The 143218-nt window shown below is 47.1% G+C and overlaps 3 protein-coding genes across 3 annotated transcripts; all 3 read left to right on the top strand.

Annotated features, from left to right (window-relative positions):
• Positions 1-51380: 51380 nt before the first annotated feature.
• On the top strand, positions 51381-74116 carry MMP2 (matrix metallopeptidase 2). Its single transcript, XM_081118943.1, has 13 exons — positions 51381-51787; positions 54540-54766; positions 55669-55817; positions 56725-56853; positions 57094-57267; positions 59780-59953; positions 60614-60787; positions 62510-62665; positions 63669-63810; positions 66510-66646; positions 67724-67883; positions 71724-71833; positions 73293-74116. The coding sequence occupies exons 1-13, from the start codon at positions 51632-51634 to the stop codon at positions 73394-73396; spliced, it is 1992 nt and encodes a 663-aa protein (XP_080975069.1). The 5' UTR covers positions 51381-51631; the 3' UTR covers positions 73397-74116.
• A 6303-nt stretch (positions 74117-80419) lies between these two features.
• Positions 80420-136958, top strand: LPCAT2 (lysophosphatidylcholine acyltransferase 2). The gene is made up of 14 exons (XM_081119814.1): positions 80420-80716; positions 89577-89716; positions 92954-93171; positions 94394-94506; positions 96292-96352; positions 97099-97157; positions 98394-98428; positions 100693-100747; positions 108628-108710; positions 109165-109290; positions 111144-111297; positions 127208-127306; positions 130902-131037; positions 134793-136958. The coding sequence occupies exons 1-14, from the start codon at positions 80546-80548 to the stop codon at positions 134975-134977; spliced, it is 1635 nt and encodes a 544-aa protein (XP_080975940.1). The 5' UTR covers positions 80420-80545; the 3' UTR covers positions 134978-136958.
• CAPNS2 (calpain small subunit 2) lies at positions 122143-123049 on the top strand. The gene has a single exon (XM_081119815.1). The coding sequence runs from the start codon at positions 122223-122225 to the stop codon at positions 122961-122963; it is 741 nt and encodes a 246-aa protein (XP_080975941.1). The 5' UTR covers positions 122143-122222; the 3' UTR covers positions 122964-123049.
• Positions 136959-143218: the final 6260 nt, after the last annotated feature.

The following is a 143218-nucleotide window of genomic DNA, read 5'->3' as shown; positions in this document are numbered from 1 at the left end:
AGTGGGACCAGGATTGTTAGCTTTATCAAAATGAGGCCGTGAGGCCAGGAGCGCTGAATTGCAACAGTGGAACTGGGGCTGGGCCCAGCCCTTTCTTCTAGGCCAAGTGTATAAGTCGAAGGACTACAGGGACAATGGCATGTCCTTACAGATGTGCTCTGTGAAGTGCGGAGGAGGGGTTCAGGTATGCACACTGTAAACCACAATAAAGAGGGGAGCGCAGGCTGCCCAGAGCCTGTGGCGAGCCATGAGCAGGGTGAGAGAGATGACAGAGCATCCAGGTGAAGGGCATTTGCAAGGTGGTTCAAGGAGCATTCCAGAAATGGCAGGTGGGAAGGATGTCTGTGCTGGAGTGGAGATGCTGGCAGATGTCAGAAGGGACAGGAGGGTTGAGACCCACAATGCCAGGCTAGGGACTTCACTCCCCCCCCCCCCAAACAATTGGAAGCCCAGGAAGTTTTCTTAGTGGAAAGACCTTGGGCATTAGAGGAGTGAGTCTTGGGTTCAAATCCTAAAGCTGCCTCATTCTGTTTCCAAATCCCAATTGGTTTGGTTGATTTGAAGTTGGAAAGAGGGTAGGTCCGAAAGTTCCAGAGTGAGGCACTGAGCACCCAGCAGCCACCGCTCTGATCCGCCTGAGGCTGGCTGGGCCAAGAGCCAGGAGAGGCGAGCAGGGGAGACGAGTGGCGCTGAGGTGCCCGACTGCGAAGTCATCAGGGATGTGAAACGGGCCTCATTTCCCCCCTTACGGCTCTGCTGAAATCCAGAAGCATCTAGACCCAGCGGCGCAGCGGGCTTCAGGCTCCGGAGCTGATTTGCGTCCCAGAGTTTTATACCAAGAGCTCTCTCTCTCCAGATTCCCACCAGGCCCATAATTGGAGAAACAGCCCCTCACCCCGCTGATCAGTCCACCCTTCGCATCACCTTTCAAGTGTGTCTTTGAGGCTTCTCTTCCCAGATTGTTCAGGAGTCTTGTGTAGATTGATAATCGCCTCCCTGTACCACCCTGGCCTAATTCCCCTTCCACGCGGTTGCAAAGCATCTGCCATAACTAGTCTTCTTATGAGGAAAGGCTGGCTTTATTTATATTATTTTTGAGAGCTATAGTCTAAGAAACATTTATTCAAAAGGAAACAGGCAGCTACTCACCATTAAAGGGAAGGAAATAAATACTTGTTTTTTAATTCATTATTTATCACCTGTTCAATTCTAACCTCTTTCTTGTGGCGCTCAGACCACGCTAAGGGTGGTTCTTACTCACCATTGGATACAAGTAGGCAATCAGAGTACGTTGATATTGCTGGCAAAAGTGGGGATGACTTAAGAAGTTTTTGTTCTGCTGTAGTTTTCCATAGTGATCTGGTTTGAACATTTTATTTTCCTGCGTCAGGTCATTTCACAGGGGGTAGAAAATCACCTCCCTCTGGGCTCAAACACAATTCTTAATAAAGCTCATTTCCATGCTGGTGTGGCTGGAGGGTCTGTGCCTGCGCCTGGGTGCGCGTCTCTAAGTATCCAACGAGGGTCAGTGGCTTTGCTGGGCTGGTATTAGGGTCTGGGTGTGTGTGACCTTAGCTTCATTGAACTTCCTCTATAGGGCTGAAAACTCTCCAAGACGCCATGAGGATGGGGGTAGGAAGGAAATTTCCTGGGAGGCCTAGTGTGTGTCGCCCAGGCTTTGTTCCACAAAGCAATGTCACACAGTGTCCTGCTGTTTTGAAAATTCTCTCATTCATTTCATCCTTGCAACTTCCTACAGAGCAAGATGGTGACTGTACCCATTTCATAGATGAGGAAACCAAGGCCGCCTTCAGGCCAAGCATCCCATGCTCACAAACGCCCAGGGCTTTTTCCATTACCCTGGCAGCTGGCATGGAGCCATCACCGTGCCTCACTGGCCAGGGCCACCATTTACAGAGTCACCTGTAACAACCTGAAAAAGGCCCACTGTGCACATACAAATACATGTACTAATACATATGCAAATACACATGCACATGGCTGCAAGGGTCCCAGGCAGAGGACGGTGAAAGCTGAAAGGAAACAAAAATCCCCCACTACAGCAGCCACAAACTGGATGCCAGGCACAAACGCTGGCTCCAGCCTTTTTTGACCCACAGTGTTTTGTTTATAACAGTTTTTAACCTGTTGCCAACACTTAAGCATCAGAAGAGTTTCCATTAAAATTCTAACTTCTTTTTTTCTTGAGAAGTCAGGTCTGGCCACACTGGGCCCCTGCCCCATGACCACGACTGAGTGGGGCTGAGTGACAGCTGTCCCTTTCAGGGAGACCAAGCCCTCCAGGTCACCAGCATCCCCACTGTTCCCTGTCGTTTCACACCCAGCCCGTTTCTGTCACTGTTGTTATCTATCTGGTTCTGTAGCCATGTAGTACATTTTAAAATTGATGTGATTTATTTATTTAACCACGTATGTAGGAAAAACTTCAAATGGTATCAAGAGAATATTCAGTGAAGAGGAAACCTCCCTCCTACCCTGTCCCGCAGGCCCCCACAGCCACCGCTGGTTCCAGCCTTGCGTCTCTTTCTACAGATACAACATCCGTGCGCAGGCATATTGTATCATCACCTGTTTTAAAGACAAAAATGCACACAAATATTTTGCAGGCTTACAGAACAATATACTTTAGGCATCATTACCTTATCCATACATATAGATCTGCCTGGTTCTTTTCAAAGGCTTCACGATATTCCTTTGTATCGATGCACCATGATTTATACAACCACTTCCCTACGATGGACATTGAGGTTGTTTCCAATCCTTTGCCGTCACAGGCTGTGCTGATGTAAATATCTTGGTGCCTACTGTCTGCACAAATATGTGAGCGCACCTGGAAGAAAGCTTCTTAGAGGGGGAATTGCCAGATCAAAGAGGATGTGACTTTAATATTGTCATAGGCCCCTGCAAGAAGGTGTGCCAGGTGACACTCCCACTAATAGTAGATAAGAATGCCTCCCAGATCTAGGGCCTTGATTTTATTCACTCCACTTGCCAGGTGAGGAAACTGAGGCCCAGAGAGAGGAAGCGATGTGGTTTATCAATAGCACAGCCCCGGCTTTAATGGACCCAGGATCTGCGATGCTGTTGGCCACCCCTCCACTGGGCCCCGGCACTTCTGCTGTCCCCTGCCCAGCCCCCCTTTGTAGGAAATTAAACCAAGGGGCCCTGGGATTGGCTCTGGGGTTTGGCAACTCGAATCAGGCCAGCTCTGGGAGAGCAGATGTTCTGCTAACGAACACTTTCATCGTGACTGGCACACGTTGTCACCTTGGTGGGCTGGCTCAGCAGCCGAGGCCAGAGTAAATGGACCATGGAAGCTGAATTACCAGCCCAGCCCTTGGTGGTTTTTAAATTATAGATTTTTAAGCAAAGCTAAATATAGAGCAATTAAGAAATGGCTCCACATTCTACACCAAAGAACAAAACAGCTGAGCTGGAGCTAAGGCAGCCTGGCCACGTGCATGTGAAATGGGAGCTGAACAGAAGGAGCAGCTTAGAGCAAAACCCAAACTGCTGCGCTCGGTTTCTCTGGCTTGGCCCACACACTCCTGCCTCAGGGCCTTTGTTCATGCTGTTTCCACTGCCGTTCCATTCTTCTCTTAGCTGACTCTTTTTCTTTCTTTAGAATATAGTCCTTCTTAGGTTTTTCCCACTCGCCCAATTCCTATCTCACTTATTATCCCTTCTCGTGGCTTTTATGACAACTAGCCATTTTTTCATTTATTTACTTTTTTTTTAGTCTGATTCCCCACTAGAGCCCAAAGCTACTGTTTCTTCATCTGCACCATTATAATAATAGCCCTACTCTGCCTGTTACTCTAAGGACAATTGAGACACTGAAGGCCAACCACCCTCAGGAGTCTCTTTCTCCTTGGAACTCAACAGGACCTCTAGTCTGTGGCATGGGATTGAACTCTTTGTTTTTTAATACAGCAATTCCCCAAGTATACACAGGTACCACAGAGAGTGTATAAGATGATGTTAGGTGAGACAGTTTTAAAATATATATCTACCCCTACTGCCAGCCTGGTCTAAAGTGCCATAATTTCTGGGGATTACTGCGTAATTTCTGTCTCCTCACTGGTATCCCCGCTTACCTGCCTTGCTTCCTGCAGTCCATTTTATACTCAGGAGCCAGAAGGATCACACCACTCCTCCGCTCAGAACCCTCCCATGGCTCCCATCTCTCTCAGAGAAAAATCCCAAGTCTTTACTATGGTCTACTGGACCCTGCACAGTCACCCCACCCCACCCCTTCCCCTCGGACCTCATCCACCATTCTCCGCATGCTCACTCATCTCTGGGCACATTGATGCCCCCCAATAACCAGACACACCTTGCCTCAGCACCACTGCATGTTCTGTTCCCTGTGCCTGGAAACTCTTTTCTCCCAGTTATCTTGCACAGCTTGTATCCTCAGGTCCTACAAGTGTTTACTCAGCCGTCTGCTTCTCGTGTGGCCTTCCCGACCACCACATTTAAAGTTGATACCCACCCACCCCCTTTCCTTTCCCTTTCCTCAGCTTCATGTTTCTCTAAAACACTTACCACCTTCCAATGTCCCACCTATCTTCCTCATTTCTCTTCTGCATTGTCCGTCTCCCCTACTAGACTGTAAGCTCCAGAAAGACGGGAATTTTCTGTTTTGTTCACAGCTGCATTCTTCAGGCCTAGAACAATACGTTCACCGGAGCGCGGTAATTATCATCAAATGAAAGAATGAACCTGGCTTCTTGAGCATAAGCAACAGAAACTGACTGTAGAGAGTGTCAACAGAAGCTGTCGGTTACCTCCTGGAAGGTTGTTGGGCTGGGACACTCAACCAGAGCCAGGAACAGTGGACTCAGAACCCGCAGGCACCCCGCAATCTCAGGAGAGCTGGGCTGCAAAACTGGAGCAGAGCTTCCTGGCAGAGCTCACCACCATCGCTTCTGATGACAAGTGACCTACCTCCCTGAGTTGTCGAGTCACCTGCTCAAGTTTCAGAGTCCAGGGAGCTACACCTGACTGTCTGGATCTGTTTGTGTTCACTTATCATGGCCAGTTTCCACACAATGGAACAGTCCCTAAAAGGGTGATAGCAATGCTGGGAAAAGGGAGGTGATGGGAGGGAGACTTCACTGAATATACCTTCTTAAATAAGACTTTGGCACTTGATCCTTGTGAATATTTCTAAAGAACAAAATCAAATTTAAAAGGGTCTAGAAAGCAAACCCTAACGTTGAACCCAAACAGAAATGAACAAACTGAACTGTATATCATGATGATACTTTAAATCACACGCCCACACAAAAAACAATTCTAGCAACTTTTGAACACAATATTATGACTGTCCACGGATAGTGGGATATAGTCTAAAAACAAAACAGTATAAAGGAAGCTTGAACTTCAATTCGAGTGCTTTTTGTCAATAGGGGCATTGATGGAGTAATTCTGAAACTATTTTGTGTGAATTGTAGGGTAGCTGGGCAAATGAGTAAATATATCACTACTGTTGGGGCCCCATGTCCAGCAAGGACACAGTGAGAGGGGGATATATCGACGGAATAGGGGAGAGTGAAGAAGACGTCTGTGATTTTTGGAATTAAATTGAAGGTATCCTATAAACTCAGGAATTGTCACTTTGAGCAGAAATGACATGAGGTCTAAATTGGTTGGAACTATTCTCCCTAATGTGACTCCCAGAGGAAGCATTCCCTGAGCTCCAGCTACTCCGACTTCCAGATTAGTCTTTGGTCCTTTTAGTGTGGCTTCCCCTTTATTCTTGGAGCTTCTCTGTGCCCTGTGCTGATCAGTTGTATGTGTCAACTTGGCTAGGCTATGGTCCCGAGTTATCCAATCAAACACCAGTCTAGATGCTACCATAAAGGTATTCTGTAGGTGTGATTAAAGTTCCTAAGCAGTTGACTTTAACTCAAAGAGCTTATGTTAGATCACCTGGGTGGGCCTGATCCAATCAGGTGAAAGGCCTTAAGAGCCCAGTGGAGGTTTTCCAGAAGAGAGGGGAGTCTGCCTACAGACAGCAGCTTCTGTCCAGGCCTGCAAGTTCCAGCCTGCCCTTCCTGACACCTATTCTATGGAGTCAGGACTTGCCTCGCCAGCCCCACCATCCTGTAAGCCAATTAACATTTTTGTAGTAAACCTCTTGATATATGTCTTCTACTAGTTCTGTTTCTTTGATTGAACCCTGGCTGACACACCTTCTAATAAACTTCATTTATTGTTTTTTACCCTTCATTTTAGTCAGTTTGTAACTAATCACCAAATAATAGAACCCACTTAAATTTCACTCTTGAGAATGTCCCCAGCACTCTTCCTGTAGAAACTGAGTAGGGAGAAGGTCCATCATGACCTCTATCCCTATCAGACGTAAGCTCCTTGTTTACCAAGGCCATCTCCTTCCAGAGTTAGGAACCCCATTAGGATTCAATAAATAAATAACTAGTTTTATTAGTAACAGGCTGTAAGGTCAGGTAGTTCTGGGGTCCTGCCCCTGTGCCCTGCTGATCAGGCTCAGGATTTGTCAGAAGCCCTGAAATATTCATGAACAACTGCTTCAGTGATTTTAACAGCTGCACCAATAGAGAGGGGCCCACAGGGGAAGCAGAAAGGCAGGGGACCTGAGTTTCCCATGCCATCTTCTCACCTGTTCTCAATCCCATTACACAGAGAAAGGCTTTGGGAAATCCCAGGGAACTCTGATAAGCCGATGGTGCCAGGCTTCAGGCGGGAAGCTGCAGAAGCCCAGTGGCCAGGGCGTCAGCACCCCCTGGGGGGGTTGTTAAAATACAATTTGCTAGGCCCCACCATAGATAATCTGACTCAGTAGGTCTGGGGTGGAGCCTGGGGTTTGGCATTTTAACAATGGATGCTAATGCTGCAGGTCTGGGGGCCTTACTGCGACAGCTCAAAAAAAAGAAAAGTGGAGACAGTCAATGATTTATCCATCTAAAGAAAGCCAGCCCGAGTCCTACACTCATCTGAGTCTCAAACTGCAGGGTTTGCGCTGAACCGTTGGAGCCGCCCGGCTGTTCTGGGATGTGGTCAGAGGTCCTGAGCATCACATTGAGCAAGACCCTTCTCACTGTCCCCAGATTCCGGTCACTCCTATGAAAGTCAGTTCCACCACTCTCTACCTGTGCATCTTGGCAAATGACTTAACCTCTGTGTCCTCGGTTTCTTCATCTAGGAAATGGGGATAACAATAGTCGATACATCATGGGCTGTTGCAAGAACTCCATGGGGGGATGAGCATAAAGTGGTGGCTTGAAGCAAGCAGTTGTATCAGCCAGGATCCCGGCGGGAAACGCATTTCAACTCTGAGGGTTCAAATGTGAAAGCTGCAATGAAGGAATTACTCACAGACATGTGGGCAGGGTTGTGAGAACAAGTGAGGGCTGTTGAGGCACCTAGAGACCAGCAATAAAGAAAAACGTTTCCATCCCCTAGCACTAAAGAGGACAGGAGAGGTAATCGTGCCCCTGGAGGCCAGGACTGGAGCTTGGAGGAGGGCCACCCTGGCAGGGGCTGGAGCCAGGGAAGGCAGAACCCATGGCTTCTCTCTCCTCCTGCCCTCTGATCTCCCGCTAGGCTTCCCATGGCTGGAGCCAGAGGACAAGGAAACTCAAGAGATGCAGTGCACCGAAGTCCACCTCCTGGAGCCCGGGGCAGAGACAGAAGGGCAGAGAGGGATGGGACAGGGCAGTGCCAGGGAACACGGTGCTCATTACGTGCAGACAGTTGTTACCGAGCGTGCATCCTAGCTTCCTGGGACAATTTCAGTTTAGACCTGCTGTACGTTTTCACTCCCAAAGGGATCCCAGTTGGGAAGATAAATTACACGGTCACCCTACTTATCAGCCATTATCAAAGTAAGAAAGAATCTGATCTGCAACGGAAGAGAATTCCAAAGAAATAATCTGAATACAATGTGACTGAACTAACATTCCGTTCATTGATGCCGGGGGCGGGCACATGGCTGTATTCTACCAGTGAACACGCACACTTCATACACATGTAGAAAGGTGCCTGTGCATGTGTTTCTATTACACATCAATAAATAAGCGCATTGTTTTTAAGTATCCAAGTCACACCACTTGCGGAAGCTGTCAGCTTAGCTGGGTCAAGAGCGAAGAGAACAGCTCTTCCTTGGGAAGCACTCGAGAACCCCCAACCCAGAAAACAACACAGCGGGTGCACCAGGCCTGTGTACACGAAATCCCCCAAGGAGGCTGTGAGGAGCCAGACAAAGTGAAGCCTCTGTCTCCAAAGAATCCACCGCACATCCGCTACCTACTTGCTTTATCTGTTTAGCAAACTCCCCCACATCTTGCCTCCTCTTTGTGCCTGACATCTAGCAGGATCTTTGAAATTTATTTTCTCCTTTTAGCCTGCTGTATTTTTAATATCTGAGTGAAAGAACAAAGGAAGGCGAGCACCAGACAAGATCGTCTCACTCCTCCAACGAGCTGTGGTGCAGCCCGGCTCCAGCTCAGCCAACATAAATGTTTTAAAATTCCGCCCTTACACGAAACAAGTGCTGGTGTAGTCATCAACTCCAAAGTCAGGCCCCTGTTTCTGTCTTTCATTTGGTGACATGAAAGGCCCCCGCATCAATCATTAACAACCTATTAACACAAGCAGCCCAGAGAAGTTTCCCTGGTCTGGTCAACCGCAGTGGAAGAAATTCCTGTCGTCCAGCTGGCCGGCCATCCGCGTGATCGGCCCGGGCAGGCTGTTTTCAGCTTTGAAAGGGCCTGCTGATCCCCCTTTCATCTCTCTCCGAGTAACAGATACCTGGTAGGCCGGCTTTCTTCCTCCCCCGCTGCAAAATTATCCACCTGCCTGCTCGGCTCCTGGTGTTAAGAGATGCTTGCACAAATACTGACAATATTGATTGTGTGCAACTGGCATGTGGGGCTGAAAAATGTCCACTTGGCATGTGGGCCACAGCTCGGGGCTGTCTCATCCACGCATGTCAGGACGGGGAGGGTCTTGAGGGGTCTTAAAAAATCAATTATCTGCCTGGTGTTTCTGATTCTTGCATTTAATTGATTTTGATTGGAAGCAAAACCCATCAACAGAAAGAGTTTTTGCTAGTCACCCCAAACCTGTTGGTTTTTTTTTTTTTTTTTTTTTAGATAACCCATGCGGCTTGGACAAGACACATCCTGGAGAATTGAATTCTAGTCTTGATTTTGACAGTGATTCACAGATGACCATGAGGAAGTCGCTGGTCTACAATGGCCTAGTTTCTTTGCCTAGAAACGAGAGGCTTGGTCTCCTATGACTCTAGACATTTTGACCCCTCAGTCCCCATGACAGCTCTGACATTGACACTGTCTTACGCCCTCAGTGCTTCTGTTTCTTCATCTTGCAAATGGGGACATAAGACCCATAAGACTGGCCTTTCCTTAGTCAAAGAGCTGCTGTGCTGGTCAAGGATGGAGAAGGAATTTAAAGGACATTGGAGGAGTAAACAATGAGAGCAGCAGGGACTTTAGAGCAAAATGCATAGTTACTGCACGCAGGTGCTGGTTGGATTCCCTCCCAGCATCTCGGGCCTGGGCCCGACAGCACTTAGCTTGTGTCTTTCTTAAGAGAAGAGATCACAATGCCCCCACCTGGTACCTAACCCAGGGGCTGGCAGCCAGTAACTACTCACAATATTTGTGGACTAAATGAACAGATTAAGAGTAGTGAGCAGGAGATGAATTAGCACATTTATATTAAGTCATGAGAAAGAAGAAATGGGCAAAGGGGATACTACATACACCACCTGCTGATTCCTCTGCCTCATTTTATCTCAGCCGTCTGCTATTAATTCTTTTTTCTGCCTTTTTAATTTTTTTAGCTACCAAGGCACTACAAAAGTCAATATTCTAAGAGCCAGATGTTAACCTCTAAGCCCGACAATGAGACAGGATTAACAGCGTTCCAGTTTGGAAACTAGACATCCTATTTCTACACCCAACCCGCCCTTGGTACTATCTCTCTCCCACCTTCACCCTTTCCTATGATAACTGTTCCTTTGGTTTTCCTGTTTTGTTTTGTTTTGATTGATTTCAGAGAGAGGAAGGGAGAGGGAGAGAGAGATAGAAACATGGATGAGAGGGGGTCATTGATCGGCTGCCTCCTGCACACCCCCTACTGGGGATCGAGCCCGAAATCTGGGCATGTGCCCTGACTGGGAATTGAACCGTGACCTCCTGGTTCATGGGGTTGACGCTCAACCACTGAGCCACGCCGGCCAGGCCAGGCAATAACTGCTCCTTTTGAAGGTAAGGACTCCGTCTTCATTCATTTATTCATGCCGCAAGTAATTATATGCTGCACGATATGTCAGGTATTATACTGGATCCAGGAGCTAGAAGAGTGAATTAGACATGAAAAGCAGTCAGTTGAGGATGGATCATGCTACCAAAGCCTCAGAAAAATAACACAGTGAGTTGACTGCTCATTCATGCTGCATGTCCATCACAGTCAGCAGGGGCGCTGGGCTTCGGGGTCACTCAGAGACCCAGACCCGACAGGTGCTTCTGCATTTGGCCATAGCGGGAAAGGGAAGTAGGAAATCATGTATTTGTTCTTTAAACTTCCTGCACTCTCACGTGCCGTTCCCCAGGCCTAACTTAAGTGGGGTAAAAGTTCAGGTGTAGGAAAGCACACTTTGCCGAGTCCCGTAACGAAGGCATCCAGCCTGGCCGAGGAGAGGTGACTGTCAGCACACACACCTGACCCCCGACCCTGGCTACAAGTACATCTCAAGATGAAATCGTCCTGGATTTGGGCTGTACCCTAAACCCAGTGACTGACGTCCCATAGGGGAGGACTCAGAGAGACACGGGAAGAAGAAAGACATGCGAAGACAGAGGCAGAGATTAGAGCGTTGCTGCCACAAGCCAAGGAACATCTGGGGCCACCAGAAGCTGAGAGAGGCAAGGAAGCATTGTCCCCTAGAGCCTTCAGAGGGAGCATGACCCTGCTGACACCTTGATTTGGACTTTAATCCTCCTGAACCGTGAGAGAATGAATTTCTGTTGTGTTCAGCCACCCAGTCTGTGATTGCTGTAGCAGCTCTAGGAGACTAATACAGGGGCGCTTTTTACCAACCAATATTTCAACATCTAACAACTCGCACCGCAGAATCATAGTCTATCAGCCCGGGCCTGGTGCAACCTGGTGCAACCTGGTGCAGCTGAAAGCCAGGGTTAGCAGTGGGTCTGAGGGGAAGGGACAGGGAATGCAATGGGAGATGCCAGCCCCCTTCCCCAGGCCCAGCCCCCTGATCTTTCAGTCCGTGCTTCCCCAGCCACCCCAGGCCACCCTGCCCTGTTTGGTTGCTGGAACCTTTGCCAAAACCCATATTTAGTTGTTGAAAGTTCCTTGCCTGGGCGCCTCTGAAGTTAATGATGGAATCTTTGAAAATGACATTAGAAGCAAAACATAAGCAGAAGACATGAAACCACCTCGAGCCCATCTGTTGGAGCGCGATCCACCTCAGAGCTCCCACTTCGCATGTAAAACAGAAGATGTGATTTATAATTCATACCTCGCCGGCTCGCCCCTGATTGAAGCAAAGCGCTTTGATGAAACGTTGGTTTCAGGCTAGCGGAACACCAGTGCAAATCAGAGAATATTTAGAACTCTAACTCCTCGGCTGCCGCTTTGAAGTAGGAAGATTTGTATCTTATGTGCTTTTCTAAAAAAAGAAAAGAAAAAAAAGGGAAAGAAAAATATGTATCCGCCAACATGCACGCGGTGGAAATATAAAAACATTTACGTGTGAATCGGCACCAAGATGTAATTACTGCTCTAAGCATTGAAAATATTTATAGACTCGTATCTCACACTGAAGACCTGCTTCCAATAATTCTCCGAAGACTGCAAAATTCATACTTTGTTTTCTTGGGACTAATTTAATTTATTTGCCATCTACAGCACGTGAAGAACCAAATCAAAGAGCGTCAACTTTCCGTCACCTCAGCTAATGATCTAATAAAGTTGTCCTGAGTAGACGCATGTGCATACATGTGCGTGACTTTGGCTGAGAAAGGGAGAGAGACAGAAAGGGAAAGGGAAGTTGAGAGAAATTTGGAAGACAATTCCTCCTATTCTCGTGGGAACAACTAAAATATCAGACAATCAAGTTAAATCACTTGACTGTTTCCCCCAGGGACAAAATCAGCCAGTTTGCCGACATCGTAATCAATAATCATTCATTGGCGGGTGTTCATGGAGCCCCCTTGTGCCAGGCACCGTTCCAAAGGCTGAAGATTTTGTGATAACAGGACAGATGGCTCCTACCCTTATGGAACATACATGCCAGTGAAGGGTCAGAAAACAAACTATTACACATATAACATGCCTTTATAAAATCTATAATGAGCCGTTGAAAAGCAGAGCACAATTTAAACATAGATAGGACAAAGGGTATGCTATTTTTCACTGGGAAGACCTTTCTAGAGAGGGGACATTTGAGCAGTGACCTGAATTGAAGTGAGGGAGACAATCATGCCAAGACCTTGGGGAAGAGCAATTCCAGGCAGAAGAAACAGCAAGTGCAAAGGGCCTGAGGCTGGAACAAGCTTGCATTGCTTGAAGAAGAGCAAGAGGGTTGTGGTGGCCATGAATACATTCGTGTCCCTTGTGCAGAGGAACAAGGGAGCAGAGCCCCAGCCCCCTCACCAGATTGGTAGCATGAGTCAGAAGTCACCTTCTGACATCTTAAGCCCCTGAGATCAGAGAACTGCTTGTTACTGAAGCAAAACCTAGCCTATCCTGCCCCCACAAAAAAAAGAAATGAGAAGACGTAACTGGGACATACTGGGAGGAACTGGATGGAAATGACAATTCTCTGAGCTCCCCGGGGCTTATTTTCATGCTGTTTTCAAGTGCAACTCCACACTCCCAAGGAGTCCCCACGCCCTGGCCCCTCTAAACTCAATCTGATGTGATTTAGTGTGACACAAAGAAAAGTAGATGTATGTTCGGCGAATGTGGCCTTCAACGTCAGCAAAGTGCTTTGAAGAGGAAAAGTCCCCCGTGAGCGTCAGGCATTATCATTCTGTGTCAGATGTCAGTATGTACTTAAACAAAAGGCTCAATTAAACCGCCTTGTCATTGTTTTATGATACAACCATCAGACATTTTCAAAAGGGCCAAGTCCTGACAGGAATATTTAACTCCTGGTAGGAGCAGAGAGTCATTGGAATGAACTGGAGGCTAAGCCAGGAACTGGGGGACCGGGTGCTGATTCAGCAGTGGGCTCCGTGGACAAGAGTGGCCACAATGAAGTACCATGGACTCAGTGTCATCACTCAGGGAGCCCAAGAGTACAGAACTGGGGGGACTGATTGAATGGAGCCGAGGCCCCCGTATCTGTGTGTGGTCAGATTAGACTGAGACAACCTGTCCTGGACCTAAAGAAACATAATGGATTAGACATTCAGGGGTTGCCAAACTATGGTTCACAGGCCAACCCCAACCCTCTGCGGGTTTTGGCAAGCTAAGAGATTTTAGTAGTTGGGGGAAAACATATGTATCAGAGACCATATATGGCCCACAAAGGCTAAAATGTTTTCTAGAGCCCAGCAGGCGTGGCTCAGCGGTTGAGCGTTGACCAAGGATCCAAGCGATCGGGGTTCGATCCCTGGTCAGGGCACATGCCCGGGTTGTGGGCTTGATCAATGACTCTCTCATCATTGATGTTTCTATCTCTCTCTCCCTCTCCTTTCCTCTCTCTGAAATCAATAAAGATATATTTAAATAATAATAAATAAATAAAATAAAATGTTTACTAGAACAAATGAGTCAAATTAAGACTTCCCTGGGCACCCCACGTGCACACAGGATGGGTGGAGAAGAGGCGTATTTAGTAGCATCTACTGGGCTCCACACAGGTTTTCAGCACCAGCTAAGCCCTTCATGGTTATTACCTTATTGAGTCACCGCACAATCTCCGCCCTAGAGATGTGGAGGAAAGGAGGCCTAGAGCTTAAGCGATGTGGCCATGGCCATATTTTAAGACAGAACTGGATGTCTCATGCTCAACTGTTTCAAGCTTCTTGTTTTATGGATTCAAGACAGAAAGCAGCTGAGTCTTGGGGAGGCCAGGAGCAGCCGGGGTTAATGCTGCAGACCCCCCCCCCCGCCCCACTCTGCTGGCCCTCCCTTCTCCCCACACTTCCAAATCCTTGGAGCCCAGCAGCAGGGCCCAGCCCGGCTCCTCTCCCCCCCTGACCTTCCTCCTCACCTACCACTGTGCCTGCGAGGACGACCCCAACTACAAATTAAGCGAAGGGAAAACGGACTTGATACGATCTGAGCGAGGGAAGCACAAGGCCCCAGTTTCCTTTCCACATTTTTCTGGAAGCTGTGGGCCACGTGGGGAGCCAGCGTGCAGCCGTTTGATGTTTGCTTTCCTGCAAGTAAGACGCAGACCGACAGGAGACGTCCTCACCTCCTCCATGCGAATCCACAGCAGTGGGTTTCCAATCATGCTGGAGACAAATACAGAGATGAAACGACCACGAGAGGAAGGGAAGAAGGAAGACAGAGACCATTGTCGTTTAGAGAGCTTTCAGGCCAACGAGACCCTTTAAAAGTAACTGCAGGACATGTTAAAGGGCTCACAAACACCCCCAATGCAGCCCCGGGCTAAGCTCCAGTATCAGCAGGAAATCAGCCCAGGGCCCTCCAGGGACTCGGCTGAGCCCAGTCAGGGTGGGGATTTGAGGCCCTTCTCCAGGTACCTGAGCTGGGAACTCTGAAAGCCAGGACCAGGAGGCTGCCACCCGCCAAGCTTAGACTCCAGCTTACATGGTCACTCTCATCAGCCGAGCACCAAGTCTATAAATATCCTTTGTGTTTCAATTTGTGACATGAGCCAGAAAAACCAGTGAATCTCTCTCTCTCTCTCTCTCTCTCTCTCTCTCTCTCTCTCTCTCTCGATCCCCTCCCCCTCCTTCTCCCTCTCCTTCTCCCTCTATCTCTGTCTCTCAAACTTTTAATTGCAGTGAGGTGAGAGGCTAATGGGTGGCTCCCTGAGATTTTTGTCAAAATCACCTTGGGCTTCTGCTGTAGCACCAACAGTTCTGGAACGTTCCAAGGTGCCAAATGAAGATCAAAGCTCCTGTCTCATTGCAACTCCTTCCTACCCTCACTCACCACATTGACCACCAAAAATTACTCAGGAACCATGGAAGAAATATATACCGACAAGAAGTAGCAGTCATTTTTTTTCCTTCTGGAGAGAGGGGAAAATTAAGTAAGATACAACAGTGCTTTCTCTTAATGGAATCCTTTATGGCATAATTTTTTTTAAAAAAATCTTAATATCCCAACAATTCCATTGTCATTATTTTACAGGGGGTGGAAGTAAGTAAGGTTCAGTAAAGTTAATTGACTTGCCCAAGGATGACATGCTATTAAGTGACAGAGGCAGAATTCGGCACAGGGCTGTCTGATTTTAAAGCCTGAACATGCCCAGCCGGGCGTGGCTCAGCGGTTGAGCGGCGACCTAGGATCCAGGCGATCGGGGGGTTCGATTCCCAGTCAAGGCACGTGCCTGGGTTGCGGGCTCTATCCCCAGTCGGGGGCGTGCAGGAGGCAGCTGATCAATGACTCTCTCATCATTGATGTTTCTCTCTCTCCCTCTCTTTTCCTCTCTCTGAAATCAATAAAGATATATTTAAATAAATAAATAAATAAATAAATAAATAAATAAATAAATAAATAAATAAATAAATAAAATAAAGCCTGAACTCTTTCAGATAATATCCACTTGTACTCATTTTCAAATGGTCATGTGCCCCGTCACTTGTGTGTGTTGTGAAGGCAAGGTCCTATTAAGTCTGAATGTTCCTTGAAAATGATATCAGACTTCCTTAAACTTGGCAACTGCCTCTCCTTGTCCTTGTCAGCATTGTCCACTCTGCCAGCAAAGTTGGAATGTGAAGGTGTCCTGCTGTTGACATACATACATGTGAGTATGCTCTGTACTCAGATTTATTTCCCCATTCTTGACCTCCACTCTCAACTCCCTCTATAATCAATGTTTTCCCTCCAAACCTTCTCCCTGACCACCCCTCAGGTCTTTCTTATCCCAATAATGACACCACCACTCATCTAGTTGATCCAACCAAATGCTTTGGAGATAACTACTTGACAAGTCCAGAAATTTAATCCCAACCTTTGTCCTAAGGGCCCAGGGCATCTGAAGTCATAAGTGCAGAGAGCAACTGGAAAGAATGGGTGGGTGGGATAGGCCTCCTGAGGACTATCATACAAAGGGGACTTCACAGAAGAATGTATGGGTCTCAAAGAAGAGAGAAAGCTTCAGAAGAGGCACTCAAACTTGTAGGAGAAAAGAAAGCTTCTAAGGAAACCTCTGGTCTTATATGTCAAAGTATGATCTTGGTGGGAGTTCCAGAGTTGAACACTTGCACAGCACTTGCTATTGCCTGGTGCTTCTTAAGTGTTCTAACCACTGTACATCTATTAATTCATTTAATCTTCACAATAACACAAAGAGGAGAGAGGTTTATTTCTCTCCCAAGTAAAATTTCCAGGGTTGATGACCAGGGTTTGGTTTGGCACCCCTCAGTGTCAGGGACCTTTGTGCCTTCTATCTTATTGCTCTGCATCACTCGAGATGACTGCTGGAGCTCCAGGCTCTGTGCACAGTTCCAGCCTGCAGGAAGCAGGAAGATGTAAGAAAGTATCTCTAGTGAAGGCACTCTCCACAAGTGGCACATACCACTTCCACATATGCCCACTAACCAGAACGTAGTAACATGATTACACTTCAATGTAAGGGAAGCTAGACAACACATTATTCTAGACAGCCAAATGTCTCTTTAAAAACTAGTGGTCTCTTTTATGAAGGGAGAACTACAAATACATATTAAGGTAAAATAAGGGAACTCGGCCACACAGATTGAGTAAGCTGATCCAGAATACTCAGGAGAGCCTTGGGACTACTTTACACTGTGCATTAATTATCTATCGCTGCATAACAACTTACTCCCACACTTAGCAGCTTATAACAACAAATGTATTATCTCACATGGTTTCTGAGAGTCAGGAATCTGAAGGCATCTTAGCTGGATAGTTCTGAGTGTCTCTCACAAGGCTACAGTCAACCTGTCAGCTGGGCCTGCTATCATTTAAAGGCTTAACTGGGTGAGAGAATCCACTTCCAGACTTACTCATGCGGTTGTTGGCAGGCCTCAGTTCCCCACCAGCTGTTGGTCAGGGGCTTCTGTTCTTTGTCACATGGGTCTCGCCATGGACTGTTTGCAACATAGCAGCTTGCTTTCTCCACAGCACGAAATCCAAGAGAGAAAGGCGGGGTGGGGTGGGGGGCAGGGGAGAGAAACCCAAGATAGAAGCCACAATTTTTTATTACCCATTCTCAGGAAAGACACACTATCACTTCAGCCATTTTCTTTTGGTCGCAGGAACCAACCCTGGTGCAATGCGGGAGAGGACCACACAAGAGTAGTACACCAGGAGGCGGGGTCCCTAAGGGCCGTCTTGAAGGTTAGCTACCAACCATAGGTAGGTGAACAAGAGTCAGGGGTTAGGCACAGATCATCAGCAGAGAGAGTTCCTTGAAGCCAGGAAGCGTTCACAAGTTCAGGAAGGTTGGCCCTAGGCAGCAGAAGGTCATGGGCTACCCAATGCAACAGGCTGTTCCGTATAATTGCCGAATCACCCTAAGGGATGACCCTTTCTACCAGTTCAGGGAGACAGTTGCAGTAGCCTGTAATAATCAGCACTACTACCCACAGTACACGCAGTTCAGGCCTCCCCAGAGGCAAGGCCAAGACCGCTGAGCAGATAAACATCCGGTTAAAGTGTGGACACAGGGCAGTCAGGGAAGTGATCCCGCACAGAGCTTGCCAGCTTCTCAGAGACCATTGCTCACCTTATGAAGTCACTGATACAGACCAGCCAGTCATTCCAGAGACTGACAGTCTCCACTGGCTCGTTACCTGAAACTGGGGGCCCAATACCATGTGATGGTATAAGTCATTATAAACGTAATTAAGTGCTCACTTCCATAGCCAGATGCCAACATGCAGGCCTTTGTGCATGGCTAACTCAGTTCTTTCTGCAGGGAAAAGTCTTTAGTCTTGTTTTCTCCCAAGCCTAGGGGTTACTCAGGAAGCCAGCTTTGGTGACTCATACACAGAGGCTAATTTGTATGGCCATTGCCCAAAACTGGGGGGAGGGGGGAGACAATGACATGCAAAGCACATTGCTGGAGACAGTCAGCCATTGAATTCTATCTTAATATTCTAGTCGATGAGCCAGCAGTTGCACTAAGGCCTGGTTTAAAAAAAGGGGGGGGGCAGGAAAAACCCACACACATTCTTTCAATTTCTAAAGGGAAATTTGACTCGAGCTGTAGAACAAAGGACGAAGAAATAGAAGTAAAAGAAAATCAAAGAAAAAGTGATTTGGATTCAAGGGGATCAGATGTTTCATTTATTGCAGGTTGGAGACCTTCAATCAGTCAAATGAAAGGAACATTTGTATTAAAATACCTACTCGGCAGAGAGAAAGCCTTGATCGGGTGCGGGAGAGTTAAGTTACAGCAATGCTGCTGAGAGATATGAACCCACCTCGGAGGCTATCTGTTCCCAATATTGAAGGTTTTCTGTGTTACGAACCTGAGATGAAAGGTAGTTGTTTTGACGTCTGGGTCTGGAAGCCAGACGCTGAAATTAGCAGCGTTCTCGAAGTGTGTGCTGCCGTGGAGCCCTGGACCGAGTGAAAACGTAGCTGCTTTATTAAAATGAAAAGACATTCATGTAGCTCTGAGGGTCCGAGTCACCCAGGCGGGCAGAGTGTGGACGGAATGATGGAAACACCTTCCCCCAGATGGGAAGGGACAGGGAAGGAACACTAGAGAGTCAAGGGACCCAGGGTCCAGCCCCTCCTCTGGCCCTGGACGGCCACTGCCCGGGCACTGGGACTTGGCTGTCTGAGGCTGGGCATACAGGAGGCGCTCCATAGATAGACGGCCAACGAATGCGTGAGTGAATGCGTGAAGGTGGCCTTGACCTTGGGCAAACCCTTCTTTGTGCCTACACTTTGTAAAATGAGGGGGTTGGAGCTGAGGATTCCCTCAGTAGGTTGAGCACCACGCAGATGGTTTTGGGAGAAAAGCATGAAGAGAGCATTAAATCACACTCCTGCACAGAGGCAGGATGGCCTCGCTTCTGAACTCCCGTCAAGCTTGCTGGTTCCCTCTAAGGAAAAGGCCAAAGCCAGTGCATCCTTAACAACCTCCCCATAAACCTTGCTCCGTAATAACAAGCGGGGAGGGCTCAGGCTCGCAGCCCTCCACCGGCAATGGCATCCGGCTACATTTAATAACATGATTCTTTCCTTTGTACTTAGTTTTACAATGACCTATTTATGGCCAGTGAGAGTAGTTTCTTCTTTACAGAATTGCTATTTTAAGGTTTCATTTTGGGACAAATGGAATAAGTAAACATGAATTAATATAAAAATATATATATAACAATTCAAGAGGGAGGGAGGTAGAGAGACCCAAATGCCTTTGGCTTGGGAAAAACTGTCTAAGGTCCCTTCCAGAAACCTTGACCATCTGAAGTGTAGGAATGTACACCCCCTCGTCTGTGTGGAACAGACCCAGCTGTCTCCAGCAAAGAAGCAGCTATACAGCCTGAGCTTTAGGAGGAGGAGCCCATCCATTCGTCCATCCATCCATTCCTGTAAATATTTATTGAGGGTATACTATGTGCTCACTACTGTTCCAGGTGCTGGGGAGATAGCAGGGGGGAAATAAACAAACTGACAAAAATCCCTGCCCTTCTGGAGCTTCTGTTCTAGGGCTCTGAGGCAGGGCAAGGACTGGGTGAGACACCAGGACCCACAACATAAGGAGGTCCCCACTCCCAGGGGACGTGCAGGACTTGGTTCTGGCTTGAGGACTGTGCCCCACCCTGACCATAACCTGACATAGCTGTCATCATTACGGGGCCCACGGACTCTGCATCCACACCTTCTGGTGTAACTGGTCTTGGGTGAGCCCCCAGGATCAGTATTTTGCCAGAATTTTTGATAATCGAATGCACATCATGGTTGAGAACCACCGCCGTGAAGACCAAGTGGTTTTAAACTTTTAAAATTTATAGTTTGGAGTTTTTCAGTGGCATCTACCATCTTAGTCAATAAATTTAAAAAATACTTACCAAATGAACTAGTGAGTGAATAACTTGCCACTCACCATAATGACAAAAATAGCTTCTTCGCTGCTCTGAGCTCCTTACACTTCTTGCCTCTTTCAGTCCCCACAAGCACCTATAGGACAGGCACTAGTATCATTGTCACCCCATTTTGCAGGTGAGGAAACAGGCAGAGAGAGGTTAAGGAACTTGCCCAAGGTCATTTAGAAAGCCATGCTTCTAACCACGGTGCCCCGCTGTTTCCGTGGGGTGAGCCTTGACCCCTGGGTCCTTGGGCACAGGAGTCATGGTAAAAACGACTGAAGCAGGAAAGTCACTGGCACCTTAACGACAGCACGTCGGAATAGTCATTACTTCCACTAAAAAGTGTGTTCTCCCTCCTTCAACACTCCAGCTTCATTTTGCTTCCACATTTGTTAAAGCCATCACTATATAAATAATGTTTTTTCATGTAGGAAAGAATGGCAATAGCCACAAAACTACATAGCAACTGTCCCCCCCACCAGTTAGAGGGGGGCCTTTGGGGAAGGTGGAGACTATGGAAAGTTGGAAGCTTGTCTAAAATTGTCCAGTGTTTTTAGATCTTCTGAATTATCAAAAGAAACAAGAAATGCAGAATTAGTTGTGGAGTCTCCCAATTTTCATGTGGGCTCTTACATATAAATAACTGTGTGGGGCAAACGCGTGTTTTGTAAAACATGAATGAAGTCTCCCAGGAAAGGCAAAGCTGGGAAAAGCCCCTTGGGACCTGGTCTAAGGTCGTTGTGTGACCAGGGACAAGCCCGTGGGTTTCTCTGCGCCTTGCATCTAAAGCTGTAAGAGGGATATAAAAAATATGATGTATTTGTTCTTCAACTATTAGCGACAATTTCTATATATTAAACACTGTGCCAGATGGTGGATTGAAAGATTAAATCAATATGCCTATCACTGAGATAGAAACAGGAACGGTGACCTCTCGGGCCCCAGGATAAGGGCTGCTGTGAAAGGAAGGTGGGGGCGCAGGAGGGAGAGTCAGCAGTTCTGCCTGAAAGAGATGTCACCTCCGCCAGGCCCGGGAGGCTGGCTGTGACTGTCCGGCAGCGAAGGCAGAGAGAGAGTGGCTTTTCCTTGATACCAGAGTGCTCCAGACAGCAACAGACTATGAATCTTTCATGGGTTCAAAACGCGTGCGTGCCCTCCCCTGAAGAGTTTGTCGAGTGTCCAGACTGACGCTACAAAATGCATCTCTCTCTTGCGTATTAGTTAGTTATCGACCAGCGAGACCACGCCCTGGTTTTTTCCCTGCGCCGTCCCCCCTCCTTTGTCCTACTGGAGTCGCCAACGCCCAGGAGCCCAGGTTAGGCATTTGGGTGTCACCTCCAGCTCTCCCTCTTTCTCACTCTCCGCATTTGAACCAGAGACGGTTCCCTCGAGTGATGCAGGTGCCCTGGCCCGCCCCAGCCACGCAGCCACGCAGCCCCCAGCCACGCAGCCCCCAGCCACGCAGCCCCCAGCCACGCAGCCACCATGCGCTTCAGCCACTTGTCTCCCGCGTGGACTCTGCTCCCGTCTAGCTTCCAGTCGATCCATTGCGGTTTCCAAAACCCAGACCTGACTGCATTGTTGTCTGCTTTTAAACCTCAGTGGCTCCCACTGACCCCAGCTCGGCATCCGCTGCCCTCGGCACTCTGGGCCCGGCCCACTGTTTCTCCTCCGTCCTTTAGCCGGACGCCCGAAAACAGAAGCTCACAAGCGCCGTCCACGCGGCCCGCCGGATGCACCCCGCAACCTGCCTGGTCTTTCCTACCTCCCTGGCCTTCCAGAGGCTCCTCTCTCTTCCTGTGCCACTTTACTGGTGTGTTTAGCTGTAGACCCGTGGCCAGGCTCAAGCCTGCCCTCCTCCGGAAGCCTTCTCTGGCCGTCGCCCCCTGCTGTCCCACTTCTGTCCCCCTCTGTAACCCAGCGAGCTAAGGATATGAGCTAGAGAATTCAGAGTTAGGTAGGCGGGATCTTGAAAGTCTAGGAGGGAAAAGCCTTTCTGAAAAGTCATTTTGGCAAAAGCCTCAATCCGCAGAACCCTTTCGCCACGGAGACCCAGCCACAGAAGGAGAAAGCAATTTCACACTTTGGAAAAAGGCCGAGGGCGGGAGGAATGAAAAGCCACCAGTTGGCAGTAGGTGCTGCAGGAGGCTGAGCAGAAAACCCAGATCATATGGGAAGTGGAGGCGTTTCTGGGAAGCATCTGGGCCCCAGCCCTCTGCAGGCTGCCAGGCCATCTGAGGGGCAGGGCGGCCAGGCCCCTAAAGGGCTCAGACAGCCACATCCAGCATCCACGGGCCCTGCTCACGGCCAGCAAGGGGGAGGGGTGGGCCAAGGCCCTGGGGGCTGAGGCAGGTAGCCTGATTGTTTTAAAGCAGGGATAGCCCCCTTTCTGCCTTGAACATCCCGACATTGCCTTAGAAAACAGTCTCAAACTCAAACGCCCAGGCCCGGCAGGTGACGCTAGAATAATGTCGCCCAGTAGGGACCAGCGTGATCCGACCACGATGGGTAGGCGCCCTCTGCCCAGCTCCAGCTGACTGTCTTCAACTCTGCTGATTTTTCTAGTGACATCAGATATTGGAATGTTCATGGGAAACCTTCTGTTATTAAAACATTTGCTTAGTTAAAAAAAAAAATACTATACTGTGCAAGCAAGCACCGGTGTCTGAGTTCTGATGCATAAGTTCATGTTAAGGTCGTTACTGGGAGCAAATATCTATGGCCTTTAAGTCTTCGTGACTCCACCTCTTCGGCTGATAACTGAGAGTCTCTCATTAAGTTGGTTTTCTTCTTAATACCGGGTATTTGACCTGCCGAGAGGAGGCGTCAGTACACAACAATATTCACAGTGTTCCCTGGGCTTTCCCTGAGCAGCTGTATTTTGGGGAGAGAGCGAGGTCCATGTCATCCTTCTTATTATTTATGGTAAGAGCTAGAAGCGTTCTTGGATGGCAGCTGGCCTTGCCTGTCCAGTAGTTCACAGCTCAGGAAACTGAGGCCGGGGAGGTGGAGCTGGGCCGGGCTGAGGGCGGGGTGGCGCCCGCTGCCGGGCTCCTCCGCTGGCGTGGCGCAGGGCCGGGCTGTCCATGCCCCACGGGCGCTGCGTTAGTGTTTTCCCAGGTCCCGAAGGAAAAGCCCACAAGGCCGCCAGGGAAATGGCTCGCCAGCCGCTCCGGCCTGGGGTGTAATCTGGGGGCCCACCAACCGCCTTTCCGCCCACAGGAGATAAGCCAGCGTGGAAGAAACTGGCGCACAGCCATGCGCCCCAGGACCGTCTCCTTGGCGTCCTTTCATCTGGGGCTTTGGCAGGCCTCCCCTCCCACTCTAGGCCCACGGGAAGCCCCGCGGGCTCTCAGCCTTCGTGCGAGGGAGAGGCATCTACCTCTGGTGGGTCCTGTCCGTTTCTCAGGGTCCCCCCTTTCCTTGCATTGCTTGGAGAGCCTGCATTGGAGAGGCCATGCCTATCTCAAAGCTGAGGTTCTAATGGCAGAGTCACAGCCCCCCGGCTGTGAGGGGCCTCCTGGTACATGTCAGGTGATACGTCTTGAGGGACAAGTACTCCAGCTTCTGCTAAGGTTGCCTGAGGCTCCGTGGGCTCTACCTGCCTCTGTCTTTCTAGTCCATGGGTCCCTGCATTTTCATGTAAGTGCAGACCTTGGCTACAAACTCCCTATTTTCACTTTAAATAATACACACATATATGTGTGTGTTTGTGTGTGTGTAAGAGAGAGATTGTAAGGGAGACAAGAGGGGAGGAGAGTATGAAGCACCTACAGTGTGCTCAGATCCTCCCAACTCCTCCTGTGAAGTCGGTTTTCCAATCCCATTTTCCAGATGTGGACCCTGAGGCTCCTCCCTCCCCTCCATCCCTTCCTTCCCCTCCTGTCCGTTCCTCCTTCCCTGACTCAGTGTCGTCTTCACTGGCTGAGTCTGAGCAAGTCCGGTGTTGCTGGCTGCAGGCACACTGTGTCACGATGTGGGGCTACAGGCATCTCACCATGTGGTTTCTTAAGGGGAGTTTGTGCTGGATGGACATCTGACCTTGGAAGCTCACAGGGATTCACAGGGTGCTGCAAAATGTCCTTTTCCTGGGCAAGTGTGACCCCAGAACACCACTGTGGTCAGGCCGCCTGGAGGACAGAAGCTCCAATTCTGGGGTCAAAGAGAGCAGGGTGCCCCTGTTGGCTGTGCCTCCTCAGGCGAATGGAGCAGCCTCTCTGTACCCATCAAATGGGGCAGTACTAACCAGTACAATTACTAACCAAGACTAGTACTAAAAGCACAGGGTGGCTTTGAGGATGAACTGAGATAATAGTGTTGCAGATTTTTTTTTTTAATATATTTTTATTGATTTCTAAAGAAGAAGCGAGAGGGAGAGAGATAGAAAATCAGTGATGAGAGAAGCATTGATCGGCTGCCTCCTGCACACACCCCTTGCTGGGGATCGAGCCTGCAGCCCCGGCATGTGCCCTGGCTGGGAATTGAACCGGGATCTGCTGAACCAAGCCGGCCAGGCGAGATAATAGTGTTTTAAGACTAATGGAGATCACAGATGACACTTAAAATTATTCCAAATACTGATGAGACAGGGCATTAAACGGCATGGACTCATAGAGTAAGTGCATTATGTTCTGTTTAACTCTCTTTGGACCCAACTAGTTACCTCAAGAAAGTCTCTGTTTGCTCAAGTGCCCATCAGCAGATGAGTGGATAAAAAAGCTGTGGGACATTCACACCATGGAATACTACGCAGCTGTAAAGAAGAAGGATCTTGTACCCTTTGAGGCAGCATGGAGGGACCTGGAGAGGATTATGCTGAGCAAAATAAGCCAGCAGAGAAAGACAAACATCACATGATCTCACTCATATGTGGAATCTAATGAACAAAGTAAACCGATGAACAAAATAGATCCAGTGACATAGAAGCATGGGACAGACTGACAAGTTTCAGAGGGAAGGCGGACAGTGGGGGGGGAGGGGGAGATTAACCAAAGAATTTTTATGCATATATTCATAACCCATGGACACAGACAATAGTTTGGTGATGGCCTGGGTAGGGTAGGTGGAGGGTAGAAGGGGTCAATGGGGGAGAAAAGGGGACATCTGTAATTCTTTCAACAATAAAGATAATTTTTTAAAACAAGAAAGTCTCTGTTTGATGCTGGTGTGTCTCAAAGGGGATCTGAAGAGGCCTCCCCAAGATGTACTACTTTGTCACGTGGATTATTTTGAGCTGAAGGCAATAGAGACCCTATGGGTTTGTAAGAAACTTTACCTCTCCCTTCAAGAATTTACATTTGGGGCCTTGCCCAAATAAGAGTTATCACCAGAAATAATTTTTTATGACCTATCACTAGGCAGGGAAAACTTCTAGTTACTGACCATCTGCTCTTCTTGTCATCCTGCGAATGACCCTCCTCCCCTCCGAAGCCCCAAGGCCTCTTACCTCATCCTCAGTTCAGAATGTCCTATGTCTTCATTTTTCTTTCTGCCTCTCAGCCACTTGTGGATGTGGGCCTCCCTTACATACGTATGTAATTAAATTTGTTATTGTTCTCTTGTTCATCTGTCTCATGTAGATTTAATTTTTAGACCTTCCTAGAATTGGAATCATGTAGTGTTTGTCCTGTTGTGATGGGCTTTTATTTCACTTAGCACACAGTCTGCAAGGTTTATTACAGGGTAATGTTTTTACAAACATAAAATAAAAACAATAGAGTTATAAAGAAAACAACTTAGGTTAAATGACAACTACCCACATAATTTTAAAAGATATAGTAATTTGCGGGCTTTTATTAACCTTTCAATAACAAGATACATAGGTGGATCTAATGGTTACAATTTCAAGATAGTAATGAGTCAACTATTTTAAGATATCCAATAGAAACTACAATGTGACATTAAGTATCTGAGATTTTCATTGATAACAAAGGCACAAATGTCACATGTATGTAGCACTGATATAGTTGTGGACTGTTGGGTACATTCAGAATTGAAGGAAATGCTAAATTTTGGTGAGAAATTAGTACCAAAAATATGTGTGTATGCTATATATATATTCAAGGTCACCAATTTCCTGAGTACTCCCCCATGGATCTTTTAGGGACCTTCTGCTCCATGGACCCCAAGGTAAGGAACCCCACCCCAGAAAAAAGGGTGTTTTTAGTCTCCAGCAGCTTATTTCAGTCTTGGCTCACATGTGGGACAAAAGCCCGATTCTCTCAGCTTCCACTTGGCCCCAGAAACTGACCCATTGGCATGGACAATAGGTGAGTTTCTAGACCCCAGACCACCTTTATTAACCCCCCACCCCCACCCCAGGCACTGTGGTGGTGTGCAAGCCCGGGAAAGGGAGTGATTAAAGGGAAAACAAGCCCAGTTTTGCTCTGAAAGCTGTTCCTTGTGACTCATTTCTATTTTTTGCACAACAAAGCACCTACGTATTTTGTCATTGAAAAGTTAATCAAAGCCCGTGAACTACTATATCTTTTAAAATTATAAAGATAAGGGGATGGCCTGAAACACGGAGGCCCTCCATGTGTGTAAACAGTGGTGTTCTAACGAACAGAGGAGACCCAGTAGTTAATTTTTCTCATCTCCAAACAGGCTTTGGATTACCAACCTTTAATTAAGATACAGTGTTGTTTCAAAAGCAATGTGTGCTAATAAATACCATCTGAGCTGGGGTGGGGGGTGCTACAAAAATTATAATTGCAGCTGAAAAACCATGAGACGTGCAGCAAGCTAACCACGGAGGCCTTCTGGAAGGGAATAGTTTCCATGTGCTTCAGAGGTGAGGACACGCCTCGTGGACCATGTTCCGTGGCTTCAAAGCCGAGCCATCGTGAGGTGGGTTCTGCCTTCATGTGTGGAGGGCAGACAGGAGGAGGCAGGGCCCTGGCTCAGAGGACCTCTGCCCTGGCCTTTTATGGCTTTAGAATCAAGAAAGTACGGGGGTGAGGCTGGAAGTATTCTTACTGCCGCTGAGACCCATGCGCTTTGGAGAAGGGAGTTCCTTGAAAAGAAAGTGTTTCTGCAGCTTGAAATGTCCTCTTGGTGTACATGTGACCTCGTCACATCCCCTCCTTAAGAGCTGCTGGATAAAATACAAGATGTCCCGCTAAATTAGAATTTCAGATAAATACTGAATAATTTTTTTAGTGTAAGCATGCCCCATGCGGTATGCTAAAAATATACAAAAGCGTTGTCATTGTTTCCCTGAAACTCAAGTTTATCTGAGTGTCCTGTACTCCTACTTACTAAATCTGGCTACTCTACCCCCACTCAAAGCAGATCCTGGAACCTGTCGTCGGGATATCTGTAAAGAAACCCTGGGCCAGTCTGGACCCACGGAGGTCAGCTCAGAGCAATGGTTGAGAATGTGAACTTCAGAGTCTTAAGGACTTAAAGTGGCTTCCAGCTCAGGCCTGTCACTTGCTAATGGGTTGACCTTGAGAAGGTTCCTTGGCCTCCCAGAGCCTCATCTTTGTCCTCTGAAGAATGGAGAGACTGAATCAGGGCGGATGTTCAGCCACATCCAATGGAACAACCTGTACTGGTTTTGCAAAGAGCAAGGCACTTCCCAGGCCAGTGCGTGAATATCCTGCCCAGGCCGCCTCCGTCTCGCCAGCCACCCCGGCTCCTCCTCTAGATCCCCCCAACCCCAACTGGTTTTCCTCTGGCAACAAATACCTGTCACAGACAAGGGCATCCAGTGCTGTGCTCAGTGTCCTTTCTGGTTGGAGGGGAATGGTGGTTTATTAATAGTTAAATAAATTGACTATCACTCCCGTTAGGAATACCTACCTCAAAAGTCATTGTGAAGGTCAAATGAGTTGATGGAGAAGAACTGTGTGATAGGTGGCCCTTGGCTTTCTTTGTACAGGACATCATAAAGCGCTTCCCTCTGTATGCATATAGATATAGGTAGATATAGCTATAGATAGAAGTGCACATACACGCGCGTGTGCGTGTTAGAATCACTCATTACACCGGCTTAAAGAAATCTGAAAGACCATTGTAGCTTTAGTTCAATTCCTTCCACTTTACGGAGAGAAAACCTGAGATCCGGCTTAATTTACCGGCTTATCTAAACAAGGCCATTTCTATGCACTGGAGGAGAATTGGCCTGAGGGCTCGCCGGAAAGATGTTTTTGCTCAAAAAATATCCCTTTCATCTAACTGCCACAAAGCCCCGAATTGCACCCTTAGCATTTCAGCCACCGTTTAGAATTGAAGGAAGGCGTGTCAAGGGGTTTCCCAAAGCCCACTCTCTTCAAGCCAGAAACAACCCAGGGCCATCCAGGGAGACGCAAGCACCAGGCTAAGGGCGTGATAGGAAGGGAGCTCTAGCCGGCCGGGGGGGCCTAGCGGTTGAGCATCGACCTGGGATCCAGGAGGTCGGGGTTCGATTCCCGGTCAGGGCACATGCCAGGGTTGGGGCTCAATCCCCAGTCGGGGGCGTGCAGGAGGCAGCCGATCAATGACTCTCTCATCATTGATGTTTCTCTCTCTCTCTCCCTCTCCCTTCCTCTCGCTGAAATCATTAAAAATATATAAAAAAAAAAAAAAAAAAGAAAGAAAGAAAGCTCTAAACGAAGCCACAAGGACACTTAGTCCTTACAAAGATACAGGTGGCCAAAGTTAAAACTGTGTGACAGGCTGTCCCGCGGTGACCATTGTACACCTGTGCTGTTGCATAAGAAGAACAAATACAACAAACATGAACAAATAAGAACAATAACAAAATGCGTAAAGACTAACGGATGTTGCATTCGGAAGAACTTCGACGGGAAAGCGGGACCCCCTCGATGCCACCGAGCTGACCGAGCTGACCGAGCTCAGTCTTTCTTAGACTGTTGGTCAAGGGTTTTCCAGATGGTTGGATGGGAACTTTTTTCACAGATCTACAAAGCACAGGTGGTGAAACAAACCCTCAAAACGTCCCGGGGCCAAAATGTCGCAGGGCCGGTATCTGTTCACAGACACAGACGGTTCCCCCTCCCGCGTCAATGCCAACCGTGGGGGCAACGTCCTTGCATTTGGATGTGCCTTGCCTGCTGCCCGGGAGTCCAGCCTACCTGCATGTTATCCTGGGGACAGTGGGTGAGACCTATGGACTAGGCCGATTTCTCCAAAACATGGTCCACATAACCTCGAATAATTAGATGGGTTTAGATTAGAAGATCAGAGTCTAAGGAAATGCAGAAGGAAACTTCTAGAAAGAAGAAAAAAAACAGGGTTAAAATTCTGGCATTTCCTTCCAGTATCAATACTTGTCATTTACTAATTACCAATGGCTGATCGCTAAACAAGGTAGCTTTTCCCATCAGAGTGTAATTCGTTTCATTGTCTTTTCTCTGAATCGTATTGTATTCCACTCCACCCGCCGGATGCCTGTTTTAATTAATTTTTGCGCTGCATTCAAAGGTTTTGCTTTTGTGCCTCTCTGTTTGATTTAAATTCCTCCTTGCAAATAAATAAATAAATATCAAAGCTAATGAGGCTCTGAAGATTTGAGATGTAAATATCATATGCAGATTCTTTCTGGGGTCCCAGCTCAGCGGAAGACCAAAAATAACACTTGGAAGTTTGATTAAGAAATCTCAGGCTCCCCCTTCCATATCTCCCTCAAGACCACCCTTCTGCCGGCAATTTCAGTTGTTTGACACAAAAAAAAATCATGCCCCACACACTCGGAGCCCCAGAAGCAAGTTCCTTTCAGGATCGGCTCAGGCTCGCACAGGGACTGCGCTGAGCCGCTGTCTAAGATCCGTCTCCAACTGGCTGGTTCACGTCTGTCTCGAGAGGCTGCCTTCTGGGTGTGTGTCTGTGCACACGATCACACGCATGCGGCTCACCTTGTATGCACGCACTCTCTCCCGGGCACTCACATACACTAAACACACGTGCACACACAAAATCCTACAGTCTCTCAGTCAGACTCGCCCACATTCATACACACAGGCCCTCTCGTACAAACTCCCAACACACATTTACACCCACATGCACGTTCACACACGAATCCAGACACACGCACATGCATACACACACATTCTCTCACACACCCAACATATGTAGCATGCTTTGGCCAGTCAGGGTTTCTCAGCCCAGAGCCACACCAAGCAGGTTTGCACCAGGTCTCCCAAAAGGCATCCTTGTGAGACATCCAGGGACACCCCCTTCCTTTCCTTTCGGGTGTATCCTTGGACGGCTGGGGGCTCAGTTATTAAACTCTATCCGAAGAGCTCTTAGGTTTTGCAATCTGCTTTTGCCCAAAATATCTGTATCCTTTACTGAGAAAGTCTGATTCATTTCCCAGAAATGTTCATCTGCTATTAATCTGGCAGGATATAGTTAGTGTTGTGATATTTCGGATATTGTTTTCCGGGGGCGGGGGTGGGGAGGGCAGATTTCACGTGGCTGTCCCCCGGCGGCCCCCGGGATTACTCAGTGCTTAGAAGCCGCTCAGAATTGTGTGACAGCCTTTCCATGCAAGGGACTCACAATCATGTCTCATTAATTCGACGTGAATGAAGCCTCATTTCTGGCCTTGAGGAGCTTAAGATTTATGTGAAATTAATAACAGAACAGATGTCTTCACAATTTGGTTCCTCTGGAAAAAAAAAAAAAAAAAAAAAACGGAGGCTGATGACTTTGAAAACTTCAGTGCTTTAAAATGCAGGCCCAGGGAGTTTTCACTCCAGGGTAAAGAGCTGCGCCTCGCTCTCAGCCCCATCTCAGAACTAAGCGGAATTTAAATGTCAGATTTATATTAAACAGTCATATTCCCCATTATGACATATATAAACAACAGCTTATTACTTTCATTAGTAAGACGTGTTGGACATTTAAGCGAAAGCTTCCGAGATAAAGCTGCACCTCATAAGCACAGGACGCTGGGGAGGTGTGGGGGATATGCAGGCGGCCTGGTTTTTAGCTTGGTTTCTGATAATTTAATCATTGATTCCTCCCAGGAAAGCAAAATGCATCTGTGCTCACACAGAGCTCACCACTTTATAAAGAAGCTGAGCCGTCTCACGGGTGGACGTTTGTGCTGGGCGAGCGGGGACCAAGAGCTCTCCGGTTCACGGGGCACTTTAAGTCCTGCCTCTTTATTTTATTTTATTTTTTCCTCTTGCCCCAAATCCCTCTCCTTTTCCTAGGTTTCTGTTGTACTAGGTGCCTCTGCAGCTAAATTTTAACACTCCTCCGGGCTGCAGGGTGTCTGTGCACCAGTGGGGGCTGGGATCTTACTTCTCAAAGTCCAAAGAGGGACAGTGTCAGGGGAAGATCACCCAGGGGCTTGTCCTGGAGGCGGCAGGAGAGGATGGTTAGCCCCGCGGCCGGGCTGAATTAATGAGGTCCCCAGCTCGAGGGACCTGTTACAGAGCAAAGACCAGAGTTAAAGTGCTAGATTCAGGTCCCTTCAACCACTGTGATGACGCTTTTCTCTGTTCCAGGCCTGCTGTGTGTCCCCGAACCTGTCACTTCCCCACCCCACTCCCATAAAGAAAACAAGAGAACTGCGCCCAATAATCAGAAAGCTCAGTCACAGTCTCCATCTACCCCAGCTGTCGGCCTTCCTGACACCAGTTCTCTTACTGCATCTCTCCTCCCTCCTCCTTTCAAACGGGACCGGGTCGGGGGTCCCCGCTCCAATCCCCTCTGCTGAGTGACCCCCAGGTAACGGTCAAGGGCAGCTCTCAGGTCTGGCCCAGGGCTTCCTGAGAGCGTGGCCTTGGGCAAAACACAGAGAATGCTCCTGGGAGCCACCCTGCAAAAAACGTCCGTGATACAGATAAACGGGTTTGCTGAAGAACCGGGGCTGTGAGCACGCGCCACGGGAGAGCGCGTCCCACACAGGCTGCGGGTAAAAGCGCGGCGGGGAGACTTCACATCACCCACCTCTGGTTGTGTCCAGGTTTCAGCCACCAAGAGAAAACATTTCAGCACAAGAACAGGACATGAAAGCGCACAGCTCTGCCACAGAAACGTGTAAGGCACGGCCTGAGGTTCCCGTGGGGGTGCGGCTCCCGGTGCTTCTAGAAGGTGCTGCCGAGGCTGCTACAGCCAGGGGCTCCCCTGCCCCTCCCCAGGAGCCCATCTCACCTTCCACAGCGGCGATTTTAACCCCTGGGCCCTGCCTTGGGCTTGCGGGGATCTGGGGACCTCCCTTCCGCAGGGGAGGGCCTGGGTGCCCCTTAACCTTCTTAGAGAAAAACCCACTGAGCAAAACTGTGAGGTGACGTGGCTGCACTCGGCCAGCAGGGGCTCATCGACAGACTTAACGTCACACTGCATTGTGGAAAAGGCTCGCTAAGGACCACGAAACAGGTGACAGCCCCGGGCTTCCGTTCACCCCCAGCTTCACGCCAGGGCACCAGCTCCCCAAAGAGTGCGCCCGTCTTGATGAAAATGTCAGTGAAACGCAAAAGTGCGTAAGGGGTGTTTTCACAAGTCATTTCCTCTTAACTTTCCGGCTGGCTGGCTGCTCCTCGCCGACGCCTGTCTGTCTGTCCGCTCAGCCGGGGCACGGGACCCACCTTCTGCTCTGCCTTAGAGGAGCCCTTGTCCGAAACGTCCCCCCATCCCCGTGGGCGCCTGGAGGGAGGGGGGCTGCTTGAGGCTTCCCTGTGTCCTGCTGCCGGAGTTCAAAGACATGGGTTGGCATCACCCGGGCGCACAGGCCAAAGCTGCGCCACGGGGGTGAGGTGGGTCCAGCGGCAGGTGAAAGGGAGGGAGAAGTCCCAGCCCCGGACTGGAGCCGGCATCGGTGACCCGAGGGAAATAAGAGCAACATGGGAATGTTTCCTTTTAACTCAGAAGCTGAAAATGCAGGTACCCGAGGCTAGACGAACAGCGTAACTGAGGGTTGGGGTAGATGCGAGGTAGTAGGGAGCGGTGCGGGTTGAGGCGAACTAGAAATCACTGTCCCCTCAGAAGGGGCAGGTGCTACTCAGCTTCAAATTTTTTTACTGTGGGGATGCAAGCCTGGTATCACTAGGTCTTCTGATTTTTTTAAAAGAAAATCCAGAAATTTGAATTTTTTAAATGTGAAATCTCTTGATTTTGTATTGGCTGCTTATTAAATATTTAAAACCCTTTTGTGGGTCAGGTCTATGGCCAAAATAGAACATGGATGTGGGTGAACTCTGGCCTTCAGTCCTGGGAGGGAACTTTTGGGCCTCAGGTTTGTCCCGTCCTTAATTTCAACATGCATCCATTCCTTCATCTATGCACCCATCCATCCATCCATTTATCTACCCATCCATCCATCCATTTATCTACCCATCCATCCATCCATTTATCTACCCATCCATCCATTCAGCCAGCAGCCACACACTCCACTGAATATTCGTTAATGCTCCCAGCTGCAAGGTAATGTGATAGAATCAAGGGTGGGTCTAACCCCAAGGCCAGTCTCATCTCTAGCCCCACTCTGGACCTATCTTGACTTCAGCGACAGAGGCAGCCAGATATCGTTTTTAAATAATTGTGTGCGTGTGTGTGTGTGTGTGTTTTAAGCACAAACCAGGGATCAGAACCAAGGTCTTTAGCCCTATCTTGGCTTCTAAGTTGCACGTGACCTTGAGCTAATGCCTTCCCTTCTTTAGGCCTCCCTTTTCCCGTCGCATAAGCTGGAGAATCTTCCGTGAGCTTTATGTTGCCAGTGACATTTCTGGTCTGGTTCTTAACCTTACTTCAGGCCCCCGGCCGGTATTAACCTTGGTGCTGACATCGCCTCGCTGTGCCGAGCTGCTCTTCACAGGCTCCGTGCCCGAGGCTGCCACCGTGCCCTCCCTGAGCCCGGCCTGGGCCACAGTCACAAGAAATGCCTCCGTAAATGCTGCCACGGCTGAGCGTCCTGTCAGCCAAAGGAGAGCACAGGAGAGCGGCATCCCTCAGCCGCGTCCCCAGCACTCCGGCCTGTCCTTGCGCCCGGTAGGTGGTGCCAGAGCCTTTTAATAACACGTGCCAGGCAGGTTCTGCTGTAGGGTGGTGTCTTCCTTGTTGCTGATGTGAGGACTCCGGGAGGATGCGAGCCCTGAATTAACCCCTGCCTGACCCACCCTTGCCTTCTGAGGGCACCACCTTGACCTCTCCTGGCACAGACACTCGCAGAGTAGGTGCAACATTTGCAGATGAACGGGTCACTGTCTTCGCACACACACGTACACGCACGCACATGTCCCCATAAGCTTTTCCCTACCTGTGGCCCCTGAAGGCCACTTGTGCAACAGGTCACCCGGGCCTCCCACTCACAGTCACTGACCCAGGTGCAGGAGCTGCCCTTCATCTCACATCCATGTCACAGGCTGCCCAGCCTCACCCGAACCATGTGACTCAAGCGGTCCTCCCAGGAAACGTCGTCAGGTTAGCAGGGAGCTAACTCCTGGGCCTCCCTCGGAGTAACACACTGGGGGGAAACAATTTTGCTGATGTGGGAAAATGCCTCATCACTCTTGAACCCCCCCCTTTGAGGAATCGGCCCCTTCCCTCGAAGGACGTGGGGGGAACTCACCCGGTCAGGGTGCCTCAGCCTTGACCTCAGGTTGAGTGATGACACATTAGCGCATTTACGCCCACAGTTGCAGAACTGCAGCTCAGCTTCCAGGCTGTCCTTTTCTCAGGGCCAAGGTGGTGCAGCGAGAGCAGGGCTGCCTGCGCGCCCTGGGCTGTTCTCTGAGGCCAGGCCCCACCCTCTTGTTCCGCTTGTGCTTTCCGCGTGTCCTAGGTTGTGGGTCTATGCATGTCTCCTACATGTATTCAAGGACTTGGGGCCTGTCAGGGTCTGCTTTCTGCCCATCCAGCCAGGGGCCTTTTCAGGATTTATGGGTCTGCATCTTCTCCAGCAAACAATGTGGCCATAATTTCACATTTGTGCTTTTTCAACTATTTCAAAAATTCTTTTTCCAGGGGCTAGCTGCCCTTTTTGAAAGGCAGGGATAGGAAAGACACACTCGGGTTTGCTCTGTCTTTGTTTAAGCGTGTTGCTGAGAAATTGTACATACTTAGTGCATCGTATCTGTCTTTCAGGCTTTTGGTCAATAGCAGGGTATGTGTTTTTGTATAAGAACCGGCAAAATTTATTCAACAGATTATACATTCATTTTACTATTATGACTTCGTCCGAACAGATAATCCACGAAAAATGCGCTTTGGATTTCTTAAAAGTGAATTTCATTATAAGTAGCAACATGTGCTGGGGAGCTGTAATTGCGAAAAGCCATGTTCTATAATCTGCAGCGACAGATTGCATTTCCAAGGCTTATCGCCGAGGAATTACAGGACCCAGTTTATGCGCTGCAAGTGTCTGAGTATCGCAGCTTCGCTGAAAAACACACCTGGCGAGCACAGCCTGTCCCAGCCGGTCAGGTGTGTCCGAGCCTTTCAGCGAGACCCGCGTCCTGCGCCCAAAGCGGCCATCCCATTGATCTGCTGTGAGACAGAGCCAGGCTGCTGGCCTTTGTCTTCAGGTCCCTGGGTGGTAAGCATTTCAAGTACTTTGCGGGCGTGTCTTGCATCCCTCACTCCCGGCCCTGCAAAGTGATTGAGAAGTTGGCACGGATCAAAGAACATAAATATTGTCATCGAGAAACAGAAATGGAACTATTTTGCTGGGCACCTACTGCGTCCCAGGCACCGTACTGAGTACACACTACGTCTTAGCTCCACGAAGCCTCCCAGGAGAGCCCCCTGAGCTCCGCAGATCGTGAGTTTATTGTACAGATGGAGACACCGAGGCTCAGAGGGAGAGACTGTGCAGCAACGTGCCAGCCAGCGTGACTGAGTTCATGAGTGGCGTGGCCAGGACTTGACCGCAGCCCCAAAGCCTAGGTTCTCACCAAAGCCTTCCCGTTGCTTGCCTGCGTGGGACTCTCAAGGTCACCGGAAAACAGAGTGACAGGCAGCCGGCCTGCCTATGGTGGCGGGGAGGCTGTGTTTCTAGCAGCCGCACAGGCCGAGGGAGGGAAGGGCGAAGCGGGCTGGGGCGCTGCCCCCATGGGGTGCGCTTTGGAAACCCCCGAAGCCCCCCTGGCTGCCGGCCTGCATTTCCACCAGAGTCCCTCTTGGATTCTGGACCCGGTGGAGGGGGTGGGGGCAGTGCCCACCCTGCTGACCACCCTTAGCGCTGGTCCCCGAGGTGGGAAGGCGAGGACCAGCTGAGTGTGATGAGAGTGGGCACAGGACACAGAAAAATGCCCAGGGTTGGAGACCGATGGGGCGCGCAGCTGGGCCTCCAGGAGCCCCCAGCCTTTAAGGGGAGTTTGTGGCCTCTGGGCCGTGGCCGGGTGGGTGGCAGACTAAGCCAAGTGGTGCCGATTTTCCTACGGCAGGGAGCTGAGGCTCTGGGGCAGCTCCGGCTGGGAGGGAGGCAGCGTGCGCAGGGACCTGGGTGCGAGGAAAGACGCGGGGCGCTTACAGGAAAGGGATTGACCGGATTCTTAGAAAAACAATAGCCAGAGCTTGTTGCCGCAGAAGGATTAGGGTCACCAGCTGGCTGCTCGATAGTGTGACTGGTTCCTGATGCTCCGGAATTCAAGGGCAGGAGGCACCATGGGGCACGGGCTAAACCTCGGGCTCCTGGGGCCCCTCCTGGTCCCACAATATGTAGGATGCTCCGATTGTCCGTTTCTCCTTCCATCTTACTTGACGCTTCTTGGAGTGCGTGGTGGGGTGAAGCTTTAGGGGCATCTATCTCGGCCAAGCAGGGACCTCATGGGGCCCCTGGAAACAGACAAACCCTCTCAGACTCAAAGCCACGGGCTTCCTGTTCTTTGCCTGGACGCTGCAGAGAGCAGGGGCCTGGTAGTCCTAGGGTCGGGGCCTGGCCTGGGTGTAGATGGGAGGCCTTCTGGATGGGGGGCGGCTGGAAGGATAAAGTCATCCCTACAGGTGAGAAGCTACCTGTATACAATCATGGGATCTCAGAAGGGCTGTGAGAGCCACAGGGAGAAGCCAGGAGGAGCCACAGGGCCCCCACTGTCCTCAGAACACAATCCAACTCCTTAGCTGGGCCAGCCAGCATGATCTGGTCCTGAGACCCCCCAACTTCACTTTTCTCTGTTCCTGTTTCCTTTATTGCCTCTCTCCCCTACTCTCCCCCCACTGCAAGCCCCAGGAGAGCAGGGACTGTACTTGACCAGCGCAGCCCAAATAAACACTCACCAGACAAATAGATAAATAGGAAAAGAGACCCAGACAGGGAGTGAGGCCGGGCCATAGATGTCCAGAGAGGGGATCGAGATGTCATTGGGGGCGCAGAAGCCAAAGCTGCAGGCTCTGGGGCACCGGTGGATTCAAAGCAGATTGCCTGGGTCAACACTCACTAGCTGTGCCTCAGTTTCCTCATGTGTAAAGGAATAATCTTCCAAATAGTTCATCCTCAGGGGCTTGTTTGTAGGACAGAGGAACTAATATATATAAAGTGCTTGGAACAGGGTCTGACGATACCATTAGCATGTCAACCAGCGGCAGTTGTTACTGTTCCAGGCCTCCAGGCCTTCAGCTCTGACGGGCAGAGCCAGGCGTGGTCGTGGGCCTCGGTGTCCTCGCCTTTAAACTGGGAGCGAGAAGCCCGGATGTGAAGTGGGTGGCGATGTCATTACTGAGCAGGTGGGGAGCAGGCACACACACACTGGCAGAAGCCCCTTTAAGATCATGCTTCTGAAACGTAAACTTCCCCAGAGTTAAGGACCACCTGGGAATCTTGTGTGTCTAAAATCGAGGTTCTGAGAATACACCCCCACCCTCCCCGGGTTCTGATGCAGTCTCTCTGGAGTGTGCAGGGATGTCAAGAACTCACAGGCTGTGATTGCGCATTGATGCCGCTAGATGGAGCCACGAGACCAGAGAATGGTCTGATCGGGGCGCCTCTGGCCCCTGAGGCTGCTTCGCCAAGAGTGGCCACCAGGTGGCGCCGCCTGTCCTCGGAGGGAGCCGCGTGTCTGCTGGGGCCTGGGGCGGGGATTGTGCCTTTGCAGAATCAGCCTTCTGAAGGGCTCACAGGCCCGTCTCTCCTAAAGTGGGTTCTAGCCCCTAGGAGTAGCCCTGAGGCCAGGGGAGACCCAGTTCTACTTCAGGGTGATGGCCCTCCAAACCCCTCCCCCCGTCAGAGCCCCACCTGCCAGTGGTCTTGGCACCTGTCCCCAGTGTGAAGGCTTTGCCTTCAGTAGGTGCTCGGCCAAGTCTTTGGATCACTTGAGCAGGTAAGACCTGCTAGGTAAGCTCTGTGGGGAGCTCTGTTATCATAAAGACAGTGGTCAAGACCTGGCTGGGTGGCTAAATGTCACCAGTTTGATTCCGGGTCAGGGCGCATACCCAGGTTGCAGGTTCAGTTCCCAGTCAGGGTGCATTCGGGAGGCAGCTGATCGATGTTTCTCTCTCACATCGATGTTTCTCGCTCTCGCTCTCTCTCTTCCTCTCTCTCTAAAATCAATACAACATTTTTAAAAAACAGAGGTAGTGATCAATATAGTGCCTACTACATGTACCAGGCACTGTGTTGTGCTTCATAAACACTAACAGGTTCTCACCCCAGCCCTGTGGGATGGTTATTATGATTACTGAACAAATAAGGGGAGTGAACTCTACTAGGTTATGTCACCAGGGGTCACAGTCACTAGGCCACGGTCCGCACTGGAAAGTGGTTGCTGTACAAGCGCTCTGAATCAAGGAGGGCTTCCAGAGGGTGGGTTCTGAGCCAGCTTATAAATAGGGTAGAGTCATGCATTGGCCAAAGGGGGGCATTTGGAGAACATCTCTAAGCAAAGGGAAAACCAATGAGTTGAGGGTGGCCGTGGGGCCAGGCAATGTCTAGCTGCAGGGGTGCAGGGAGGGAGCGAAAGACAGTGGTGTTGGGGAGCTGGCTGATAGGAGGCCTCACAAATGAGAAGATGGGGGGGGAAATCAACTCAGGTTCCAACACTGCAGTTCCATGCTCTGCGTCCTTGGTCCAGATACTTAACTTCTCTGGGCTCACTTCCCCTCACATTCACAGCCTGGTCACAGGTTCATTGGGAGGACTGGGTGAAGGTGCCTGTCACAAGTCCTAGTTCAAAGTGAACCCCTGGAGGTTGCTGCTTTTCTTTCCTGGGCAAATCCTTCTCTGTGAGCCTCAGTTTCCCCATTTATCCAAGGTGGCCATGTGGCGTGGTGTTTGGGTACAAGGGGTATCCTGCTGCTGATGCTGGGCGAATGCCCCTGAGAAAGTGCTCCTCTCTGAGCCTCTGTTTCCACAACGATAACACAGGGATGCTGACCATGCCACCTCCTACGGAACGCCACAGTGCCCCGCCTCCCTCCCTCCCTCAAATGGCATCGCTCAGCTCTGGCGCCCTGGCTTTGGTTTGGGGGAGCCCAGCAAAGGATCAGAGGGAGGGAAACAACAAGACCAGGGCATTAATTCCTGGGTCCCTCCCTGGGAGGTTTCTCGGGGTGGCTGCTTTCCGCAGTTCTCTCTTCCTTCAGGGTTCCCGCCCTTGCCCTCTCCTGTTGACCCTCTGGGCTTGCTATGGTCACAGTCCTGAAGCTTCTGGCCCAGGTCCCTGCACCACTGGTTGGCTGCCCTTGCACCCCACCCACAGGCTTTGGAGTTAATCCCTTTGTCATAAGCTCTCCTTGAATGACCCTCATCTGGCAGGGCCATCTGCTCCCTCCTGCGCTCCTGACCGCCCTGGAGAAGTCAGGGCAGTCGCGTAGGGTCTGCTGGTCACAGCAAAGAAGTGGGGTCTATTCTAAGAGTGAGCTGACGCCAGGAAAGGGCCTGAAGCAGAGTAGCCAGGCCTGCTGAGCCTTCGAGCCTGGAATCCACAACCTGGGCCTGGGGCTGGGGTTCCGGCAAGAAACCCAAAGGTTGTGGGGACTGCAACCCCGGCAGGTCCTGCCTCTGCCCTACTAAGCCTGCACGTGCTGGCACACTCATATGCCCCTGGGAGCGCTTCTCGGATGCCCCTTGGACCAAGGGGCAGAGACAAACTGTGGGAGGGCCCGTGACCTCAGGTAGTGGGTCTGACTGGTCCTGGTTTCTCAGTTAAGTCTTTCACCTTATGAGTCAGGACCCTTTGGTTGCAAGTGATGGAAACTCAACCGAACTAGGCTTAAGTAAAACAAAAACAAACAAAAACATGAACGGGATTAAGAAGTAGAAATGTCCAGTTATAAAAATAGTCATGGGGTGTAAAGCACAGCACAGGGGATATAGTCGATCTTATTGTAGTATCTGTGTATGGTGTCAGATGGGCACTATACTCATTGGGGGATCCCTTTGTAAATTATATAAATGTCTAGCTACTCTGTTGTACACCTGAAACTAATATAATATTGTGTGTCAACTGTTATTTAAAAATTTTATAGAAAAAAAGAAAAACACACAAAACATGAAATTAGGAAGAGGGAATATATTGGCTCAAGAAGTAAATAGCTCGGGATGGTCTGGCTGCAGGCACGGCTGGATCCAGGAACTCAGCCAACAGGAGCTCTGGTCGCCAGTTCTGCCCTCTTTGGTGTTGTGTCCTCTCAGGAAGCCTCTGTCACCTTCATCCCCTGCATCACACCAGCTTCATTCACAGCTGAGAGTGTGGTCTGCATCCCAACTACCTCCAGCAAAAGCCCCCGAATTCATTAACCAATTAATTAAATTTCGTTTCATTCCTTCATTGATAGATTAGGCCCCAATGTCTTACAAAGACTTTTGGGGAAAGGTTAAATTTCAAATGGAGTGTCGACGAAAGAGCACCAGCCTAAGAAAAAGTCTTATAAGAGTTTATTTGAGCTAAACTAATGACAATTGCCAGGAAGCAAAAATCTCAATGGATTGAGAAAATGCTCCAGAGAAGGGCAGTTTGGCAGCTTATTTGATACACTGGAATCCAAAGAGGAGATGTGAGCAGGGTTACAGGACATCCATGGAGGGCAGATTGGGGAGGCAGGAGAAGGCAAGGCAGGGAACTCTCTGGGACGGATCAAAAGTAAAACAGAGAGACACGAAGTTCTTCACATGGGTGGGTGCGGGCCGGTTAACTATGAGCATCGGGCCCGTAGAGCTGGAACCGGGGACAAGGTAACGGGGAGGGCTCTGTCCTCTCGGGGAGGGCTCTGTCCTCTCCAGGAGGGCTCTGTCCTCTCAGGCTCTGAGGCCCCGGTTGTGCCCTGAGGGGTCTGAAAAGGACATCACTCTGCATTTTAAAGGCATGTTATCTTAGATGCCAAAAGATAATAGGCAGGCTCACTTAAGGCAGAGAGTGACCTCTGTCAGGGATCCAGGCCTCGCACATGACTTCCTGCCGTGACCCTCCGTTCAGTTAGAAATTTTTAAGTTCAGGTCATCATCTTATGTGGTTACTTTGGTCCCTGTGTTTGTAAGGCCTCCCCTGAGCCCGTTTTCAGCCTCAGCTTCCCCTTCGGGTCATAAACCAACCCAAGGGACACACTGACCAGCCTTTTGGTTGGATGATGTGGCCCCCTGGGACTAGGGAGGCTCGTTCCTAGGAAGTCAGTGTCAGCGGTTGTCTCGCTGAACAATGACTCCCTGGGGACGGGGCAGGCCGAGGCGGTCACCTTGCATGGGAGTCAAGGCCAAATTCTTCTCAAAAGGGAAAGGCAGGTAAATGGGAGGCAGTCAGGTCTCACGGGCCTTCATGAAAAAGAACACTCTGGGTCGTTCCTAACCTACAAGCTATCGCGATCCAAGCTTTGTCTGTCTCCTGTTTCTGTATTTTGCATCTAGTAAAACATTTACAGTTTGAGGGTACATTACACACCTCTTCAGTCTTCATATCTCACCATGAGATGGGTTCCCATTTACTGATATTATTATTATTATTTTTATTACTTTAATATGGCCCATCTACTTCCCATTGGAAGCACTCAAGTGTCCTTCGTTTTTAATCTGATTCCTGCTAATTGTGTAACTGGGGACTGTAACTTGAAGGTTCAATCAGGGCCAAGGCTGTAAGGACACAGTGGTATAAATCATAATTACCGCCTATCAATTTCCAGAGCCCGGAAGGCCGGCAAGAGTTTCAAAAGCAAGTTTCCTGAGGCTCAGCGGCAGTTAGAGGGTCGTGTTTCCACAGGCACATCAGCTCCCATCTGCGTTCGCACAGGGGCTAAGTCCTCGTTGGGTTAGGGGGTAAGCACGTTCCCGTAACTGGGTTCTAGTATTTATACAGAAAATTCCTTTGTTCATATTTCTTTTCCACTAATCTACAACTTACCCCAGCTTTAGTTTGTCTCTTTACTCACTCAGAAATAACCAACTCATTAGGACAAACTTACTTTCTTTTAACTTCTCTCAGTACGTACACACACCCCTTTCCTTCCCTCTGTAAGAGCATTTCTTCTAAATTTCAAAAGGGAAACCATAAAAAGAGTATTATTAATAATACAAAAGTTATACACCTGCAGCAATCATTAACAGTTGGGTTATTTAAGAACAAAATTTGAGAAAAGCCCAAAGAACAAGAATAACTGTTATTATGGCTAATATTATTCGCAGACAGGTAAGGACAATCGAACAATGGGGTTCTGTTTTTTAAGTTCAAGGTAAATTTGTAGGTATACAGGCCTCCTGGATGTCTTGGGATAGCCGCCTGTCCCTGATGTTGGCAGCTTCTCACCCTCGAGGACTCTTTGATGTTGCTGTGGGCAGGGGCGAGTGTCGGAGATGGTCAAATATCCATCTGCAGTTCGGCACCTTTTTTGTTTTTCAGATGAGAAATGTGAATCCTTGAGTTAACACCTCTAAGTTAAGCTGCACGTGGCCTAGTTAGTAACACTGATAAGGTCCCCTCCAATGAGGTTGGAGAGTATTTAACGGATGTCTTCTCCAACGAACGAAGTCTCCGGGTTGTAAGTCGTGGTCTGTAAAGTGTTAAGCCTTCATCTCCCGGGAGCACACTGAAATCATTCTGTTACTAATTCATCAATTTCTTTAAGCCGGTGAATAAGTCCTTGATAATAATGCAGAATGTCTCCTTTTAGGAAGGTTGGTTCATATGTCCCTTCATGCAGGTGCATAGGGCAGCCAGTGACTATTTCATTAGGAGAAAGGCTATATTTACGAAAAGAAGCAGATCTTGGGCGAGGAGCACTATAGGGAGAGCTTTTGGCCAAGGGAGATTAAAAGCTTCTGAAAATTTATCTAGCTGGGGTAATGAGCACAGTGAAATGGAACAGGCCACATATTACAAATGGATTTTATTATTGGCCCAGTGAAATGAGTCCTTAGGTCACTGCAACTCAAAGGGAATTCAAATAATCGGAATTTTTTCCAGTAATAATTTACCTGCCGTTTAGGCTGTTGCTCTCCTGAAAGGGAGTACCTCAACCCAGAGAGAAAACATACAAATCACAGCTAGCACATATTTGTATCCTTGAGATTGTGGCATTTAGATAAAATCCAATGGCCATACCTCGAAAGAAGTGGGAAAGGTCCCTGGGCCCCGTGGAGCGGTTTTCCTGGGTTCTATTTTGGACAGATAGAGTCTGTTCTACACTTTACGAGCTACAGGGGGAGAAGTTTCCAGTAATATTGTCCACTCCGCGAAATCATCTTTTCCAGACCCTGGTGTTACCGCACGTACATGTGCAGTGTAGCCAGCGGGCCCCTCTAGGTAACATTAGTTTCTGATCGGGACCATGTCTGTTTGTCTGGGCCCAAGGGTCTCCCTTCGGGTTGCCAGCTCCTCTTTTCTTCTTCTGGAGCTGCGGTTAGAAGTGTAAAAGAGCCTTCTGACTTCATAGGAAGCAGGGAGCATGCCTGAGTCTGGATAATTTGGCTGTTTAGTGACACCGCCCGGCGAGCTAAGGGATTCCCTCTGCTCCCACGGGGGCAGCTTCAGGATGCCCCGGGATTTTGGTGATCGCCAGTTGTTTCGGCTGCTGGGTGGCATCTGACAGTTCTGCCACCTCTCTCCCAGCCCTCCCGGGCCGCCCTGAGGAGCTAAGAAGCTTGCTGCGTCCACAATATTCTGAAGCCCTGAGCTGCGACCCGGAGACACGGCGACGACCAGGGTGAACGTTGGCTACGTGACCCTCGGCTGACGGACGAGCGCGAGTTCGAGGGATTAGCTCAGCTCGCTGGGCAGGTCTTACTTCATTCGGGCAGATAAGAACTTCCAATCAAGTCCACCCCACGGAGCTGCTTCATCTCCAGCTCGGTAATGTCCCTGTTCACCTGTCAGATAAGGCCCGTCTGCAAACCAAATTAAGTCAGCGTTACCGAGAAGCTTCCCGAAAGCCAGCCCTACGGGACGGCGGTCAGCGAGCAAAACACAATCGCAGGTGCCTTCAACCCGCAAAGCAGCAAAGGCGCTGCGTTCAGACTCTTGCATGGACGTAAAGCAACGTTAGGTGCAGCCCTAGCCTCGGCCTGCGGACTGAAAGGGCCCGGGTTTGATTCCGGCCAAGGGGACACACCTCGGCCCCTGGCCCTGGTCGGGGCGTGTGCAGGAGGCGACCAATCGATGTGTCCCCCTCACATCGATGTTTCTCTCTCTTTCTCTTCTCTCCCTTCCACTCTCTCTGAAAAACCATGGAAGAAATATCCTCGGGTAAAGATTTAAAAAATAAAAAAGTACCATTAGGTCCAGAAAGAAGGAGCCCTTCATAAGAAGCCAGTTGGTGACAGAAGTGTTGAGTGTGATGAGAATTCAGTGGGGATGCAACAGGGGGAGGCACATCGACAAAGGCCCGTAACTTCTCCTGTGTGTGCGCATAACACGGCCGCAGAGAGGCCGCCACACAGGCAGGGAGCCCGTCGGCCCCTGAGTCTAATCGCTGACTCTAATATCCTGCAGGTCTCCGATGAGCTCCATGTTTTTGAGTCAAAACTCCTAAGGCATTTCTTTTATTTTCACATATAAAAAGGAAGACAGTTTCTAAGTAATGTGTCCCTGATGGGACACCCAATGGGAGCTTTAGATAATTCTGCCTCTGCTTGTTGCCCTGCCGGATTCCACTGATTTGGATCACATCGATCTGATTATAATAGGACATGCAGAGGCTGGACCATTAATGAGAAATTTGGAATCCAGTTGTGCTGGTATCCAGTCAGACCCAACAACCCTCTAAGCTGTTTTTTGTTTGTTTTTAAGAGAGGAAAGGAAGACCTCTGAGTCTTCCAGGATTCACTAGTAGCCCATCTTTAGATATGAGATAACCAAGGTATTTTCCTTGGGGCAAACAGAGTCGAGACTTGTTCTTTGAGATCCTATATCCTTTACGGCTAGCTGCTGTAATAAGTAAGTTGTGTCCTCTTAGGAGTTTAATATGTCCTATAGCATAAGATCCACATATTGGATTAGAGTGAAATTTCTGGGAATTCCAATATCGTTCAAATCAGTCTTGAGTATCTGAAATAGGTGGAATCCTTTGTATATAGCTGGGGCATTACTGTCTCAGTAAACTCTCGATCTCCCCAGGTCAAAGCAAAGAGATATTTACTATCTTCATTTGTTGTTGTTTACCGGAATGCTGAGAAAGGCACTGCCTAAATTTATCACAGAAAAATATTGCCGCCCACAGGAAGAGCTGATAACAGGGTATGTGGAGTTGTAATCACAAGAGGTCTGGGGATAACTTTTTGTTGTTGTTGTTAATCCTCACAGGAGGATATTTTTTCCATTGATTTTTAGAGAGAGTGAAAGGGAGGGAGGGGGGAAAAGAGAGAGTGAGACATTGATGTGAAAGAAACACATAGATTGATTGCCTATTGTAAGAGCCCCGGCAGGGGCCAGGGAACAAACCTGCAACCCAGGTACCTGCCCTTGACCAGGAATTGAACCCATGACTCTTCGGTGCAAGGGCCGACTCTCTACCACTGAGCAGCACCAGCCAGGGAGGGAATAACTATTTTATTTACAGCTCTGAGATCCTTTACAAATCTCTACCCTTTCCCATTGAGTTTCTTCACTGGAAGGATAGGAGAATTACAGGGGCTCGTGCATGGAATTATAAGCCCCTTTCAAAGTAATCTTGAATAATGGGTTTCATTCCAGCAACTACAGCAGGTCTTAAAGGATATTGGTGAATATTGGGTAGAGGCAACGTATTGTCAATAGTTAATTTAAGAAAGTGGCTTTCAGGAGAAGGTACAAAGGCACACTGGAAGGTTCTGTAACAAACAGTCTCAGGATTTCTTTAAAATTGACTCTGTAGCTGGTTCATTTAGTTCAAAATACATTTCAGCCTTCTGGACTATACGTGGGCTCCAGTGGTTTCAAGAAAGTCTCGCTTGTCAGGTGACTTGAGGAGATCTGACTAGTAAAAATATGTGTTGCCCTGAAACATTCCTTAGTGGGAAGGGAACAAGATGTTCTTTAAAAACAGTTTTGGTCGATTAGATAGATATCCCTACCATCTGCCCAGAAGCTCTACCCGAGGCAGAGTGTGAAGGACAGATACAGTGCTTCAGTGTCAGAAGGGCCTCGGTAACTTCCCCTTAGGTGGGAATTCCAATTTCTCCCGTGTTCGTCAGGAGAAGGGGGAACGCCCTCTCTAGCCCCGTAGCCCCCAGCACCCCTTTGCTTGTTCCTGTTGAATACCGCTTCGGTTTTCTCCAGTCCTTCTTAAGGTGACCCGACTTTTTACGATAAGAACAGACTCCCCCCTCCCTCGTCTAAGAGAACTCTGGGGAGGTCTCTGATGGCTTGATTGCTGGAGCCGTAAGTTCCTGATTTTGGCAGCTTGGTCTTTTTCTCTTTGGAACAGGGTTAGGTAGTTGATCAGCCAGAACTGCCAGTTCATCAGTATGTGCGCTTGGCCAGTTTAATTTATGTTATTGAATCGGAGTTATAAGCTCTTCATCTAGTCCTTCCAAAAATGCTGAATTTAGCAAGGAGTCATTTTGATGATCCTTAAAACTGTCTGGAGACAGGCCTCAGTGTCAATGGGATGTTTTTGTTTTTTGTTTTCTAAATGTTTAAAGAACTCGAGTGCTGGCTCACCGGGCTTCCCCTTACTCTGCTCTCGTGGTCCAGTCCTTTCTCAGGGGTATGGTTGGTAAAGCCGGTGGGCTAATTCCATGCATTTTCCTGGCCTGTCTCTCTTTGTTCCCAGACAACCTTATTTGTGCATTCGTTTGCTCGCCTCTCAGAAAACAGTAGGCATGTAATTGGAATAGGTGAGAATAGCCAGGATCCTATGTTCTAACAGTTAAACCAAATTCCACCGCGGTCCTGGAGGGGTTCAGAGAGATCATCAGATTCCTTAATTCTGTTCTAGTCCCAGGAATGAACCCAGCCAGGCGCTGGTTCCCTTCTGCCCGAGATGAGCTTTTCTCCAAAGGGAGCTGCCAGAATTTCTGTGTGTGGGGGGTGTCGTGCCTGTGTTTCCCTAGTCTATCCTGGCCTGCTATTTTATTCTGAGTGTCCCCCAGGTGAGTAGACAGCTGCGGCCGAGGAGGCCAAGGCAGTAAAGGGGACGGCAGGGCAGCTGGGGAAGTGGGGAAATGGGGCTTCGAAACCTTCCTCAGTTCAGAGACAGTCTCTAAAATTTCCTTATTAGCTTCCTGGAGGGTAGAAAGTCTCTGTGCTGTTTAATGGCTTCTATTTGCCAACTGAGATAAGCATCCTACTCATTCAGTTCGACTTTAGAGCTGTGCCTTGCCCCCCCCCCCATGGTGCATGTCCAAAAAAAAAATAAAAAATAGGTGCCTGGCTGGTGTGGCTCAGAGGTTGAGCATCAAACTAGGATCCAGGAGATCGAGGTTCAATTCCCAGTCAGGACACATGCCCAGGTTGCGGGCTTGATCCCCAATTGAGGGCGTGCAGGAGGCAGCTGATCAATGACTCTCATCATTGATGTTTCTCTCTCTCCCTCTCTCCCTTCCTCTCTCTGAAATCAATAAAAATAAAAAACATTGAGAAAAAAAAGGTGTCCAAAGAACTCCATTTAAGGCATCTTAAGTTATCACTTCTAGTTAAATCTTCCCATTTCTGTAAGTGCTTGCAGATAAAGGCTCCCTATGAATTGTATATCTGCAGGAATATCGTGGGGGCTGGGGGCTGGGGCTTTTTGGCCTTGGGGGCATCGCTTCCCAAATGAATTTTAGTTTTCTTTTGAAATTTTTAGAATATGAATAAATTTGTAGGGATATTGTGTAGTGGGTTGAAGTGTGACGCTTATGGGTTGAACCTCAAGGGGCTGTCACTTCCTGAGTCACTCCAACCCTCTGACGTGTCTAATACAATGTTAGGATTCAGAGCACGAGGTAATCAGCTTTATGTGCGTGTCCCTGGACGAGGCAATTAATTATAGTTGTGTCGAAATTCCTTATGGGGCCCTGCTTGTTTTGAGGGATACCCTCAAACACCTCCACATAGATTCCTAGTCACCTAAAAATGAGAACTGAAGGGAGGAAATGGCCCTCATCTTTGGAGCCAAACAAGTTCAAACTCTTACTTGTCCAGCAAAAGGTTTTGTTCAGACTTGCAGTGTGTATTTTCCAATTAAATAGCCAAAATTAAAAGCCTGCCACCCATTTTTCTCCCATCCTTGAGTTATCTCAGCCTTGAACCTTTAATGCCACCTAGAGCATTGTTTTTTTAAGAACGCCCCAAATAAAGTCAAGGCCTCCTACCTCCAAACCAGAAGGTCCAGAAAGCCAAGAAAAACTCATCCAAGTGCACTGAGTGCAAATCAGGAAGCGGGAAGGGCACGACGGGCCCCTGCTGGTACCTAGCACTGCGTCCCAGTCCACAGGGTGGCCGTGGGCGGGCTTCTTTGGAAGCCTACCTACTCTGTCTAGTAAATGTCAAGGTAAAAAAAGTCCAGCCGCGGAAAAAGCCTTATGAGAGTTTATTTGAGCCAAACTGACGACAATTACCTGGAAGCAAAATCTCAATGATTTGAGAAAATGCTCCAGAGAATGGCAGTTTGTAGCTTATTTTATTCACTAGAATCAAAGGAGGAGACATAAGGAGGGTTACATGAAATCCACTGGGGGTAGATTAAGGAGGTGGAAGAAAGCCAAGGGGAAATTTCTGGGATTAGATAAAAAGTAAAACAGACACACATCTCTTTTACATTGGTGGGTACCGGACAGTTAATGAACACTTACAGCTGCATAGAGATGGCATTTGGGGAGCAAGGTAACAACGAGGCTTCTGTGGTCTGCGCTGGTAGATGTGCCCTGAGGGGTCTGGGAAAGGCGATCACTCTGACAGTTCTAAGTATATTGTCTTAGAAGCAAAAGGACAATAGAAAAAAGACAATAGACTTAAGGTAAAGATTGGCCTTTATCAATGAAGATTCAGGCCTAGGATGTGACTACCCACCATGACCCACTTTTAGTTGGGAATTTTTATGTTCAGATCATCCTATGTGGTACTTTTGGTCTCTGAGTTTGTAAGGCCCACCATGCAGGCCTCCCCTGAGCTGTCAAGTTTAGTATGCCCCGTTTTCATCCACAGGGGCAAATGATGTAAAAGAGCAAAACTGAGCTGAGAGAGTCACATGTAAGGCAATAGAGAATGGTGGGGATTGTGGCAAACCAAAGTACTTGCCTCACCTAAAGGGAGCAGCCGTTATTTAGCTTTACCTAATTGCTGCCATGTAGAAATTGGCACTCAGGGTTGCCAGAGCTTTGGGAATTTCTAAAATAAAACCAGAAAGTCAGAATTTTACATAAAGTATCCCAAGTTTCAAAATGCTGTTCAGGTTGGATTTAGCCCACAGGCCACGAGTTTGAAAGTCCTGCTTTAGTGAGACAACTTTTTCCATTTTCACTCCCAGCTCTGGCCTCTCCAACTGGCTCTCTGACTCTCCCCAGAGGCCATAGGCATGAGTCAAAAGGGGCCCAGCCAAGAGGCAACCCCCCTCCCCACTGACCTCAAACTCACCCTCTCCCAAAAGCAAAGGCTTCACCCTGGGTCAGGCTGATGGGCCCAGCTCCCTCCTGCAGGGCAAAGTCCTTCCCAAGGGCCTCCTTTCAGACTGACTTCTGGCTGGCCAGCAGCACTTGCCTGCCAGACAAGCCTGCACTGGTCTTAAACCCATTGAGATCCAAGCTGCAGAGGCTTTCTTGGTTTTTAAGATAAAGACCAGACTCATCACCACGACCCCCCCCCCCCCCAGGCCCTTGCAGGCCCTCACAGGCAGATTGCTCCTGACCTTTTCAGCCCATAACTTTGCTCCTCAAATTGGTCTTTGCTGACCCCCAGGCCTGTCCCATCACCCTGCCCCCTACCTTTCTCAGATAGGGGGACTTCCTCTTCCATGCGTCTTGCTGTCTGTCATCTCTGGACCCTTGTATACGGTGCCCGAGACTGTGTCTGAAACATCCTCCCACCCCAGCCACCTCCACCCAACACTCCTTTGTCTTGTAGCTCTTCAGGCCTCAGCTCAGAAGTTGCTTTCTGCAGGAAATCTTTGGTCGGTCTACACTAGTTTGGAGGCCAGGTGTTCCCACAGCCTGCTGGAGTCCCCATCACAGCTTGGCACTTAATTAAGTCCCTTTCCTGAGCGCTGAGGGGGCATTCCTCAGAGACGCTGATCAGGTCTTCTGTGTTTCAAGTGTATCTCTAGCACCTAGCATTATGCCTGAGTCCCAGTAAATGCTTAAATATTTGCTGAAGGACATAAGAAAGGAGGGAAGGAAGGGAAGGAGGGAGGGAGAAAGGCTGGACCGTCCACTGTATCTGTTTGCATCTCTTTTTCCATTCTGACCATCTCTCTCTATTTCCACCTTAAACATTTACAGTCTTTTTCTCTAATAATCTGTAATGCAGCTGGTCTGTTTCTGGCCCTCCCTCCCCACCCCTGCCCACATGCTGGGGTGCAGGCAGTCCTGCCCCAGCGTCCCTCCAGGAGCCCTGTTCTCCAACCTCAGGACATCCCGAGCCTACAGTGGTGGCGCCAGATGTTTCCCCGCAGGGGGTCCTTGGGGTTTGTGCCCGGATGGGGGGAAGGGGGGGAGCTCTCGCCCTGACGGTGCGCGCGGAGGCCTGCAGCAGCGCGCGCGGGGAAAACAGGCGGGGAAAGAAAAAGTGGAGAAAAGGGGAGGAGGGCGAGCGGGGCAGAGGGGCGGGCCCGAGCGCGCCGCCCATCCCCCCGCCCGGCCCTCCCAGCCCAGCCGGCCACATCTGGCGTCGCCCTCCCCTGTTTCCGCTGCATCCAGACTTCCTCCGGCGGTGGCTGGAGGCTGCGCATCTGGGGCTTTAAAACTACAAAGGGACTGCGGGGCGGCGAGCGCGGGAGGCGGCGCGCGGGCTGGGGCGCGGGGACCGGAGAGCCGCGCAGCGCCCAGGCCGCCAGTCGCGCCGTCGGCGCCGCGGAGCCAGCGCCCCCCGGGCGGCCACGCGGCCCCCCGCGCAGCGAACCAGCGGCCCCGCGGCGTCTGCGCGGCCGAGAGCGCGATGATCCCGGCGCCCGCGGCCCGGGGCGCGCGGGCCGGCGCCCTGCGCGCGCTCTGCGTCCTGGGCTGCCTGCTGGCCCACGCCGCCGCCGCGCCCTCGCCCATCATCAAGTTCCCGGGTGATGTGGCCCCCAAGTCGGACAAAGAGGTGGCCGTGGTGAGTCGCCCCGCGGACCTCGAGGAGCCAAGTTGAAGCAAACTTCCTAGGCGAGGTTGGGGGTCGCCCCGCTCCACCTCCCCGCATCCCCAGTGGGCACCAGCCGTGGGGGAGGGGCCTCAGGAAACAGCTTAGCGGGGAGTCTGGGGCCAGCCCGCGGTGGGATCTGTTTTGGAAACCGTGGGGGTGCTTTGGGGAGTCCAGAAGGCCTTTGATAAACAACTTGGAAACTTCCCGGGTACAGCAGGGGGGCGTGGAAAGAGGGGGTGGGAGAGTCAGGGGGTGCTTGGCAAACAGCTGAGAAGGGCCTCTTTTGTAAATAACAGGGACCTTGTCTGGTATCCGAAGGGTTTGGCAAGGGGGCGGCTTTGTAAACAACTTTTGGTCACATCTGGGGGTTGGCTGACAAGACCCTTGGCGAGCATCTCGGGAGGCCTTTGGCAAAGGGCCCCAAGGGGGTCCCTTGTGCAAACGGTGGAGGCTCTTTTTAACCCCCTGCGGCACCTTGAGAAGGGGCTCCCGTGGCACGCGATTTGGGTACATTCCCGCACACGTTCGTTTGTGAGCTCTGGGCCAGGCGGGGCTCGGCAAACATCTGGGAACCTTTGGCACACATCTGGAGAGGGGCCTTGGACAAACCGCTCCAGGGGACCGCTGGGCGAATGTTTGGGGCAGGAGTGGAGCCCAAAGCGCATCTTTTTTCGCCTGGCCCAGTGGACAAAGTGGCCAGAAGGGTCAACGGTTGGATCTCGGAAAGTTTCCTCGAACTTCTGCAACTTGTGCAAAGGGATGTTGGACAGGGGAGAGGTGGCCGGCGGGGTCGAAGTGAGGGGCGGGCGCAGGAGGCCTGGCGCGTGGGGCGGGGGTGGAGGAGCCCGGCGGGCGGGAGGGCTGCCGGGGAGCCCTCGCTCCTGGCCCGGCGCCCAGCTGCGGCTCCAATGATGTTCTGTGAGCGCGCGCCTGGCTGGGGGCTCCCTGGCCCCAGCGTCGTCCGAGCAGGCTAGGGACAGCGGAAGGGCACCACCCCGCACCCTGTCAGCACCCTGAGCTGGGGGACCCCTCAAGATATTCCTTCTAGCCCACAAGAAATCTGCGCCCTTATTGCTTTACCCTGCCCCCCTAGAAACTCCCTAATCTCCTTCAGCCTGGTCCTCAACTTGCTTAAGACAGAACTCCCATGCCTGCTGGTCCCTCTGGGAAACCCTTCTCAGGGTGTGCTATCCCCCCCCCTTCCCAGCAGCTAAGCCTTTGTCCCCTGTGGATAAATGGGTCGGGAGAACTTACATTTTTAGGGGCTGCTGTTCTTTCTCGGGTCTGGAGCTGGCTGGCATCATGATGTAGCTTGGCTAGGAGTGAGCGAGGAGCCTTGGATCCTGGACCAAGCTACCTGGGCGCCTGCACCTCCACACAGCATATGGAAATCCATGTTGCCCGGAGGCAATGCGGTGGGAGGAGGCTTGAGAAGCAGGATGATATTAGACAGCCTGGCTTCAAATCCCAAGTGTGCTAACCAGCCGGTCTAGTAAGCTCCAGCAAGTGCCTGAACCTCTCAGTTTCAGCTTCTTCTGCAATCTGAAGATAACAACAGTAACTTAAGGGAGAGGTAACCTTAGACACTCTGAAGGGGCACTCAATAGTGCTGGTCATCATTGTCATTATTGCTATTATACCCTGTATTTTTTCCTTTCCTAATTTCCCCTCCAAACAAGGTGAGGGCCCCTATAATAAGGTCTCCTGGCTCCTTTCACCATTTCAACACAGCACCAATCACATTTAAGTTTGCATTTATTTCTGCCATGCCCTGGCCAGTGTGGCTCAGTTGGTTGAGCATCGCCCCACGCACCACGAGGTCTCTAGTTCGATTTTGGTTACCTGCCCAGGTTGGGGCTCAATCCCCAGGAGGGGGCATGTAGGAGGCAGCCGATCCATGGTTCTCATAGCTGTTTCTCTGTCTCTCTCCCTCTCTCCTCTTTTCTCTCTAAAAACATCAATAAAACATATTCAGAAACATCTGTTGTGTTTATCCTAGCATTGTCAAAAAGTATTTGTTGAACAAATACATGAGCTGGCTGGTCCCTGACCCCCTGCAGAGGCCTGTTGGGCTTTGGCCTCAGTTTGGGCAGAGCCACAGCACAGCCCCTGAAGTACCAGACTGTTTTCCTTTTGGAAATGACGGATCCGGGTTTGAACCCAGGCCTGTCTGCTGCTGCAGCCACGCATATAGCCCCTGAATCTCCGTATAAGAAAAATGAGGAAAATAATCCTTATGTCATCATCAGCAGTTAGGTGGATTAAAAGAGATGATGGAGGTAAAGACAGGTAGTGAATTACAGTTCTGAGCATGGCTCTGGAGCCAGATCGCTTGAGTCCAGATCCATCTCTGCCATCTGTTAGCTGTGTGATCTTAGGCAAGTTTCTTAACCTCTCTGTGCTTTAGTTTCTTTCTCTATACGATGAGCATAGTAACAGTAAGTATATTATAGAGTTACTGTGAGCATTAGAGTTACATGACCTCAGTGCCAAGGTGCACCCAACTCATGGTAGCCGTGCTCTCTGCAGCTGTTATGTCACTCAGCTAGTGGGTGTCAAAGTTGGTTTGAGAACCTAAGACTCCACCCAGTGCCCTTGGGCCCTGGGTATTATGTCTTGTCTGGGCTATGGGGCTGGGCTGGAGCTGGTTACTGCAGCCTGCTTTGGTCAGGACTGTCCCCTCCTGACGTGGCTGCTTACCTCTGGTGCTCATTTCTTCCAGCAATACCTGAACACCTATTACGGCTGCCCCAAGGAGAAGTGCAACCTGTTTATGCTGAAAGACACGCTGAAGAAGATGCAGAAGTTCTTCGGGCTGCCCGAGACAGGTGTCCTCGACAAGCGCACCATCATGACCATGCGGAAGCCGCGCTGCGGCAACCCCGACGTGGCCAACTACAACTTCTTCCCCCGCAAGCCCAAGTGGGACAAGAGCGAGATCACATACAGGTGCCAAGGCGGGGCTGGGCGGTGGGGCCTCCAGGCCATGGGAAACAGGGTCTCCTTGGGCCTTGCCCCACTCTGGGCACCTGGCAGGTGTCCTATGAGGGCTTGGTGTCTTAAGGAGTTTGCATACAAAGTTTTTAGGAACTGGAGTCAGACCTGGACCTGAAGCTCACTTACTAGCTGTGAGACATCAGGCTACTTATTTTTTAATGCCCTGAGCCTTGGTTTTCCCATCTACAAAATGGGGCTAAAACAAAACCTTCCTCATAAGATGGTTGGGAACTAAGCTAGATCACATATATAGAAGGCTTTCACGGTGTCCAGCATACAGTATCAGTGTAATAACTGCTAGTCAATATTATTACTAGGTGGGGTCATTGGGGTAGGTGGAAGGAAATTGATGATTGGTTGCTAAGTGGGTTTATATTATAAAGTTGTTGTAATTGGTTGTTGATTGGGCTGAGGGCTCTGTTCTGCACGGCTCGTGTTGGACTCCAAGGATGAGATCTCTGACCAATGTCCCATATGCACTATTTATGCTCCTGTGTGTCCCCCCAGCCAGAAGTGAGGGATGAGAGTCCTGAAACGAGGGCTGAAGATGTTGGTTGGTCTAGGACACACAGGACCTCAAGGCACTCTGGGTGGGCTGTTCTCCCAGTGAGCTCTGCTCAACATACACACATTCATATGCCTGCGTATGCATACACACATGTATACACACGTGCACACTCAAACTCATGCACCCCTCACATGCTTATGCACACACTTGCACACCTGTGCACATACACCACCCTTGCACTCACACAATTTCCTAGTGCTTGTACCCATGCACACACACTCGCATGCATGTGCATACTCGCTTCTTAGCACACACGTACACTCACATGCACTCCTTCCACCCCCAGGATCATTAACTACACGCCTGATCTCGACTCCGAGACGGTCGATGATGCCTTCTCCCGTGCCTTCCAAGTCTGGAGTGCTGTGACCCCCCTTCGGTTTTCCCGTATCCACGACGGAGAGGCAGACATCATGATCGACTTCGGCCGCTGGGGTAGGCAGAATTGGGACCGGCAGGGGTGCAGTGTAGAGATGAGGGGGATCCGGCCACTGGAGAGGCACGGGGGGGTTGAGAACAGCTGAGATAGGAGGGCAGAAAGTTACACCGAAGTGGCGTGGGTGGGAGCAGACACTGCAGAGCCGTGTGGATGTGAGGCAGGTGACGTGACACTATCCCCTGGAGGCGGTGTGAGCCTGAAAGCGGGTGGTCTTCCTGTACTGCCCAGCATGGTAGCTCCTAGAAACACAGGGCTGCTGACGTTTCAATTGGTTACAATTAAATAAAATCGAAATGCAGTTTCTTGGTCACACTGGCCACATTTCAGGTGCTTAGTAGCCACCTGGGGCTGGTTGTTACTGAACAGCACGAAGAATGTCCCCATCACCGCAGAAAGTTCTGCTGGATAGCGCCGGTCCACACTGAGGAACCCCAGGCGTGGGAGTAGGTCAGAAAGCATGGAGCAGTGTAGACAGGAGAGTAACTGGAAAAGAACTTGGAGTCGATGGCGCCATGTGGGTTGGTGGTGTGGGCAATGGCCGTAGTGTAGACATAAAGGTAGGTAGTGTGGACATTGTGAGTAGTGACGTGGGTAAATGGCACAGCCCAGGGAAGACTGTAGGCATGTGGGTGGGTGGTATGGCCCTGGGCGGCCAGGCAGGCACGGGGGTTAGTTCGGGTTGTGAATATTGGTGACAGAACTGAGGCAACAGTGTAGACCTTAGGATGCTAACAATCAAGTCAGCAACTCTACTGACTTGCTGTGCCCCAGTCTTGGATAAACCCGACAGGACAGGGAAGGGGACAGATGTCAGGTGGGCTGAAGGGCCCCAGCTATGGAAGGAGCGTGGCTGGGTGTCAGGTCCCGCTGGGGCGGCTAGAAGCTGAGACCAGTGTGTTTCAGAGCATGGAGATGGATACCCCTTTGACGGCAAGGACGGACTCCTGGCTCACGCCTTCGCCCCGGGCCCTGGTGTTGGGGGAGACTCCCACTTTGACGACGACGAGCTGTGGACCCTGGGAGAGGGGCAAGGTAAGAAAGCGGCCATCCACAGGCCCAAGCGTCATCTCCAGCCCTCTGCATGTCTCCCTGTAAGCCAGCAACAAGGACTGGGCCTCCCCAGCAACCTCGGGCACCTCCGTCTGCTCTAATGGGAGAGTGTGAGATTGGGGGCAGGAGGCGGGGGGACGTCACAGGATCCTGGTCCCCAAGGAAGGGCCTGGAGAGGGTAGAGGTCCACCCTGCCCTGCCCTGCGCTGTGTCGCCCCTCAGTGGTCCGTGTGAAGTACGGCAACGCCGACGGGGAGTACTGTAAGTTCCCCTTCCGGTTCAACGGCAAGGAGTATACGAGCTGCACCGACACCGGCCGCAGCGACGGCTTCCTCTGGTGTTCCACCACCTACGACTTCGACAAGGATGGCAAATACGGCTTCTGCCCCCACGAAGGTGAGTCCTTCTGGTCTCCGGCTCCCCAGGCTCCCTGCTGCCCCCCGTCATTTATACCCCCCAAGGCTGACACTGCCAGCCAGCCAGCATCCCCCCACTCCCTTCAAACCCCACTGTCCCTCTGACCTGTATGATTAGCTACTTTATGCTTTCATTAGATCAGTTCCATTCTGAGTCTCGCCGTTAGCCATAATATTTGTGAAATCGTAGGTCTGATGTGCTAATTACTTTTTCTCTTACATACCTTAGAATGAACTTAGAACTATTAACATGCTCGGTGGTTCTCTCTAGAACCACTGTACCCTCCAGCCAGAGTTGGGGGCTCAAGGGCGTGAGGAGAGGCTCGGAGACGGATCAGAAGTCTAGCAATGGAATTGGGGGGGTGAGACTCAGACACCAAGGCTGGTAACCGGGCTGGCTTAGAGACACCAACCTCTGGAATTTCAGCCATTAATCCTGGTTCTGATGCCAACTTTGCTAGTGTGTGTGTGTGTGTGTGTGTGTGTGTGTGTGTCTGGATCTGGGGACTATGCCAATTGCCTCTCTTGGTCTCTGTTTATTTTTGCTTGTGTCTACATGTCTGTGTCTTGACTCAGTATTTATGTGTGTGTGTTTGTCAATGCTCAAAACACAGAATTTTCAGATATTCTGAAGCCATGTAGAGGAAAAAAAAGTTTAAGGGTTAAGGGTGTTGACATAGTCCTTTCTTAAAATATCCTTGACACACTTCATAATCAGAAATCAGAGAATCATAGTATGTATAACTTCATAGTCAGTCATCATATCTGATGATCCTGGAGATCGAAAGCCAGAAAAATGGCAGAAAACCCAACTGTTTTTCTAAATACTTCTTTCTCCCCCATAGACTCCTTGATCCATATATGCCTTTGTCTTCATGGCCCTAACTTTACATGTTTGTGAGTCAGTCTGACTCCACTGCAATTGAACACCGACCACCAAAGCTCATGTGATACGTTGTATTAAGTAAGAGTTCAAGCCATTAATAAATCAGAAACCTTAAACAGAAATACTTCGCGTATCCTGCATTTCCCAGTAGGGATTCGTTACCCCTCCCACGTATCTCACCCATGTGCCGAGAGAAGAGCGCTTTGATGACAGAACTGAAAACAGCTGTAATTCATAAATTTGGGAAGGGTTCTCCCCTGCATTGGACATGAGCCATCCACTTGGTATTTAGCCAGATGCAAGTGCGCACAGCACGCACATGTTTGGGTCTCGGGGCAGATGTTCTGTTCCACAGCCCCTCCTGACTGCTGAGTCAGTGTCTGTTTCTCTTCATTCTCCTTGGAGGCAGGATCTGAAAGGAGATGGGGCCTCTCTGGGTGGTAGACAGGCAGCTGATGGGAGGCCAGAGGCGTGGAGGTTAACTCTTCGCCTTTTCCCACTCGGAGGCTTCCAAGGCATCTGGCCTCCGTCTTTTCCCTTCCTTTAGTCCCATTGTTTCTGGCCTTGCAGGAGAAGGTCTCTCGATTGGGGGGAGGGGGCCAGTGAGGATAAGGGGCCTGATTCCCGCAGTGGGGGGCCAGGGACCGGGCTCCATTCTGGTCGTGGCGGAGTTAACGGGGCCTGGTGAGGTCACCTCTGGCGCTGTTGTGCGCAGATGGTCCTCGTTACACACTTGTGGTTTTGCTAGTTGGCAATTCCAGAGACACCATTTTGTAGCTTTGGGGTGGATGAGGGCATGGGGAGTGGGGGAAGAACCTAAGATAAGCCCCGACTCTGAATCCCACTCTCCCCAACTTCTCCAGTCATGGCCCCCATCCAGGGGAGGTCAGAGTGGATGGCTTAATAAAAGGTTCCCAAAGGCCACCCTTCCCCTCCTTCCCCCTCACCCACTGCCTCCTGCGGGGACCGCAGCAGAGCTTTCCAAAAATCGCCTGGGGTGAAAGGAGGTGAAGCTGTGTGTGTATGTGTGTGTGTGTGTGTGTGTGTGTGTGTGTGTGTGTGTGTGTGTGCTCGCGCGCACACATGGGAGAGAGAGAGAAAGTGTGAGCAAGAGAGACTGAGATTAGTGTTTTGTGGTTGTCAGTTACGCCCCTCACCCAGTTCTTCCATTCATGGATGGTGAGCAGTTCCGAACCCAGCTTTCTCAGTGCCTCAGTTTCCCTATCTATCAAATGGACACTTGATCCTGCTGACCATAGATGATGTGTTTAGTACGGTGTGGGCATCAGCCAGGCAGGGTGGGCAGTGAACTTGGGGCTGGGGCAGGGTTCCTGGAGGCTCCCTGCTGTGTGTGGGGGTCCATCAGTTCTCTAGGGAAGGACTGGGTTAACCAGGAGGCAAGGGGTGGTCCCCAGGAGCTCAGAAAAGCAGCAGTTTACCAACCCGTCTTAGTGGTTTTTAGTATTTTAACAATGCTGTAACCTCACTGGAGGGAACCAGCAGGCTGGTAGCCAGCCAGCTCCGTGCCCACAGAGGTGCCCAGCTGATTTTCTGGTGCGCCTGGTGGGTGGTCTCTCTCACATTTGTACTCTCTCCCCACCCCCAGCTTTGTTCACCACGGGTGGCAACGCCGACGGAAAGCCCTGCAAGTTCCCGTTCCAGTTCCAGGGCACGTCCTACAACAGCTGCACCACCGAGGGCCGCAGCGACGGCTACCGCTGGTGCAGCACCACCGAGGACTACGACCGTGACAAGAAGTACGGCTTCTGCCCTGAGACCGGTGGGTGTCGCCGCCTCTCCCTGCCTTCTACAGGAAACCCACGAGAACCCCCGACCTCCTCTCCCCGTGATGGGGTTCTGGTCAGAATACTTAGCAGCTGGGCATCAGAGGCACAGAAATCAGAACAGATGCTGGGACCAATAGCCAGTCAGCCAAACTGGTGACGCCTGGTGTCAGGCGCACACAGGCCCCACTCCGCACGACCCACACTCTCAGCCTCTCCCCCTCTCCTTCCTTCCCCCCTCCCTCCCTCCAGCAGGGATTTACTGAGCACCTACTTTCTGCGGGAGAACACATGGGTCTCCGTAGGGCCGCTGTAGGAGCTGACGGTCCCGGGAAGTGTGTTGACACCATCGTCCCTGCCCAGCCCTTTGCCTCTGTCCCCTCTGTCCCCATCCATGGGAGCCTAACTAAAGCCCCAGGTTTGAATCCCGGGCCCTTCCTAGCAGTATCTGCTCAGGCATGTTTCTTAGTCTCTCTGAGCTCCGGTTTCTCCATCCATGAAACGGGTAACATGGTTCCAACTGCACAGGGCAGTTGGAGTGGGAGGGAGACGTGTGGAAAGCACTGATCCAGCGAGTACTCAGTCAGCATGTTTGTTAATGCCCACATCATGTCATTGTTCCTCGCGGCCCCTGACCCATGTCCCTGACTCCTCAGCCATGTCCACTGTCGGCGGGAACTCAAAAGGTGCCCCCTGCGTCTTCCCCTTCACCTTCCTGGGCAAGAAGTACGAGCGGTGCACCAGCGAGGGCCGAAACGACGGGAAGCTGTGGTGCTCCACCACGTCCAGCTTCGACGAGGACCGCGAGTGGGGCTTCTGCCCGGACCAAGGTACAAGGCCCGGCCGCTGGGCAGAGACCGGCATCTCCCACATCTGGGCCGGACACCTTCCTGAGTCCCCCCCACCTCAGGCACAGACAGTGCCCCCGCTTACCCTGGCTGAGACCCTGCCCATCCACAATGGGGACACTCCCTGCTCCAGACCCCCCAGGACAGAAACACTGCCCATTCTTGGTGGCCACAGTGTCCCTGCTTAGGCCACGCCCATCCAAGCAGAGGCAGGTTTCCAAGTTAAGACCCCATCGACCTCCGTACCTGCTCCCACCGAGACTAGCCAACATGTCACAGTGCTGGGCTTGGCCCCCTACGAGGCATTTCCACTCCAACGCGCAGCTGCTTCCAAGGAGCTGGGTGGGCGGGAAAAGGGGAAAGCAGGAGGAACTCACCTTCGCTCCCGCTCTGCCCTCCACGCAGCATGCAGAGCCCCAGAGCCCTCCCCGCCCCCGTTGCACCACCTTCACCAAGTGCGTGAGGGTGCTGAGAGTGACCAGGAGATAGGCCGTGACCCTACTGTGTGGTCAGTGCCCTGAGCAGGGCGCTAGGACCCACCTAAATCTATAGGTTTCGGGGTCACTGGCCTCATTGGTGGCTCAAGATGGCCAGGCGAGAGAGCTGGTCCAGAGCCGGCCTGAAAAAGGTCTGCCTCTCTTTATGTTACTTTTCTACCTTTTGACTCACAATGAGATGGAACTTGGAGAAGGCCAGCTGACAGAGGCTGGCCCAGGGATCCCCTGTTCCCCCCAGATGCCGTGCTAGGACACACCGACTTTACCTGCTCCACTCCAGCCTCCCCCTAAAGGTGGGCCTCACCATCCGCCAGGATGCTTTAGGGCTCCACGCTGGCACGGTGCACCCAGCTGTCTGCTAGTTTCCTAGCAAAGCATCCCAAACTGGGTGGCTTGAAACAACAGAAATGTGCCCTCTTATACCTCTGGAGGCTCGAAGTCTAAAACCAGGGTCCCAGTGGGTCACGTCCTCCCTGTGGCATCGCTCCCTCCCTGCCTCTGATGTTACGTGGCCTTTCCCCTCGGTTCCATCTCTGTATCTTTTCATAAGAACACCAGTCATATTGGATTAAGGGGCTACCCTACCCCTGTGTGACTTTACATTTTAACTTATCTGCAAAGACCTCGTTTCCAGATAAGGTCACCTTCACAGGTACCCGGGGTCAGGACGAACCTATCTCCTGGGGTTGAACATACTTCAACCCACAACAGGTGTGACACAGGGTTTGCCCGCTATCTGTGGCTGAACCCGGGCAGCCACTTGAAGTGGGAGTGGCTTTGACTGCTGTCCCTGGGGCAAGAATGGTGGACCCTCGGGGCCAGCCTGTCCCCACTCTCTTCCCTGTTCAGAGACTGTGCAGAGCAGGTTTTCCCATCGTCTTTATAGAGAAACACAAAAAGGCAGGAAGCACTATGTTTAACAAATGGGACTGGAAGTAGAGGATGGGCAGATGCCTCTTTTTCTTTATAGCACACGTGCAGCCTGCCTGGGAGGGACGAGGGGACTTGGGCTGACCCTGTGTGAAAGGAATACGCGTAGTCTGTTAGTCCCAGGGTTCTCGGGAGCAGGGAAAATCAATCTGTGCCACTTCCAGGGCCCTCTGTCCCACCATGAGATGGCCCCAAAAGGCTCCATCACTGAGGCCAGGGCCTGACTCCTCTCTCACCTCCCCGTCTTTCTGCACCCTCCCCTCCCTGTGGCCCTCAGGGTACAGCCTGTTCCTGGTGGCGGCTCATGAGTTTGGTCACGCAATGGGGCTGGAGCACTCGCAGGACCCTGGAGCCCTGATGGCGCCCATTTACACCTACACCAAGAACTTCCGCCTGTCCCAGGATGACATCAAGGGCATCCAAGACCTCTACGGTGAGCCTCAGCTTGGGGCTTCGGGGCGGGGGTCTGGGAGGCCATACAGCCTGGGATGGAGGCCCAGGGGGTGCACCAGCAAGGTCCCATCTGTCCAGGATTACAGGAGACAAGGGCAGGAGGCACGAGTGTTGACCTGGTCGGGAGGAGTCAGAATACTCCAAGGGAACCCTAGGACAGTTCTTTTCCCTTCCAAGTAACATCAGTGTTCACGCCTCTCTCGGCTCTCCAGCAGGCAGGGCAGAAAGGGGCTCTCCATCTTTTGGAAAGTAAATTAAGACCTGAGAAAGGCCATCAGGTTGCAGCAACCAAGTTAGGTTTAGAATCCAGGAGAATTAGCTAAATACAGGGTAGAATTTCCCAGCACGTGCAATGACCTTAATGACACAAGGGTGTAGGTTTCTAGTTTTCCTAATTATTCTTTTATTTTAATGCGTAATAGGAACAATACAACTAGGACCTGAGACCAGTGACTTCTTTATTATCAGTGCTTGTAATGAGGCTAGAGTTTAAAAAGTCCATGATTTAGAAAAAGTAGATGTATAATGGTATGGCAATACCTGGACCACGCCAAAGGTGCTTGAGCCCAGAGGCTGGGGAAATAAGTGAACTTGGAAAGAACCCACAGTGGAGTGAGGCACCGGGTTCTATGCTGTCTCTCCCCACCATCTGTAAGAGAGGAGCTGGTCCTTACCTCTCCAGACTCAGTTTCCTCATCTGTGAAGTGGGAGTGATAATGATGCCTACCTCCCAGGGATAGAGTGGGGACTGGTTCAGGTGACATCAGTGAAGAGCATTATAAAGTGTGAAGGGCCATGGGATTCTGGTCTCTCCACTCTCCCCGCCTCCATGCATCGTCTCCCTCTCCTACCCCGGCTTACGCTAAGGCCAGAATAGTATTTCTTCTGATCCTTAGCAGGTTGGGTGGGCAGCCCTGGGGCTCAGCCTGGTGGGGAGAATCCCTGGAACTGGGGAGAGTCTGAGGTCAGGTGTCCTCCCCCAGGGCCCTCTCCTGATGGTGACATTGACACTGGCACCGGTCCCACCCCCACGCTGGGACCTGTCACTCCTGAGATCTGCGTACAGGACATCATCTTTGATGGCATCTCTCAGATCCGCGGGGAGATCTTCTTCTTCAAGGACCGGTGAGCGCGGGAGCGTGCTTCTTGTCCCCTGCCTCTGGCCCTGCTCCATTATTCTTGTACCCCCGCCCCTTGCACAGGGACCCACCAGGCGCTTCGTAGAATAACCTATATAGATAGTTTTCTGCATGTCAGATGACCTCTGGATTTCAGTGGCTTACCCCCACAGGCATTTCTTCTGCTTTCCCCTAGTCTGTGGGTCTACTGGGTGTGTTGGTTTCAGGCTGTTGGCTTCAGGTGGCAGTGGGCCTCCCACCCCAGAACCCCCTAGGGGGTAGGTGTGCTCTGCTGTCACTCATTCTCCTGGGATTTGTGGCTACTCGTGGCCGATGGCAGAAGCCAAACCAAACCGCACAAGCACAGTGAAAGCCTCCGCTCACATCAAATCTGAGAATATTCCATTGACCGAAGCAAATCACATGGCCAAGCCCAGCACCTGCTCTCAGGGCTGGTACTGTGAAGTCACATGGCAACGGACACGGCTCTATAAAAAGAGGGACAGAAGGAAACATTGGAAATAATAACCCAGGCTATCACAGGCCTTCAAAATTGGCCTTGACCTCACATGGCCAAACTGTTGTATGTCCAGGGAGCAAGTAACCACAGGATAGAGAAAGGGGGTATCCTTCATGCTATAAAGGGCCCCACTCAATTGACTAAGAGCTGAGATACATCCAACTGCCCTAGCCTTCCTGAATAACGGCAGATAGTATGAGGACTGCACTAAAGGACCTATCCATGCAAACATACTTATACCCATCCATCCATTCATCTGTCTATCCATCTACCCAATATCCATCCATCCATTATCTATCCACCTATCATCCATTATCCATGGTCAGTTCTTTACGCTCCATCCATCCATGTGTCCATTCATCCATTCATAGAGCATGCAATTGACAGAATGGGCTCTGGAGCCAGATTGCCTGGGTTAGAATCCCAGACCTACAACTTACTGCTTGCATGATCATAGGCAAGTTAATTATGTATCTACTTTGTACCTCAGTTTCCTCATCTATAAAATGGGACTAATTTTCCCGTCTGTCTCATAAGGCTGTTGTAAGGATTAGATGAGTTTAGTTCTTAGAACAATGCCTGGCACAGAGTGTGTTCAGTCACATTAGCTGTTATTATCAACAAATATTACTTGGCATCTATGGTGCCAAATACTTGGTGAGGCTTTAGGAGCTGGGGATGGGGGTGGTATGCTGAGGCAGAGGGGCTACTTAATGCCTAGATCAGTGTTCTTAAAGAGGTCTCCATGGGCCTCTTACCCCAGAACCCCCTAGAGTGTGAGTGTTAAAACTCCGGGTTTGTGCTCCCACCTGTAGGCCCGATGACTTGCAAAATAGTTAAGCACCGATCACGTGCAAAAATTAGTGCTAGGCACTGAAGGGGGGCACAAGAAAAGCAATAGTGCAGGATAATTCAACTTAGACTTTGGAGTCAGATCTGGATGTGAATCCTGGTAACCTCTCTGAGCTTCATTTGCCAAATATGATCGTGATACCCTCCTTTACCCAGATGTTTAGCTGCAAGTATCAGAGAACCTTAACTCAAACCAGGTTAGACAATGGGAAAAACTGTTCTCACGTGGTACAAAGTCCAGGGTTAGGGCTGCCTCTGGGAGCAGAAAGAGGGTCAGTGACTCAGTGATAACTTTGTCCACTGCCATCCTCTGCATTGACTTCATCTGAATGCCGGGCTCCTCGTGGTTACAAGGTGGCTGCCAGTGGCAATTGGGGCTACAGGCTTCCTTGCCCACGTATAGCAAGAGAGAAGAAGAGAAAGAGACAGAAAGAGAGAGATCCCAAGTACAAAATTTATGTCTATCTGTTCAACCTTATTATGCAAACAAAAGTCATAACAACTAACAGTTGCCAGGGAATGCTAAAGCTCTGATAGGCTTAGACCAGTGGTTCTCAAACTTTGGCATGCATTAGACTCATCAGGAAGGCTTGTTAAAACACAGAGCGCTGGACCCCAAGCCCGGAGAGCCTGATCCATAGGTCTTGGGTGGGGCCCAATAATTCGCATTTCTAATGAGTTCCCAGGGGGTGGGCTGGGATCACACTTTGAGAAACAGTGGCTTAAACTAATCAGAATAGTGTTGGGTCCACCTCCAGCGAAGGATGGATCGTAAATTTGGAAGCTTTGTGAGGAGAGGTGATAGGGAATGAATAGATAATAGATGCTGGGTAGACCAGCTAGAGTGCATATTATAATATTGTGAGAAGTACATTTTCCAAGGCACATAAAGTGCTGCCAAAGTATACAAATCCACTTCATTTCATTTCAGGAAATGTTTTGAGTGCCATCAGCCCCTGCCTCAGTTGGCTTCTAACCTTAGAAGAGCTAAGACATTTAAAAAAAAAAAATCCAGTTACTATTCCAGGCACTCAATGTTGGTGATTTTTCAGAGGCTCAGAGGAGGGAGAATACAGTGTGCACAGAGGTAGTTAGGGAAGGCTTCCTGGAAGAAGGAGCAAGAGGGAGAGCAAAGAGGTTGCCTCCCAGCCCTGGCATCTTGCAGAGGGGGCTCTGCCCATCCTGCAGTCCTTCTCCGACCTTCCTTTGACCTTGCTTCCCCCTCGAAAGGCATCACTGCCGGAATGTTTCTGAATGGGCTTGGGGAGGCACCTGTGGTTGCCGCTGCAGAGTGACTGAGGCTGTGGCTTCCCATGTCCCCTTCTTTCCCTCAGGTTCATCTGGCGGACCGTGACGCCAGGTGAAAAGCCCACGGGGCCCCTGCTGGTGGCCACATTCTGGCCTGAACTTCCAGAAAGGATCGATGCTGTGTACGAGGCCCCGCAGGAGGAGAAGGCAGTGTTCTTTGCAGGTGTGTGGGCAGGATCCTCCCGGGCCCTCAGCTCCGCGGGGCTCTGCCCCGTGGTTCCTGTGCCCCTGTGCGCACTCCCTCTGCTTTAGGGATCCATTCTTTCAACCACTATTTCTGAAAGCATGGGATTCAAATGGGAAATTGGCTCAGACACCGGCATCCCATAGCATTGGCCCCCAGTGAACATTTCATTACCTTGAATTCTTTCTCAGTCCTTTTGGTTCCTTTTCTAGAAGGAAAATCAGCTTAGTGCAGGTGTCTCTAATGGCAACTAGAGCCTTTAGCGGACAACAACTTTAGTTCAAATTTTAAAAAACACATCATTTGCTTTTATTTTTAAATTTTAAAATGAACTTATTTCTAAAGATTTCAAAATGAATTCCTTGTAATCAAACTATGAAGTAAAAAATTCCATAAGGGGTCTCTGCAAGCAGTGAAAAATCATCCAGCTAGGCCCACATGGCCAATATTTGGGGAGCCCTGTGTATCCTACATTGACTTGAGCACCTGCCATGGACTAGGGATCCAGCCCCTGCCCTCACAGAGCTCATAAACTAGTGGGGAGACAGAAAACCAGGCTGTTGGGGGGGTGCAGTAAGTGCTAGGATCAGGGAGGTAGGACCCACAGGTCTGAGCCAGGGCACAGGGATGGCTTCTTGGAGAAGCCGAAGGCTCAGCCTGCACTGTGGGTACATGGTCTACCCGCCGGCTCCCCAGCTCCCTTCTCCCAGGGATTATGGGCTGTGGCCAGGGCAGTACTGGTCCCCAAGGCACCTTTGCACAAGTTAGAAAAAGGTGCCCCTTCATGGCAGGCATGGCACTCAGAGTGCATGGTTGGTGAGTGGAGTGAGGGCTGGACTTACTCCCCCTCATCTCCTTGGCCAGGCATCTTCTATAACCAACTGTAAAACCATCCACATGAGCCCCGATGTGGCCTCTGAATCCAGACGTAAGCAGGAACTGTGTCCCTGCTGAGAACAGCCACAGTGGGGTCCCCGGCAGACAGATGATGGGAGGATAGGCTGACCGGGGGCATCTCGGCACCAGTCACCGACACATTCTTTGCTTCCACCCCAGGGAATGAATACTGGGTTTATTCAGCCAGCACCCTGGAGCCGGGGTACCCCAAGCCTCTGACCAGCCTGGGGCTGCCCCCTGATGTTGAACGAGTGGACGCTGCCTTTAACTGGAGCAAGAACAAGAAGACGTACATCTTTGCTGGAAACAAGTTCTGGAGGTGAGTCAGGCAGCAGAGCCGGCTGCGTGGGCATAGAGAAGGCTCCGTGGCTTCATGCCTCCTGGGTCAAGTTCGGAGGTTGGTGGGTCACGGATGCCCCTCTCTGGTCTCTAATCTGCCAGGACTCCAGCCCCTTTGAGAAGTCATCAAAGGATGACCCATCCTTGTGCACATTAATGGTACAATTCTGGTTAGAACCTCCCCCCCTTCTCGGAAGTCTTGACTGGGCCCATGTCTCTCTGGTTTGGAGCTTCACCATATGGGATGACTCACTGAAGGCAGGGTAACAAGAAGAAAGATAACACCTTCTCCTGTTGACATTATGTGCCAGACACTGTTCCAAGGGCTTTATGAGATGAGGACACTGGGGTTCAGAGCGATTAAGTGTGTAGCTTAAAGTCACACAGCCAGCTAGTGGCAGCTTGGGATGTGAACCCTGGAATTCTGGCTCCCAGAGAGCATGCTATTTTCCACTATTCTACACTGTGCCTAAAAAATAGTGGGGTCCCAAGAAATGAGAGTATAGAGAGGCAGGGATGGAAGAGGGCAAGCTACGATGAAAACAGAGATGGGCGCACCAGCTTCTTTTAGGAATCAGGCCTCGGAATCAGGCTCATTGAAAGCAGCAGACACCCCCTGGTGGGTCTGCCACAGGCCCAGTGGCTGTGGGCGGAGGCTGGCAGGGGCCGGCTGGGAAGCAGGTAGCTCTCTGCTCCAGGTTGTCTAAAGGGGGGGACTGAATTCTGAGAGGCCATGGCCAAGGCTGAGGGTCAGGGGCCCAAGAGCTGGGAATGGTCAGTGAGAAGCAGTCTCGGCTTGATTAAAATTTGTCCTGTTTCCCAGGTAAGGAAACTGTGGTCCGACGTGTGTTGTTGGCTACAGAGCCAGGATCATAACTGCCTCTCCTGTCCTCTCACCCTGTGCCCCTCACGGCCCTCTAAGGGTCACTCGGTCAGTGGAAAGAGGTGATTGTGCAAGGAAGGGGTGAGTGGGTGTCTTCACCCACCCAGGTTTCTCCGCGGCTGCTCGTGCATCTGGCCTTCGGCCTGTCATCCCTGAAACAATCCTGCTGTCCTCCCAAGGGCCCTGTCTTCTCCCACGTCTCCTCCCACCACCCTCCCCTGGCTGCCCGGCATTCAGAAGGGTGGAATTCCAGACACACTGCTGAGATACTCAGCAGCTTAAGCTGATTGATATCTCAAGCCTCAAGAAAGAGCGCAGTCAGCCGGGAAACCACAGAGCGGGCTTTCTGCCCACAGGCTCCAGAGCCCTCCCAGGCGCACGCGTCCTGCAGGATCCTGGCATGGGAGGTGCTCCGGGACCTTAAAACATGGTCGGTGAGCTGCACAGGTTCACAGACGTGAGTCTTAGAACCATGGAGCCCTAGTGTCTTTGAATCGTGGCGTTGCACAGACTTTTCTAATCATCTTCCAACATGCTCTGTGTATGTAAACACATGGGAACAGACATGTCTGTGTGTGAGCATGAGCACACACGCCCATGCATGAGTGTGCACCCATGCACACGCACACACACTGACACTCAGGCGGTGGCGATGCTTTGCTGGGGTTTCTAGCAGTTATCTGCCTCCCAGTCCTTTTCTGCAACAAGCCCACCTTCCAAAGTCAAGGTCCTTAAAAGTGGCAGAGCTGTAGGGCCTGTCAGAGGCTCTGGGCAGGTTTCCAGAAGAGACAGATCTCGCTCCCAGGAGAGGTGGCTAGTGAGCTTGAGATGCTGGTCCTGGTGCAGAGTCTGCAGGGGCCCCAGAGCCCCCTGGCTGGAGAAGGGGAGAGAGTCCCCGAGCAACAGAGGACGCGTAGCTGCCTCCAGCCTGGGCATCCCCTCCTACATGCCAGGGAGAGCTCTGTTCCTTCTGGATGCTTCCACAAAGCCCTCAAATATCAATTCAGTATCTTCTGTGTGCCAGGCACTGAGCTGGGGGCTGGAAAACAGTGGTCAAGAAATAGTCACCCTGCCTTGTGGAGCTTACGGTACAACAAGAGACATAAACAGATTTGAATAAAATGACAATGGTTCTCACGATGGGCCCTGAACTTCATGCCAAGGCCCAAGGCTGTGCATTTCACCTGTATTTCTCATCAGAGGTAGATACTAGTATTAGCCCTTTTCCAGGTGTGGAAACTGAGGCCGATGTCCTCAAGGATACACCTGTGGAAAAGCTGGGACACATATGTCTGTGTTCCTCACTGCTGTTTCTCCAGCTGCAGAGGGGAAGTGAAGTGCCACAGAGAAACCTTTCAAAACAGTGTACCAGCGAGCCTGGACACTGTAGAGGAGACTCTGGGGACAGAGAGGAAAGTGAGATGTGGGCCCCTTCAGAGCATCGTCTGGTGCCACGATGCCATGCTCTTCCTGGGGGAAAAGGAACATAGAAGCAACTGATTCACTTCTCTGAGCCTCAGTTTCCTTGCCTATAAAATGGGGTTGATTCCTGCCCACCCTGACTTCTGTGGGTAGAGTGAGAAAGAAACGAGGGCAAGTTCAAGGACACCTGGCTCTGGGCCGTCATCACGGTAGAGAATGTAGGTGGAAGGGTCGGTGGAGGTGATGCAGGTGGAGTGCTGGGATTTTGAGCTGGGACGCTTGGTTTTGGTACCCCAGGTCATGAGGAAGCATGTTAGGTCTTGCAAGAAGAAGTCATGTGATGGGGCTGGGATTAAGGAAGGCTTCTCTGGCAGTTCTCAGGGTGCTGGGCAAAGAGGATAGAACCCTGTAGAAGGGAGCTCAGAGGGTCAGAGGGGAAGCTTTTGCTGGCATCTGGGTGGAGGTGGTCAGGCTGCCGTGGGGAAGAAACGTCAGCTATGTGGCACTATAGAGGGGCGCTTGGCTGTCACCAGGATGACATGCAATCATGGATGTGCCTAGGAAATTAGCACCACGAAGGCAAGATGCTATCTTGTGTACTGTGATATCTGCAAAATGATCCCAACATTTAAAAAGTTCTACAAAAATTAAAAAGACAGAGGTATCACTAGCCAGGAAAAAGACTATGCCAACCACATACTCAAGGTATTTACCCGAATTAAAGGCAGGGCTAGGATAGCTATGCAGCCAGGATAACTGGGGTGACAGGAGGTGCACCCTGTGACTAACAGGTTTGGACTCACATACCACCTGCATTGTAACCTCGCTGTCCTGGCCGAGATCATCTCCCAGGACATGCACTGTCATCTCCACTTGACAGATGAAAACGCAGCAAGCCACCCAGAGAGAGAGTGATGGGATGGGACCCTTTCCTGGACTCCTAGTCCAGTGCTCATCACATTGCACTGGATCAAAGTTTGTAAGAGAATAATATTTCCCCAGTAATCTACCAAGTACCAGATACAGGGATAGGCACTTTGTATGTGATGTTTTATTTCATATGTACCTTAATTAATACATTAAATTAAATATAATCCCATCTTCCAGCTGGGAAAACTGAGGCTCAGAGAGGCTCCCACTTAGAAGCTGGGTACCCTTTTGAAGTCTCTGGTCTGTGAAATGGGTATTTTGGTAATAATTGTGTCATAGGGTGTCACGAGGATTGACTGGGAAAGGAAAGGAACGGTGGTTTACTTGCTGCTTCAGCGTTAGCAGTAATCACAGGATTGCTTTTATAGGACTGTGAAGGTCACGGAATTAGTGAGCGGTGGGCTGGGATTCAGGCCCAGTTCTGACAACGTGTCCTCCCTTTCCACCGGCAGCCCCCCTGAAAGGCCAGGTCTGGTTTCCCAGGCCCACCCAGGAGCCATCGGGGGCTCTCCCATCCAGGCCCGGGGGGCAGGGGGGTGGCCATTAGGGAGACCCCACTGGCTCACCGCGTCCGGTTCCTTGCAGATACAATGAGGTGAAGAAGAAAATGGACCCCGGCTTCCCCAAGCTCATCGAAGAAGCCTGGAACGCCGTCCCTGATAACCTGGACGCTGTGGTGGACCTCCAGGGCGGCGGTGAGCTGCCCAGGCCTCTGACGGCTTTCTAGGACTCCCCACCCCCACCCAGGCCCGGTCCTGCAAGCACACACTCCCTCATTGTGCAGGGAGGCTAGCGGGGCCCGGCAAACAAACCAGCCCCTTCAGCCGGTGCTGGGAAGGCATCCAGACCCCTGACCTCCGCTCAGGCGGCAGGCTCCAGGCAGTAAGACCCAGAACGGCCCCTCACAGCTGCAGGGCCCGGGGCCAGGACAGGGGAGGGCGGGAGGCCTGCGGGGGCCGGGAACATGGGCTCCGTGCCCGGCATTCATTCTGGGGGCCTGATCCAGGCCCTTTCGGCTTCCACAGGAGGCCTTGTCACCGCCGCCCATTAGCAGTAGGATGGCTCCATTTGAGATAGGACCAACTCTGTCATGGCCTCTTGCTGGTATGGCAAAGAGCCCCATGCAACTCACTTTGCCTCTGGTCCCTTGCTGAATACAACAGGATCATCGAGGGATAGAATTTGGAGTTTGAAAAACATATTCTTGGGGAGGCTTCTGTGAGCTCTCTAGGGCCCTGAAAGTGGTCCAGTTTGGCGTCTTAGAGGTGATTTTAATTAAATTCCATGAAGATTTTCTTTTGAGCCCTTATATGCTGGCTAAGCGCATGGTCCTGACCTCCAGTGGCTAAAGGTCTACATGTCTAACAAAAAGCAGTGTACAATTAGGTGTTAGGTTAAGGATCATCTTCAGGAATAAATAACTATTGAGCACCTACTATGTGCCAGGGTTTTAAAGAAAGTAAATGAGATTATGTATGTCAGGAGTCACAAATTCCAAAGCCCAGAGGGGCCAGGCCAGTAGCACAAATGAGTGAAGTAGGCAAGGCAGGCAGGGAGTGGTGGGGTCTGTGGTGAAGCAGAGAGCACATGGCTTATTTACAGGGGACAGTTGCTTCTCTGCGTCTGCTGATTGCTGCCCTGCAAGAACAGGGTCCAGTGTGGCTGGATATTCCAACTCATTTAAAAGGAAGCAAAAAATGTCTGTGTTTCCTTATGAAATTTCCAGATGTTTACACGGTGGAAACTTATTTAGAATTCAGAATAAAACAAAACAAAAACTCGTGTGAGCCAAATACAACCCACGTGTGGGCCAATAGGATGAGCAGCCCCCTGGTTTGTTGCCTCTGGTATGGAAAGCGCTTGGTTTGGTGACTGTGCTCTGAGGAGTACCATTGATATTAATAGCAGCAGGTATTGTCTGACTTCACCCTTGCCACAAGCCCTAAGAGGTTGGTATCTTTTCCCCACCTTGAAGATGAACACAGGGACTCAGAGAGCTTCCTTCCTCACCATGTCCCTTTCCCAGCTTCAGAGGGGTCCTCTCTGGGTTAAAAGCTGCTTCCCTTCGGTGTGCAGGCTTTCAAAGCTCCCCGGAACCTTCCCCCTGCCAGAATGCCTGAGGGTGCTCACAAACTCTCTCCTTTCTTGTCCCAGGTCACAGCTACTTTTTCCAGGGCATTTTTTACATGAAGTTGGAGAACCAAAGCCTGAAGAACGTGAAGGTTGGAAGCATCAAATCCGATTGGCTGGGCTGCTGAGCCGGCCGCAGCTCCCGCAGGGCCTGCGCCTCCATCGCTTTCTGCACGTCGGGCCCTGAGCGCCGGGGAAGGACCCGCAAGGGCCCGGCAGCCTGCAGCTCTGTGGTTGATCAGCATTCTCACCGCCACCTGGTAATGGAAGATTCCCGAGAGTGGCTGTGCCCTGTGCCCAAGGAAAGGTGCTGACTATACCCCTCCCAGGTGCTCTTTACCCCTCCATAGCCCACCAGCCCTCAAGAGCCACCCCAAAAAGATGCTTTAATATCAACGCAGCCCTGTGCTGGGCTGGTCTGGTGCTGCCACACTTTAGGCTCTTCTCCCTCCACAACCTGCTGTGGCTTCCAGCACCCTCAGAGCCAACAGAGACTGTCTCAAGAGGGCACCGGTGGCCCAACAGCCTGGCCTGGCCTGAGGCAGTGGGAGAGGCATGGCCAGGAGGCCACCCAGGCACCTGGCTTCTCCCTGCTGTCTGCCTTAGAACCTTCCCTGCACTAGCAGTTGGCTTTGTATGCACTTTGTTCTGAAGTCACTGCACGAAGCATCTCAGCCCACGTAGGGATGGTTCCCTTGTTCACTCTGTGTAGTCCTAACCTACCCCGTCACTTCCTCCACTGGATGGAGGAAAACCAGCCGTGGCTCCCTGCTCAGCCCTCCCCTCCTCACCCTTCAACAATTCCCCATGGGAAATGTCAACAGGTATGAGTAAAGACACTAATTGAGTGGCAGTGTTTGCTTCTGTTTTTACAGAGCCTAGAGAGGGGCCCCGGCCCCAGCCAGAAAAGGAAACTAAAAAGTCTGAGTCTCTGCTCCCTGAAGGGCGCAGGTGACATTTGAGAGATCCCCAGTGTGTGAGCTGAAGTCCCTCCATCCCATGGAAAGGGACCTGAGACAGCAGTGAGTCATTCTGTGACTATAATTACAGGGTTCCCTTTCTCTTTGAGTCTCAGTTTCTTCATTAACAATAATCCCAATTCTCATGCTAATGAACAACGCCCCCCTCCATGAACAGAGGGCCTACTGTGTGCCAGGCACTGTACATGCATCACTTCATTGAACCTTTACAACAACCTAAAGAGGGCATGGCTGTAATTAGCCCAAATTTTATTAATGAGAAAAGTGATTTGCCCAGGGTACAATAGGTATTAGGTAACAACCCAAGTCAAGGCCAGAGGTGACCCAGAGGAGGAGCTTTAGCCCTCAGCCCAGACCCTCCAGCAGCAGCTACCCTCCCCACTTCCCCAAAAGCCACCCTAAGTAAACACAGCCAGAGGAGAAATGCTGGCTTGCTTTCTGAGCACACCTTCTAATGAGTAAGCTCCTGAGGACTCCTGCGGGGAGGGACATGATGGCACTAGGGCGCCTGTCCTGACATGTGTTGTCCTTCAAGTCTCATAAGAACTATGAGGTGATTCTGAATTTTCCGAGGAGACAAACCTGCAGAGAGGCAAAATCTCCCGCCCAGGGTCCCAGAGCTGTTCAGTGAGGCTGGTATGCTGAGACCTGGGGTGAGCTCTTTGGGAGTTTCATGGAGGACAGTCTGCACCACAGTGGTCCCGGAGGGCTTCCTGAAGGAGGTCTTGGTATGAAACTAAATGATCCTACTACCTCAGCAATACTTCACTCTTCTCAGCCCTGCCCTTGGAATAGGCTCAGTGTGGCCTGGGGCCACTGGATGCAGTTCCTGGGACAGGTGGCCTTGTGGTTTTCTCTTCAGTGAAACTGACACGACCTGGAACTCCTTCATGGTCTTGGGGTGGGGGCAGGCTATAGACCCAACCCAGGAGGTTGGGTTTCTCTCTGGGCAGCTGGCCATTTTTGCTGGGCCACCTTCGGATTTCATCATCTCAGCCCACATGCATTGAATGCCTGTGATGTATAGCGCTCTGGGCTCAGCTTGGGCTTATGGCCCCATTTCTTACTTGACCTGCCACTGATTTCTTTTAGGCCAGAGCTGTGGGCTGATTTCGGTGGGTAGGGTGCCCAGGATCTCCAGGGTCTGAGGGAGATGGCCCGGGAGTCTGACAGGCCTCTGTCTCCTCCACTGCAGGAGGCTCAGGAGCAGGAGGGGTGGGCCTTTTGTAGAGCTCAGGACTGACCGGAGGAGAACTGGGACCACTGGCCCAGAGACAGGGTTTCTGTGTAATTTGCCTGAAACGGGCTTGGCAGGAGTCCAGGAAAACATTTTTGTTAGGTAGGAGTAGCCCCGGAGAGACTATGGGGCTGTTTTGGGGTTCCTGAGATGGGTGTGGTTGGGGAATCCTGCTGGGAGGGCCCCCTCACATCCTGACCCTTGGGGATCCGCAGGAGAAGCTAAAGCACGTGGTGTCATCTCTGGATGTTGGACTGTAGAAGTTTTGCCTTTCAGCCAAATGGGCTTTCCCATTTGAATTCCATTTTTATTTAAGCATATCCTTCGGCTCCCACCCTGCCTTATGCCTGGCTGGGAGCTTCTCTACCCTCAGAGTGTGGCAGTATTCCAAGGTCATTCAGATAGCAATCATTTGAACAACCAGAGCTTTTTTAAAATGAAAAAGGAAAACCTAACTACTTTGACAATGGAAGCATGGTTTTAAATAGCTTAAATCAGGAAAGTCAGAATGGGGACTAGGAGCTGAATCATTAACTTGGGTAAGTCAGAAGGTCTCTCTGAGTATTTGTCAGATCAAACTTCTATGAAGCTGTAAGCTGAACTCCTGCAGCTCTCACTGGGTTTGGAAATAACTTCACTGCTGACCATTCAGAGTGGAGAGACCTTACTGAATACATAAGTCCCTCAATAGAAAAATCAGGATTCACCATGAGAGTAGTGATAAACTAATCCTATGATAATGGCTGCTCTAGATGCACCCTGGATTTATTCTATTTTTTCTTTTTTCTTTTTTTTATATCTTTATTGATTTCAGAGAGAGGAAAGAAGAGGGAGAGAGAGAGACAGAAACATCAATGATGAGAAAGTCATTGATCAAGCCCACAACCGGGACATGTGCCCTGACCGGGAATCAAACCCCGATCACCTGGATCCTAGGTCGATGCTCAACCGCTGAGCCACGCCCGGCCGGGCCCTGGATTTATTCTAAAAACAACTAATCCACAAACAGACCAAGTTCGTCTGAAATTTAATAAATTGTTGCCAAACAAAACATAAAGTATAATAAAAAACTTAACCAGAATCTGGATGCCTAATAATGAAGAGCCATGGTGTCCGGTACCCAAACAAAATATAAGACGAAAAGAAACAAACATGTGACTGGTAATCAAGAGAAAATAATTAGTAGAAACCAATTCAGAAATGACAGGGTTGATGATAAACCACCCCCAAATTTTAAAAGTATAAAGTATTTATAACAAACAAAAATTAATAAAAATAAAAGAAATGGAAGACTATATATATTTAAAAAACACATGGATATTATATAAGTAAAAAATAATAAAATCTAAAACCTGATGTCAATAGGCTCAACAGTAAATTAAGTATTGTAGAAACAACAGATTTGTGAACTTGAAGACATGGAAATAGCAACTATCCAAACTATAGCACAGAGATTCTAAAAAAAAAAAAAGGCTGCCTCCTCTGCCCCCACCAAAAGCAATCTTCATGAAAAAGCAATCTATCACAAGGTCTAATATACTTATGATCAAAGACCCAGAAGGAAAAGAGGGGCAGAAAAAAAAAGCCAAAAATGAGAACTTTGTCACAGGAGGTCTGCACTGCATAATGTTAAAGAAACTTATTCAGGCTGAAGGAGAGTTACTCGAGTTAGATCAATCTAGACAAAGAAACTAAAAATGCCAGAAATGACTTCCCAGCTGGGCACTATCTCAAGAGGCAGCTACTATCCCGACTGGCAGCTACCTGACCAGGCACGATCCCAACACAGCCAGTATTGTGAAAGCTGTGTGAGATCAAAACTCTGTTTTTTTAACTGAGAGGCTGGCTAGGCTCCCAAGGTCTCACAGTCCACTTAATGATGGCCTTCATCATCTTCCCACAGGGCGGGAGAGGGAGCTGGAGCATGGGAAGGGGCCCTTATTCCCATTTATAATACATGTATGTTAAGGCAAATCATGAACCAAAGGTTATGTTACCATAAGAAGCATTCAAACCTGTGAAGAATTTTTGTGAGTTTATTTGAGGCACTGTTGACACATGCCAGGAAGCAGAATCTCCATGGATTGAGAGAGTGGTCCGGAGAATGGCAGTTTTGCACCTTGCTTTATAGGTTACAGTCAAAGGGGGAGACATAACTGGGTTGCATGAAATCCATTGGTGATAGGTTAGGGAGGCGGGAGAAAGCAAAGTGGGGAAAGCTCTAGGATTGGATAAAAAATAAAATGATAGACACACTTCTTTTACATAGGTGAGTACAGGATAGTCAAAAATTAACATGATAACAATGATAATGAGGGATTTTGTGGCTCTCCTTAGAGCAGTGCCTATGCTTTGAGGGGTCCAGAAAAAGGAAATTTACTTTGTTTTTGCAAAGGCATGTTAATCAGGTATGTTATCAAAGCTGTAAAAAGACAAACGGGCAGGCTTAGTTAAGGTGAAAGTTAACTTTTTTAAGGGAAAGATACTGCCTTAGGACATGACTACCCACCATAGACTGCTTTTAGTTAAAAAAGTTTTCATTTCAGACCATCCTCTGTGGTTACTGGAGGTCTCTGATTTGCAAGGCCACCGTGCAGGCCTTCCTTGGGCTTGTCAGGTTTAACACGTGACCCCTTTTTGTCCACAGTTATAATTATAGGGAATGATGTTTTGGTCTCAATAAAATAAAGATCCTTCTAATAACGGGGTATCTCTATCCAGAGTGTGCTGGGCATGTGAGGGGTGGCTAGTAGGCTCCCATCCCTGCAGCAGCTCCCATACCAGCTAAGGCTCGGTGCCCACCTGCCAGGGACCAGCTGGGCAGGGGTCTCCTTGGCCTCTACTAGTTGGATTAGATGCCTTTGCTTCCAACTCCTCCAGATTTGAGGGAGACCCATTTTTGTGTGCCTGCCTATCAAAATAGTTCCTGCTCCTTGAGATACTGGCTGCTCCCTGCAGGCTGGATGGGACTTAGGGGTTCAACGTCACTGGTGCAGCAGTCAACGTCACTGGTCTGCTGCCACAGGTGCCCACGTAAGTCCTAGTAAATCCAGGTCTTTCACAGCCAGTCCTCCGGTTATTTCTTTGGAATCCAAGAACAATACGCTGAGGTTTTCTGGGACTTTAGCACTTTGAGTAATAATACATAATCCTAATGTATACACTCAGCTGGTCCTTACTTGGCCAAGAATTAGCCCCTGAGGTACCTGAAAACTGGATTGGGCTTTTTTTCATGATAAAGGCATTAAAATGACTATGCTAATTAAGAAGCAAGTCTCAATGAGACTCAGTGGAGGTGAGGCGGAGGAGTGGAGGAGGGCAACAGTTCTGGCAGGGGCACTGTGGAGTCAGCAAACAGCAGAGGGACTTGTCAAAAAAGTGTTCAATGGGCCATCCCTGCTTTCCCTGGGTCTCTCCCACCCTAGAGTCCCAGGCATTAAAAACTGAGTGCTGGGCTAGAAGTTAGAAATTTAGATCTGGCCCCAGCCTATCTTTACTTGGGAAGATCACTTAAGCCCTTTGTAACAGAGTTTCCTCATCTGTAAAATTGGGTTAATTATGCCCAGCCTTTCCACTTTCGAGGACTGTGTTAAGAATCAAATAGGCTAATGTACATGAACTGTAATAGGGATAAAGGGCTCTAGGCGTCAATATTGGGTAACATAACCTGTCTCTGCTTCTATTTTACGTTTCTGCCTTTAGTTTCCTTTGCATTATGTTAAAACTTATTTACAATCTCACCAGATTGCCAGCCCTAATCACCTCCTCTAAAGAAATTCTGGAGCTGCTGCAAAATAGTAACTTAAGGCCTGAGAATGTTTCAGAGGCCCCTTCTGGCTCTGATAGCCTATTGCTTCTGGCCTCTCATGGTGGGACTGGTGGGGAAGGGGATGAGGAATGGACAGGACCCTGGAGGTGACACTGGTGGGCCTGGAGTCATCTTTTCTCCTGCTGGGACTGCCCAATGGCTCAGATCCTTGAGGATCCTGGAGAGACAGCCTTCTGTGTAAGTATCTGGCCAGAGAGCCAGTAGGGTCTGCCAGTCACTGCATGGAGACCCAGAGGCTGGGAAACTTATATCATGGCTGTAATACTCTGTTATTAAGGTTCTCTGTTACACTGAGAAAGTTCAGTGGGTAAGTTTGCAGGAGCAGCTGTCCCAGGACCCAGACTCAGGTTGTCCTCATGCTTACAGTCTGCTGTGAGCAGCTGATCAGCAAGGATAAGTCATTCACCATCTTCATCTGACTCCCAGCCACTCAGGTGGGGAACCCGTCCCCCCCGCCCCCCCAACCACCCATTTCAGTCCAGACAGGCCCTTGAACTTCTTCAGGGTGAAATGGGGCCACAAGCCAATTCACTTCCTTTTTGAGGACCAATTTCCTCATCTTGTGTGGAGGGCCATAGTCGTTTTTTCCTTCTAATAATAGTAGCTCGATATTCCCCACTGCCCCTGTTCTCAGTGGGACAGATTCTTCTCCTGGTATCAGTTTCTATATTAGTCAGACTCTGTGTCCCATCTGATGAACATCCAGCGCAGACAGGTTTAAACAAAAGCAAAATGTATACCAGAAATCCAACGCATAAAACCCACCCTGGGTGCATTAGCTCACTTAAGGAAGCAGCCCAGGTCCCCCTCCAATTGCTGGGTTCAGATTCCGCTGATCGGAGGCCTGCTGACCCCAGCTTACAGGGGCGGGCGGCAGGGCGGTGGAGACGGCGGTCTGGCCAACACCACGGAGCCGGTGGACGCGGCCGGCCGTCCAGACGGGCCCCACCTAAGGCAGGGAGCTCTGCCTGAGCTGCCTCGGGGCGCGCTGCCCTGAAGCGGAAGCTGACCCTTCCAGGGGGCCGAGCGGGACCCCAAGAGCAAGAGCCTGCACCTTAGAGGGCGGGGCTCGCGCCGGGGGCGGGGCGCGGGCCTAGGTAGCGCGCGCCTGCGCAGAGGCCCCGCCGCGGGGACCCGGCGCTGCGACTCCGCGCGCCTCCGACTCGGGCTCGGCGGCGGCTCCCGCGCTCCGCGTCCGTCTCTTCCGTCGGGTCCGAGGCCCGGCTCCGCCATGAGCCGGTGCGCAGAGGCGGCGGCCGTGGCGGCCACGGTGCCCGGCGCGGGCGTCGGGAGCGCGGGGCTGCGACCGCAGATGGTGCCCCGCCAGGCGTCCTTCTTCCCGCCGCCGGTGCCCAACCCCTTCGTGCAGCAGACGCGGATGGGCGCGGGGAGGCGCGTCCAGGTGAGGGGCGCGGGTCGGAGAGGGCAGGAGGGTCGAGGGGAGGGGCGCGGGTCGGAGAGGGCAGGAGGGTCCAGGGGAGGGGTGCGGGCCAGAGGGCAGGAGGGTCCAGGGGAGGGGCGCGGGTCGGAGAGGGCAGGAGGGTCCAGGGGAGGGGCGCGGGTCGGAGAGGGCAGGAGGGTCCAGGGGAGGGGCGCGGGCCAGAGGGCAGGTGGGTCCAGGGGAGGGGCGCGGGTCGGAGAGGGCAGGTGGGTCCAGGGGAGGGGCGCGGGCCACAGGACAGGTGGGTCCAGGGGAGGGGCGCGGGCCAGAGAGGGCAGGTGGGTCCAGGGGAGGGGCGCGGGTCAGAGAGGGCAGGTGGGTCCAGGGGAGGGGCGCGGGCCACAGGACAGGTGGGTCCAGGGGAGGGGCGCGGGCCAGAGAGGGCAGGTGGGTCCAGGGGAGGGGCGCGGGCCACAGGACAGGTGGGTCCAGGGGAGGGGCGCGGGCCACAGGACAGGTGGGTCCAGGGGAGGGGCGCGGGCCAGAGAGGGCAGGTGGGTCCAGGGGAGGGGCACGGGCCACAGGACAGGTGGGTCCAGGGGAGGGGCGCGGGCCACAGGACAGGTGGGTCCAGGGGAGGGGCGTGGGCCACAGGACAGGTGGGTCCAGGGGAGGGCGTGGGCCACAGGACTGGTGGGTCCAGGGGAGGGGCATGGGCCACAGGACAGGTGGATCCAGGGGAGGAGCGTGGGCCACAGGACAGGTGGGCCCAGGGGAGTGGCCTGGGTCAGAGAGAGGAGGCAGAGCCAGGCAAGGGGCATGGGTCTGAGAGAAGGTGTGCGGGGAGGGGGGTGGGTCAGAGAGAGGAGGTACATTCAGGTGAGGGACATGGATCAGAGAGAAGAGGTGGATCCAGGTGAGGGGCGTGGGTCAGAGAGAGGAGATGGTCTGAGGGTGCTGTAGGTGTGATAGAGGAGGCATTTGAGGGGTGCGTGAGTCTGGGAAGCAAAGGCTCTGAGGAAGAAAGAGCTGGGGGTCTGAGAGGAGGGGGCTTATGCAGGGGCCATGGGTCTGCCAGGAGCGGAGCTGGGGGTCTGAGAGGAGGGGGCTCATGCAGGGACCATGGGTCTGCCAGGAGCGGAGCTGGGGGTCTGAGAGGAGGGGGCTCATGCAGGGACCATGGGTCTGCCAGGAGCGGAGCTGGGGGTCTGAGAGGAGGGGGCTCATGCAGGGGCCATGGGTCTGCCAGGAGCGGAGCTGGGGGCCTGGGGGGTGGGAAGAGATGGTACAGAGAACACGTGGGTCTGAGACAAGGTCCTAACCAGCAGGCGGCTGAGCAGGCCAGTGGCAGGGGAAACATTCCTTCTGTGCTGAGATGGGGAAGTGAATCCGGGAGACCTTCAATTGGAGTTTGTGAGAATGTGGTGGGAGGCCAGCCTACCGTAGGAGAGCGGGTTTAGGGAAGTTTTTTTTTTTTCTTGCCTTGGGGAAGGAGAGGCGTCAGTCTGGGACCAGCAGCGTGAGTGAGAATGCAGAGAGCCAGGCCTGGAGTTAGAATAAGTGAGGCTGAGACGACCTAGCTGAGCAGAGGCATGGAGGGTGGGAAATCAGAATCTAGGAAAAGGGATCGTGGGTGTCGGCTTAAGGTGTTGAAGCGTTTTTTGGTCCTGAATCAGTCTTGACCCAAACACTTCTAGATTCAAGAATGAGAGGCAGCCCAGACTTTCTTCCACTGTTAAAAATGGCCACATACAAAAAGGAAGTTTCCTTTTTCTTGCAAAGCACTACTTTTACCATTCACAGTTACACTCACTCTTTGGACTTCCTCTTTGGTGAGGCTAGTGATGAAAGAACAAGATAGGCTTTGCCGGCTACATTTGTCCTGAGTGGTCTGTATGGGGGGAAAATGGATTTGTTGTTTCCCTGTCCATATCACAAGTTTCTTTACTTTGGATTTGAAATGGTGCTATTTATGCACAGCCTACTCGTGTGCACTGAGACCATTGTCTTGTACAGCGGAGGCAGGTTAAGTGCTGGGCTGAGCAGCATGGGTGGTGGTTAAAGTAAATGATAGATGGGTGTCTGGCTGAAGAGGGTGTGAGAGAGGAAGAGGAACATGATGTAGTAATACCTCTTTGTAAAGAAGCAGAATGTTTAAAACTTTGATCTTCACATCTGTAAATGGATAGATGTTCCCTTCGTATCTTAAAATTTTAGGAACACTTCTGAGTACAGTGACTGTCATTTAAGATGACTTTTGGTCAAGTCAGTGATACTTAAATGAAAGTATGTCCATCTCTTTGGCTTCGTATTTTTGAAAGAGGGTTGAAGTGGCATATGATGTTGCACCGAGAGTAAATTATTGTCTTTTAATAGCAGGGCCTGTTACTTCCAGCTAACTGTGCCAGAGCTACAGTACAATGGAAAGATCACTAGTCTTAGTCAGAAAGCATCTCAGGCTCTGTCATTTGTTAGTTGTATGACTTCGGCCAAGTCACCTTAACGGCTCTGAACTTCACTTTCCTCATCTATTAAATTGGGATAATAATACATCAAAGGAGGGTTAAAATTAAGGAAGTAATATGTGAAAGAACCTGGTATTGTTTGCTGATCTTCATATGATAGTTATTTTATGCTATTTGTTGTCTACATTTTTAACATAGTACTTAAAATTTGCTAGTATCGTATGGAATTGAATATAGACTGGGTATTTTTTTAAAATTAAAAATCCATATACTACAGGAATACAAAATAGGTTTCAGTGGCTTCAATGGTCTAGGTAAAGGGAAGATTTAAATAGACATAATTAAAAAATAATATTGGCTATATTATCCAGTTTAAAAGATGCATATACTGCCTGGCCAGCGTAGCCCAGCAGCTGAACATCAACCTATGATCCAGGAGACCACCACTCGATTCCCAGACAGGGCACATGCCCAGGTTGTGGGCTCGATCCCTAGTTGGGGTTGTGCAGGAGGCAGCCAATCAATGACTATGTCATCATTGCTGTTTCTATATCTCTCTCTGAAATCAATAAGGACATATTTTTAAAAAATAAAATAATTAAAGATGGATATACTTTCACTTAAGTAAGACTAATATGATTAATTCAGACTAAATTTAATTTGAATTCAAATTTAATCTTGAATGATGATCAGTGTCTTACTTAAGAACTGTTATCGCTTTTGCATTTCATAACAGGGCTTAGCTTTGCCCCTCCACTTCTCCTTTTAGGCTACTTAAGGGTCTGATACTTAGTGGCATGGAAAAAAAGTAGCCTAGCTTTCATTTCCTCAGTAGAATCTGGAATGAAAATGAGTGTTTGGTTGTAACTGTGGGGTCATTTACCATATGAAAATATTTGTTGAATGCCTACTATGTGCCGGGCACAGTGCAATTCTCTGGAGATACAGCAGTGAACAAGAGAAATAAGGACCCTGCATATCTAAAGCTTATATTTCACTGAAAAAAATTTAAACAAATAAGTACAAAAATAAATAATCTCATGTTTTAGTAAGTGCAGTGAAGACAATCCAGAGAAGAGGATAACCCTAATCAAATGTTAAGAAATGTCTCCCTATAGAGATGACATATTACCAAATGGAAATACGATGGAGAATCCTCCTAATTTTTCAGTTACCCAAAATTGGTTTACTGTTAAGTACTATTATTTGTTGCAAATCAGCAAGAGGTACAGAAAAAAACATTGCCCAATATTTGACAACGTACTCAGTTAAAATCCATGTTACCTGCTCATTTTGAATGTTAGTAAATCTTATATGAATATTCTGTAACCTCATTACAACTTTCCTTTCTTACATTCAAGAATATTTCTTGGTCATTTGACAGGCTGTCTTTATTTGACCTGCCTTGGAGCCAACCCACTGCAGCCTTTTCTTTGGGGGTGTTTGCCAAAAACAATCAAAGGCAATTGCTTAACAGCACACTTACCTGAGGCAACGAATAATGATCAGGGCATAACAATAAGCTAACCAAGAATCTTACAAGAAAAAGCTTGTAATTTTATGCTGTTTCAAAAGACACACTTTCAATTCAAAGACCCAAATAGGTTGAAAGTACAAGGATGAAAAAGATATACCATAGTAACCAAGAGAACTGGAGAGGCTATATTAATATTAAGTAAAATAAACTTAAAGATAGAAATATAGAGATAAAAGAGAACATATTATAATGATAAAAGGGTTGATTCATCAAGAAGATACATAATTAGGAGATTAAAGATGGTGGTGGACTGAGAGGAAGCTACACTGACATTCTCCTGGGACCAAACTGGAATTACAACTAAAATATAGGAAAACCATCCTGAATAATCAACTGCAACTGAAGACGAGCTGGAGAGCACCCTCATAACCAAGGAGGAAAAGTGGAGACTGCATAGAGACTGGTAGGAAGTGCAGAGGCTCAAGAGGGCTGGCTGGGCTCCCACAGGCAGCAGCTGAAGTTCCACAGGGATAGCTCAGCTGTGGGCGGTTCCCACTGAGGACTCTGTGGCCTGAACCCCAGGCTAGTCTTCCCAGCCAAGGGAAGCAGAACTGAGAAAGTTGCCCACATAACATCTGGCTGTGAAAAGCAGCCAGGTGTCTGTCTGCCAGGGAGAGACAGCTGGAAATGCAGGCACCCTCTTAAAGAGCCAACACACAAAGTTTTGTGTGCAGCCACTTACCTTGGGCACCAGCAGAGGGAGGGCAGAGTGGACTGGAGCTGTGTGTGAGGAGAATCTAGGGTTGTGGGCTCTGGAGATAGAGCTAAGAGAGCACCCCTCTGGATTCCTGTGCCGAGTCATTTCCCATACTGCACAGGACATCTTTCACAGGCAGACATTTACCTCCCAAGCAGCTTTTGCCTGAGGGGGAAACAGTTGCCCTACCCTGCTGGAAAACCTCTTGCCCTACCCAGAGGAGTTTCTACAGCCTGAGGTTCATTAGGAGAATCAGATTAATCAGCCTGCAGGCAGAAGCAGACCTCAGAGCACTTTGAGTCTTTACCTGATCTGCTTCTTGACATGGGCCTTGGAAAAGCAGACTTTGGTGTGCATTTTGGTCCTAACCAAACGAACCCAGCCCCAACAGAGGAGACCTCAAGCCATGGGTTGTTGATAGCTCCAAATAGGGTACTCAAGGCCAGTCACAAATAGTGTCTGATATTGGTCTGCTCCAGAGACCTTCCAAAAAGACTGAGAGTCCTAGCTGGCCTACCTGATACATAGAAACAAACCCAAATAGGCAGCCAAAATGGGGAGACAAAAAAACAAGCCCCAAATGAAAGAACAAGAGAAGTCTCCAGAAAAATAGCTAAATGAAATGGAGATAAGTAATCTATCAGATATAGAGTTCAGAATACTGATTGTAAGGATGCTCAACAGCATGAAAAAGGATATGGAAACTATGAAAAATGACCAGTCAGAAATGAAAAATGACATAGCAGAAATAGAGAATACATTAGAAGGAATAAACAGCAGATTAGAGGAAGCTGATGATCGGATCAACGAATTAGAAGACAGGGTAGAAAAAATCACTCAACCAGAGATCCAAAAAGAAAAAACAATTAAAAAACAGTCTGAGGGAGCTGTGGGACAACATGAAATATAACAATATTCGCATCATAGGAGTGCCAGAAGAGGTCAAAAGTAAGCAAGGGTTAGAGAACATGATTGAAGAAATAATGGCAGAAAACTTCCCTAACTTGGTGAAAGAAAATGTCACACAAGTTCAGGAGGCACAGAGAGTCCCAAGCAAGAAGAATCCAAAGAGGCCTATAGACACATCATAATTAAAATGCCAAAAATTCAAGACAAAGAGAGAATCTAAAGGCAAAAGAAGAATCCAAAGAGGCCTATAGACACATCATAATTAAAATGCCAAAAATTCAAGACAAAGAGAGAATCTAAAGGCAGCAAGAGAAAAGCAAGCTGTTACCTACAAAGGAACTCCCATAAGGCTGTCAGCTGATTTCTCATCAGAAACTCTACAGGCCAGAAGGGAATGGCATGAAGTATTCAAAGTAATGCAAAGCAAGGATCTGAAACCAAGACTGTTGTACCAAGCAAGGCTATCATTCAAAATAGATGGTGAAATAAAGAGCTTCCCAGACAAAAAAGGTTAAAGGAGTTCATCACCACCAAACCAACATTGCAGGAATTGTTAAAGGGATTGTTGTAATTAGAAGTAGAAATAGAAGCATTGCAAGAAATGTTACAGGGACTGCTGTAATAATAATAAGAGATAGAGAAACATAGGCATAAAGAATTAAAATGGCAATAAATAAGGACCTATCAGTAATAACCTTAAAGACTTTAAGGGAGAGGTCAACAGCAATGCAGTCATAGTCTTGGACTTCAGCACCTCACCGACTTCACTGGATAGAGCTTCCAGACAAAAAGTCAACACAGAAACAGTGACTCTAAATGGCACACTAGATCATATGGATTTAATTGCTATTTAGAGAACATTCTACTCCAAAGCTGCAAAATATACATTCCTCTCAAGTGCACATGGGACATGCTCAAAGATAGACCACATGTTAGGACACAAAACAATCTCTACAAGTTCAAGAAGATTGCAATCATGTCAAGCATCTCAGGTCACAAGGGCATGAAATTAGAAATCAACTATAGCAAAAACACTCAAAACTTTCAAGCACATGGAAGCTAAATAGCATGTTATTAAACAATAAATGGGTTACCGATAAGATCAAGAAAGATAAAAAACTTCCTGGAAACAAATGAAAATGAACACACAGCAAACCAGTATCTATGGGACACAGCTAAAGCAATCCTAAGAGGGAAGTTCATAGCACTGCAGGCCTACCTCAAAAAGCAAGAAAAATTTTTAGTCAACTATCTAACCTTATAACTTAAAGAATTAGAAAGCTCCCCTGGGAAGCTGTCTGGACCAGGGTTTTTGTTTGCTGGGAGTTTTTGGTGTTTTGTGTTTTTTTTTTATTGCTGCTCTGATTTCATCAGCTGTTATTGGCCTATTCAGGTTTTCTGATTCTTCCTCAGTTTTACATGATCTCACTCATATGTGGAATCTAATAAACAAAATTGACTGAGGAACAAAATAGATCCAGAGACACAGAAACATGGAACAGACTGAGGGATCTCAGAGGGAAGGTAAGGGTGGGAGAGTGGGTGGGGAGAGATTAATCAAGGAACTTATACGCATATATGCATAACCCTTGGACACAGACAGTAGTGTGGTGAAGGCCTGGGGAGGGGGCAAATGCGGGTTGGAGGGGGTCAGTGGGGGGAAAAAGGGGAATATCTGTAATACTTTCAACAATAAAGATAAATAAAAAAATAATAATGGTTCAAAGAAGAAATCATAAGAAAAGCTAGTAAATACTTTGAGATGAATGAAAGTGAAGACAGAATATATAAAAACATGTGGCTAACATTGTTTCAAAGTCTGAAAAAACATGTTATAATAAAGGGAAATTATAGACCAATTTCCTTCATGTTACAGATATAACAATATCAGCAGGTCAAATACAGCAATATGTAGGAGAGATAATATATCCTAAGTTTGGTTTATTCGAGGAATACAAGGTTGGTTTAACATACAAAAATTTATATTTCAACGTAATTCATCATATTAGCAAAACATATGAAAAGAAGCATATGATCATTTCAGTAGATGCAGAAATTTCATTATCTCATTTGACAAAACTTAGCATCTACTGATGCTTAAAAATTTTCTCAGTAAAATAGAAATAAAATGATGTTGGAAAAACTAGATAAATCTATGAATATAAATGAACCTTGATCACTATGGCACACCACACACAGAAAAGTCATTTTAGGTGGACATGGCCTGAAACATAAAAGCTGAAATCATACAGCTTCTAGAAGAAAATAGAAAACATCTTCATTACCTGGAGGTAGGTAAAGATTTCCTAGGAAGGACTTTTATATAGAACATAAAAAGAATTGCTACAAACTGGTGTAAGACTAACAACCCAATAAAAATAGACCCAAGATGTGAACAGACACTTAAAATAAGAAGTTGAAGGGATGACCAACAAACGCCTGAAAAGGGTGCTCAGCATCGTTGTTTATCAGGGAAGCGTGAGTTGAAACCTCAGTGAGATAGCATTTTTCACCCCTTAACTCGCTGCAGACTGACAACACCAAGTGTCAGGATGTGGGGCAACAGGAACTTTCACACTTTGTTCATAGAGATGTCAAATGGTACAACCACTTTGGGAAACAGCTTGGCAGTTTCTTAAAAAGTTAAGCATACCCTGATCCAACAATTTCACTTTCAGTGATATTAAAATATATGTTCACACAGGGACTTGAACATTAATGTTCATGGTTAAAAACTTAGGATAAGGCCAACTGTCCATGAACAGATGAATGGGTAAGTGAATTGTAATCTGTTCATACAATGGAATCATATTCTGCAATGAAAAAGACCATACTACTGATACATATGACAGCATGATTGAATCTCAAAACTATGAAGTGAAAGAAGCCAGACGTAAAAGTACAGACTGTGTGATTTCATTTGTATGACAGTCTAGAACAGGAAAAGACTATGGTGAAAGAAAGTCTCAGTGGTTGCCGAGGGCTGGGGAGGGTGTGTTGACTGCTGAGAGGCACAAGGGACCTTTTTCGGGGGGTTTTATATCTTGATCTTGGTGGTGTTTGCATAGCAATATACATTTGGAAAACTCAATCTATACACTTAAAATAGGTGCATTTTATTTTATGTAAATGATGTCTTAATAAAGTTGATATTTTAAAGAGACTACCCACAACAAATGTTCGCCAAGATGTGCAGTGGCTGAAACTCTCATTAATTGCCAGCGGCATTTTCAAACGATATGGACACTTATTTTTATCAACTTTGACTTTCAGACTTTCTTTCTTGGAATTATCCTGCTTCCAGTTCGTGCCTTATTGCTGGCATTAGTTTTATTACTGGCATGGCCATTTGCTGCAGTTTCAACAGTATGCTGTCCTGAAAAGCTGACCCATCCATTGACCGGTTGGAGGAGGTAAGAAATAGTTATGTCTAAATACTAAGTAAATTACGATAAAGACCTTTAGTTAGTGATCAGTAGTTTTATCTGACTGCTACCCACTCAATTTTAATTATTTATTCTTGTTTCTCAGATGAAAGTGTTCTTAATTTATCATATGTAGAAATTATTGCCCAAGAACAGATAATCTTTTGTCGAAGTTATTTCCTAGTATTAAAATATTTTGTTTTCTGAGTTATTGCCAAGGAATGATAGGTCCCCGGTTCTCAAAGAGCCAGTTAGTATACCTGAAACCACTGAGGTTGGAAAACACCTGGCTTTTTTGTTTGTATGTTTTGCTCTTCCTCAGTTTTCACATTTGCTTTTATCCCTCTATAATAACTACATACTTTATTAAGTGATATAATTAAGTGGATCGGTTATAGTGTATTAATTCATTATTTCAGTGATTATTATTAGCAGCAATTTAATTATTGATCAGTAGAGCCTAGCTTTGTTAAGCACTGAGGCCCACTGGAACTGCTCTTCCAGCATGTGGTTAGCGTGGTGTTAGAAAACAGACTGGTGATGAATTAAAGTTATGAGTAAAAGTCCATTCCCATTGGGCAGCTGCCATACGTATGTTCTAAAAGTGAAGGCCTTTCCGGTGGACTCCTTGGACTTCAGAGAGAGCCATAGATGGGTTTTAGGGCACAATTACACTCTGAAATTGTGCACATTGGGTGTTGTGGGTTTTTGGGGTTTTTTTGTACGCAAGGGTCTATTCCTCTCATCTAAACCTCAAATGAGAATATGTCCTCCAAAATTTTTGAGAAGCACTGTTTTAGAAACTTTTTAAGAAATATACAATTTGTTGTTCAATTCACGTTTTAGTGAACAAATGTCAACATGAAACACAAAGCTGATTTGAACTAGAAATAAGTCCATGCCTTGCAGTGGCTGGGGAGAAATGATACCACCTCAATCCTGGGAGAAATGATGCCACCTCGGTCCTGGGAAAAATGATAGCACCTCAGTCCTGGGAGAAATGATACCATCTCAGTGCTTGCAGATCATACTCCTTTGTTTTATAACTAGCTCAAGGTTGTATGTCACTGAAAACATACTGTAAGTGACATTTTTCATCACTTATTGATTCCTTTCAATAATTTCCCTGGTTGCTATTGTTAGTGGCTTATGGAAACCTACGATCAGGGAAGGAATAGCCTAAAAATCCAGAAAACAGAAAAAGAAAGTCCTACTTTTGTCAGTTAAGCCAGTATATTTACCGCCTCTCAAACAGGTGACATTGGAGTTATTATGTAACACTAGATTTTTAGCTTGCTTTCTCTCTCTCTCTCTCTTTATTGTTGAAAGTATTACAGATGTTCCCTTTTCCCCCCATTCATCCCCTCCACCCGGCATACCCCCCAGGTCTTTTCCGCACTATTGTCTGTGTCCGTGGGTTATGCATATATGCATATAAGCTATTTGGTTAATCTCCCCGCCACTCCCCACCCCCACCTTCCCTCTGAAATTCGTCTGACTGCTCCATGGTTCTATATCTCTGGATCTGTCTTGTTCATCAGGTTCTACATATGAGTGAGATCCTGTGGTGCTTGTCTTTCTCTGACTGGCTTATTTCCCTTAGCATAACCCCAAAACACTAATCAGAAAGAACTTATGCATCCCTATGTTCATAGCAGCACAGTTTACAATAGCTAAGATCTGGAAACAGCCCAAGTGCCCATCAGTAGATGAGTGGATAAAAAGCTGTGGGACATTCACACCATGGAATACTACGCAGCTATAAAGAAGAAGGATCTCATACCCTTTGGGATTTTTAGTCATTTTTAAAAACATTTAAAATAGAAGTGTTTAGTGACCTTGAATATGGGATACTTTGGAATGTAGTTGTCAGAAGCTACATGGCTATAGATCAGAAACAGGAGATGTGGAAACTCTAAAAAAGCCTTACCTAAATAGAAATCTTAACTCTAAACGAAAGGGCAATAAGGAGAGAGATACGGTCATGTGTCTGTGCCCCCTGGGAAAGTACTTTGGCTTTCTGTGTCTCACTTCTCCTTACTGTGAAATAGAAGTCAGACTAACTTCCTCAGTAGCTAATTGCTTAAGAGTTCCTCACTATAACATTATAAGATTATTGAGAAAATTAGATAGGAAGCCCATTTTTAAAAGCTCTCATTAGTTGTCTTATGGGAGGACATATGTAGTATTTTATTTTCATGAAAAGCTATAGGCCTATTTATATACTGAGATGCCCATCCTGTGTTTCCATTTCTAGGAGCATGTTTTGGTTTCCCTACTCATTTGAGCTTATCAAGGACAGAGACTGGACCTTACTCGTCTTGTGTGTCCAGCACAGTTCCTGGCACAGTTTGTGAATTAATTAATCTTTAATGACAGATTCTTTTGAAAAAGTCAACAATTAGATTTCCTGAATTGTTTAAGTGCATCTCTGCTCCAAGGGAGTGTGATGGTGAATTTTCTTAAGATTCTTGATGATGTCTTAGAAGGCTGACTTTTATTTTTTTATTATTATTTTTAAAATTTTTCTTTATTGTTGAAAATATTACAGATGTCCCATTTTTTCCCCATTGACCCCGTCCACCCCTTACCTACTCCCCACCCCAGGCCTTCCCCACACGATTGTCTGTGTCCATGGGTTATGCATGTAAAGTATTTGGTTAATCTCTCCTCACTTCCCCACCCCACCCCCAGAAGGCTGGCTTTTAAAAAATTATTCCTAAAATAACTGAGGACAGTTTCAGCCTGAGAATTCTAAAACAGTTTGTGGAGATAACTGCATCTTTGTTACACAAATGTAGATTCCCAAGGTGGTTACTTTGAAGGGCTGTACTGATCTGAATTCCTCGGAAGGATATGTGTTGAAAATTCATTCTTTTCACTTTAGAGTCACAGAAGAATGGAGCCACTTACTAGCCATTTGTCCTTGGAAAAATTACTTCTCTGTGCCTCAGTTTTTCACATCTGTAAAATGACGATAATAAATAATACCTATTTCATCAAATTGAGCTGAAGATTAAAGAAATTAATATATGTAGAGTATTTAGAATAGTGCCTGGCAGAAAGCACTCCATGGAAGTGTTAGTTATTCTTAGCTTGTATTTTAAAATGAAGTGTTCTGATATGTTTTGGTTTTCACATTGTGTCTTCGTGTTTTAGAGTCAAGCCCAGCATTGGCTGCAATGAGCAAAGCTAATTCTGCCTTTTCTGTATGTCTATTCAAAGGAAAATTACTCAGCCAGTTTTGAAGTTTCTGGGCCGTGCCATGTTCTTTTCCATGGGGTTTGTAGTTACCGTGAAAGGAAAGATCGCAAGTCCTACGGAGGCGCCGATTTTCGTGGCTGCCCCCCACTCGTCATTCTTTGATGGCATCGCCTGTGTCGCAGCCGGGTTGCCGTCCATGGTTTCTCGGAATGAGAACGCGCAGGTGCCTCTGATTGGCAGTAAGTATTTGTAAGGTAACGTAGATAAAATATTGTCACTGTCATGATTTATAAATATCAGATTTAGTTTATTGGTAGGCTTTCAAGAGACTTAAAAATAATAAAAATTTCAAACATATTTCCTTTTTTCTGTGAGTTACTATATTGAAAGAATGACTTTATGAAAAAAAATTAGACTTCCCTTATAATTCTTTTAAAATCTTATTTTTAGCACTGTACCACCATCTCTTTCTGTTCTTATACATGAAAGACCAGTTTTTCCAATACCAACCATGCTTGATTTTTTTTTTTAGAGAGACTTTAACCAAAGAATTTGTGGAAACACCCATTGCTGCTATTTCATTAATTTCTCTTCCAGGTATTAGGCCGATGAACACTATGTTTTTTGTCCTAACTCTGTTTTCTTCATTTCCCCCAAGTTTCCACGAGGGACCAGTGTATAACTCTTTGAAAATTATGATGTGGAACAATAAGTGCTTCCTGCCATAAAAAATAATGAAGCAAGTGAAATGTTTTTCCCACCAGATGCTTGGATCTCTCCCTAGGGTATTAGTCTCCAAGTAACTGCTCCCTGTTGTCCCAAGGTCATTGCAGGCGTCAAGTGATGAGAGAGCGAGTGTAAAAGTTGCCTCATGTTGCCTGCAGAAATCATACTAATCCATTGAGCTAAGAAAGACACTCTTTCTCAATGTAATTCCCTGCTTTACATAATAAGGTGTTTTCCTGAAAAGTTGTGTAGCAATAGAATTTTGGTAAATTGAGATTTATTTGCCCTGTGCTAGGAAGTTACTCATTTAGAAGACTGTTGTGTTGAAAATTTTAGTAAAATGAATAATAATTGTTTTCAACTCCTGTGTACTATGAATTCACATAACCAGTTTTCAGGATGAACTAGGTAATCTTGTAGAGCATTTCAAAGATTTAATGTCAATTGAAGAAGAAGACCTTTAGGGAGCAAATTGCATTTGCTGCTTTTCATATTCCTGCTGCTAATTTCTAGGAAATCAATTAAATATTTTTAGGTATAAATATCCACCTCTGCTTTTGAAACCAGGAGTTAAGTTCTAATAAACTTTGAATTAGAGGAGTTTTTAATAAGATTGCTCTTTTTTATTTGCTCTCATTTTAATTTCCATAAAATGTGTCCAATGATTTACTTTGGTAGCTTTCGCCAAAAAAAAAAAAAAAAAGGCTTGGCTGTGATTTTTTGTTTGTTTTAAAGGACTGTTACGGGCTTTGCAGCCAGTGCTGGTATCCCGCATAGACCCGGACTCCCGAAAAAACACAATAAATGAAATAATAAGGCGAGCAACATCAGGAGGGGAGTGGCCCCAGGTAAAAAAAACACTGTAGATGTTGACGTAAATATATTGATAGTTTATTTATTGTACACTTGTAAACATACGCGCTTGGATCCACAGAGAGCAGAATAAATGAGTGAGCCTTAAGAAGTCCCCTTCCCCATGAGATACTCCATGGAATTAAATGTATCACCCTTTTTCTATTCTCTGAACCAGCTTCTATTTTGTGTTATAAAAAGTAATTCCCTACCTCTGAATTTACTTACCTTTTAAATGATGAAATACTAATGCTCAGTCGTACTCAACCATGTGATGGGTTTGCTGAAAAGGAATTAAGAGCTTGCCTCTTATCTGAAGGAGCGTTTTCAGTTCAGGGGGCATCTCAGAATCACCTGTAGAATCTTTTCACACTTGACCATCTCGCCACCCCCTCCCCTGGGATGAATGCCTTTTGAAGGCGAGGGAGGGGCAACGTGATGGGATAAAGAAAGCCCCGGGGGTGATGCTGGTAAGTATTCTACCTTTGCCCAGAACCAATGGTCCTGCAGCGATCTGGCCACCTGTGAGGATGTGGAAATGTTAGAGCACCCAGGAGAGTGTGCTCAACCGGGTTGTAGAAACCAGGGCATGTGAGGAATGGTTTAAAAGGCGACTAGGAGGGAGTGGCATTTGGAATAAGGCTTCCATTTTTCAGTTTGGATCCAAGGAATGTATCCAGGACTGGTAGGTGTGAGTTGACACGTAAGTAGATTTCAGCTCATTTTGCTCGTCTCAAGGAACTTCCTGTACAGAGGTAGAGTCGTCTGAATCGGAATCCTCTTCTGGAATTTTCGGGCACTGCCTAAGCAGCCACTCGAGGGAGCAGGTATTGTAGAAAGAATTCAAGCATTAGAAATGCTGGATGACTTGTAATGCCCCTTCCAGCTGGAGACTTCATGATTCATTGTTAACTGTGTAGCTATAGAATGTGCACTGAATGAGTCATGGTTGATAATGGATCCCATTGTCACAGGAAACCGATTTCTTTTTCAATTAGAAGATGGAATGGCATGTATTCATAATTTTTTTTTTTACAAGTAACCTTTTATGGTGGTGAGTTAGCCTAATGATGTTTCTCTGTGTAATTATTATAAAATACACTTTACTAGCTGTTGAGGGAGCAGGACTTTCCTATTTTGTTTTACGTACTTGGCAATTTATCCATTGCTAAATTCCAAATGCTTCAGAAAATCAAGTTGCCATTTCATTCAGCAAATGGGAAACTAACTGCCTACCTTTCACATGGAAAACGTGGGAAAGTACATTCCAAGCTAACGACACTTCCTCAGAAAGATATTAAGTTGTGTTTCATGTGTCAGCTAATTCAAGAACCACAAAGCACAGTGTAGGCCGCTAGCTCCTCCCTGCCTCCCCGCGCATATTGCTGGGAGTGATGCCTTTTGGAGGGAGTGGGAGACGTCTGGGTTCAGAAAGATGTACTGTCCCCTGCATGTCCACTCGACCATGACTTAGGTCCACATCGCCTTCTAAGGCTATTCGGACCCTGAGTATCATCAAGAAACATTTGCTAAGTGTATCTATACTCCATTCAAAGCTTTAATCCATTTTCTGATTATCTTAACGGTCAGACGGCCCTTCTTTCAGAGGAAAACCAAACACCTATCATCTGATTGTCGCTTTCCTTAGAATCACGGGTCAGCCTTAGAGTTCGTCTCTGTTTTATAAGAATTGGCAGCTATCTGTGACGTAATGAGAACGTGAATAATGGGCTAATCAATGAATTAGACTGAAATATTAAATCTATTCCTTTTCTCCCAAGATACTAGTTTTCCCAGAAGGTACTTGTACTAATCGCTCCTGTTTGATTACTTTTAAACCAGGTGAGATCAATTAAATTACGTATTGTGACAAAGTGGTGTGGAAGCTTTTTCGAATGACTTGATAGGAGTACACAGAACAACTCTGAGTCTCACTTCTTTTCCAGTAAAAGTTCTTAACGTTATGAAGCCGCAGAACAGAACGTGCTTCTTTACTTTCTCTTTTGGTATCATAACCCCTTAGACTTCACCTATTTCAATGACCGTTATGATGCCTTCTACGGTTCACTTCATTTTTTAATAGTATCAAGCCTTGAGTTTCAGAGTAATTGTGTAATTTTACATTTAATTTTATAGTAATTAGTAGTACTCTAAAATGTTTCTGTATTGGCTGTCAGGATGCTCAGAGCCAAAGTTTGAGCTCACTTTTGTCAGCCGTGGTAGTTCATGCTTCAAGCGTTGGGTTTCATCTACATTTTTCTCACTTTGTCTTTGTCTTGATTTTTGTGATTACTTTAAAATAATTCCATCGAATAATAGGTATTTGGAAAATGCAAGCAAATGGAGATGTCAATAAATGAATATTTAAAGTGATTTGGGCACCACATTTAATACTTTGCTTACATAATTCTGAATTTTCAAAATCATTTTGGTAAACACCAGGGATTTACCAACATTCAGCAAATAGTTTCTTACGTGTACTCTTAAAACGTTCAGTTACCTGTGTGTCGTTTCTTGTTAGTTTTTTCTCTGTTGTAAAACTGGTGCTCGCACAAAGCCCACGTAACAAAACTCCATCATGGTTATAGGAGCCTTCATTCCAGGAGTTCCCGTGCAGCCAATCCTCCTGCGGTACCCAAACGAGCTGGTAAGCATCGTACTTCACTGTGGGAAGCTTTCAGACATTGCCAACGGCACCGGGCCCGAGGGCCCCTTCGAATAGTTGAATAAAGGTCTGAACAGCTAAGTGGCAGGAGCCCATGGAGAGGCTCACCCTCCTTGCCTCATTTGGTTTTTAAAGTTGGCAAGACAGGCCCGTACTTGTCGATGCCAGTATTGCATTCTGCTTTCGCCGCTCCCAAGTCCCATGAGGACACCTCCGTGGCTTCTGCTCTGTCACTGCGGTGCTATGATGAAGTCTCCGATTCAGGGTCTCAGCGGAAAACTTGCATAGATTTGTGATTTTCATTAAGCCTAGGAGGAAACTTTCCCGGAGTCACCGGTCATTGCCGCCGGGTGGACAAGGATTGTAGGGGCAGGATACATTCGGGACAGGCTTGGCGTTTAATTCCTGGCTCAGGCCTTACTAGCTGTGCGACTCCTGGCAAGTAGCTTCAACAAGACAATAGTTGAAAAGAATCTAAAATCCTCTAGAAAGTCCCCAGTTGGCTCAGGACATAGTCTCTGCTCCAGCGAGGCCCACGGTTGTCTCCTGGACATTCATTGTGTTACCATTTCCCTGAACACAGGTTTTGGAGGATATTTTGGTTATGAGAGGAACTTTATTTACTAAGGAATTGCCATGAAAAGGCAAGATGTAATTATTAATTACCTACATTATTGAAGATTAAGGGGCTTTGATCACGTCAACTTTCTACTCAGTGGCTGGTTTCTCCACCTTGGACATCTGTAGTTAAAGTGAAAATCTGTCAGACTTTTAGTCATTGTATTTCTGACTGTGGGTTTGCATTTGTCATTTATTCAAATGCCTGCACTTTGCATTACTTTAAGCTTTTCTCCCAAATTCTTCTGTCCCCTTCTCTCTCAACTGATGTATTTTGGGTTTTGTAAGCAAATTCATTATCCAGATCTGCTCATATTCAGAGAAAAATAGCTAAGCATGCACGATAGGTTTTTAAAAATTCAGAACAACTTTGCTCTGTAAAAAGGTGGTTATATAAGGGAGACGGATCTTTGCTATGTAGATACGCAGTCCAGGAATGCATAGAGCAGTTCGCTGTTGTTTAACAATAATAATCTACTTGTTTTGTTTTTCAGCATAATGCTTTTAATGTAGAAAGTACATGCATACCAATATTAAAATCAGGTTTTGTTTCATATGATATTCACTGAACTAACAGTTTAAATACTTTTGTTATTGTAGGATACTGTGACTTGGACATGGCAAGGATGTACATTGTAAGTCACTCGTATCTATTATTTATAGACATTTTATTCTAGTGAAGAAAAAGAAAGTTTTTTTTAAAAAAAGACTTGTTTTTGTGAAAGTAGCTTTCTAATCAGATGTGGAAATCTTGTAGCTGATAAGTGTCTACAGAGAGCATGTCTGCCTTTGCCATTAACCCCGGTGCCCCCACGGACAGAATCCCAGCCGCTTCGTGTTCCAGCGGGCCTTCAGCGTTTATCTGCCAACTCTCAGGGACATTCCAGGGACCTAGTTTGCATCATCTCTAGCTTTAATTTTGTAGTTTCCTTTTCATTGCAGATTCAGCACTATCTAAGGCCTTCATTGTTATTTTACTCTATATATATCGATAGGTATATAGAAATATATATATAGGTTTAAGCAGTCCAGAGCAATTTAGTCATATGATCTGAAATGTGAGTTGAGGAAATAGCTAACCAAGCTTTCAGTTCCATTCTGGATGTAAAAACATAGGGCTCAGCAGTTTCTGAAAACCCTTCAGAGAGGAAAGGAATACAGTTTCACTCTTAAACAGGCTGAAGTGAAATTGGCCTTTAAATAGGATGTAATATGTAGAGTCTCACTTTCTGTCCGAAGCGTGTTTCCATTTCGGTGAGAAATGTGTGAAACACCCGGATTTGAGGACTTTGCCCAGGGGCTTTCCCAGCAATGCCTTGTGATACTGTTATACACAGAATTCAAGTAACAGTGTTGATGGACAGGTGACAACCACTTGGAAATATTTAAAAGGAAATCATTTGCCTTCAAGTGTACTGTGGGCTCCCTTAGACTAACCTGTTAGACAATCTGAACAAATTCTGAAAGTCGTATTTTTATACTCACTTTCTCCATTTTATATGTGCGAATTGCTTTGAAATAATAAATTTAAGTCAGAATAGGTAACTATTCAACCAGTTACATCTGTTAATGTTGGTTAGCCTGTGAGATACGTATGTTCCTCTTACACTCCAGTCCTTGAAGTAAAGTAAATGACACCAAAAATAAAGAACATAAATCGTAAAGGTTATCTAGACATTACATTATTGTTAACTCTTCGGGAGATCAGTTTGTTCATTTGGCCAGAATACAAGTTTCATGGCACTACTCGTTGTGAATGACTGGTTTTCAGCTTTTATGCAGGGAAAGTTAGGAGAAACAAGTAGTATGAGAGCATTTTAGAAAATTGGGTGGACAGTGTATTTATATTTCCTTGGGCCCTGTCCCAGTTGAGCTCCTTAAGGAGACAGTGAGTTTGGGTTTACTGTTCAACGTGACTTTTTTTTTGTCCTGGTAGATGTGAAGGTCAGACAAGAGAAGGCTTTTCTGGAAGTGGCATCAGGGTTAGAAAATAGAGGACTTCACTTAATCTAGCCTTCTAACCTGGGAGGTGTGTGATGAAGGGGAAAGGAAATAGGAGAGAGAATTCAGAAAAAAACCCACACAAATTGTCAGAGTTAAAGATTTCTTCGGACCTAGCAACCAACACAAATTCTTCAAAAGGCCCCACTCTGTTTTGTCCGAAAGCCACGTGCCACGGTTGGTTGTTTTTACAAATGTGTTGTCTAATCCACACGGCCAGCTTTCTGGGTCATATGTCTAAGTGAGGCTAAATTAAATCCCTATAGGAACCTTATCCGGAGAGTCCAAATATATATTAGAAAGCTTCACGTTGGAACAACTCTTTCAAAAATTATCTTTGGGAGGGTTGATTATAACCACCTTCATGAAAACTGTTGTCTCACGTTGCCATGAAATGCGAAACTTTTCAGGAAATTTCCCCACAATGAAAACACTTATTAGTAACTGAGACAGTTAGGATCAAGTTTCTGCTTTTAAGAAAGGCCAGCTGATTTTTGTTTTTTAAATATCAGAAAAGAGGTTAGCAATGTAAAGTTCTACTCAGGAGTTAGCCTGTAAACACATTTATGCACCTTACAATGTGGCCTTGAGTCGTTTCTCTGGGCACTTAGGCCTCTGAGCCTGAGTTGTCTAGGAGACTTCAAATTTGGGGTTCAGTCTGCTGAGCTGCGGCTCTGACTCACAAATACATACATGGTTTTACAGGTAGTGATTGAACTTTTGAACATCAGGAATAGTCTTCTGAGCCCAAGGAGTGTCATAGCTGCTGGGTAGCATTTGTAAACCCCAGATACGTATGAGGCGTGGCCTGGGCGCTGTGTGTGGAGAAGGGGTTGGTGAGTAATATTAGACGATCCGTGTATTCCATATAAAGGGGCCTTCTCTTTTCCCTCTTCAGCTTTCAGCTTTGTGTGCTCACCTTCTGCCAGCCCTTCACGAAGGTGGAAGTTGAGGTAAGTCATTCAAAACGTGGCCTTTCCTTTTAGTTTGAATACCTTGTCCAGAGAGACCGGATGTGCAAAGTCCAGAAGTTAAACACACCATCTTTCAAATAAGCCCTGTGTACAAATTGTGTACCTAAGCCCAGGCGATCAGGCCTAGCCCTTAGGATTGTGTCAGGAAACACCTCTAACTTCTGGGAACCTCCGACGGGTAACCCATTTCTATGCCTTAATTCCTTTCAACGCTGCCCTCTGCCAAGGTAAACAGTGCACCGTCAGGCCCCCACCAGAGGAGCCACAGAGGCTGGGAGCCCCACAGAGCTGAGGTGCTGCTTGGTCGTGGGACGGCCTCCGAGGTCAGAAGCACACGGAGAGCCCAAGGCAGTCGTATCGGGGAGGCAGCTCGTATTGTTCACGGGACAGTCTTTTGGTTGGAGTTGCAGTGACAGACGGGGAATGGAGGGGTCATTAGGTCATTCTGAAAATTCTGACCATGTTTGTAAGATTCAAAGCTGTTTCCAGAACTATTCTTAGTTTCTAGGAATGGTACGGGATGGACCCCTGAATTCAGAATCTGGTTGGTTTTACTGATACTTTCAGGTAGTCTGTGAAGAGAGAGGGTTCCAGAGGGTTCCTATACGTCTGAATCACCTCTAAACGTACCCCTCTCCAGCAGATGTAGCAACAGACACGGAAATGCACGTAGAACTGTACTTTTTTAATAGAGCACATGTGTCAGTGGTCAAATTGTGTTACAACAGAGGTATGCAAATTTCTCATTTTATTACCCTGACCACTGTTACCACATTTCCTTTCTGTGTCATGGGTTCCTTTCTTTCTTTCTTCCTTTCTTCCTTTCTTTCTTCCTTTCTTTCTTCCATCCATCCCTCCTCTCTGTCTCTCTCTCTCTGTCTCTCTCTCTCTCCCTCCCTCCTAGTTACAATATTTGCATTCTCCAGCCGGTTCTCAGACCTGTTTAGCCTGTTTAGATAATATTTTCTAACAAAGAAAAGAATGTATCCTTTGTCCAACAACTTCACAGATACAATGGCTTTTTACCAGTTACAGATATCTGAATTGGTGGGGATTCCATGTATTTGAATTGTGGTGCAGGGCAAGAAGATGGGAATTTGTGGACTTCGAGTTCAGTATTCTCATTTTAATTATATGTAGTTTAGCTTTATGATGCTACCTTTCACTCAGGGGACTCCTAACAACTTTATGACTTTTGGGTATTTTTAATCCCCGCCGTTTAGATGTAACTGGAAACTGCGCCCTATCCCAGCAGCCCTTGGGGCGCCGTGCGCACCCTGGCTGGGGACCGTGGCGGCCGGGCCCTGCCTCTGACTCCCCCACTCCGTAGCTTAGTTAGACGGCTCCGTTCATCTGGCTGGGCCGGGTTCAGTTGTCTTGGTTGTTCAGAGGCGCCCTCTTCTTTCCTTTTTCTTTAAAATTGATGGGAATCCTGCGTATTCTTTTTAACATATGTTTTTAGAAGTTATTCTTGACTACTAATCAGGTAAACCTAATTCAGGATATACCCTTCAGGAATGTGGCATTAGTTTCACAGTTTGTGAAATGAACTCGAGTGGATTATTAAAGTGTCCTTTCAGACTCCTTGTGAGCCACAGTCCATCTCAGGAGGCTGAATCCTGTACTTCACGAGCCTCCCCTCGTTAATGATGATTGTCAGATTCTTCAGTTAAGGAAATCACTGCATAGCTAAAATCAAGAGAACGTAATACTGAGGAATATTTCTTACCGCCTCTTTCCCCTTTGTTTCCCTTACACGGAGACCTGTCTTTGAGAAGGTTATTATTTTCTTGACTTTTGGATCTGAAAAACACAAGTTCCAGACCCTATGCCCTGGGGAACTGGTCCTCTGGCATCCTTGAACAGTGATGCCACGTGTGTCCGCCAAATGGTTCTGCTGGAAGCTAGTCTTTGAATGAGCGTGTGGCCTGGCGGGTGCGCTCACAGAGTCTTTTAGTAAAAGATCTTTACTGGCCAGATACGTGACAGGTGTGCCTTAATAAGCCTATGTCTGGCTTAAGGGCATAGGGTGGGCAACATCCCAAAATATGACATCGATTAAGAGCCTGTTGGTTTATCTCAGGAGAGAGGGTGCCTGCGGAGTCAGACTCTGGCACTGTGTGGGCCGCAGCTAGTTTCTGAATGGAAACATGGCGTTCACCTTGCTGTGCAGTCACTTTTCTTCTTCATAGGCCGTATCTCAGTTTGCATTCAAAGCATCCATTATATTATTAATATAGCAAAGCATTTTGTGTGTAGGCTTACAGACATACCTTGCTGTAGGAAAATTCCTTTGCCAAGCTTATGGTGAGCTGCTAGTGACTGGTGTTAGACCCACAATACTTTATGATGGGCGATTCATTGCCTTAAGTCATAGAAAGGGATTTTTTTTCCATTAAAGTTGTCTGATTTCTGAAAGGATTGTCATTAGTCATGAGTGTTAGGATCAGCACCTATAGATTTATGTCACTTTTAAAACCTCCTGATTACTTAGGGAAGGTTCAGATACATTTATGGAGTTTATTTAAATATACAGATACACCAAAATGATCCGCAGTTTGGAGTCTAAAATGGGCCTTTTAGAGAAACTCCGTAGCACACATACACACACACATCACAAACGTACGTGCTTGCTCTGACGAAGCTAATGTCTTCTGGAACTTGGTAGAAGTCGGCATTGGTAAAGAGCAGCCATGGAGAAGTGGGGTGTGGTAAGAAGAGAGCTTGCGGGGTTTGCAGTTCAGCCACCGGAATGCGCTTGAGCAAATGACTGACACCTCCCAGCCTGCGTTCTCACTGGTGAAACGGAATCACACGCGTTTTATAGGGTTGTTAGGCTTTAATAAGGTCACTTCTGTGCTGGCACAGGGCTAGGGCTTAGTAAGCATTAACTTTTATTTCCCCTTTTATTTATCATGTAGATTATTCTGTTCTTTTGAAAAGGAAGCAGCAGTTGTTGCTCACAGGCACCTTCCTTGTTTTGCATTTTCTCCTTTTGAAAATGTAACAGAAGAATCCTGGGAGAACCAGCGTTGCATGTTTGTTAAGACCGAGCCTTCAAGTTCTTTTCCGTTGTTGGAAAAAGATAAGATTGTGTAATATCATCACACATCAGACTCGCCTCCTCGGAGTCATCGATTAGGAGGGAGGGATGTGCTGATGTGGCCAGGAAACTATGAGTAAACCAGTTCCTCGGGTCTGAGCCCTCGTGAAGGACTGGCTCTGGGCGACGGGTGGTCTTAAATTACAGGCTGGGGACTCTGACTCCACCTTGTGTGCAGTCGAAGGCCCAGGAGGAGGTGGGGACAAAGGCGCCAACTAGAGGTGTTGGTGTGGGAAGCAGGGCGTCGGCCTCCTTACCTGGGAGAGATGGTGATGGTGTGGTCGCGGGGGAAGTGAGGAGGGAATGGAGCCGTGGAGTCGGCCCCAGGCGGACGGAAAGGGAATTCAGGTTCCCAGCGGCTGGTGCAGGGCTGGAAAGACTCCCCTCTCCCCACCCGGGCTCTATACCTGAGTCTATGAAATAAACCGGCAACAGGTTAACAGGGGGAAAGGTATACAGGTTGATTAATTTTAAATTTGTGCACAAGGGCCATCACGGGGAATAAAAACTGAATTCTTAAAAGAAGTGGTGAGATTTTGAGAGCTCATTTACCATCTTAATAGACGAGGGGGAGGGAGGCTTATAGGCCACTTAGGGGAGAGCAAATGACTTTCCAGAGAGACAGATGGACCCTTGGAAGCATAGATGAGAGCCTGTGATGAAGTCGCCCCCATGTGATGTCTCCCTGTTTGATGAATCTTCGAGGGAGGGGGTTCATGCAATTGACTTCTTTTTGAAGGATCTGTCTTCAGGCAGGTGAGGGGATACAGAGAAAGCCTCTCCCTGTATTTGCTGCTTTTCAAGTGACCTCAGCTCAAAATAATCAACACCCAGGTGGCATATTTTGGGGTGGCATATCCTGACCCCCATCACTGTCCCCTCGATGAAGTTGACGGTGAGGTGCCTTCGAGATGAAAAGTGCAGTTGCAACCCGAGAGGCATGGCCCGTGTTGAAACCGTGAAACGTGATGGCAGCAGATCAGGACGGGCCAGAGAAGGGCTGCCAGGCAGCAGTGAGGTGCAGTCCAGGTTAGGGAGCCCGACCCTCGCCCGTCACGTAGACACTGAGGAAGCAGACTCGGTACTAAGGAAACGTGTTGGGCACACTGCAAAGGTAAAGGAGGGTCTTCAGCAGAAAAGAAAACAAACAAAAAGCCATTGATATGTTTTGAGGCAGCATGGTTGCCTTGGGAAAATAGTAGTTTTCCAGCAGCCGTGGGGACCCTGTGGAAGCTCACAGGGATTTGTCGTAGCCTCGGCCCATATGCTTTTCTTTAGCATCCCTCAGTGGTCTCCACAGGAGTGAGACGGTGGGATCAGAAAAGGTGACCGAGGGTTTGGGATGGGCACCATGGGTGCGGCGGAAGTGAGAGATGCCAGGTGACAGAAAGGCCCTTGGAAGCGCCCCACTGGCTAAGAGCAGGGTGGACCGGCAGGCAGACGTCGCAGGAGGGGCCGATAGAGCGGGATGGGTGGGGCCTGCGAGTGACCATCGGGTTCTCCTAGTCTAGGCAGGACCAGGTTAGGGGAGAAGTAAACTCTCAGAGGGAACAAGGGGGACTCTGGCTGAGGGACTTGTCAGAGGAGGAGATGGGAGTCGTATGTTCATGTCCACGACTGATACAGAATTGAGAATGCCTGTGGCTAGGTAAAGAGGCTGGGAAATCAGATGACAGATGGGCCATCAGTGAGGTTGCCGGGGATGAAGACAGAAAACGAAGGTGGAAAGGAAAACGTGGGGTCCCGAAGCCGCTGGGGTGCTTAGATGTGTCTCGGGACAATGATAGCTAATTAGCCTCTTGGGTGCATCTTTCTTCCCAAATAAAGGGTATGTGCATGCTGAGAGCCTGAGGCTTTGTCAACACGGAAATGTGATAGAGAGGGCAAGGGCTTATCCAAGGAGAGGTGACTTTTTTTTTACTAGAATTTCCATTGAATTGCTTCTCAGTAGGCCTGGGGCCCATGGGCGGTACATCCAGACTTTTAATTATTTTTTACTCTCAGTAGATTTTTTTTCCCTGTCAAGAATAAAATGCCATGCCAATGTAAGAGTTGTTAAAAATCATTTTGTGGAGAATATTATCTGTACTCAAAGAACCAAAGCCATAGTTCATTGTATTATGTTTGGTTAACAGTGGAGCCGTGATGTATTTTTCTGGGGTTTCAGTATGTGCTACAAATCAAGTGTATTCTATATAAATGATCATTTGGCTTTTTTTTTTTTTTAAATGAAGAATGAAAGGGCAATTTAAAACTCTGTTATGCTATTTTGTTAGACGTTTTATCAACATTGATTTTAACATACTGTTTTCTTCCTTGGATTTTACACTAAGCAAATATTAGAGATTTTACTAGAACAGACTGGAGGGAAGTTTTAAAAATACTTATTTGCGGAGTTTGGTGCTCTGGATATATAAGTGATGTGGGGACCTCTGGTGGCTTAATATATTTTTCCATCTTAAAGAGTAACTGGATACTAAACGGGAAGCTAGACTCAGAATTTCAGTTGGAAAGGACCTTGGTGATCATGTAGCCAGACTTTTCACTTGACAGGAGAGGGAACGGAGGCCGTAAGGCTAATGCCGTTTCCGGCACCACACGGCAAATCAAGGCAGCAAGGGTTACTATCTCTGCAGCACGCCATTGTCCCCTCGGAGAGGATGCTAATAGAATGAATGTGAAAAGTAAAATGACATATTGCAGATTATCCTATAATTCCTGTCCATTTTATCTTAAAAATTCCACTTGCGCCCATGCCATCCTCTGCACCCTCCCTCCCTCTGCTCATGGCCTCGCCGTCTCTTGGTTGATTGCAGTGGGGTTCTCCCTGCTCTTAGCCTCTTGCTCTTGGGCTCACCCACCCCCACCACCAGAGGTGCTGCTGAAAAACTTGGGCCTGGTCATGTCACTGCCTTGCTCACACTCCATCTCTGAGTCACCATAGCCCCTAGGCTTCTCAACATGACTAACAAGATTTGAAAACGGGGCCATGTGAGTCCAGAAGGGGTGTTATTTATACAAGTCTTTCGTTTTCTTTCAGACTGTGGCCCTGCCACTTGTGTGTGGCTTTGGCCGTATTGTTCAAGCCCTTTTAGCCACATTCTTCTATCCAATGGAAATGGTAGAATGTGCCCCAAGGAATTGTTAAGAGAGTTAATCCTACCAAGACCCTAATATAAAGTACTCAGCACACAGTAGGTGCTTAATGGATGGACTTAGCTCATTGTCATAAACTTCTACCCCAGTACATGGAAAACTCCTGGAGGGCAGGGACTTCACTGGCATGTCTTCAGGGCCCCTGAGTACAGGGCCTGGCAGGAGGTAGCCGCCTAAGCCATACTTACTGAATGGAAGTGAGCCATGGAATCCTGAGCCAGCCATTTGATCTTTGTGAACCCCAATTCCTTATGACTAAAATTGGGAGGCTCAATGGAATGAAATAATGCATATAAAGCACTTATCACAGTACCTGGTTCATAGGTATAATTCAATAAACAGTAGCTGTTGGCGAAATCACGCTTATCCCGAAAAAGCTAAGGTCAGCCTCTCTGTAAAGCCTGCTCGGCTGCTTTTCCCTGCCCACTCCTGGCCAAATTAATCATTTCCTATCTGTCACCCTCATACTCCAGGATTGATGGTTTTGTGGGGAAAAACAAGGGTTTTAGAATCTGCCAGACTAGGTCTGACTCCTGCCAAGTGACCTGTTTGACTTTTTTTTTTTTTAAATATATCTTTATTGATTTCAGAGAGAGGAAGGGAGAGGGAGACATCAATGATGAGAGGGTCATTGATCGGCTGCCTCCTGCACGCCCCCGACTGGGGATCGAGACCACAACCTGGGCATGAATCAGACCCCAATCGCCTGGATCCTAGGTCAACGCTCAACCGCTGAGCCACGCCTGGCTGGGCACCTGTTTGACTTTAAATAAGCTAATGAAGCTTTTCAGCCCTGTCTGTAATTGGGGGTAATAGTGATACTTAGCACATGCTGTGCTGGTCCGTGCTATAAAAATATGTGTCTTCTTTAGAACAAGAATACGGTCCTGTTGATCTTGCCTGGTATACAGTAGATGCTCAGAAACATGTCATAACTTACATATGGCTCCAAAACCCTGTTAGTGTTAGAAAACTATTAGTAAGAACAAGGACAGTTATGTAAATGAGCCATCACAGGATGTCAGCTAGGGAAAAATGAAAAATTTAAATGGTAATAAAGCAAAACAGGGTGTGAAGGAAAAGCTAGCAAGCCCACGCTAAGGGTTGAAAAAAAGCTGATGAAATTACAAAACATGAAGTTCCATGAAAGGAAAGTATGGCTGATAGAGGAATGGATGGAAGATAAACTATGAAAGACAAAGTCATCATCATCGTAACATTTTCACAGCAAAGGGAAGGGAGTGGTAGAAAATGCGGCTCTGAGATCTTAGCAGCTACGGGTGTCCACCTTCCAGAATTCCAGACCTGGGCCCCTTTCCCCCTCACCACAGTCGGGGAGGTAGGTGATCAGAGCCCGCCTTTGAGAGTTGGGGAGACAGTTCGGGAAGGTTAAAGGACATGCTGGTTAACACATAGGAAGACCCAGGGCCTGGAGACAGAGCTCCTGAGTCCAAGCTCTGGGTTCCTTCCATCCCATCAGGTTACTGATGCGCTTGAAAGGCAGGGTTCAGAGAATGATAGGTGACTTATAAATTAATGTCTTTTGCGTTTAGTGTCTGAGTCCCGCCAATTGTTATAAAAAGGTGTCTTTATTTTTCAGTTTATGCCTGTTCAGGTGCCGAATGCTGAAGAAAAAAGAGATCCTGTCCTTTTTGCTGGCAGAGTCCGGAATCTGATGGCAGAGTAAGAGTCTGTATGTGATTATAATCAATAGATAGCTTGAAGAGTGTTTACTAAAGGACATGTAACATAGTTTTAAGGATTTGGGTGTTTTCTTCCTAAGATCCTCAGTCCCCAATTAATTTTGGTAAGTAAAATAATGTTTTCCGTAAAATAGTTACTGTCCATGAGACAGAAGTCAACTGTTACGCTGTTATCGTAGCTAAAACACAAAGCAAACGTGACCGGCTGCAGAAGCTGCGGACATAAGATTGCCGACCTCCGGCCACAAGACTTGTTCAGCAAATCTGAACAAGCAGAGAAATATGTCTCTTTGGCAATAAAAAGCCAAAGCTACTGGTTTAAAAAGTAGGAAATACTTTTCCATTTACTGCTGTTTGTTGACACATTCAGGCCTAGTGCAAAATCATCACCTGTTTTAAAACATTGCATTTCACTTTGCTTTTGATGCTTTCAGAGCTCTGGGAATCCCCGTGACTGATCACACGTATGAAGACTGCAGGCTGATGATCTCGGCAGGACAGCTGACGCTGCCGATGGAAGCTGGGCTGGTGGAATTCACCAAAATCAGCCGGAAGTTGAAGTAAGCGTATTTTAAAATTACTGCGCTATCATAAAGGTGTTCAAAAGAGACCTGTGTTCCTAATGTTTATCTTCTCTGGTTTTATTAGTGCTCGGCTCTGGTGTTTGTTTTTTGTTTTTGTTTTTTATTATGTTTTTATTGATTTTAGAGAGAGGAAGGGAGAGGGGGAGAGAGAGAAAATCATCAATGTGAGAGAGAAACACCCATCGGCTGCCTCCTGCATGCCCCCCACTGGGGATTGAGCCTGAAACCCAGCAACCTTTCGGTGCGTGGGACGGCACTCAGCCAACTGAGTCACACCAGCCAGGGCTCAGCTCGGTGTTTATTAGGGACCAGGCTTGTGCATTTGCCTCCCCTTTAGTTCAACCAGGTTTGTTTTTTCAAGAACAGTTCATTCAAAACTATGTGTGTGGTCACCGGAGACCAGGAGACGCTAGGTGTGGGTGAGTACAGCTCTGCCTCCCTACTCGGAAACGGCTCAGTGGTTAGTCCGCCCTGATACCTTTTTACCAAGAGGATAGCGTAATTAGACGATACCGGCCTGCAGTGGCCAGAACTTCTCTTTCAGGATAGGAATTGACTTGTAGAGCAGCAATTCTGGCCATCTTTAAGTTTTAAATACTTACCCAAGAGCTACCTTTTTCTTCTGGGTATGTCATTTTTTTTAATAAAAAGGCACCCCTTTGTGCTTTTATGATCTAGTTTAAACCATTTAGAAACATCCCTTTTGAATTATCTGGTATGAAAGGTGTAACACCCCCTCCAAGTCCTCTATTACTACAGTTCATTCTGTTTTCATCCCTATTCGGGATTTGCAGAGTCTATTGATTTCATAGACCTTGGCATCCACCCTGGGAGGAAACTGCAGAACCAGTTACTGCATTAAAGTCCAATATTAAAAAATCACATTTTGATACCTGATAGAGCAAATACTATCTATAGTTTTTAGCTAATAAAACGTTTTTATATTATATTCACAATTTGATAGGTTTAGATAGTCGCTGAAATTGGTTACAGAAGAAATATGTGTTAAGTCACCTGTTTACAAAGTAAAGAAAGGATGTGATAGGTCAAATATATGGTGCCGGAAGGAGACTAAACTTTGGGCAGTGAGCACACAATGCAATATGTTTATGTGTAATAGAAGGAGTGCACACTTGAGACTTATATAATCTCATACTGACCGGCTATTTCAAGCCAGAACTTAACTGTGTGGCTGGCTACTTTGGTCAGCAAGGTGTTTAAAATTAGTTAAATTAATGTAAGTGCAGACACATGTATACTTGTGACCAGTCAGCAAGGTGTTAACCAGTGTTACCCAAATAAATTTAACAAAAAAGAAAGAATGTGATGTAAGCTACAGTGTTTTTTCTAGTGTTTATCGCCCTGGTTTTTCATAACTAGTATTGGAGGAAGTGTGTAGGGTCTAATGAATCGCCGTGTCCCAACATTTGTGAAATATGAATTTATCAGCCCAAAAGCTCCATGAAAGCAAAAATTGTATTTTTTTAGCCACTTGGTCAGTAAGTACTATTGACTTACCAAGTAATGTTTAGATTTAAATGTGATTTCTTATTTTCTTCTCATGAGTCATTTATTATTCTGCTACATTGCTCTTCTCAGTTACTTTTCTTTCCCTCTGATATTTGGGGAAATTAGTTATACTAATATCCTTTAAAAAAAAATCAGGAGCCTGGATCCATGTTCAGGCTGTACTTTAAAATACACATTTTATTCTCCTTTTCAAACGTAACACTTACAGTGTTTCCCTTAGACAAGTGAAAAAACAGTGTGTATGAAACTGTGGCGCGGGCTGGGAAGGGCCGAGACCACCTGCTTCCATGTCCCCGCAGGTTGGATTGGGACGGCGTCCGCAAGCACTTGGATGAGTACGCCGCGATCGCAAGCGCCTCCAAAGGAGGAAGGATTGGAATCGAGGAATTTGCAGAGTATTTGAAGTTTCCCGTTTCTGATGTGCTGAGACAACTGTTTGCGCTCTTTGACAGGGTACGTTAAAGTGCGATCTCTAACATGCAAACGTTTCTGCCCCCCCCCCCCCCCCCCCCCCCCAGCATGAATCAATAGCGCAGGCAAGAAAAACTTGTTAGGTCAGTTTTCAAAGAAGCAGGGCTGAGCCCATGGTTTAATTGCATGATTTTATTTTTCCCCCTTAATAGTAATAATAATACGTGTGTCTGTGTGTGTGTGTTTTGTAACAGTTATAATGGTATCTGTTTATTTTAAACCCAGGCCAGAAATAAATATTGTGGCCATGTAATCGTGTTTGAAATATAGAATTGGGAAGGTTTCTGTAACTGGCAAGGATTTAAAAATCTACATTATAACTCATATATCAATGACCTGGGCAGTACTATTCTATTCTGAAGGTTTCTGAATTTTGTCCAAAATGTGTGAAAGCCAAATAGATTTTATTTTCAAATAACATTTTATAACAAAGGTTTCAACTCAAGCTTGGCCATTTGCCATGATATTGGGGATACAATGTTCTGCTTGTAACTATGTAAGTACATGAAGCCAGACAACTGAACTATCAGAAAGTTTCCTTAGAAAAGTATATCAAGATTTCAAATTCTCTATTTTTTTAATTTGCTTTTAATATATAAAATTCACTCGCTGGGTTACAGTTGTGTGAGTTCTAACAAATGCATAGAGGCGCGTAATACCACCACATTTAAGATACGCAACAGTTACCAAAAAAGTACTTTGTAGGTATTCTTTTGTAGTCAAGTCCTTCCCCAGCCTCTAACCCCTGACAACAGAATCTGCGCTTTGCAGTCTGGCTTCTTTCACTTAGCACAATGCACTTGAGATTCGGCCAGGTCATTGCATGTATCAACAATCTGTTTCCTTTTATTGCTGAGTAGTATTTCATTGTATGGGCTTACCGTACGTGGTTTATCCATTTCTCAGCTGAAGAGTGTTTGGTTTGTTTCCAGTTTGGGGCAATTACAAATATCACTGCTGTAAGCATAAGTTTTTGTGCAAATGTAGGTTTTCATTTCATTTGGGTAAATACTAAGGATTGTGATTTCTTTATTTTCCCTTATCTGAGAATGACTCTATTTTGCATCCATTCCTGAAGGATATTTTGGTTGCATAAAGAATGCGGAGTTGATAGCTCTTTTCTTTCAACAATTCATGAACGGTGTTCTACTGTCTCCAGGCCCCCATGACTTCACTGCCTTCCTGACTGTTCATCAGGTTTTGACTTTCCTCACCAATCCTCCTGCTGTGGCATTTTATCCAGAGGTAGTTGCTTTTTGTATTTTGATCAGAGTTTCTGGTTGTAATCAGAAGACAAGATAGACTAAACTGGGCTCATCCCATCTTGTCTGAACCAGAAGCCCCAGTTCTCTAGTAACCACTGGGAAAAGATATTTTGCAAAGAAATTATAGCTTAATGACAGAAATCGGGACAGGGCGTTTTTTCTTGTTTCCCAGAGCACCCTAATGTTGCTAATGACTATGCTCTGTGATGTCATAGATGAACTATTTTTTAACATCATGAGGTCAAGCTACCTTCGTCTGTAGGTGGTGCCCAAGCCTCTCTTCTGGGCTTGCTTGCATCATACAAATAATCTTTCCTTGTCCATGAAATGTCCAGTCCTCGTTACACTTTCTAGTAGTACTATTGCGGCACTGCTGTACCATGTGATGAAGATTTAAGGGAAAGGAGAGGAAAATTATTGGCTATAACTGCAAGTTGGAAAAACAGGAACTTTTCACTTGTCCTGAGACTAGTCTTTCTGAGAGATTTATATAGGATGGCTCTAGAAACCATGCAAGTAATTTTAAATAAAGTTTCTGTAAATAGGACAAGAAGGAAGATGGCAGAGACATAGAAGTAAAGACAGAAAAGATGGGGAAGTGGGAAGTGACATGAAACAGGAACCCAGGGGGACGTTTAGACTTCGTGCTCACCAGGATGTTTCATCAAAATTAAAAGTCATGCCCACAGAGGTTGCCCTCTCGGGTGTCACACGGTCATGACTGGCAGTGACAGGGTTGCTGTGAAGCGGTTCTGTCTCTGGATGACGGTGGCACCTGCCACCAGTTGCTCTAGCACTGCTGAGTAAGGGAAAATTTGGGAGAGGGGAAAGGAGTGTAAACCAAGGATTAAAATAACCCCTGGTTAGCCAGGTTGACTCACTCTGAACTTGAGACCCAGCTGGCTCCAGGAGTTAGGAGACTGGTGAGCCTTGGGAGCCGGTGTGGCCAAGCACATTTCCGTGTCAGTTGGCTCACCCATCAGTTATCACCGTGACTTCACTTCTTTGTTTGGTGTGACTTGGCTTTAGATACAGGCCACGAGCCGGCTGGTCTTCATAGCACTTGCCTTTTGATCTCCAGCATACAAGGTAGAGAAATAGTCTGGGGAAGTAATGACGAATGAGTCTGCCCATCTCTTCTTTCCTCCTGTCTTTCCTTTTTCCTCTGTCTGTCTGTCTCCTTTTGTGTTTGTGTAACACACCTGCCTGTCTGTGCCTGTGCAGACTCACTTTGTTTTGAGGAGCCGAGTTGTGCAATTCCCGCCACGCCCTGTCCGCATACCCGCTTCCATGCTAAGCTTGTTTTCTCAGTCGCTGCAAGTGATTTCGCCCGGGAATGTTCGATGGGAAAGACAAGGAAGTAACTTCATAGTTTGTTTCTCTCCCAGTGGCTTATCTTGCTACACTCAGTGCTTAATGAGGGCTGGGGGGAGGGGGAGGAAGGGTGGGAAAGAGAAAGGGTGGGGAGTTCCTGTTGCCCTTTCTGATAGCTATAAATTTGTGCAACGGCTCCCCTAACGCCCTCCCGCGTTCCCTCCCCACAGCATCCTCCTGCCGCCCTTCTTCCCTCTCTCAGTCTTTTCCCGCCTAATGTAGTTGTGGTTGGTGTTTTGGGGACAGAAGACACACTTGAATATCTCTCCATATTTCCTTCCTCTTTCTCTCCACGTACATTCTTGGCTAGTCTACAAAAACATCGTAATAGCTTTTTTTCTCAACTTGTCCTAAAAAATATCCTGTCTATTTAGCTCCTTCTCACATTATGACCTGGTTTTGTTTTGTTTTTAGACTCTCAGGTATTTGATGGCAGGTAGGGTCCGAGAGACAGGTGGCCTTCATGATCCAACACACGGCATAGTCTCTCCCTTGGGATGCTCCCCTTTGGACAGGCCCCATCCCTTTGAGAAGGAAAAAAAAAGACCCTTTTCATCTTTAGGTTTAATTTAGCTTTTTTATTTTCACAAAGGTATACTGAACTCTCTGGATTCAGAGGGTAATTTGGGGTTAGTCAAATGCCCAGATGATTAGAGTTGAGGGCTGAGATAATCCTTTAAAACAGTGTCTTCTCAACATTTTTGGTATTCATTGTTCAGTTTATGAGACAGCCATTTTTACAGTGACAACTGTAAATGCAATGCCCATCAGAAATCGTTCATTTTGTCTTCTGGCATCACTGTGATGGTACCCTGCTGACAGTGTCTTATTTACCTGCAAGACAAAGTCTCAAGGGTTTCAGCACGCGTGGCATCTCTGTTGCTAGCTTGACAGTCTGCCTCTTACCTCGTACAAGTAGCCCAGTTATATCTCTTCTAGACCACGTCTCATGCTACATCCAGCATAATGTCCCATCCGATGCACATCCCCATAGCAGTATGTTACCCTCCCTGGTGACAAAGCTATATTTTCAGGGTCAGCAGACTTCTTCTGTAAATGAGCCAGACAGTAAATATTTTTGACTTTGCAGGACACATGGTCGCAAACTTTCAGAACAACTTGTGCAATTGAATAGAAAAGTTCATTATTGCCTCTCAGAACCATTTCTCTGTTTATTTCTAATCATGGAAGCCATGTAAGTGCCCTGTCCTGACTCTTCGCATGAGCGGCTATCTGCCTGTTACAGCACCCGACCTTCTCTAACAGGAAGAGACAAGCAAGGATGCTTGTTATCTATTATTGGCGCTCGTGATTTAACACTTGAACTAAGACCAAGAACAGGGCAGGCAGGAAGAACTCAGGATGCAGAGACGCATTCATTCCACATAATATAAAACTGTGATAAAAGATCTACAGAAGTTTACAATAGCCACAAATGCCAGGTTGTCAAAGTGCTAACGTGGACTCACACTCTCCTGTCTAACATTTAAACGAAGTGCATAGTAATGCCGGAAGAACTAAGTGCCAGGTAGAAGGCAGAAATGGGAAAAATCGAATTTTTTACAGAATGGAAAAAGTAACCATCTAAATGTTATTTGACTATGGTCTGTTATGAACATAATGGTATTGGTGGAAAGAGAGTGAGCTCATGCCAGACTAAAGCTTAGGAATTACAAATCAGTCCCCCTTTTCTGTCAAAATGAACCACATTCCACTAGTGAGAACTGTGGGAAGATATCAACAAGAGGTGTAGACAGATTGGTCAGCATAAAGATTCAGAGTGAATCCCTTTCAATCACATGTGGAGTAGCCTACAAATTAAGAATGGTCATTATAAGCACTGACTGCAGTCCTCCAACCCAGTCCTCAAACCTGACCAGCAAGCTTTGTTTTCATCAGCTGAACAGGGGTCTGCAAACTACAGCGGATGGACCAAATCCAGTCTGGCCCCTGTTTTGTTAATGAAATTTTACTGGGACACCACCAAGCCTTTTCATCTATGTATTGCCTGTGGCTGCCTATTGCTACAACGGCAGAGATGAATTGTTGCAACAGACAGTGAAATCTTCTGTCCTTTGCATTTCCAGTTCAGGGTTGACATGGAGTATAGTATTCCATAGCTCATGTGAAAAGAACTCATCTTGATTCCAGTCTCAGTTCATCAGCTTTTGTTCTATGAAATCTGCCCTGTAACGTATATGATATAATGAACGGAGAAAGGCTATACCTTTCTGAGTGGGATAGATGAACTTTTCTATTCAGTCGTACATGGGGTCCTGAAAGATTGGTTGGTGGCCCTATAGGTCTGACCATTTCCCTCTTCAATTCTCAGGTCGTCTTAGCTCCCCCGTTGAGTCCATCGTAGTATTTTCTCTCACTGAGTGTTGTTACACTAGAGATGTCCACATAAGCATGAGACTTGTCTGCTTTATTTTTGGCTCCCAAATGCAAGCACACCTAGGAGATGCTTAAAGGAGATGGAAAGGAGACCACAGCATTAAAGCTTAACTTTTTAACTGGAGCAAGTGAGCAATCACTGGCCTCCTCCGGGAGCATGAGGAAGTGGAGCGCAGGGCTTTGCGAAGAGCACATTGTGTCAGACCAATGTAATTTCCTCCCGCGACAGACAGACAGCCCAAGATGGTAAAGAAAAAGGGGTAGGTATTATCTGTATGGACTCTAGAAAGGCTTTGGATTTCATCTAACATGACATTCTCATCAGTAAACTAGGAAGGTCCAGTCCAGGCCGTGCTGCAGTAGGTAAAAACCGCACCCGAGAGAAAGGCTGCTCTCCGAGCAGAAGGCGTGTGTCCTTCTGTGTTTTTCCAGGTCCGGTGCAGTGTCCCCACTGTGGAATTCTGTTTGGAGGTGCAACGTACTTGATAGGTTGCGATCAGAACTACTTTTGAAAACCAGACAATATGTCACAAAGTGGGGATAAGGCTCAGTAATCATGTCTTTAAATGTTGTGGAACTAGACCCAAGATAAAGAAAGGGTGCATTAAATTAATATATAGCATAAAGGGACTTGGGCCTCAGAAGGAAGTAATGCCAGGTAAGAATGCTGCTGCTGTCACAGTTCTGTGGTACACGAAAACCTAGCTTCCCGGGATTTTAGAGCTAACATGACCTTTGGTGTTAAATTCCTCATCTCCCTCATTTTGCAGAAGCCTGCCAGCCCCAGGGAGGAAGTTGCATGCTCCAGGCTGCACAGCTAGTTAATTGCAGGTCTAGGACTAGAACTGCTAGGTCAGTATTCTGTTTACTACCAACTGTCCTGTTGACTTTTTAAAAATAACTTTCTTGAGGCATATTTTACATATGGTATAATTTACCCATTTTAAGCATACATTTCAATGATTATTTTTAGTAAATTTACCAAGTTATGCAACCATCACCATAAATCAGTTTTAGAATATTGCCATCACCCCAGTATGTTTCTTTGTGCCTTTTACTTTTAATTCCTGTCACCTGCCTATTCCCTAAAAAGTTGTCCTGTATTATTCTAGACCTGGTCTAGAATAGAGACCTTCTGTCTCTAGACTTGTCTTTTCTAGACATCTCATATGAATGGAATCATATACTACATGGTCCCTTGTGTCTGGCTTCCTTCACTTAGCATAATGTTTTTGAGGTTTACCCAGGCCATAGCATTCCATGTGAAGTAGCTCATTCCTTCTTCTTGCCAAGTAGTGCTCCCCTATATGGATGTATCACATCTTCTTTAAGCACTCACCACCTGATGGACACTGGGGTCGTTTCCGCTTTGGGGCGATTCTGAATAACGTGGCTGATGGCATTCACGTGTCACTGTTTACTTTTTAAGTTTAATATCGCTTCCCTTCAAATTGAGGTTAAATTTTCCACCGCATGTGGTCTCCTCACCTACCCTTTTTCTCCAGATTTAGACAGTAGAGATCCCCAGACAGTGACCAAAGTTGCTATCAATGTTCTAATAAATAGCCTTAGGGGATTAAGGAGTCCAATGAAGAAAAGGCTTGTTAATCTAATAACAGTCTTTTACGCCGTGACCGTTTATGAGAAACTGTTCGCCAAATGCCCTCCCTCTTCACAGAAAATAAATGAGAGGAAATGGATTTAAACCTCGGTGAAAAACACTTCAGATGGGTATAAGGAGGCACATTTTATATGGCAGTGGCTGCTGTCAAGTTAATTTCCTGTATTATAAAAACAAAGCCCATATAATTTCCTCTGAGAGAAGCTCATATGAATGGGTTTAAATCTGTGTGAGGCCAGATGGTCCCTTGGGGTCCCCTGAAAGGAGGACAGTCCTTTTACGGTGCTTCCTCTTTGTGGTTAAGGAGGACATTTGGCCTTTGGTGTTCCCAGAGGCCGTTTTATCGTACCCATGAGACCCGTTATTGGAGTCATTATGCCATAAAATCAGTCCTCGGAAAATTTTACACAAACCACTGGGTGTGGCAGGAGACACTGCTTTCGCGTCCTGAGCAGAGCAGAGCAGTGTTCCTTAGCGGCTGTTCTCTCCCTAGTCATATTAGAATAGTCATCCGTCAGTACTAGGACTGTGCAGGAATTTCATATCTAGTCTTTTTTTTTTTAACTTCACATCTCTGCTGTCAGTGGTTCCCACCGTAACCGTGAGAGAGACTGTCGCACAGCGGGTCAACCCCTTTCCAGTCATTACTATACTGTCCCTTCGTATCCCATGTCTGTCTGGAGAACTTGACGCGGGCCATAGTGAGGCCTACGCGCATCTCCTCTGTGGGTAAATGCTGTCCTTTCCTTTGCCTCAGCAGAACTCAGTGTCGCCCTTTTGGGTATCCATAATGCTTTGATAATACAGTATAATGTATTCTTAGCTCTGTGACCATTAAGTAATAGCTTTTCCAGGTTTTCTTTCCTCATCTCAAATACTTTTGTATCTTTTAGAGGATTTGCATGGATCCTAAATACCAAAGAATATTATATACAAATGGAATAGTATTACTAGTAGAAATATGAACATGGACTTCGGATCATAAGTACAACTATTTTTCTATGCGTGTCCTTGATTCTTGAGCACAGCAGTCCTGACGTATTAATCTTTGTATCCTAAGCACTGAGCCCAAGTCCGGATACATAATAAATGAGATGGAATTATTAAGGAAATAGGCAGAGGAGATACTCCTATCATTTTTGCAGATTTGAAATTGAGGCCCAAAATGCTAAAAAGTGATAGAATGATTTAGTTATTCCTGACCTCTTTGCCTAAGTTCGCCAATAGAACTTCCAGAGGCCCCTGGAGGATTAGACACACTGCCTCCTGGTATCAAAGGGAGGGTTCCTCAAAGTGTTATCTGGGACTACCTGGCATAGACTGACTTCGGAAGATACTTATTAAAATATAAAATCAAATCTCACAAATGTAATTTTGGGGGGGGGGGGGGAGCCAGGCACATAAAATAAGAACTGAAAGAGACGACAGTACTGCCAATTTTACAGAAATAAAAAGTCTTCTAAGAGAGTACTGTGGGCAGCTGTATGCCAACAGATTGGATAACCTAGATGAAACGGACACATTTCTAGAAACACACAACCTACCAAAACTGAATCGTGAAGAAACAGGCAATCTGAACAGGCCTATCACTAGAAGGAGATAAATCAGCAACAACATAAAAAACACCTCAAAACCGCCCAACAAAGAAAAGCCCAGGACCAGATGGTTCCCTAGTGAATTCTCCCAAACACTGAAAGAAAAGTTAATAGCAGTCCTTCTCACACTCTTCCCAAAAGTTGAAGAGGAAGGAATAATTCCTAACTCATTCTATGAGGCCAGCATTATCCTGATACCAAGTCGGAAAAAGATGCCACATGAAAAGGAAACTATAGACCAGTATCTCCTATGGATATTGATGCAAAAATCCTGAACGAAATACTAGTGAACAGAACTCATCAGCACTGTAAGAGAACCTTCCATCACAGCGAAGTGGGATTTATTCCTGGAACGCTAAGAAATATTCCAGTGACTTCAGACAAGGGAACCAAGACCATTCGATGAGGAAAGAACGGTCCTTTTCATAAACTGTGCTGGGAGAACTGGGTAAACCACATGCAAAAGAATGAAGTTGACCCTTACCTAACACCATATGTAAAAATTAACTAAAAAGAATCAATGCAAGGCCTGAATACAAGAGCTAGAACTATTATTAAAAAGAGCTAAAACTGTTACACTTTGTTCTTAGACAAAAACATAGGGGAAAAGCTTCATGACAGATTTCTCAATTATTTCTTAGATATGACACCCAAAGCACAAGCTACAAAATAAAAATTTGGTAAATTAGACCACATCCAAATAAAAACTTGTGTGCATCAAAAGACACTCGCAATAGAATGGAAACGCAAGCTATGGATGGAAGAAAATATTTACAAATAACATACCCGATAAGGGTTTAGTATCCTGAATATGTAAAGAACTACAACCCAGCAACAGCAAAAACAACCCAGTTAAAAAACAGCAAAGGGCTTGAATAGACATTTCCCCAAAGACGACACGCAGATGACCAACAAGTATATGAAAAGGTGCTCCGTATTGATAATCATTAAGGAAATGAAAACCACGTCACATCCAATGAGGATGGCTATATTTTTAAAATAACACCCCAAAAAAAACAGAAAATAAAGTGTTGCCGAGGATTTGGAAAAATTGGAACTTTTATGCTCTGTGGGTGGGAATGTAAAATAGTATGGCCACTATGGAAAATGATTACTCAAAACAGTAAGAACAGAATTACCATGTGATCTAGCGATTCCACTTCTGGGTATAGATGCAAAAGAATTGAAAGCAGGGACTTGAGGAAATATTTGTAGACTCGTGTTCCCAGTAGCATTATTCCCAAAGCCAAAATGTGGAAGCATCCCAGGCGGCCGCCAGTAGATAAATGGGTAAACAAAAAGTGTTATACACACAAAGTGGAACACGACTTAGCTTTAAAAAGAAAACAAATTCTGACACGTTATGACATGGATGAATGGGAGTTGTTATTTAATGGGGACAGAGTTTTAGTTTTGCAAGATGAAAAATTATCTAGAGATGGATGGTGGTGATGGTTGCACACAATGTAAATGTACTTAATGCTACTGAACTGTACATTTAAAATAGGTTAAGATGGTAAATACTATGTATTTATGTATTTCATTACAACTTTTTAAAATTTAAAAGCCCTGGCCAGTGTGGCTCAGTTGGTTGAGTGTCGTCCCAGGGACCAAGATGTGGCCGGTTCTGTTGCCGGGCCCGGGCACATGCCCGGGTTGTGGCTCCGTCTCTAGTAGGGAGCGCGCAGGAAGCAGCCGATTGATGTTTCTCTCTCTCCCCACCCCCTTTCCTCTCTTTTTAAAATTAATAAAAACACGTATTTAAAAAACAAATTTTTAGACATGACACCAAAAAGTACATGCTGCATGATTCCATTGATTTCAGGTACAACATGAATCTGTGGTGGCAGAAGTCAGGGTCGTGGTGCCCCTTGCAAGAAAGACAGTAACTTTAGGAAAGAGGCACGAAGGGGCTTCTGGGGTGCTGGTGATCGTCCGTTTCTTGACCGGGGTGTGTTCCGTCTGTGAAGCGTTGAGCTGTGCCTTTGTGATTTGTACAGTTTTCTACATGAATGTCACACTTCAAAAAAATATTCCCAGAAAGTGTAGATCGTGAGCCCCACAGCAGACTACTGACTCGGAATCTCTGCATTTAAAAATCCCCCTTCCAGCTTTTCCTGCAGAATGTTGGATTTTGGAAATCTTTGCTGAACAGAGGGGGTTAGGTAAACAGGCTTCCACTGCCCGAGAACCCTTCGGTTCTCCCCTCCACGTGAACATTCCTTAGAGAAGAGTGTCTTGCTTTCCTTGGGTCAGTCACTTTACATTAGGAAAACGCGCGTCACCTTTCAGGTGCCGAGGGCGGGCACCACTGACATCAGTGACATACAGAAATGGATCGTTTACATATTCATTCCCAAGTATTACTGCTTCTAAGTTGCCCTACATACTATCGTTTATGAATATTTATTAGGCATATGAGGAATATTTATTAGAAGAGCCCCAGGTTTTATTGAGGCCCCCTAAAAAACGGCAGGTGCTAGGACCTAACGGCATTTAGGCCGTTTGAGTGGGAGGTGAGACATCACACCGTGGGGCGTGGTGCAGGGCAGGCAGGTACAGAAAAGCCAGTTCTTCCACATGTGAGCGCCACAGACTCCATTTCAGCTCTCTCCATCTATCTGCAAGGCTTCTGCAGCTTGGTCAGCTGAAAACATGTTTCTCGCAAAGGCGTTTTTGGAAGGAGCAGATCGGGGTCTTGGGGAAGCCCTTGGAGGCCTTCTTGGAGGAGGCGGTCGGAGAGGAGGACAGGGAAATGTTGGAGGGATAGTTGGAGGAATTGTGAGCCTCATCAGCGAGGCTGCAGCGGCTCAGTACACCCCAGAGCCGCCCCCCACCCAGCAGCATTTCACCACCGTGGAGGCCAGCGAAAGCGAGGAGGTCAGGAGGCTTCGGCAGCAGTTCGCACAGCTGGCGGGACCGGACATGGAGGTGGGCGCCACTGACCTGATGAACATCCTCAACAAGGTCCTGGCTAAGCACAAGGACCTGAAGACCGACGGCTTCAGCCTCGACACCTGCCGCAGTATCGTGTCTGTGATGGACAGTGACACGAACGGGAAGCTGGGCTTCGAGGAGTTTAAGTACCTGTGGGTCAACCTGAAGAAGTGGCAGTGCGTGTACAAGCAGTGGGACCGCGACCGCTCGGGCTTCCTGAGGGCCTCGCAGCTGCAGAGCGCCCTGCAGGCCGCAGGCTTCCAGCTCAGCGAGCCGCTGCACCAGATGATCGTCCGCCGCTACGCCGACGACGACGGCTGCGTGGATTTCAACAGCTTCATCAGCTGCCTGGTCCGCCTGGATGCCATGTTCCGTGCCTTCAAGTCCCTGGACAGAGATGCAGATGGCCTGATCCGGGTGTCTATCCAGGAATGGCTGGAGCTGACCATGTATTCCTGAGCTGGACCCTCCCGGGGGACGGGAGCCGCGCTGTCCTCGAGGCCGCTGCTCCCGCCCCGTCTCGCAGCGGCCCTTCCCCGGCGACCCTCCCGCAACCCCGCATGTGCCTGGACTTGCGCTGCTTTTACCGCTTAATTAAAACAGATTTGCCGTGAGAGGTGTTGTGAGTGGTTTGTGCATTAGCCCTCTGTGATGCCCGATTTCTCTGGACTTACAGCCGCGATGGGGTACAGGGTGGAGCTCTGACAGTGAGTGTGAATAGGCTATTGCTCGTTTTCTGAACGAATTCCAAGGAGCAGGGAATCTGTTGTTGTTAACAATGAAATTTGGAGGGGGAGGGAGGGATAAATCAAGAAAGCCCTTAGGAGATATAATTTTCCCTTTTAAAAGGTGGGGAGGAGGGAAGTTCAGAATCTGTTTTTCCTCTTAATGTTCCATCTGGTATTTGCATTATATAATCAATCAATCAATAAATAAGTAAATAAGTAAATAAGTGTAAAATGTTTTCCTGGAAACCTGTTTAACTGTATAGAAATAGGTTCAGGAATGTGGAATGACGCAGTTTTATATTAAGGGTAGTATTGTTTGTTTGGTTTTTTTAATGGTGGAGCAGCTATCTGAAATTCTAGAATGCTTTAGTCGTAGAAAAAGCATGTAGCAATTTTGTTTTGTTCCAATACATGTGTAAAGAGGGTCAAGGGCTTTGAGGAATGGAAGGGTGTACCATAGTCCAGAACGTCTGGCTGCCACGGGGACCAGCGTGATCCCTCTGGCATGCACTTCATGCGGATCAGGCGTGCCAAGCTCCCAGCCAGCTCTTGTCATGTCTTGCCCTGCCCTGGAACAAGGAATATTTTTGTTGTTGTTGTTCCTCTCTGGAAACCAGGCAGGAAAAATTAAACAGTGACTAAAAAAAAAACAACTTACATAAATCGTAATCAGTTCGATGATATATATAAAGCAATATAGAGCTATGTAAATGTCAATCCTACCGGCTCTTCAGTGCAGGCTCCCAGCCCTGGTCGGAACTTACGCTCACGGGGGGGCTCTTGAGGGACGCTGATACCTGAGCCCCCCTCCAAATGAGTTAACTAAGACTCTTCAGAGGTGGGGCCCAGAGATGAGCATCTTTAAAGCTTCCCGGTAATTCTAAAGAGCAGCCCAGATTGACAGCCATGGCTTTAAAGAAAGGCTGTCACATAGTAGTTTGCAAATGCCTCAGCCCAAACTGAGGCCCAGCAGTGGTCAGTATTGCCAGCGCCCAGAGAAGGGCACCCCGAGAAACTGACACCCCAAAGCTAGGGTGGTTGTGCCCTTCTCGTGCATGGCCCTTGGTGTGGCTTTATCATCCCGATTCTGGCGGTGATAGCGGGGCGAGCAGAATCCAGAGTCCAGCCCAGAGACTCGGAGAGGCCGAGGCTGCAGGTGCTCGGTTCTCCTGCCTGACCGCCACTTGGTTACCCCTCCCGCTTCGCTGGTTTTCAGTGCATTTTTCCTCGCCCAGGCTACCTGGGAGGATCCTCCTGAGTTGGAAGAGAAAGTCTTCCTTCCTCTTTTGATTCATTTAGAGGAAAGTTGTAACTGTGGAGATGATGTAACTGGCCTGTGGCCAGCCCTCAGCTGCCTGTGGGCAATCCACGGTGTATTGGGAGAGGGTGGCATCGGCCTCTGCTTTCACCATCATCTCCGTCACATAGTATCTGTGAAACCGCATGCATATAATTCTGCACTGGGCCAGGCACACAGGTCCCACCCACCTTCCTCAGCAGGCTTGTCATTTAAGCCTGGCCGGGTGCGCTGCTCAGACCAGGTGTGGGTGGACAGGCCTGAGGCAGCTGCCAGCAACCACAGTTAGCATCAGGATCTCTATCTGAGAAAGCTTACTCATGCGCCAGGCACGGGCGTAGGGACACAGCCCGGGTGGGGAAAGCTGCCAGGACGCCTTGTAGGAGCTCAGAGCACTGTTATAGCGTAACCTCCCCCGCCATGGCTGTGGAGAGGGCAACGTAGCGTACGTTCCCCCCTTTCATTTTAAATGTTTTATGAAAGTTAAGACAATTATCTCACACGTGGGTGATAAAGTATTTCTCTCGATCATTGAACGAAGGGATTCCCTGCTCTTACGAAGTTACCTACGTTTTTCTTCTTTCTCTTCTCTTCAGAGATCAAAAAACTTTGTATTTATACAAGCACATCTTATGACCAAATGTTGTATAAAATTTGTGCAAATAACCTCAGTCTCTAGGGCAGATGCTACAACGTTAGTCCAAACTCTGGATTTGTCTGAGTAACCAAATCTTTGGTGTAGAATGAATAATTAAATTTCTTCGTTTTCATGCAATAGTTGATGTTTTTAAAGGCACATTTTCAATGTGAAAGGGAGTATTTTCCTGATGCCTTTTAAAAAAAAAAAAAAATTGCCATTTCTACATGGGAGAATGCCTATAGCCTAAGATGAAGGCCTTTGATTCCTGTAACTCCATCCCATTATTTTAAAATTTCTAACATTAAACAATGCAATCAGTATAGTAAGGTGAAAATAACATACATTGATAGAAATATGTGAAAATGCACCTTCTAATTTTTAAATTTCAAAATACCCCATATGATTTTGAAAAACACCTTTATCTAATTTTAATCCACTGATTTCTACAACCTATAGCAGCAAAAAGTACTGTGTGCTCTGCACCTAAGAACAGCAAATCTCCAAAAGTAGTCAATGTTTGTATATTATTTTAAAGGCCACTTTTAAAATGGTTTTTGAGTAATAGTGCATGCGTTTTTACAAGTTGATTTACATAGCAGCCTCGGTCAGAAATCTCATCAGTAGATTGCACAGCTCATCCATAGTGGGACCTTAGAAATATGTTTGGATGTACCTGTTGATCTTAACATGCTCTTAGAATTACTCATTTCCAATGTTTTCCTGTAATGCCACGCGGATAAAACAATTTCATTTCTAGAAAATTGGTAATACGATTAAGTACATTGAGGAGAAATATACTCTTAATGAATATTCAGGTAAACAGAATACCTCTTCCCCGACTCTCCTGGATAAGAGTCAACTGTGTTTGAGTAACGACACTCCTTTGAGTCTGTAGAGTGTCTTCAAAGACTTGGAGCCGTTTTCTGCTGGCTGCTGCAGAGTCGGTTCTGTTTTATGTGGAGATTACACTCTTACTGATGCCAAACATTTGTTAGTCCATCAAGTCTGCCCGAGCTTTGTTGCTACTAGTTCATTGTTTATCTGGGAACTCATCGCTTGGCAATTTTGCTGCCACAGTGATTCTGACACCTGGGATTGTAGTCCTAGTGCTGCTTATGGTTCCCTTGGGTCCTCTCTCCCCCTTTTTCCCCCTCTCCCATCTCATTTTACCTTTCTGCTCCCCTCCTGTCCTTCTTTGTCGTTCTCTCCATCTCCTCCTTCCGTCTTCCCTCCCTCCCTGCCTCGCTCTCTCTCTCCTTTCTGCCCGTTCCACCCTCTCACGGGTCCTGTCTAGGGGAGTCATTGATGTTTAGGAAAACGCTGCATCCACTCAGCTGGGGTTAGAATTCCCAACCCCTTCTCTTAACGTTGCCATCATGAAATACCTCCTGGGGTGTATAGATCCTAGGGTCACACTGGTTAGGTTTAGTTTCCAGAGACTTAACCGTGCGGGATCTTCTGGGGCCTGGTACCACCAAGGGGCCACTGGAGGGGCTCGGATTTGCGCCCTTGCTGCTGGTTTATTGCAGATTCAGCCTGGAGGGAAGAAAGAACATCACTGTCATTGGTGCCTCAATTGCCCTTTTCCCCTCCCTTCCATTTTCTACAGGTAGAGGGTTGCTTAGTGACCCTTTAGTGACCTGCTGGTGTTGGCCATCATGGCAGGGCCACTGTCAGTGGTGGAGGGAATGAGTCAGCCCCCCCTGGGATGAAAGTCCTCCCCAGAGGGGCTCCCATCAAGGCTGAGCTCAGGAACCACCCCGGGTGCCACAGAGCCTCTGTAAATGAGCCTCAGTGATAAAATGTGTGTATTTACTGCTAAGCAGGAATACCGTTTTCTTCCTCGTGAACTGGGAATGGGTGGGCCACCTGCCTGCTGTTCCGCCTCATTGCAAACTTTTTTCCAAATAGGCCCAGCTCGCGGTGATGTTGAGCTGCGTGGCAGAGCCGAGCCGAGCCTCACCTGTGGGCTGCGGTTAGTGGCGCGTCAGGCGTCAGCCGGTGGCCCTGCTCACTGATGTCCCCCATCCTTTCGCAGAACCACGATGGCAGCATTGACTTCCGGGAGTACGTGATCGGCCTGGCTGTCTTGTGCAACCCCGCCAACACCGAGGAGATCATCCAGGTGGCATTTAAGGTACTGTCAGCCCCACTGAAAGCATCTTGCTCTGCCTCGGAAACAGGTGTTGACTCTAAGTGTATTATTTGAAAATCAGTGAATCTGTTACATGAGTTTATAGATCTGCTGTGACAGGTACACGAGGCTAATGCAATTAAGACAATTGCTACCAAGAAGAAAAGAAACACAAGCATCAGTTTAAGCAAAAAAGGTCTTTGGAAGCAGTCCAGGTCTTGGCATCAGAACCAAACAGCAGGTGATTTCACAAATTAGCTTAAAAAGTTATCTCTTTTCTGCCTCCCTATTTCCAAGCCCCAAAGTGGGGTTCATAAATAAGCACCACCTGTCCCTAGTCACCCTAATTTCTCACATAGAACATTTGGATCTGTCCTCGAATCTCGCTGTGTGTGTCCGAGATCGGTTTAGAGGTATTTTCCTGATGGCGTTTGCTTTGTTGTGGTGGTGCCGGTGAACTCCATCAGGAATGTCCCCCTGTCCTCCCTCTGTGTCTTCCTGCAGTATGATATATATCTTCACTGCAGAGTTGAGGGACAGGTGATTCAGACCGTGGCCCCAGTCCCCAGCAGAGCCTGATGGAGGTTTGAATGATGAGGACCCCAACGTCATTGATCACTTCCATATGCAAAAACAGAGGGAAGAGTGCATTCCCGAAGTGTGTTTTCGGTTCTTCTGAGTTTAAGGGGGCTTCATCTAATTAGTATTTAAATAGGATGCTCCCCTCAGAATCCTAATCTTGTAAGGTCTGCGCTCAAGTAAAGCAAAAACTCCATCTCCCTCCTGTCTTACCAAGCTGTGGCTGTTGATCTTATCATTCGACCACGTGGTGGTCTCCTTGCTTCTGTTCACGATGACAGCTGGAGGACCTCCTCTGTTCCTGTCTCCTCTCACTTCTTCCTGGTGACAGCTGAGAAAACAGTTCCCCTGGAACCACAACATGTTCCCCCCCCTCTATTATCTAGAAAGACTCTTCCAGAGCCCTCTCACAGCTTCAAGACCACCAGGGTAGCCTCAGGAATGTTCACGTCTTCTATCCTTGACCGAGGAGTCCCCAAGTTTACTTTTTATGTCAGATTGGTTTAGATTGAGTTAACTGTGAGGCCTGCAGAGAACCTACGTAGTTGATGCTTAGCAGATGGTCAGAAGGCAAGGGCCAGAACTTCTTCCAAGTTTAAAACTTTCGGCTTTTACGGACTTATTCATCATAAACCCTAAAATTATACCCATAGCTAACTTATTCCGATCCAGATATTTCTGTTTCTGTTTTAGGAATGTATGCGTAATTATAAGTTTAGTTGGGCAAATGTGTACTTTGGTTTTACCAATGAAAGACCTGATAAAGAATGTAGCCCTCAGTCACAGTAATTACTGTTTATAAAGGAGTCTTGAGATTTTGTCTAGCCCAGACCTTAGTTTGGGGGACAGGGTGAGGAAAGAAGGACCTAAAACTATAATTAGACCCCTTTTCAGTAAGGCAAGGGTCATGCTTTATATTGGTTATTTTTTAACCTTGGATGTGTTAGAAAATATTTTGGCATACTTTATATTGATATGTGTATATATATGTATGTATATGTATGATCCATTCACATTCTTTTATTAGGGTAGCACTTCACAGCTAACGTCCCATCTTTGGTCTCATTTCTTCATCACAGTGACCTTTACAGGTAGAGTATTGGTCAGAGTTCTTCAGTTGTAGCAATAGGCATGGACTCTGGCCCAGGGGTCAGTTGTGAGGACAGGGACTGGGCTCCAGAAACGTCTCTGCACTCTTCCCTGGGCACTTCAGTGAAAACAAGCAAAGCCCAACTCTGTTCATCGCTCCCATTCCAGGGAGGGTCCAAGTGGTCTTGGGCCATGTCTTGGGCAAGACAGGATGTTTTTGATTAATTAAGTGTTCCACAGTGTTCTACACAATGGGGAAATATCACTCCCCCAAAGGAAACTTGGGCGTTAAACTTCCTACCAGAGTCTGAGATTTACGTTAGGTCTGGGAACTTCGTAGCAAGGAGACTATTGAGAGCGATGAGTGATTGAGGGAAATTGCGTGTTTTAGTGACGGGAGCCATCTGGGGTAGTGGGACGAAGGACAGATGGAGAAGTGAAAGTCCCCAGTGTGGACACATATGGAAGTGAGAGCCACCAAAGACCAAATGAGGCAACAATTTAGACTGTTGGATGAGTGGGTGAGAATTGTTTAGGATGGAAGACCTTGGAAGAAAGCATAGAGCTTTAGGAGGGCAATGGGGCTGCACCCTGGCAGTTACCATTTGAACTCTCAGGTCCATAAAGAACCCTGGGCTACAGGTAGGGAAAACATTAGGGAAAACATGCTAATTCACTTTTCACTCTCCAACTTACCTTAGCCCCCAGCAGGGCCGGTGCTGAGTGGTAGACAATAGACTAGAAGTCAGCACTTTGTCAGCTGGGGCAGCAAATTACAACTTCACAGTATATTTTTCTCCTCCCACACTAATGGGCAATTACAACACTGTTCTATACTTGCTTATTTATTTTACGATCATCGCACCTTACCTAAGGCCTGGGTTTTCTTCCTGGTTTTGTTCATGTATTTGGTCAGAAGTGGAGACTTTAACAGCAGGATGTGTAGATATTACCTGCCTGGATGTGGATCCCAGCTCTAACACTTACGAGTTGTGTGATCTTGGGAAAGTTACCTGATTTCCTTGTGCCTCAGCTTTCTCATCTGTAAGATGGAGCTAATAATGACACCCACCATACCTAAGCCTCTTGTAAGGGTTAAATGGGTCAATACATATAAAGGGATTTGAATACTTATGATCAGTGCCTGCACGGAGTTAGTTTTTATATCGTTAAAAATTTTTAATGCCCAGGAGAAGATTTTGAAAATGGGATATTAATTATCCATCAGTTGTTCTGTTCTGCTGCTTGACTTAAAAAATCCTTCCATTCTATCACTACTGACCTCTAATTGATATGCAAGTCTTGTCTTTGCTTCCTTATAAATTCTCCCCTTCCTGTGTCCTTCCTGTTTTTCCACCCCAGACCTTTAATTGGTTTTCCTGTCTCTAGTTTTATTACCCTCCTGCCCCCAAGGCCTCCTCCACACTTGGCCTCAAAGAGCTCGTCAGTTCACTTGTGATCACACCACATTCCCAACCATCATAGTCCTACAGGGTCGGGTGAGGCATTACATTTCCATCATGATCTGATTCCTGCATGTCCTGTAGTCTCCTGACTTGAGCTCCAGGCAATTACCCACCAGTTCTGGTATATTCCGGGACTCTCTCTTTAGGACCTAAGACCCAGCTCACCTGCCACCTCCTCTGTCCAGCCTTCCCTGACCTCTTCACTAAGAGTCCTTTTTTTGCCTCCACAAGACTCCCGTGTCTTTTTGTCCTTTGCACTGTGGTAGCCCCTATTTTAATTCTGTCTCTTTCCACCACTCATCTAGAAGCATTGCTAGGGCTGCAGACGCCATCCTTTCTCCAGGAACATATCCCCGGCCCGGGCGCAATGAGTGTTTGAATTACTCAAGAGTTTATTTCCCGAGATTATTCCGCACGCGTGCTGCTCTGAGGGAGCTCTTCCCTTCTGCCCCCTGTCCCCGCAGCTCTTTGATGTTGATGAGGACGGCTACATCACAGAGGAAGAGTTCTCCACCATTCTGCAGGCTTCCCTCGGAGTGCCTGACCTTGATGTTTCTGGCCTCTTCAAGGAAATAGCCCACGGGGATTCTGTGTCCTATGGTGAGTAGGCAGTTTGGCTCCTGACTCAGTTTACAAGGAGTGCATCCAGACTACGGATTGACGCTTATCCAAGAGTGTGGTTGCCCTCCACTACGTATATTAACAATAGAAATGAGGATGATGATAGTAATAATGGTTGTAGTGGTGTAATGGTAGCAGCTAATTAGTGAGGACTTACTATATGCTAAGTACTCGCTCAAACATTTTCTATATATTCACTCATTCCTTACAACAAGCCTATCTAATCAGTCCTCTTTATTATTCTTATTTTACGGAGATGCAGAGAATTTAAGTAACTTACATAAGGTCATCCAGCTAGAGAGTTTCAGAACCAGGATTCCAGAACCAGTGCTGCGTGGCTTTAGAGCCCGCACCGTCGGCCTGCACCCCTGAGTGCCTCTCGCATCTCTCGGATCCGCTGTCAGCGTGGCCAAGCAGCACTGAGCGAGCCAGCCCACGGCGGTAACCGCGGTACGGAGGTGTGGGCTGAGGCACCGACCATAGTAGCAGTAGCTAAACCCTCACTGAGGCTTACTGTCAGCAGCGGCGGTAAGCTTGCATGCTCACTGTCTCATGTCGTGTTGATGGCACCCCCGGGACGGAGGGACTGTGGGGAGGAAGACCTTATGGCCAAATGGCAGGTCGGTCCATCGGTGACTAACCTTTCTCCCAACGGCTCGAGGCCTCACATCAGAACAAGTGCCGTAGGGCAGAAGGATGGTGCCTCAGTTTCCATCTATTTCACAGTGCGGTCATTGAGAAACACTCCACAGCAGAGTCCTAGGTGACTGTTTCCCCGCCTTAGCCTTGACCTGTCACAGATGTCAGGCCGGCGTATGTCCCCCAGTCTTTTCCCTTAGGCTGGAAGAGGAGATCTCTTAAGTGTGTTCCGAGAGTTTCAGCTTAACTTTTGTGGGATGGGGCAATTAGATCACATAACTTCTCTTACTCCGTTTTTAATTACTGTCATTTTGGCTGCCCTTTATTCTATTTTAGGTAATTAAGTGCCTAGGGCACTTAGTCTATTAAGTTAATTTAAGAAAACAAATAAAGATGGAAAGAGGGGGAGGAAGGGAAGGAGGAAGGGGAGGGGAGGGGAGGGGAGGGGAGGGGAGGGGAGGGGAGGGGAGGGGAGGGGAGGGGAGGGGAGGGGAGGGGAAGGGGGAAGTATGTACCAAGGTAAAACTTACAAGTTATGAACCCCATGCATACTCATTCTCTGACCATTTTTCTTTTATAATTAGGAATCTTTATTATTCTGAACTACCATTTTTTGAAAAATTATTTGGAATAACTATTTCAATGGAAGCTAATACTAAAAATTATTTGTAGGTAGTAATAATTTTGCCTGTTGATTTTAATAATTTTTTAGGGAAATGGGTGTTGTTTGGGGGAGTTCAACCTTATTTTTCTCAGAATACACAGAATATCTCCCTTTTCCTGATGGTGTACCAGCCCACATTCTTTTTTTGCAGGAATGTTGGGGATATTTAAGTATTATTTCATAAAAGAACAGGTATTGAAATGTATCATGAATATGACCTTTTAAATTGTTTAACTGTGATCATTTAAATTGTTTTCGTTCTTGGTTTTCCATTAGCCATATTAATGCCCAAATTCCACTTAAAATTAGTTCACAGCACTTCTTCTACAAATGAATTGCCCTTTAATTCCACTGACATCCCCAAAGAGGACAGAGACCTTGATCTTTTGAACAGAGCATAAGTCTTGAAATTAAAGCTCTTGGTTTCAGTAGATCAACCCCACTCTCATTTACCTTAGAAGTCACCTAAACTCTCTGTGTCTCCGTCATTGAAACAGATTCATGCAGATGAACCTTTATTTTGGATGTTAAGAAATTACAATCCGTAGCTTACCTAATTTGAATTATAAAGTGGTATATGACTGCAAAATAACGTTGCAGTTGCAAAGAATGGTTCAGGCTCCATCTGGCGATTTCCTAGTCGCTAAGACCTGTTTTATCTTTAAGAGTTGTTAGGTCGTCTGACGTGCTGTGAAGTAGGCCCTTGGTTATCACAGGATTTAAAAGAAAATAAATGGATAGAAATAGGACATTGGGTTGAAATCCTTTTTTTAGAGACCCACACAGCAAGCTGATTCAAAGACCAGGTTCCCTTTGCTGTATAAGCCTCATAAACTTTACTCCGTCCAAATAGAAAAGGGTAGAAAAATTTCAGAATTGAGGGTAGCATCATATTTTAGAAAGTCCAGGTTATTGGAGGCTTGCGGTTCAAACGCTGATGGTTAACTTGGTAAGCCTTCTACACCTCTACCTCAGCTCCTACATCTAAGACACCTGAGATAAAAAGAGCTCAGCTGCTCAGAGGGGCTTGTGTAGGACTATTATCTATTGTACACTCTATTTGTTTTTTTACGGATCATAAGTCGGGGCTCAGCTTTTCTAGACTGTAATATTTCCATACCAGAGTGAAGGGTTAACATAGTTTGAAAAAACAGTAATGGAAAGTTCCTGGGTAATAGAATTTTTAAAACTTCTTAATTACAAAAATAACACACCCAGAAATACAGAAAACTGAATACAACATCAACATGGAGCACATTGAAGTTTTTTATAAAGTGAACATTTGTGTAACTACCGCTCAGGTCAAGAAATAGAGCCTTTCAAGACCCCTAGGGACCCCTGGGTGCCCTTCCCAGCTGCAACCCTTCTTCTCTCCTGACCTGACTCAGAAAGGAGTCTGCATCGTGCTTTACTTTAGCACTTCACCACAAAAGGACACATCTTTAAACAGGGTATTTCCGTTTTGCCTGACTTTTTGGAATTTATATGATAGACTCGTGCAATAGGTGTTCATTTGTATCTAGCTTTTTTCATTTTGTTGTTGTTTTTCAAAATGTTGCATATGCCCCCTTTTTTCCCCATTGACGCCTTCCTCTCCCCCCCCCCCCCCCCCCAGGCCTTCACCACACTCTTGTCTGTGTCCTTGGGTTGTGCATATGTGCATATAAATTCTTTGGTTAATCTCTCCCCACCCACCTTCCCTCTGACATTCGTCAGTCTGATCCGTGCTTCCACGTCACTGAATCTATTTTGTTCTTCAGTTTATTAAGTTCTTTAGATTCTACATATAAGTGAGATCATGTGATTGATGTTTGCCTTTCTCTGCCTGGCTTTTTTCGCTTAGCATAATACTCTCCAGGTCCTTCCATACTGTCCCAAAGGGTACAAGCTCCTTCTTTACAGCTGCGTAGTATCCCATGGTGTGAATGTCCCACAGCTTTTTCATCCACTCATCCACTGATGGGTGTATCTGGCTTTTTTCATTCAACTCTGTGGCTTTAAGATTCACCCGCATTGTGGCAACACAGCTGTCCATTCACTTTCATTGCCATATTGCATTATGTTCCCCAAATATGTCACAATTTATTTAGCCACTTCTACTGTTGACAAACATCTGAGCTGTTTCCATTTTTTGCCTATCATGAATAATGTTGCCGTGGACATTTTCATCCGTGTCTCCCAGGACACAATAGGCACCAATTTCTCTAGGTTACATACATTTTGGGATAAAATTAAAGGGTCATAGAACACCCATATCTTCACCTTGACCAGATCAGGGAAAAACTGTCTTCCAAAGTAGTTGTACAGATTTATGAGGGTTGAGTAATAGGATTTGACAATAATTATGTTATTAAAGTCATATGTTAATCCATGTCCTGCCAAAAGAAGATTCACCTCAACTTATTGGATTTTGTTTCATCCCTTCCTCCAGAGGAATTTAAAAGTTTTGCCCTAAGGCATCCGGAATATGCGAGGATATTTACAACGTACTTAGACCTCCAGACGGGCCATGTGTTTTCACTGCCAGAGGAAGGCCCCGCAGCTCCCTTCGTGGCAAGTAACAAAGTCAGCCCTGAAAGTCACGACGACAGTCCCTCAGACAAGAAAGATGACTGAACGCAGGAAGGGGAAGGAGGGGCTTTGACTCGAGATTGTGAAGGCATTTATCGATACCACTGTAAATATGATTTATTGAATAATGATGATGTGTAAAATGGAAGGCTTTGCCCTGGCTGGGTGGCTCAGTTGGTGGAAGGCCACCCTGTGCATCAAAAGGTTGTGGGTTCGATTCCTAGTCTGAGCACATACCTAGGTTGCGGGTTCAATCCCGAGTCGGGGTGTGTGCTGGGAGCAACCTATCAATGTTTCTCTCTCACACTGATCTCTCTCTCTCTCGCTCTCAAATCAATAAATACATATCCTTGAGTGAGGGTTAAAATAAGAAAATGGAAAACTTTTTAATAAAAATGATAGATTTCATTAAGACGCTTTTATTTGCATTATAGATCAATTCATTGTTTCTTGTTCTGTTGTGCTGTGCTGATTGGTTTACTGGTGATAAGCATGTTTTTGCAGACTGTCCAGTTTAATTTGCACACCCAAAGGAATGAAATGCTCTCACTTACTGAAGAGCATTAGTCAGCACGGTGAAGAGTTTTCTAAGGGAAAAGTTCTATTTTGTTATCTCTCACCCCTTTCTGCTCTTGAAACAAGAATGAAGGGTCAGGGGAACATTGCCGATTTTTTTACCTTTAACTTTACAGATGCATCTTTTCCCATTTCCTTTCACTGGATCACTGAGCTCAGTGAATTAATTAGAAGAGACTCTTAAAAGTTCCTGTTCTCTTCAGCCTGCGTCCCTATTGTAGATTTCCTTATCCACCTGCTAAGGGAAATCATACCCTTTTGCATGCTCTGCTGATGTAGAACTTTGTTTTACAGAAAACAGCTGTGGCCAAAGGCTAAGTGGGAATTGCCTAGTGAAGGTAACATTGATTGTCTAATGAGAAAATGAATTGTTTGCCATAGAGTTTACTTTAATTGGAGTTGGATAGTTCAGAATGTAGCTCTTGCCCAGTAAAGGAATCAGATTTGCTGTACTGATGTATTAGAATTCATAATTTTACCATCCAGCTGGGAGCTTTATTTTGTTATGTGTCCACTCAAGTTCTTTAGGGCTTGTCTGAAATATCGACAGTACAAGGAAAACACAAAAGGTCCCAAAGAGTCACCAAAATCTAGGGACTCCAAAAACCTAGCAACCCCACATTTAACCTGCAGGCAGGAATCTGGCAGTGACATTCATCCATTAGGTTAATCGATAATTTCCCTCTAGTGCCATTTTTATTGGATGTCACACATGTATACATATTGTCAATATTGTTTACGTTTGAAAATTTGAACAAAGAACCAATTTTTAAATATAATGAACAAAATTACTTGTTTCAAATTCTGAATTTAGTCTTTGAATTTAAACTCTTTGTTTTGGTTAAGCTGCTGAATATAATGGTGATTCACCCCCCAGACTAGTTTTTTAAGGCCATTTTTGAAGTTGAAAGTCTCATAAGAGAGGTGTTGGCATTTATATTTAATCAAGAGTCATGATTTCAAACTAGCTCTACAGACTAAACACTTACTGTGTTCATTTAATGAGTAACTATGTATTTGGATAATTGCTTACTAAAAAATCTCTATAAGTATATATAATTGTTTGCTTTTTATATGTTTGAAAGCTAGGCAAAGCATTGAATGAGCTGAAAAAATTGGTTAAATAATTAGGAAAGTATATGTTTACAAGAGTGTTTTGTCATCTGCAGTGGAATGTATGTAATATTCAGGTACCGTGATTATTTTTTATCATAGAAAAGCCACATGTTAATCCTATTAGTTATGAGAAAGGGGCATTGAAACTTAAAAGCTTTCTATGAGGCTCTTGAAAGGGATCCTGTTGTCTTCCGGTTGTAAAACAATATTTTATGCTCTTTAATTCCACTTCTGCCAATGTACTATTTCTATCTTATTACGTTTCTGAACAAACAGAACTGCTACATAAAATCTTGGCAATTAAAAAATTCTGGTTTTGCTGTTTTGTTTCAGGTGTAATGGGCCTTTTTAATACTGTGGTTTGAATTTATTTGCATATTTATGAATGCTATTAATCACTTTTGTTTGCATTCAAGCTTCAGGAAATGTCAGACATGATTTTACTCTAATGAAAAACCTCAGATTTTCGCCAAAGTAGCAATATTTTGTGTTCCTAAAAAAGGCGGCTCTTGACCAGGGTGTGCATGAGAACACAAGCGAGGCCTCTACTTTAGGCCGCCTCAGCCAAGGTTTCTTTCAAAGAGGCTTTTCCCCTGGGAGGGTATAAAGTGAGGAACTGCAGTTCATCAAATCAGTTAAACGCACCGGTTTTATCTAACAGTGCGAAAAAAATAAGTTACTCTTTGAAAGAAATGCTAGATGCTGAGGCCGATACGCCGTACGGAGCTGCATCGGAAGGGCCCCGTGGGGAGCAAGGGCATCCCGGGCGCGCAGGGCAAGCTGCTCGCGGGACGGTTCGCTCCCTTCTGCCGCTGCACTCAGAGAGTTCTGGAAGGCTGAGTGCCAGCTGCGGGGCACCTGCGACCAGTGTCTAACAGAGGCCTCCCTTCGGAGGGCGCCGGCCTGCTGCCTGGTGAGGCTCCGCAGCGCAGGCTCCGGCTCCCCTCCCGCTGTCGCAGGTGCGGGTGCTCCGTGGGCTGTGGGCGACTGGCGCTCCCGGAGAGGGGCTGGCCCTGGGAGCAGGCGAGCTCCTTACGCTGTGCGCTCTTCCGTAGCAGTCACCCCCAGGATGAGCACGCTAGTGAGAAACCTTCCGAGGAAGCAGACAGTTACCATCTTTCTTTTTCTTTTTCTTTTTAAAATATATCTTTATTGATTTCAGAGAGAGGAAGGGAGAGGGAGAGAGAGAGAAACATCAATGATGAGAGTCACTGATCGGCCGCCTCCTGCACACCCCCGACGGGGGATGGAGCCCGCAGCCTGGGCCTGTGCCCTGACCGGGAATCGAACCCTGATCATCCTAGGTCGATGCTCAACCGCTGAGCCACACCTGGCCGGGCTCTTTTTTCTTTTCACTTGGATGAACTTTTTTTGTGTGAAAAAAAATTATAGCAGAGGATTAAGTACTGTGTTGTGGCTTCGTAGAGGTGGAGGCCCTCGCACAGCTCTCGATGTGTTTCCCACAAGCACGCCCCAGGCTTTGGTGAGCAGGGCAAGAACCTAAAGAACGTCTACTCTTTTCACCGCATTCAGTTGCCTCTTCTTTTAGGTGCCGATTCTCTCCCCACAGACTCCTCAGATGTGTGCATAGGACCAGCAAGTTCTGACAAATTGTCTCCACTACAGTTTATTATATGTTCTTCTAACATGTGAACCTTGTCATTTCTTATCATTGTTATAAAATAACCTGTGCACATTAGGGGAGCTCAGGGGCAGAGAAGCGATAAATGAGAGAAAGTCACATTTGCTTCCACTACCCCAAATCGCTCAGTTTCGACGTTTTATTTCATTTTTTTTCATATTCTTACATTCTCAGGATAACAATGTATATGGTATTTTACATCCTATTCTTTCACTTGTGCTGCAACATTTTCCAGTGTCATTAACATTCTCTGTAAATGTAAATTTTAAAAAGTGTACCTACCGCCTGGCCAGCGTGGCTCAGCGGTTGAGCATCGACCTAGGATCCCGGAGATCAGGGTTCAATTCCCAGTCAGGGCACATGCCGGGGTTGTGGGCTCGATCCCCAGTAGGGGGCGTGCAGGGGGCAGCCGATCAATGACTCTCTCATCACTGATGTTTCAACTCTCTCTCCCTCTCCCTGAAATCAATAAAGATATATTAAAAAAAAAAAAGCATACCCACTATTCCCACCATTATAATATGTATAATAATTCTATTGTTGAAAATGTGAGTTTGAGTTTTGTTTTGGGACTGTTAAAAATATTCAACTCAATACTCTATAATAGTTCATAATTACAAATTGTTTGCTAAGGGATTTCTTTATACTTCCTAAATTCCAAAGTGAAAAATTGACTGGAGGTTTTATAATTATTAAAACTTGTTTCAAACTCATTTTATTACAGGAAAAAAATTGATATTATCTTAGATTATGTACAATCCAGTAATTTTAACTTCTTAGTGGTTGACAGGCTCATGTCTCATAAAGGTAAGTAAACTTCATGTTTTTAAAAATAGTTTTCCCATTGTGAAAGTAACAGACTCCTTAATTATTACAATAAGGAATAATAATAATAATAGCTACCAATTTGGTGTGCTTACAGTGTGTCAGACGTCATGTTAAGGATTTACAAACCTCATCTCATTTAAACACTCACTTAGCATGGGTATTGTTACCCCTACTTTTAGTAAGGCAATTTAAAACTATCCCTAAGTCATTCATGAAGTGGCAAAGCCTGGAATTAAACCTAGTTTTGTCTGATTTCAAAGGCCATACTTCTAATCACTTATATAAAACCGCATAGCTACCTGATCTATAGAACTTAGAGGTTTAGCATCCGCCGTATGTTTTCCTGCTTGTGGGTTCTGGACATCAAATTTCTACCCGTCGTGGAGCGTGGTAGAAATGTGATGGGGTGCTCCTTGCGCTTCTCCCCCCTAATGTTTTCACCCTCCTATAAGTTCTCTTGCCACACAGAAAGCACAGTGATCATTTCAAAGCGTAAACCAGATGTCACTGCTCCACTTTAATTCTTTCAAAGGCCACCCACTGCAGTTTGGACGAAATCCCAATGATTCTGTAAGGCCCAACAGGGCCCGGCCCTCCCTGCAGCCTGGGCTCAACCATCTCAGGCACCTCCCTCATTAAACTCCCTCCACCCGACCTTTCTTTTCTTCAAACTGACTAAAGCCCCTTCCAGCCTCAGGGTCTTTGTACTCAAGGTCTTTGTTCCTTCTGGAATATTCTTTCCCAAAGATTTCCACCTGGATTTCGCTTCTTCATTTAGACTTACAGTAAAAGCTTCATGAAGATGTGATTCGGCCCTGGCCGGTGTGGCTTGGTTGGTTGAATGCCGTTCCAGGCACCTAAAGGTCATCGGTTTGATTCCTGGTCAGGCACATGCCTGGGTTGTGGGCTCAATCCCCATTCGGGGGCATGCAGGAGGCAGCTAATCGATATTACCCTCTCACATCGATGTTTCTCCCTCTCTCTCTAAAATCAATAATAACATTTTTTAAAAATCTGTGATTCATACACCATACAAGTTACCCACTGAAAGTGTACAATTCAGTGCTCTTTTAGCATATTCAGAGAGTTGTGCAACCATCACAACTAATCTAATTTTTTACCTCACTCAGATTTTAAATCAAATAGCATGCCATCTAATAGGAATTCCCCCATTGCCTAATTAAGAAAATCCACTCGGTCTCTACAGACATTCTCAATCCTATTACCTTTTTTTGTTACTGCTTTTAAACTTCTGCGGAATTATTTATTTATATGTGTATTGTCTATTATTCCTAGCACTTAGGTGTGCCTGACACATGATAAACACTCAATATTTGATGAATGGATGAATAACAGTGTTATCTTTCCTTTACTGCATCTTACCTTGTATTAGAACTTGAAAACCTGGAATTATGATCCCTAAAATCCATATAGAAGTGAAGGCTCAGGGAGGTTTTCTCACTGCTCAGAGTTATGTAACTGGTGAGTATTCGGGCTGGAATGCAAACTCGAGGCTGTCTGGCTCTAAATGTCGGGACTTTTGATTAGGCCAAGGTAACTCGAGCCCCTAAATAACTAAAGAATTACATGATAGGCTTTAGGTTCCAGAAACATGGAAACTAGATAATCTGAGAACCTTCTGGCCACAAAACCCCTAGAATGCTGAACAGAATATCAGGAACATATTTGACAAGCATAGCCGAGTGTGAAAGATACTAAGGGAAATCCTGAAAGGCCAAAAATGAAGAGGGAGCTGAAAACCAGAGCTGTGTGAGGACACGTGGTTGACCTGCGGACGCTGGTCAATCTCTGAAACAAAGAGACAGTATTTTGTGACTATGGGAGACCAAAGGCAAGGTTTTTCTATGAGGTGGGGATTTGGAACTGAGACCTCAGGGGAGGGAAAAACAGACTTGAAGGACCACACTCAGTAAAAGAATGAACTAGACAATTCATCCTCTGGAAAAGGGAGACAGGAAATTTTTCTGTCTCGGCCTGGGTTTTAGGTCAAGGTGGAAAATCTTCCTACGGTCATTTATTTAATTTCAATTCTTTTAAATGTTTTAAGGCTCATTTTATGGCCCAGGCTACGGTGTATCTTGGTGAATGTCCCGTGTGTACTCAGAAAGACTGCGTGTTCTGCAATTGCTGGGTATAATATTCTATATATAAATATCAGTTGGATGTAGCTAGGTGATAGTACCGCACCCTTCTTTATCCCTGCTGGCTTTTTTTTACTTGTTCCCTTACTCATTGAAAGAGGGATGTTGAAATCTCCAACTATAATCATGATTTTTATCAGCTTCCATTTTGTCCGAAGCTGTGCCATTAGGTTCATGATCATTTTTGATGTGTCATTTTGATGGAATGACCCTTTTATCATTATGAATATTCCTTAATTCCAGTAATACTCCCTGTCCTGGTGTTAACATCGCCACTTTAACCACGCCAACTTTCTTATGATTAGTCTTTTTCTTTTAACCCATCAGTGTCCTTATATTTAATATGCATCTCTTAAGTGAGTATTTTGTGGTCCATTTGGGTCCTGCATTTTTATCTTGTCTGTCAACTTCTGTCGCTTAGCCCACTTCCGTTCACTGTGATTCTTGATATGATTGGGCTTGAGTCCACTTGTTTTCCATTTCTTCCATCTGTTCTTTGATCTTCTCTCCTGTTTTACTTCGGATTAATCAATTTTTTTAGTATTTTATCATTTTGTATTTTCTTTTGGCTTATTTACTTACAGTTCGTGGTTGCTCCAGAGCTTACAATATGCATCTTTCATTTAACATAATTGACTTTCAAATAATAGTATATTCTTCCCTTGTAACAGGATCCTTTCAACAATGTGCTTCCATATGGCCCTCTCTCTTCATTTGTGCTTCTGTCATATATCTATGGGTTTTTAACTCCACAGATACTATCATTTTTGTTCTGAAGAGTCAAGTAAAAATGTGGGGAAAGGGGCCTGTTCATCAGCATGTTGACTGTTTCTGTCGCCCTTCATTTCTTTGTGTATTCCAGCATTTTTCCCTCAGCCTGAAGAATGTCCTTGAATAATTCTTGTGCAAGTCTCCTGACAATAAATTCCCTCAGCTTCCTTGTGTCCAAATACGCCTTTACTTTGCCCTCATTTTCTAGAAATATTTCCTGACTAGAGAATTCTAGGTTCACTTTTTCCTTTCAGTACTTTTATTGTCTTTGATAAGAAGTTAAAAGTAATTCTCTTCATTGTTCTCTTATATATAATGTATTTTTTTTATCATCCAGCTACTTTTAACATATTTTTTCTTTATTACTAGTGCTGAGAAATTTTATTATGATTTCTCTTTGCATGATTTTCTTTATGCTTATCTTTTTGAGGTTTATTGAGCTTCTTTGATCTGTAGGTTTAGAGTTTTCATCAAATCTGGAAGCTTTTCAGCCATTATTTCTTTAAATAATTGTTCTGCTCCTAATCTTTCTCTCCTCAGTTACACATATATTAGACCATTTGGATTATCCACTGGCCCCTAAGTCTCTGTTGACTTTTTCCCAGTCTTCCTTTCTCTCTGTGCTTCAGTTTGATCATTTCTGATTCCCTTTCTTCAAGTTCTCTGATTGTTTCTTCTGTAGTGTCTAACCTGCATTATAACTGTTTCAATTCAGATGCTGCATCTTTTTCTTTTAGAATTTTCATTTAGTTCTTTTAATTAGTTTCTATTTGGCTAATGTGAAGTCCCTATTTGGTCCCCCAGTATGTTCACAGATTTCTTAACATTCTGGAATATATTTGTGATAGTAGCTTTAAAGTCTTTGTGTCCTGTTTCATCACCTCTGCCTTTTCTGGGTCTCTTTGTTATTTGTACTGGCTGACTCTTATCAATGGGTCATGTTTTCCTTCTTCACATGTCTTTTTACGTATTATCTTGTATATAAATCTGTAAATTATTTATACAAATAATTTTGTATTATATATCGGACTTTATAGATGCCACTTTATTGAGTACCTAATTTTGTCATATTTATATAGAACATTTTTTTATTTACATAACATTCTTTTTATTTTTTTTTAAAAAAAAGCTTTAATCAACCTCATAAAAACTGTTCTTATAATTGAACTTGGATAGGCCCCCTTGCCCAGC

This window comes from Miniopterus schreibersii (assembly GCF_964146895.1).
Source record: "Miniopterus schreibersii genome assembly, chromosome: 18".
Classification (NCBI taxonomy): domain Eukaryota; kingdom Metazoa; phylum Chordata; class Mammalia; order Chiroptera; family Miniopteridae; genus Miniopterus; species Miniopterus schreibersii.
The sequence above is the reverse complement of the archived record's forward strand: the minus strand, read 5'-3'. Positions and strand labels throughout refer to the sequence as shown.

Coding starts and splice junctions, on each gene's coding strand:
- MMP2 (XM_081118943.1), top strand. CDS start 51,632: ATGATCCCGGCGCCCGCGGCCCGGGGCGCGCGGGCCGGCGCCCTGCGC. Junction 59,954..60,613: donor CGGCTTCTGCCCTGAGACCG/GTGGGTGTCGCC, acceptor CTGACTCCTCAG/CCATGTCCACTGTCGGCGGG. Junction 62,666..63,668: donor GGGCATCCAAGACCTCTACG/GTGAGCCTCAGC, acceptor GTCCTCCCCCAG/GGCCCTCTCCTGATGGTGAC.
- LPCAT2 (XM_081119814.1), top strand. CDS start 80,546: ATGAGCCGGTGCGCAGAGGCGGCGGCCGTGGCGGCCACGGTGCCCGGC. Junction 100,748..108,627: donor TCACGAAGGTGGAAGTTGAG/GTAAGTCATTCA, acceptor TTTATTTTTCAG/TTTATGCCTGTTCAGGTGCC. Junction 111,298..127,207: donor TGTTTGCGCTCTTTGACAGG/GTACGTTAAAGT, acceptor ATCCTTTCGCAG/AACCACGATGGCAGCATTGA.
- CAPNS2 (XM_081119815.1), top strand. CDS start 122,223: ATGTTTCTCGCAAAGGCGTTTTTGGAAGGAGCAGATCGGGGTCTTGGG.